Source organism: Dendropsophus ebraccatus, chromosome 11 (genome assembly GCF_027789765.1).
Source record: "Dendropsophus ebraccatus isolate aDenEbr1 chromosome 11, aDenEbr1.pat, whole genome shotgun sequence".
Lineage (NCBI taxonomy): Eukaryota > Metazoa > Chordata > Amphibia > Anura > Hylidae > Dendropsophus > Dendropsophus ebraccatus.
Window position 1 is genome coordinate 11,018,953 of NC_091464.1, and position 127,572 is coordinate 11,146,524.

The following is a 127,572-nucleotide window of genomic DNA, read 5'->3' on the forward strand; positions in this document are numbered from 1 at the left end:
TCACTATATTTAGTAAGCTGCGGCTCCTGTAAAATGATTGCATTTCGATATGACGTATGTGAGATGATAGCTATCCGAAATAACAAGGGATTCGGAAATAAAATATACCATTACCAGAGCCAGCCACTGCCCTTCATCTTGTATTATTAATTATATAGCAGCTTTATTTAGGGACTATGGTATGATTACTTTATGTAAAAAGCAAGGAAGGGGTGTATTCTTTCCAGTCTTCCAATTAGCTGCTGTATGTGCTGCAGGAAGTGGTGTATTGTCTCCAGTCGGACACACTGCTCTCTGCTGCTACCTCTGTCCATGCCAGGAACTGTCAAATCCCCAAAGAAAACCTCTCCGCTCTGGACAGTTTCTGACATGGACAGAGGTGGCGGCAGAGAGCAATGTGTCAGACTGGAAAGAATACATGACTTCCTGCAGGACATACAGCAGCTGATAAGTACTGGAAGGCTTGAGATTTTTAAATAGTAATTTAAAAATCTATATAACTTTTCGCTGGAGTACCCTTTTAAAGGAAAACCAATAGCAGATTAGAAGACTCTCCCCTGCTAATTTGTCTCCATAGTACACAGGATGCTGAGAATGAAGGTCATTTTGTAACCTCTATCCTTAGCAGCATGCTCACTGAATCTTCATTTTGGTGCACTGCGGGTGGTACAAAAGCCGATCCCCGTCTGCCCCCTGCCTCCTCCTAAATATTCATCTGGTGCTCTGCAGCGATGAGCAGAGGAAGCCCCATATACTTTATACTCTTGTCGGCCATACCCGTAGCTCGCAGTGGGTTCAGCTGTCAGCCCAAAGTGTATGGGTCTCTCCTGACCGTCCACAGACAGATGAAGTTGGTGGAGATAGGGGGTCGGGTGTGATGGAAAACCACTGCCCAACCCCTTTGTTCTCAGAGAGATAAGCCGCAGCCAGAGCTCAGTTGTGCTGAACGTTTCTGTGTATGGGAAAGACGACAGAGATAACTGGCAGACGTCAGTTTTTAAAGGTGTACAGCGGCCTTTAAATGGGAAGCGGTTGCCCTAAACTCAGTGGGGGAACCATAGTCAGGAGGTAGTAAGAGAATAAAAGTAGAAACAGATATAGGAAAGCTTTATGGTTCCATGATTCTTGTTTTGATCTTCATACGTTGAGGTTTTATTGTATTGTTAATAATGATGGGGATAGCAATAACTCTTTATATCAGTGTAACCATTGTCCTGTACTCACACCTCTAATAAAGGTGAATTGGACGCAATGTCACGCTCATGTGCTGTGGGAAGATCTGACCTTCAAGGGAGAACACATAAGTGTCATGGGATTCTTTGTTCAAGAGTCTTTGGATAATGTGGAGTCACTTGGGGCTCTGCTTAAAGGTGATCATCTGCTGCTTTGTTAGACAACAACGTGTGACTACTACATACAATAAGGCAAATCAAACACAACTCCATGTACTGAAGCCTATTTAACCCCCTACCACCCATCCGATTGCCATTTTTTCTCCTCTAACGTTTTTACACCAGCTGAGCCATGTCGGAGGATTGATTGAACAGCATCTTTCGTTTCATCATAAAATATAATGCAAAACGAAAAGGAAAACAAATTATGATAAAAAAGCAATTGTGCAACTTTTGGGGTGTGGGATCTGTGTGTGTGTATATGTGTTGGGGGGGGGGGGGAGGGGGTCATTTTACTCCATTCACCATGCAGTAAGACTGGCTGACATGTTCTATGTATTCTTTGGGTCGATACAATTACACTGTTACCAAATTCATCGTTTTTTGTTTAGTTTTTTTAATTTAAAATTTAAAAAACTTTAAAAAATTAAAAAAAAAAAACTCACATTGTCAAATTCCAACCACTATAAGAGTTGTATTTTTTCATCCACTTAGCTGTGTGGAGGCTTGTTTTTTTTTTGCCCAAACATGTTATTTGCCCTCACTCCTGATGGAGCAAAACTAGTTGGGGGATGGTGTGGCTCTACTATTTTAGTAATATGCCTAGCCACTAGCAGATTCACTTTAAGGCTGGGTTCACACTACGGAACCCGAGCGGAGAATTCCTGCCAGATTTTGTAGCTCGTACCCGGGTACCAGCTACGGAATCCAGCGGAAATTCTCCTCTCAGGTTCCGTAGTGTGAACCCATCCTAAAGTGCAAAGTATTTCTCAGCCACACGACAACCTTCTTCATAAAGTGGCTGAGATACAGGTACTAGGACACTGCACAGGCTTTTCCTTTTTTCACACTTAAAAAAACTGCTGCCAAAGGTGTCTGACCTTGCGTTCTTTTTCCTTTTGCGCCCTCTTTGTTATTACTTATTGAGATTTTCAAACTACTGTACGTAACTTAGGACAGCACATTCTACCATGATGTGGTATTTCAGCTGTTATTACGTGGTTGGGGACTGTGTTATTATCTGAGAACTTTATAAAGCTAAACACAAGGGTCATTGTTATTTCTCATCTTACAGGCAACGCTCTGACTATTTCTGTAGAACAATAAATAACGGTGTTTGATGTTTCTGTCTGTTCCCTTTGTTGTGTGTTTCCGTGTACAGTGACGTCTGACATCTAACAGTACTAAAAAATGAAAACGTTTGCCGCATGGTTTTACTCAGTAATTTTGACAGTGATTTTACTGGTTAACTTGGTTGTGCAGAGGAGATGCTTGAAGGAGTAGGATATAGTAGAGGTAATTCTAGCGGTGCTTGAAAAGTTTAGAGTAAAGTGGAGCAGTGTAGAGGAGAGGAGTTTGTCAAGGGAGTCCCATCCCAATATAGTACTGTGTCCTTTAGAAGAATACTTGAGAGTAAAAGAGATACTTGTACCCGTGTATAGACTATAGTCTGATCACCTTCTGCCCTACAGTGTCAAGCTTCCCTTCCTAATAGGGTGATACAAGCCCCAGCCATGGATATCTGGGTTAAGCTACCTGCACTGTGAGATAGAATACGTAGACCTTCTGGTATCTTTGTTCTATCCAGGCTATTTCCTCTTGTATAGTAGGATACTGCCCTGCACCTTTTAGACTGGTTCACGGCATGGGCTAGGATAATCCCCGACTCTTCTCTCTTTATAGTGTGTCTAGCACTGCATAGTAGATATAGTATGAAGACTGTAAGAACTGAGTGTCTCTGGTTGCTTCTGCATACACGTGTGTCTTAGACTCAGACTAGACTAAACTGAACTGAACTGACTTGGCTACAGCAGGGACGTCTGTTTTGCGTGTCCTTTTCCTACGAGTATCTGGATAAGACTAACGCTCAACCTTCTCTTACCACGTAACTTCCTACAGGGATATCTAAGAGACCTTGTGAGTGGTGGAAAGCAGGGGCGTGACTACCACTGTAGCAGCCATAGCAGCTGCTATGGGGCCCACTGTATCAGGGGGCCCTGTTGCCTGCTCCTGCAATACACTGAGCCCCTGAGTTGTCATTTGCAGCCTTAGGTGGCCAAGTGGGCATCCCAGGTTCTGCAAATGCCCCTTGAACTGCAAGCACTCCTTGCAGTTTTGACTAAACTTGACGACTTAGTGGTCAGTCAGAAAGGGGGGGCCCAATCAAATGTTTGCTATGGGGCCCAGCCAGTTCTAGTTACGCCCCTGGTGGAAAGGAATGTGTGCAAAGAAAAAAGTAGAAAAGGGATAGGTTAGAAAAAAAGAACATCCCCCATAGGTTAACAAAAGCACATGGTACACATAAAACAATAACCCTTTGTTGGCTTAAGCTGTGCAACACATAAGAGCCTGCATGTTACACAGTGACATCTTGTGGCAAAACTATAAAATACCTTCATCCCCACTTAACCTAGAGTAAGAAGCTTTTGCGACAGGTGTAAGAAACACGAAACACCCGTGGTGGGACACCACATGGGAGATCCCCCTATAGGTTTCTCCCTATGTAGACATCCTCTCTGTAGGTAGTCCATAGGAAGATGCCCCAAGTAAGTAATATCCCCCCAAGTAGATAATCTCCTGTAGGTAATCCCCCAGTAGGCTTCCCCCTGTAGGCAGCCCCCCATGTAGACAGCCAAACTGTAGGTAATTCCCAATTAGCATTCCTTCTGTGGGTAACCCCCTAGTAGGTAGCCCATCCCAAGTAGGCATTCCCCTTGCTTACCTTGTTTGTTACACTGCGATCCTTTAGCGTCTCCTCTGCTGCTCTGCACACGTACAAGTGATGTCACTGTTGCGCTGGGGAGCTGAGGGAGAGAATGGCCTTTTGTGGTCAGAGGCGTAATGGGGAGCCCATCACTCCTCTCTCTGTCAGGCCCCTATTACACGGGACGATTATCGTGTGAAAAAAAACGTTAAATTGTTCGAATTTAAACAATAATCGTTCTGTGTAATTGCAGGCAATGATCGAAAAATCGTTTGTATGTCGTTGATCGTTGATTTAGATCAGAACCTAAAATTATCGTTAATCGTTCGCTAATCGTTCTGGCTCAGATCAGGTGTGGCAAGGGACGGGCGGCTAGTTGGGGTGAGCGTCAAATAAGGAGCGCTCACCCCGCTGCAGTAGCTGTAATAGGACCGGGCAGAGGGAGGGGGGACATTACCCGCACAGGGAGGGAGGGAGAATAACCGTCTATTTCTCCCCCCCCCCCCCCCCGCCCCCTGCTGGTGGATAAACTTGAGACGTGACGTCACGTTTTTTTTTTTTTTTTTTTTTATGAAATAAGCCTGCCTGATCTACTAAATTGAGGGAAATAGCACTATATGTGCATTTCCCATAATATATAGGGATTTGTATAATTTTCTTTATGTAATAATATATTTAAAAATACATTTTGCCTGGAGTACCCCTTTAAAAGGGGAAGTCCGGTCGGAGGGGAGGGGAAAAAATTCATTTCAGGCAGGGGGTGGAGGGAGATTAAAAAGAAGATATAGTCACCTGTCCTGGGGCCTGCGCAGAACCGCGTTCCGCTCCTAATCACTGCTGGCTGTCTTCTGAGCGCCCTGTCGGCTACGTCTTGACCTGGCGGTCAGTGACTGGAGCGGGACAGCACTGCAGTCACTAATTCTCCTATAATAGCCTTTAATCAACCATCCTTTTTAAAAATCTAATTATACTGTATATTTCATTCATCCATTCAAGTCATATAGAAAATCTTAAATATATTCCTAATACGCCAGATCTAGACCTGACTGCATATTGGTGGTGATTAGCCATGGGCAACAGAAGAGTGAGTATACAGTTATTACAGAGACTCCATTTGTACAAACCAAAGTCTCCCTGGCCACTTTATTGTAAAATGATTCAGTGTACTTTATTAGTAAGGGTACTCCCTGCACATATGGACAGTAGCATCTTATGGCAGAACTCTGCATGTAGTTGTAAGGGGTGCAGGTGGATGGCGACAAACTCACTCTGACAGCTGAGTAATGTTGGGATAACTTTACTGTAGATAATTCAGCAGTACAACCAATTCTTTAACTTGTATAACAGGTAGATTCTTACTGAACAGGAACACTGTCTCTTTATGAAGCTAGGTAAGTAGCAGGGAGGATATCACTTCAGTCTATGTGGTGTAGCACAACTATATACAGTCTCTCAGGGGGCCCCACTTCCTGACTCTGCTGGTAACAATGGGCTCCCCTGCAGCACCAGCTCTGTCTCCCCTGAGCAGTACCTTCCTCCTTGCTGCAGTGATGAGGCTGGCTGGACACTCCTGTGTCAGTGTCTCTTTGTCCCAGGTGCTCTGCACTCCACTTGATAGCACTGGGCTGTGTTGCTCTCTTCCCTCACTGCTGCACACTGCTCTGTCTGCTGTAGCTCTTATGGACCTGGCTGAGCTGTCCTGCTTGCTGGTGATCACCTTGTCACAGATCTCTTTAGCTCTGGCACAGGTCACTGCCCTTGACCTCCAGCACTGGAATCTTCTCTCTCTCCAGGAACTGGGTGGGTGACACTTCCTGAGTCTCTGGCTTTTCCTTCCCCAGTTACCTCTGTTACTCCTAGCTGGGAACTGACTCCCTCTGCTGGACGGAGGTGATAACATCCAACCTTTATGCTCTAATACTGCAGCAGAACCTTCTGGCATTACACCTTCCCCCCCTCGTTTGAGGGTAGCCGTCCCGGCAACCTGGATACCCAAGACATAGTCCTCATAACGTGCAGGCATCCTTCCAAAGTTAGCACGTCCAGAATGTCTTAGCTCAACTGAAGGCTCCACAGAGGGAGCGTTGTTCTCCTCTTGCTGCATATCTTCCCTTCTTTCCAAGGGGGTTGGATCTGGTTGGGGTGGTACCCACCATTCCTCTTCCCCAGAGGGTACCGTGGGCATGTTGATACTCTCTGGCTGGGGTTCAGGAACTCTTCTCAGAAAAGTGCATGGTCTAAGCATATTTCGATGCACTATGCGCATCGGTCCAGTTGCACCCTCCGGTCTTACCTCATACACTGGTATGGTTGGGTTGGGTTGCCGGATCACCTCATATGGCGTGACTTCCCACCGCCACTGCAGCTTTCCAGCCCTTCTGGCTGTGCGATTGCGTACCATTACCCGATCTCCCACCTGTAACGGCAACTCCTTCAATTTCTTGTTTGCTGGTAATGTGCGGGGGCCAAGGCGCTGGGTGACCAGGTCGTACATTTCTTGTACCTTCTTCCGATGGTCTCCCATCCAAGTCTCAGGGGTCCACCCTTCACCTTCTCCACTGTCAGGCATCATCATGGTCAGAGGGCATCTCCCATTTCTCCCAAACATCAACAAGAAGGGTGAATAACCGGTGGCTGAGTGTAAAGTGTTGTTGTACACCCACACTAACTCTGCAATGTAGTCTGGCCATCTCTCCTTTTTCTGTTCCTCCAGTGTCCTCAAGAGCTGTAGAAGGGTTCTGTTCAGGCGCTCACATGCGCCATTTCCCTGTGGATGGTAAGGTGTTGTGCGTGTCTTCCGAATCTGGTACAACCGACAGAGCTCCTCTATCACTCTTCCTTCAAAGCAAGCCCCTTGGTCAGAGTGCAGTTGTGTAGGACAGCCATAAGGCAGAATGAAATTTTTCCACAGGCACTGTGCTGCTGATTCAGCAGTTTGGTCCCGGGTGGGGACCGCTACAGCAAACTTCGTAAAGTGGTCCACCATGACCAGCAAATACTTGTATCCTCTCGGGGACTCTCCTACTGTAAGATAGTCCATCATCACAAGTTGTAGTGGGTAGCTTGTCTGTATAACACCAATTGGGGCCTGCTGATCCCCAGCTCTTGCTAGGTTGCAGTTTCGGCAGCTTCTGCAAATGTCCTGGGCCACCTTTTGTGAGTTAGGATGATAGAAGAATCTCTGTAGCCATGCCCAAGTCTTGGCAGGTCCAAAATGCCCTTTCCTTTCATGCATCCACTCAGCTACGTTCCTTACCTCACTATCTGGTATTACTACTTGCCAGGTGGGACCAATCTCTGTGGGGAGTTGTACTCTTCTGCATAGGACTCCCTCGCGGAAGGTCAGACGGCCCCTCTGCAGCCACAACTTCTTTCCAAATGATGTCAAGGTCTCACACTCCCTGTACGCTGGCTGGTGATCAGTAAGGAGCCATTCTCTTACTCTGGCAATTTGTGGGTCTTGCTGTTGGCAGTCCTGCCACTCCTCCATGGACCTTCCCGCAGTGATCTCGACAGCCTGCTCCACCCTCTGAACCGGAGCACTCTTCAGTGGTTTAGGCACTTTCATGAAATTGGGGGTCTCGACCTCTTCCCGCTCTTCGTCTGTGGGGCCACTGGGATTCTCCAACGGGTTACGAGACAAGGCATCTGCATTAGCATTACTCCGCCCCGGCCTGTATTGTGTCTTGAAGTTAAATTTACTAAGTCGAGCTGCCCACCGCTGCTCCAAGGCACCCAGCTTGGCATTATTCAGGTGAACCAGTGGGTTATTGTCAGTCATCAACACAAACTCGACTCCTGTCAAGATGTCCGCAAACTTTTCTGTCACTGCCCACACCACTGCCAGGAGCTCAAGTTTGAAGGAGCTGTAGTTGTCGGGGTTCTTCTCACTCTCCCGCAGAGTTCTGCTGGCATATGCTATTACACGTTCTTGACCATCTTGCTCTTGGGTCAGTACAGCTCCAAGTCCCCTCAGGCTTCCATCAGTTTGCAGCACAAATGGCTTTGTGAAATCAGCATAGGCCAGGATAGGGGCACTGGTCAACAATTTCTTCAGCTCCCTAAAGGCCAGTTCGGCCTCCTCAGCCCAGACGAATGGCTTTCCTTTTGTATCTCCAGGCAAGCACCCCTGGAGGAGCGCATACAGAGGCGCTGCTACCTGGGCAAACTCCTTGATGAATCGCCGGTAATATCCAACCAGCCCCAGGAAGGCCCGAAGCTCACTGCTGTTGCTGGGTGTGGGCCACTGTTTAACGGCCTGAATCTTTGAGTCTATGGGCTGAACTCCTTGCCTTGTTACCACATGACCTAGATACTCAATGCTCTTCTGGAACAAGTGGCACATAGTGGGTTTCAACTTCAGCCCATGCTCCTCTAGGCGGCCGAGGACCACGTCTAACCGCTCCAAATGTTCCGCAAAACTTGATGAAAAGATGATTATGTCATCTAGGTAGATCAGCAGGCATTCAAAATTCAGATCACCCAAGCACAGTTCCATTAGCCTCTGGAATGTAGCTGGTGCATTGTTCAGTCCAAAAGGCATGCGGAGGAACTCATACAGTCCCATAGGTGTAACAAAGGCAGTCTTCTCTCTGTCTTTTTCTGCCATTGGCACTTGCCAGTACCCACTTGCCAGGTCAAGGGTAGAGAAGAATTTGGCACGGCCTAGCGCTGCCAAGGATTCCTCAATTCGAGGTAATGGGTAGGCATCCCGGACTGTACATGCATTGAGGCGCCTATAGTCAACACAGAATCGCAGGGTCCCATCCTTTTTCTTTACCAGCACAATTGGTGAGGCCCAGGGGCTCCTGCTAGGCTGAATGATGTGACTTTCCTGCATATGTTTCAGCAGGGCCTTGACCTCCTGATACAGTGCTGGGGGTATTTGTCGGTACCGTTCCCGTACTGGCCGAGCATCTCCAGTTGGAATTTCATGTTCAAGCGTCTGTGTCTTCCCAAAGTCTGCTTCGTGCCGGGAAAAAGCATTTGGGTGAGATCCCAGGACCCTGACTAACTGCTCCCTCTCCTCGGGAGTCATCTCTGCACCTTCCAAATGTACTTCGTTCAAGAGCTGCCCTCCTGTAGTCCTGACAGCTTCAGTTCTTACTTGGCACAATGTCAGGGTGGTGGTGGCCATATCAGTTGACTTGATGTGCCAGCTAGGCTCCTGTATGGCTTCAACCTCCTCAATAGGAAACACATCTGCCACCAGTTCTCTAGGTGCCAGTACCACACTGTGGCTGTTAATGTTCATTATTCTCATCAGGACTTGGCCACTCTGGACTGTGCACAAGGTTCGTCCCACTGCTACCCCTTCTTTCTGTAGCACAGGCTCTACCATCACTGTAGCTCCTAGCAATTGGTGACTGGTGCCCACTGGTAGGGGTACTACTACTTCATGGCCTGCTGGCACTTCCAAAGAGGTTGAACAGGGTACTCTCACACATCCCACTTTTCCTACATGGCAGGACAGGGTTGCCTGCATCCGGCACTGTTTCAGCGATCTCTGGAGGGCCACTTGTGGAGGTTTCAGGTTTGGGACATTCTTCCAATACTTGGGACCCAGCTCTTGAGCCATCAGACCATCTAATTCTTTTAACACATTCATTCCCAATATCACAGGGACTTCTGGGTCCATTGCACTCTGTACCACCACCACTCCTTTCTTCTTCATAAATCGGCCCCAAAGCTCAATGTCAACTTGCATGACTCCAACTATTGGAATAGGCAGACTATTGGCAGCTTTAAGATTTACCCATTCTGTACTTCCCTGGTGCAAGGAGGAGGGAAAGTAAGTCTCAAAGACTTTCCTGGCCATTGTCGTCACTTGTGACCCCGTGTCTAGTAGACAGGACAGTTCTATTCCATTAAACTTGGCTCTAACGACTGGACTTTCTCCTACTAAGTCCATAGCTTCCAGAAGGGGGCACAAACCTGTACTTCCTCCTGCGATTCGCCCCTCAATCGCAGGTGGAACTAGTTTAAATCTCTCCTGTTGCTGACAAAGCCACGGTTGGGGCAGTTTCTGGCTAGGTGCCCCTCCTGATTACATGTCCAGCATCTTCTTGCAGGTTGAGCCTCTCTGTAGGACTGTCTGGATGCAGGACAGGACTCCCCTCGGTAATGAGTCTGAGGTGCAGCCGTCTCCACTGTTATAGTCAGTGCCTCCTTGAGTTCTCTTATCACTTCTTCCAATGATGAGACACGTGCCTCCATACTTTTCTCTTTGACTGGCAGCACCTCTGCTTGCTGGGCTATTGTGACAATAGTACCTTGTTCCTCCTTTTCCAGAGTAATAGCTTCCTTAAGCACCTCATGTAAGGTTGAGTGTGGCTCTAGCTTGAATCTCTCACGTAGGGTTCTCCTTAAAGGCTGGCTCCTCAGGCCGAGAATAAACTGATCACGCAACACTACTTCCGCATTAGTAAAGGAGGTGGCTCCCCGTCCTTCTTTTCTTTGTAATGTGGCCATAAGCTCTTGCAAGCCATTTGCATACTGGGGCAATGACTCATCTTCCCCCTGATATCTGGTGAAGAATTTCTTCCTCAGCATAGCTTCAGATGTTGTATCCCCATACACATCTTCAAGGATGCTTGAGATCTGTTCAAACGTCTGTCTCAGCCTTGCTGGCTGTAGTAATACTGTTTTTCTGGCTTCCCCTTCTAATGTGTTCAAGGCTAGCTCTGCTCTCAGATGTGGGGCAATATTACACAGGCGTGCGGCTCCCTCCAGCCTCTCTCTCCAGTCCTCTAGTAACACACTGGATCCATTAAACTTAGGCAGATGACTCAGTAGCGCCCCCACTGGAATCATGGGCTGCATGCCGCTAACAGATGATGTTGTGCCTTCTGTCGCCATATCCATTTCCATCCTGCCGACTACGCCACGTGTAAGGGGTGCAGGTGGATGGCGACAAACTCACTCTGACAGCTGAGTAATGTTGGGATAACTTTACTGTAGATAATTCAGCAGTACAACCAATTCTTTAACTTGTATAACAGGTAGATTCTTACTGAACAGGAACACTGTCTCTTTATGAAGCTAGGTAAGTAGCAGGGAGGATATCACTTCAGTCTATGTGGTGTAGCACAACTATATACAGTCTCTCAGGGGGCCCCACTTCCTGACTCTGCTGGTAACAATGGGCTCCCCTGCAGCACCAGCTCTGTCTCCCCTGAGCAGTACCTTCCTCCTTGCTGCAGTGATGAGGCTGGCTGGACACTCCTGTGTCAGTGTCTCTTTGTCCCAGGTGCTCTGCACTCCACTTGATAGCACTGGGCTGTGTTGCTCTCTTCCCTCACTGCTGCACACTGCTCTGTCTGCTGTAGCTCTTATGGACCTGGCTGAGCTGTCCTGCTTGCTGGTGATCACCTTGTCACAGATCTCTTTAGCTCTGGCACAGGTCACTGCCCTTGACCTCCAGCACTGGAATCTTCTCTCTCTCCAGGAACTGGGTGGGTGACACTTCCTGAGTCTCTGGCTTTTCCTTCCCCAGTTACCTCTGTTACTCCTAGCTGGGAACTGACTCCCTCTGCTGGACGGAGGTGATAACATCCAACCTTTATGCTCTAATACTGCAGCAGAACCTTCTGGCATTACATAGTGGTTGGGGCAGGGCCTGTCTATCAGCTAATCAGCAGCTGATGTGTCTACTCTCTTAGGGAACTCCGCTTTTCCGTTCAGTGGAAAGGGAATAAGTTGTTTAAGATGTTATACCTCTTTAAGCTGGCAATACACCATAGAAGAAGTAGCAATACACCATAGAAGAAGTAGTAATACACCATAGAAGAAGTAGCAATACACCATAGAAGAAGTAGTAATACACCATAGAAGAAGTAGTAATACACCATAGAAGAAGTAGTAATACACCATAGAAGAAGTAGTAATACACCATAGAAGAAGTAGCAATACACCATAGAAGAAGTAGCAATACACCATAGAAGAAGTAGTAATACACCATAGAAGTAGTAATACACCATAGAAGAAGTAGCAATACACCATAGAAGTAGTAGTAATACACCATAGAAGAAGTAGTAATACACCATAGAAGTAGTAATACACCATAGAAGAAGTAGCAATACACCATAGAAGAAGTTGCAATACACCATGGAAGTAGTAATACACCATAGAAGAAGTAGCAATACACCATAGAAGTAGCAATACACCATGGAAGTAGTAATACACCATAGAAGAAGTAGCAATACACCATAGAAGTAGTAATACACCATAGAAGTAGTAATACACCATAGAAGAAGTAGTAATAAACCATAGAAGAAGTAGTAATACACCATAGAAGAAGTAGCAATACACCCTAGAAGTAGTAATACACCATAGAAGTAGTAATACACCATAGAAGAAGTAGTAATAAACCATAGAAGAAGTAGTAATACACCATAGAAGTAGTAATACACCATAGAAGAAGTAGTAATACACCATAGAAGTAGTAATACACCATAGAAGAAGTAGTAATACACCATAGAAGAAGTAGTAATACACCATAGAAGAAGTAGCAATACACCCTAGAAGTAGTAATACACCATAGAAGTAGTAATACACCATAGAAGAAGTAGTAATAAACCATAGAAGAAGTAGTAATACACCATAGAAGAAGTAGTAATACACCATAGAAGTAGTAATACACCATAGAAGTAGTAATACACCATAGAAGAAGTAGTAATACACCATAGAAGAAGTAGTAATACACCATAGAAGAAGTAGTAATACACCATAGAAGAAGTAGCAATACACCATAGAAGTAGTAATACACCATAGAAGTAGTAATACACCATAGAAGAAGTAGTAATAAACCATAGAAGAAGTAGTAATACACCATAGAAGTAGTAATACACCATAGAAGTAGTAATACACCATAGAAGAAGTAGCAATACACCATAGAAGAAGTAGTAATACACCATAGAAGAAGTAGTAATACACCATAGAAGAAGTAGCAATACACCATAGAAGAAGTAGTAATACACCATAGAAGAAGTAGCAATACACCATAGAAGAAGTAGTAATACACCATAGAAGTAGTAATACACCATAGAAGAAGTAGTAATACACCATAGAAGAAGTAGCAATACACCATAGAAGAAGTAGTAATACACCATAGAAGAAGTAGTAATACACCATAGAAGAAGTAGTAATACACCATAGAAGAAGTAGCAATACACCATAGAAGAAGTAGTAATACACCATAGAAGAAGTATTGCACTGATAACTGATGAGTTGTAAGAGGTGTCTGGTAGCTGCTTTTCTTCTCTTCCTACTGAAATATACATGAAGGCAGAACAGAGTCCATGTTTATGGCCAAGTCAGGGGAAGCAGCTGTCGCCTGACCAACAGCTATCTAATGTGTATAGTTAACTTTACAACTTAAATTATTGATCAGTGCTGTATTTACCGTTCTGCTGGTTACTACTGGAAACACAACAACCCGTAACCTTGGATCAGTGAAAGCAGGTCACTGCATATACAATGAAACCAGGCTGAGAAGAGACCCTCACTTCAAAATTGCATTGAAAATGGTCTTCTGTGGGGGTGGATTCCTCAAACACACTCGGCTCCTTCCGGTGGCTTCATAGAGAATGAATAGAGTGGTGGGTCAGGCAGCAACCCACGACTATAAAAAACCAAGGAGTCGGGTGCCGATCTGGAGATCGCTGAGGGAAATGGAGGTCGGAATCCCCGCAATATCTTACTTGTCCGCTGTCCCTTGTATAGGAGAAAAGTATGTTTTAATCGGAAAACCACCTTAGGGTATGTTCACACTGAGGAAAACAGGTGGAAGGGCTCCGCCACAGAATCCCACCGTTTAAGTGAAATGCCTCGCATGCCTCCATTTTCCCCGGGTCTCCACTCAAAGAATTTGTGGTGTACCCCCGGAGGTGTTATAGCGGAGGGAGGGCTGGTGACTTGTTAGGTCTTGTGGTGTGACGCCACTCCTGTGGTGGATGGCCGAGATACAGCCGGACCTTATTATGTTGTCACGTGACACCAGTGTGATGGCACACCTGCTTTTAGTGTGTAAGGCCGGTTGTACCCTTTTCCCCTGTGGTCGGTGTCCTGCCGGGTTGCTACCAGGTCACTTCTTATAGTGTCACAGAGGATGTAGTCACGGATGGCCAGAGCGGTGTAATGACCATCCCGGAAAGTAGGACCCGCCACCCACAGAAAGGGGAAGTGTCCCAAGGTTGTGGTTTATATGCTCTGTAGGTAGTGATGAATAATCACAGACTCTTGAGATAACGTTGAGTTGGTTTACTACTGGTAAATATGCAGCAGGTAATACAGACAATCTTTGATATCCACTTGGCAAAAGTTCCAAAGTGCTGAGTAGGAGATAGCTGTGTTGATAGAGTTGTGCAGAGGTAGAGTAGCAGAGAGGAGGATGCCGTGAGAGTCTCAACCAATATAGTAATGTGCTTTGCCAGGATGTTGGAGGATACAATAGAATACTTGTAGAAGAAGAAGAAGAACACCTGTGCCCGTGTATTGACCTTTGCTTTCAGTCTTCACACCACTTTATGCCCACTAGCGTTGGCCGAACCGTACTAATGGGTGACACAGGCCCCAAACCTTGTTACCTGGGTTGAGCGGGATACTGAGGGTTCCCTGCTGACACCCGCGCTGCGAGATGGAGTTTATAGGTTTACTGCAACTTTGGTCCACCAGGATCAGTTCCCAGCTCTTTGGCTCTATAGTGGATACTGTACTGCCCTGTGACTTCTCCTTGTCCACAGCGTGGGTTGAGGTTATCTATGGCCAGTCCTCTCCTAAGAGGTTTAACACTGCATAGTGCTTTGTGTGGGTACTGGTGAGAAGGATGGTAACAGTGTGCTGTCTTGCGTCCTACCCATTTCGGGTACTGGCTAAGACTGAACTACGAGGACCTGGCAGAGGGCCGGGGCCCAGAGGAGACTGCTGTGGAGAGCTGTCTAGCTTGCGTCCTTCCTCCACACCGAACGACACCGTCTCTACAGCGTGTAGGGTGCATTGTGATTGGGTAAGAAGAGTGCAATAGAACAACACAGAGGAGATAGGAAAGAAGAAAGCAGAAATCCCACTGGTCCACAGATTCTGGTAACACATAAACACAATAACCTTTGTGATCCATCAGCTGTGCAGCTTCCATATACCAATACATAATACAGCGACATCTAGTGGTCAACTCCTAATACTGCTTTCATTATAATAACACCACAAAAAGTACAGACTTTTGTGAAGGGTGTATGCAATAGCAACACCTTTGTTCTTTGAGCGGAGGTTCGCGAGGCATCCCATTGACACACTGAGGCAGGCGGGATTCCGAGTGGAGTCCGAGGCAGTGGCTCTGCTGCCGAATTCCGCCTGTTTAACTCAGTGTGAACACTCCCTAAACGTATTATGGTCTGGATTAGGGAGTGATCTTCTGGAGAGGTTACACATATAGCTAACAAGGGTGTAACTAGAGTTCCATGGGCCATAGAGTTCCTGCCCGCCCAACTATACATATTATGGTTAGCGATGGAGCACCAATGCAGTGCACCAAAGTTGTCAGTGCACTGGACGGACAGGTGGGCGCCCAAACTGCACCCATTATGAATTGTCACCACTTTGGTGGATGAGGGTGGGGAGGTTTGTCACAGCCGCGGCGGCGTCCCGTGTTCCGGGCCGCCGCCGCGACCTCCTCCTGCCCCATGCAGCCGCCGGGGTCCTTGTGTAGGGACCCGGCGCTGCTGCTAGTTCGGCCCCTGGGGGCGCCTCACCTCTCCTCCGCTCCTGTCTCTCACTGTGCCGGCCGGCTGTCTCAGATTTAAAGGGGCAGTGCGCTCCTAATTGGTCCACATGTCAATCACTCCCTATAAATTCCAGCCCTGCCCCACTACAGGGGTTGGAGCCTCTACATGCTTCCCATAGCGTTTGGCCCAGCCCCCTGTTGTTCCTGTTTCCTATCCGCTACCTGGTCCCAAGTCCTTGTTCCTGATTCCTATCCGCTACCTGGTCCCTAGTCCTTGTTCCTGGTTCCTGCTCCCCTGTTACTCCATTGCTCCTGTGTTCAGCCTGTCACCTGCGGTTACGCCTACAGCCCTCTGCCAGCACCATCTCCTGCCTACTGCTCCTGCCACGCCTCGCCTGCCGTCACCAGCAACCAAGCCAGGGGTAGCGACCTGGGGGTCGCCTGCCGCAGCAAGTCCATCCCGCCTTGCGGCGGGCTCTGGTGAATACCAGTGGCCCCTTAGACTCCGCTCCCTGGTGAGGTTAGTGCCATCGCTGGTGACGGTCCAGTGGATACACTACTACAGGCGTTACAAGGTTTGGGCCATTTAGTCCCTGATCAGGCTCCCCTGTCCACCAGGCCACATAGCATGAGTGTAGCTTGCCTCTGTGGTAGGTAAGCCAATAACCACTAACCTCTTTTGTAGACTGTATGTATGCGCAATCTGTAAAATTATGATTAGGTTTATCATTAGAAATAAGCGAACCGCATCTTATGAACCGAGATTCGTTACCAAGCCAAACTTTTTCCAAAGTTCATAACAAACTTGCCAAGATGGCGGCTGCACAATTAAATTCACATAAAAAAGGGATATGCTTACCTGTCAGCGCTCCCCCGGTGTTCTCCTATGGGTCTGCCCTTAATGCTCCCTCCTGACACTGCATCTGCTTCCCTACTGCTCCATTCCTATCATCGCCTCACTGTCCATACTGCCCTTTCTGTCATTGCTTCATTATTCCTACTTTTTTCCCTCCTGTCATTGACTCGCTGCCCCTACTGCCCCTTCTCCTGTTACTGCCTCTCTGTCCCTACTGATCTCTCCTGTCAGATGCCTCATTGTACTTACTGCCTCCCATCCTGTTACTATTCCTCCTCCTTTCACATGCCCCACTGTCCCTACTGCACCTTCTCCTGTCACATGCCCTACTGTCCCTACTGCACCTTCTCCTGTCACATGCCACACTGTCCCTGCTGCCCCTTCTCCTGTCACATGCCACACTGTCCCTGCTGCCCCTTCTCCTGTCACTGCCCCTACTGACCCCTCCTGTCACATGCCACACTGTCCCTGCTGCCCCTTCTCCTGTCACATGCCACACTGTCCCTGCTGCCCTTCTCCTGTCACATGCCACACTGTCCCTGCTGCCCCTTCTCCTGTCCCATACCTCACTGTCCCTGCTGCCCCTTGTCCTGTCACTGCCCTTACTGACCCACCCTGTCACATGCCACACTGTCCCTGCTGCTCTTCTCCTGTCACACGCCACACTGTCCCTACTGCCCTTCTCCTGTCACATGCCACACTGTCCCTACTGCCCTTCTCCTGTCACATGCCTCACTGTCCCTGCTGCCCCTTCTCCTGTCCCATGCCACACTGTCCCTGCTGCCCCTTCTCCTGTCACTGCCCGACTGACCCGTCCTGTCACATGCCACACTGTCCCTGCTGCCCCTTCTCCTGTCACATGCCACACTGTCCCTGCTGCCCCTTCTCCTGTCACATGCCACACTGTCCCTGCTGCCCCTTCTCCTGTCACATGCCACACTGTCCCTGCTGCCCCTTCTCCTGTCACATGCCACACTGTCCCTACTGCCCTTCTCCTGTCACATGCCACACTGTCCCTGCTGCCCTTCTCCTGTCACTTGCCACACTGTCCCTGCTGCCCCTTCTCCTGTCACATGCCACACTGTCCCTGCTGCCCCTTCTCCTGTCACATGCCCCTACTGCCCTTCTCCTGTCACATGCCACACTGTCCCTGCTGCCCCTTCTCCTGTCACACGCCCCACTGTCCCTGCTGCCCCTTCTCCTGTCACATGCCACACTGTCCCTGCTGCCCCTTCTCCTGTCACATGCTTCACTGTCCCTGCTGCCCCTTCTCCTATCACATGCCTCACTGTCCCTGCTGCCCCTTCTCCTGTTACACGCCCCTACTGACCCCTCCTGTCACATGCCACACTTTCCCTACTGCCCCTTCTCCTGTCACATGCCACACTGTCCCTGCTGCCCCTTCTCCTATCACATGCCACACTGTCCCTACTGGCCTTCTCCTGTCACATGCCACACTTTCCCTACTGCCCTTCTCCTGTCACATGCCACACTGTCCCTGCTGCCCCTTCTCCTGTCACTGCCCCTACTGACCCCTCCTGTCACATGCCACGCTGTCCCTGCTGCCCCTTCTCCTGTCACATGCCTCACTGTCCCTGCTGCCCCTTCTCCTGTCCCATGCCACACTGTCCCTGATGCCCCTTCTCCTGTCACATGCCCCACTGTCCCTGCTGCCCCTTCTCCTGTCACATGCCCCTACTGACCCCTCCTGTCACATGCCCCTACTGACCCCTCCTGTCACATGCCACACTGTCCCTACTGCCCTTCTCCTGTCACATGCCCCTACTGACCCCTCCTGTCACATGCCACACTGTCCCTACTGTCACTGCATTATAGTAAGTTCTAGTTGTAATGTAACTCTAATGCATTCATTGTCAAATTCTGTGACATGTTGGTAGTAACGACATTCTTCCCAACAAAAACAATCCCGCCACATGACATTTTTGCCCTATTGTCCAGGTGGAATTATAATTGGCACTTGTAGTGCAACATTTTCCACATGCTGCCTTGGAAACAGTGCCTAAAGGCGGGTGGACTCAGTCCCTGATATACTGAAAGTCTAACGCTGGCACCCTGGGGTGTATTATTCTAAGATACTGTGGATGCTAATCACATTACCTAAGCAAATCACAGGTCTTGTTACGAGCTTTTTCCTCTTGTTAATAATATATATATATATATACAGTTTGCTATATTTGTTGATCATTGACAATTTGTTTTCCAGGGAGCCATTGACTATATACTGTAGTATGTGTTGCCTAGCAGCTTTTTCTATATTTCTACATGATGCCTCCCTGCCCAGAGATCTTTATAATTTAGGTTACATGGAAAAGATTACTATATGAAATAGGTCTGTAATTTATTTTGTAAGAGATAGATGATAGATAGATAGATAAATAGATAGATAGATAGATAGATAGATAGATAGATAGATAGATAGATAGATAGGAGATAGATAGATAGATAGATAGATAGATAGATAGATAGAAGATAGATAGATAGATAGATAGGAGATAGATAGATATATAGATAGATAGATAGATAGATAGATAGGAGATAGATAGATAGATAGATAGATAGATAGATAGATAGATAGGAGATAGATAGATAGATAGATAGATAGGAGATAGATAGATAGATAGATAGATAGATAGATAGATAGATAGATAGATAGATAGGAGATAGATAGGAGATAGATAGATAGATAGATAGATAGATAGATAGGAGATAGATAGATAGATAGATAGATAGATAGATAGATAGATAGGAGATAGATAGATAGATAGATAGATAGATAGATAGATAGATAGGAGATAGATAGATAGATAGATAGATAGATAGGAGATAGATAGATAGATAGATAGATAGATAGATAGGAGATAGATAGATAGATAGATAGATAGATAGATAGATAGGAGATAGATAGATAGATAATAGATAGATAGATAGGAGATAGATAGATAGATAGATAGATAGATAGATAGATAGATAGATAGGAGATAGACAGATAGATAGATAGATAGATAGATAGGAGATGGATAATAGATAGATAGATAGATAGATAGATAGATAGATAGATAGATAGATAGATAGATAGGAGATAGATAGGAGATAGATAGATAGATAGATAGATAGATAGATAGATAGATAGATAGATAATAGATAGATAGGAGATAGGAGATAGATAGATAGATAGATAGATAGATAGATAGATAGATAGATAGATAGGAGATAGATAGATAGATAGGAGATAGATAGATAGATTGATAGATAATAGATAGATAGATAGGAGACAGATAGATAGGAGATAGATAGGAGATAGATAGATAGATAGATAGATAGATAGATAGATAGATAGATAGATAATAGATAGATAGGAGATAGGAGATAGATAGATAGATAGATAGATAGATAGATAGATAGATAGATAGATAGGAGATAGATAGATAGATAGGAGATAGATAGATAGATAGATAGATAGATTGATAGATAATAGATAGATAGATAGATAGATAGATAGATAGATAGATAGATAGATAGAAGATAGATAGATAGATAGATAGATAGATAGATAGATAGATAGATAGGAGATAGATAGATAGATAGATAGATAGATAGATAGGAGATAGATAGATAGATAGATAGATAGATAATAGATAGATAGATAGATAGATAGATAGATAGATAGATAGATAGATAGGAGATAGATAGATAGATAGATAGATAGATAATAGATAGATAGATAGATAGATAGATAGATAGATAGGAGATAGATAGATAGATAGATAGAAGATAGATAGATAGATAGATAGATAGATAGATAGATAGATAGGAGATAGATAGATAGATAGATAGATAGATAGATAGATAGGAGATAGATAGATAGATAGATAATAGATAGATAGATAGGAGATAGATAGATAATTAGATGTATCATAAAATGTAACATATACAAAAGATCTACTAATTTGCAAATACTTGACTACAACATAATAGGTTTGCATTGCCCGTATGGTAGAGCAGTACTCTTGTCACCGAAATGTTCCAGAAATATCAGTATATAAGCAGCAGGGTGTGTTTGTACCCATGGTCTCCATGATTGTGTGTGTGTATCTGTGTGTGTGTGTATCTGTGTGTGTGTGTATCTGTGTGTGTGTGTATCTGTGTGTGTGTGTGTGTGTGCTCATCCATGTGACCCAGCCGCCGCTGCCACCTCATATCCCCAATCCTCTTATGACACTCACCAGGGTCGGTTACACCAATCAACGTGTTATGGGGAAACCCTGCTCACCCCCCCCAGGGGTAACTTCTACTTCCCATCAGGTATCACTACAGATTTTCCAATGTTTTTTGGAAACACCTGCTTAGCCAGAGAGGAGCTGTATATAATAGAGGAGCAGGCACATAAACCGTCATAGTGCAGACATAGCAGACAATGGATGATCAGTGATCTTCTGGGAGAATATAACTTAGATTGTATTCTTATAATGGGCAGACAATAAAATGATAATACAACTATCTCCATCAAAGGTGACAGTATATAGCAGATGTGACAGCAGATCTGTGAGCACACATACAGCCTTCCTTTACAGAAAGTTACAGAACAGACAGGGGTATATCATGTGTTATATGTCCCATCATGTGTTATATGTCCCATCATGTATTATATGTCCCATTATGTGTTATATGTCCCATCATGTGTTATATGTCCCATTATGTGTTATATGTCCCATCATGTGTTATATGTCCCATCATGTATTATATGTCCCATCATGTCTTATATGTCCCATCATGTCTTATATGTCCCATTATGTCTTATAAGTCCCATCATGTGTTATATTTCCCATCATGTGTTATATGTCCCATCATGTATTATATGTCCCATCATGTATTATATGTCCCATTATGTGTTATATGTCCCATCATGTGTTATATGTCCCATTATGTGTTATATGTCCCATCATGTGTTATATGTCCCATCATGTGTTATATGTCCCATCATGTGTTATATGTCCCATTATGTGTTATAAGTCCCATCATGTGTTATATGTCCCATCATGTGTTATATGTCCCATCATGTGTTATATGTCCCATCATGTGTTATAAGTCCCATTATGTGTTATATGTCCCATCATGTCTTATATGTCCCATTATGTGTTATATGTCCCATTATGTCTTATATGTCCCATCATGTGTTATATGTCCCATCATGTGTTATAAGTCCCATCATGTGTTATATGTCCCATCATGTGTTATAAGTCCCATCATGTGTTATAAGTCCCATCATGTGTTATAAGTCCCATCATGTCTTATATGTCCCATTATGTGTTATAAGACCCATTATGTGTTCTATGTCCCATCATGTCTTATATGTCCCATTATGTGTTATATGTCCCATTATGTGTTATAAGTCCCATTATGTGTTATAAGTCCCATTATGTCTTATAAGTCCCATCATGTGTTATAAGTCCCATTATGTCTTATAAGTCCCATGTCCTGGCATTAAACCTCAGTCTGTGGATGTCTCTGGGTGATCTGGGGACGTTCTTCTGTCTGAAGTGATGACATACACGATAGTCCACCCGCCATAACACGAGTTTGTGAAAGACTTATGTGAACAGATCCTGTAGCTGAGAGTGGTAATGGAGGGATCTTTGGATCACATGCTTCATCATTTTATGCTTTCCACATTTTAACAAAGTAAGGAAAAATTTAGATAATCCAGTCCAGCCGGCACACACTGTCATGATGAGATGTCATGTGAATGTGTAGAGTTGGGCTTAGGTTCATTCCCCAAACCACATCTAAAGACATGTGGATCTGTAGTGTCCCACCACGCGTGTTTTATGTCTCTCCTTTGTACCTCTCAAAAAGCTTTTTACTCCAGGTTAAGTGGTAATGAAGTGCGCTTTAAGGGACAACAGTTCATTTCAGTGGAGTCTAGTCTAAGAGACGTGTGTATGCAGATGCAGCTAGAGACAACCAGTACTTTCAGCATTCTTACTATATCTACTATGCAGTGCTAAACAGTACAAAGGGATAAGAGTCTAGGAACATCCTAGCCCATGCCATGAGCCAGTTTAAAAGTGCAGGGCAGTATCCTGAGATACAAGAGGAACTAGCCTGGATAGGACAAAGCTACTGAGAAGGTCTATCCACAGGTAAAAGTAACTTTGCACTACAGTTTATTTCTTCCAAGTTCCGGTAAAGTACATTGCTACATTAGGTTAGGACTCCCTCGACCAACTCTTCTCCTCTACACTGCTCCACTCTACTTGCAACGCCCTGGCCCCTGGGGGCCACTTCCGCAGTGCAGATGTTGTGAGGGTGCAGGAACCGGGGCAGCTGTAGGATGTAGTGTGGTCACGGTGTAGGCACGAGGGTGATACAGCTGGAAACCGGGCTCCTGACCATGCGGGAATACTGGGCGTGCGATTCTTCGTTGTCCTTAGTCAGGGCACCAATGAACACACCAATGCCAAGGTTCAGAAACAACGGTAGTATATTTATTGTAACGGTGGTAACTACCGTGTTTCCCCGAAAGTAGGACCCCCCCGAAAGTAAGGCAGGGTGAGGGTTTCGGGGGGGTCCGCCAATGTAGGGCACCCCCCGATTGTAGAGCAGGGTAGCTGGGAGGGGGGAATGTAAGGCCGCATATGGGTGGGGTCCCTGGGGAAAGTACAGGAACTGCTACGGTACCTCGCTCCATCCAGGAGCCGCCCGTATTCCGCCTTCAGTAAATGGCCTGCGGCGCATCCTGCTGTTCGAGCTGCGATTGGCCAGTCAGCTCGAGCTGCGATTGGCCAGTCAGCCGGCTCGCAGCTGATTGGCCGAACGTCACCTCGTCAGCCCGGTACCGCAGAGGAATCGCGTTGAGACAGAAGAAAGGTAAGGTGTGTATGTGTGTCTGTGGAATGAGAAGGAACAGGGGAAATGGAGGGGAATGAATAAGAAGAAGGATAGGAAAGGAATAAGGAGGAGTGGGAGGAAGCATGAGAAATCCAAAGGATCAAAGAGGAATAAGGGGGAAATGAATGGGGATGTATACAGGAGAGGAATATGGAGGAGCGAGAGGAAGCATGAGAAGTACAGGGGGAATGAGGAGGAATGACAGAAAAAAGGAAGGGGAATGACTAGGAGGAAAAACAGTAGAGGAATTTCCCAATGTAAGGCCTCCCCCGAAAGTAAGGCAGGGTGGGACTTTTGGGAGTAAAATTAATGTAAGACAGGGTCTTACTTTCGGGGAAACACGGTAGTAGTAACAGTCTCTCCGGATGCAACCGGGAATAAGGCAATCTTGGATAAAGCAGAGTAATGGGTGATGCTGCAATAGGCTGTGAGAGTAGCGTGCTGAATGATGGGAGTAGTAGTGAAACTGAAGCTGAGATGCTGGGTGGAATGAGACTTGAATGAAATACTTGCTGTTGATTATTTGAGGAGATGATGATGAGAGGAACTGAAGAATGACTGAAGAATCGACATCCAGATGAGAATCTTGAGACTTGAGACAGGAACACAGCCAGCGGACTGGAGCAGCAGAGCACACGCAGGCCTCTCTCTTAGCAGGGAGAGAGGACAAACACACAACCTATTCCCTTGATGGAAGGGAATAGACTGAGGTAGAACAGGAAGTCACATGGTAACCCCAGCCAAAAGCTCGATGACCATTGGTGTTACCATGGAAGCAGGGCACAGTCACGTGACATCCAGCCATTGCATCATCACACCATTAGGCATATACAGAGAAATATACATGAGGAGTACCATCCTTGAACACTAGGAGGCGACATAATACCATTAGACACTGATACCTGAATACACATGCAATAAATGAATGAAATAGCAGACCTGAATACTGAGAAGGGTGAAACAATACACGTAGTTTGCAGTGGACCATAGCTTTCCAGAACAGAACTAGTTATAATAAAAATATGAGCATAAGAATGGCTGTTCTGGGACACTGCATACCTCCCGACTAGAAATGAGCCGACCTCGGCGAACCACAAGCTGAGGTAGATGTGGCCGAATGAACATAGAGGACCAGGACAACAAGACAAGAGGAAGGAATGTTAGTGTGAGTGAGTATGTAGATGTGTGTTTCCCACGCTCAAGGCACAGGTGACAAGAGAGAGAGAGAGAAAGAAAAACCCTAGTGGCAGGACTTCACCTAGGGGTGCCTAACGTACTCTGGTTACAGGTAGTTAGTGCATGGACCATCTGACATGGAAGTCAGGACAACTTAACTGCTGGCGGGCGACCCTCAATATTCCAGTCAGTTTGACAGTAGGTTTCCAATGGAAATGAGTTACCCTACTGGAAAGAAAACTGTGAAGACCTGTGTACTACCATGGCGTGTCTGTGTGAAGTGACTTGGACACCTGAAAGAGAAAAGAACAAAATAATAAAAGCAAACATACATGGGGAGCTCCCTTACATACAGGTCAATCATACAACACAATTATCCAATAGGCCAAACACACGAAAGGGTATCCAAGGTGCAATATGTATGGACCAGTGTGAATGTTAGGTATGACTATGTGTGATAACTACTGTGTTGGGACAAGACAGAGGGGAACAAATACTGGAGACAAAAGGAAGGGAAATACAAAAGACAACAAATACTGCGAGGTCTTGAGGAGAACTGGCTCACATGACTCTGAATGAAACCTGAAAGAAATCTGAATGAAAATCTGAAGAAAATCTGCATATGAACTGGCTCAACTAAATCTTTCCAGCTATAGATATGATAATAATACACAATGAGATTATGCATGGAGAAAATAGAAGATTCTTCTGAAAAATACACTTTTTAGAAAATACACTTTCTCTGAGGCTAGAGATATAATATATAGGCTGACTTCTTTACTCAGAGGAGGAGGAAACTGTCTGACTCTGACATGAAAATATACACTGTGAAAAAAAAAATACTTCTTCAAAAGACACACTTTACTCTGAGACTATCTAAATGACTTGTCTGCTTACTCAAAGGTAGGAAAATATATATATATATATGACTGACAAGAAAATAGACTTTTGACTACTGAAGTGCAATACTGAAGTGCAATACTGAAGTACAATAATAAACCTCTGACAATCACATAATCTGGAAAATGCTTTAGGAAGGAATGGATAAGTGTCTCTGTGTGGTAGAGTCTCTTTAGGCAATATAGAACATCGTCCATGTAAAGGCTCTGGGACAGGCACAAGAGAAAAGTTTGAGTCAATGAGTGTCCATCAGCACATAGCTGGATGATAATAAGGGAACTTGGTCAGGAGGACCAGGCACGAACCTTGAACGTTGCATAACTTTTAATCACACAGAAACAACAACAAAACAGGAGAGGAAAACAGTTTAAGGACTTTGGTCCCTGTAGCGGATTGGTAGTGTTCCCCGAGTTGAGCGCTCAGACCGTCTCAGCATGAGGTTGGCTTCATGAGTAGCTTGCTCTGGAACAGATTGGGGGTCATTGACAGCAGCTGGTTGAGGAGAAGGGACTGCAGGAGGCGGAGCCGCAGGAGGCGGAGCCGCAGGAGGCAGGGCAACTGGAGTGCTCATCGGAATCCCCTGATAGCCAACAGCCATGAGGAATGGTTCAGTTTGGAGCATATCTTCAAGAGAGACCGGTTTAGGTGGAGCCTCTGAAACTGGCGGAAGTGCCTGTACAGGTGCTGGACAGAATGCTGTGAGGCCTTGCAGATCCTCTCTTACACAGCGCTTTATCCTATTCCGGTGTACAGTTTGAGGGGCCAGACCTGGCTTCTTGACCTCATACACATCAGTCTCTGGATAGGGAATAGCAGAAATGACATAGGGTTCAGGCTCCCATAAACTCTCCAACTTGTGAGTGCGGTGATATTTTTTTAGCCAGACTCTGTCCCCCACTCTTAGTGGTGTGGCATGCGCCCCTTGATTATAAGCATCTTCCTGACGCTGGTGAGCCTCTCCCATCTTCTGGTCGACAATCTCTCGGGCGTCTTGAATCCTCCTCTGATGCTCTTGGACCCAGTCGGTATCAGGCAGAGGGTTGACAGTGTCAGTTACTTGAACTCCAAGCGCGCGGTCTTGAGGAAGCTGACCTTGGCACCCAAACATCAGATAGAAAGGGGAGTAGCCCGTAGAGCAATGGGTGGTGTTGTTGTAGATCTCCACCAGCTCATCCAACAGGTGAGGCCATTCCACCCGCTTGGCCACTGAAGCTGTTCGGAGCATATTGATGAAAACCTGGTTGATTTTCTCGCAGAGACCATTGCCTTGCGGGTGATAGGCTGTGGTACGAAGCTTTTTGCATTCGTGATAAGTGCACAACTCATGGAAGAGTTGAGATTCGAAAGCCGGGCCTCGGTCTGTGAGCAGGGATTCAGGACAAGTGTTTCACATACTCTTTGTAGAAAGTGATGGCTGTGGTCCTTGCAGTCAAGTCTCGGACGGGTACCACGACTACCCACTTGGAATAGTGATCGACCATGGTCAGGGCATATGTGTATCCACATCTCGTTGGGGACAACTTCACATGGTCTAAGGCAACGAGCTGGTTTGGCCGGTGGGACACAATGGAATGCAAGGGGGCTCTAGCCTCTCTTCCTCCCGCCTTGGAGATGTTACAGGCGGGGCATTCAGCACACCAGTTCTCAATGTCAGCCCGCATCCCGATCCAATAGAACCGTTGACGGATGGTCGCCTCAGTCTTATGGACCCCGAAATGGCCGGAACGGTCGTGGTAGGCATCCAACACCAATTTGGCGTCTCGCCAGGGGATCAAGATCTGATGGCATCGCTCTCCAGAGACGGGGTCCAATGAATTCCTCAGAAGTAGGCCCTTATGGAGGAAGAGCCGATTCCTCTGTCTCCAGAGACGCCTCAGTTCAACGTCTGGATAGGGCCTCTTGATTCTCATGGGGACTCTCCCAGTAGACAAGTAGTCGTAGATTTCCCCCAAGACTCTGGACTCATTCTGGATGGTTTGCCATCGGGACAAATCTTGATAGGGCCCCGGGTCAGGGGACGCCTCGCCCATTTTGACTGCCGTGGTAGTATTCTGGGTAGCGAACCTCTGATAGAAAGGAGGCATCTCCACATCTTCCCAGTCGTCATCCTCCGGGGCTTCCTCCCCTCTAGGCAATCGAGACAGCAGGTCAGCATTCACATTGGCCTTGCCGCTTCGATACTTGATCTCAAAGTTGAAATTGGCCAACCTAGAGGCCCAACGCTGTTCCAGAGCGCCCAGTCGCGCGGTATTGAGGTGAGCTAGCGGGTTGTTATCTGTATAGACAGTGAATGGTGTAGCCGCAAGGTAATCTTTGAACTTTTCCGTGACGGCCCACACCAGCGCAAGCAACTCCAATTTGAACGAGCTGTAGTTACTGTCATTCTTCTCCGCACCTCTTAAACTTCGGCTGGCATAGGCAATAACTCTTTCTTGGTTACCTTGGACTTGAGATAGGACAGCCCCTAGGCCTTGGAAGCTGGCGTCTGTGTAGAGACGGAAGGGCTGACTATAGTCAGGGTAAGCCAGGATGGGAGGCGAGATCAACAGGGCCTTCAGGGTTTGGAACGCCGTCTCCTGACGTTCAGACCACTCTATGGGTAGCCGTCGATTATAGTTCTCTCGGGGACAGCCACGGAGTAGTTCATTGAGTGGTTCATTGAGTGGTGCCGGTATGAAGCGGCGGTAATAGCCCGCAAATCCAAGGAAGCTTCTCACCTCTTTCACCGTCTTGGGAATGCCCCAGCTTTCCACAGCCGAAATCTTCTCGGGGTCAGGTTGTATCCCCGCGGCACTGACGACATGGCCCAAATAGTTCACCTGCGGCTTGAGGAGATGGCACTTCGACGGTTTAATCTTGAGGTCATGGTCAATAAGAACTTGAAACACCTCGGCTAAGTGATGAATATGGTCCTCATAAGTGCGAGAGTAGACAATGACGTCGTCCAGGTAGAGCAATACACTTTGGAAGTTGACGTGACCGAGGCACCTCTCCATTAACCGCTGGAATGTGGCAGGGGCGTTGCAGAGCCCAAACGGCATACTGGTGAACTCATAGAGTCCCATGGGGGTAGTGAATGCCGTCTTCTCTCGGTCTTCCGGAGCCATGGGCACCTGCCAATACCCACTGGTGAGATCCAACGTGGAGAAGTAGGCAGCTGAACCCAGAGCAGCAATAGATTCCTCTATACGAGGCAGCGGATAGGCATCCTTGTGAGTAATGTTGTTCAGTTTCCGGTAGTCAACACAGAATCTGATGTTGCCGTCCTTCTTTTTAACGAGGACAATAGGGGCAGCCCACGGACTTTGGCTCTCCTGGATGAAGTTGGTGTCCTTCATTTCCTGGAGCAGTCTCTTCACCTGCTGATAGCTGGCAGGCGGAATAGGCCGGTGCTTCTCCTTGATAGGAGGATGATCTTTGGAATTGATTCGATGCTGGACCAGACCAGTTTTACCAAAGTCAAGTGAATGCTTGCTGAAGGCCTCGTGATGACGCTTGGCAACTTTGAGTACCCCCTGAACATACTCGATTGGGGTGTTGGCATCCCCGATGTTGAGGGCATCCCACCAAGGAGCGCGGGACTGTTGGGATTCTCCTGATGATGTCCTAATCGACCTCTGGTGGGCAATAGTCTCTTCACATATGAGGTCCTCAGGGTCGAGTTGGTGGAGCATGGCAACCGTAGTAAATTTAGGTAAGTCGACTGAAGATGCACTGAAGTTGACCAGCCGTACCGGAACCTGACCATTGGAGACGGTCACTAGACTTCGGGCAGCCATGACAAGGGGTTGACCCTCAATCTCGATGGAATCTAGTAGAGCCTCGTAGTCGGCGTTGTCTAGGCCCGGTCGAGCCCTGCACCAGATAAGCTTCTCACTGTTAGCTGGGATAGTGATTGGGCGAGCATCTATAGTACGGACACGACAAATCTCCCCACGGTGATTGACAAACCTCTGCTGAGCGGTGAGTGCTTTGATGGTCTTCTGAACAGCTTGCCTGTAGTGGGGAGAGGCACGAGACAAAGAGGCATGCAGAGCATCTATCAGTTCAGCAAATACATGGCGAATAACATTCATGCCTAGAACAGTAGTACCACTATCCCCCTGAGCTTCAGTAACAATCACACCTTGACGAGGTAACTCCCGGTTACCAATACAAATGGTAGGCTCCCAGTAGCCTAGTTGTGAGATAGGTCGGCCATTACTAGCAATTAACTTCAAACGGTACTCTTCAACCGGGCCTAACGCCCTCAGGTCCCAATGTTCCTCGAAAATGTGCCTGGGTATGGTAGTTACTTGGGAACCTGTGTCTACAAGGGCTTCCAGGGGGACATTGTCTATCCAGAGAGTTACATGCGGGCATTGAGAGAGGACCCTGGAGAACCACTGTGATTCCTGCGGGCCTGGGGTTTGACCTCCCGGGTGTTGGCCCTCGGACCGAGGGGTAGCCCGTTTTAACTGAAAGCACTGGGACCGGTAGTGTCCATGTAGCCTACAATAGCTGCAGTAAGGCCGTTCAGGGGTCCTGAGTCTTTGGGGCGGAGGCCTATCAGGACTCGGGTACTCAGGGCAAGGGTCCGGGGACAGGGACGTGGAGGAGGCCCCTTGCAGTCCTCTTATAGCTTGGCAGAGGGAGTCAACTACCTGGGTAAGGAGGTCAGGGGTAACCGGAGAGTTAGCAAATGCAGGCTGTTGTGAGGCTTGAATTGCGGGAACAGGTGTAGTCACAGGTGAGACTGGAGGTACGGGGGTGGCTCCCGCCAGATCTACGGGAGTTGGGCCTGCAATACAGCCAGCACAGGGAGTGTCAATTCCAACCACCCGTAGGGCCAAGGTCTTGAAGTCCAGGAAGGACATGGTAGGATTTTGAGCGGTTAGCATGCGTAGTTGACTCTGGATTAGCCTGGAGCCCACTCCCTCTATAAAGCGATCAGTAATTATGCCTTCAGCGGCTAAGGGGTCTATGGTATCGACTTGGCGTAGGGCCCGGTAAGCAGATTGGAGTGCAAGTGCATAGTCTCTGAGAGTCTCACCTGGCTTCTGGCGTCAATCGTAGAACCTGAGGCGGACCTCTGTGGGTGACTGTACCTCAAATTCCCTGCTCAGGCGGTTCAGGATCTGTTGCACGTCAGACTTTTCAGTAGCTGGCCATGACCGCACCTCCTCGGCGGCGGGGCCTTCGAGTTGTCCTAGCAGCAACTGCACCTGCTGAGTGGGAGAGAGTGAGACAAGTTCAAGAGTGCGTGCAATCTTTTCTCTGAAGGCAGCTAGAGTGTGGGGTTCCCCTTTATAACTGGGGAGATTGGAAGGCTCGATAAAGAATGGCACTGCGGCAGTAATCATAGGTGCAGGACCAGCAGCAGGGACCCTTGCTGCTGGAGCGAGGAGATCAGCAGACGATGCGGGCGGGCTGCCCGAGCCATCAGAGTCACTACTGTGAGCCGTGGACATGGTGGCAGAATCAGGGGTACTGCGCCTTTAAGAGGGGTACTTGCTGCTGAGGCGCAGGCTGAACCCGGAGGACAGGAGCGCGGCGGGCGTAGGCAGCCCAGTGAGCCGCGGTGATAAGAGGGAGAGAGCAGCGGATCTGATGGGCACAGCTTTACGGATGGCCGGGGTTGCGGTGATGGCGGAAGTCGGGCTCGGGGACTTCCGGTGGTGCAACACTAATCTCCTTCCCACCAGCAACGGAGGCTGTGACACAGTAAGGCCGGGAGGCGGGGCTTGAGCAGCGCGCGCACGGGCCATCCACCAATACACTGGTTAACCCTCTCTTGGACCGCAGCGCGGTCTTGAGCAAAGTCTTTCTGGGGGTTGTAGTGCGCCTCGAGAATACTGGTAGTCAGCACAACATAGATAAGATCCTGTTCGTGACGCCAAATGCAACGCCCTGGCCCCTGGGGGCCACTTCCGCAGTGCAGATGTTGTGAGGGTGCAGGAACCGGGGCAGCTGTAGGATGTAGTGTGGTCACGGTGTAGGCACGAGGGTGATACAGCTGGAAACCGGGCTCCTGACCATGCGGGAATACTGGGCGTGCGATTCTTCATTGTCCTTAGTCAGGGCACCAATGAACACACCAATGCCAAGGTTCAGAAACAACGGTAGTATATTTATTGTAACGGTGGTAACTAGTAGTAACAGTCTCTCCGGATGCAACCGGGAATAAGGCAATCTTGGATAAAGCAGAGTAATGGGTGATGCTGCAATAGGCTGTGAGAGTAGCGTGCTGAATGATGGGAGTAGTAGTGAAACTGAAGCTGAGATGCTGGGTGGAATGAGACTTGAATGAAATACTTGCTGTTGATGATTTGAGGAGATGATGATGAGAGGAACTGAAGAATGACTGAAGAATTGACACCCAGATGAGAATCTTGAGACTTGAGACAGGAACACAGCCAGCGGACTGGAGCAGCAGAGCACACGCAGGCCTCTCTCTTAGCAGGGAGAGAGGACAAACACACAACCTATTCCCTTGATGGAAGGGAATAGACTGAGGTAGAACAGGAAGTCACATGGTAACCCCAGCCAAAAGCTCGATGATCATTGGTGTTACCATGGAAGCAGGGCACAGTCACGTGACATCCAGCCATTGCATCATCACATCATTAGGCATATACAGAGAAATATACATGAGGAGTACCATCTTTGAACACTAGGAGGCGACATAATACCATTAGACACTGATACCTGAATACACATGCAATAAATGAATGAAATAGCAGACCTGAATACTGAGAAGGGTGAAACAATACACGCAGTTTGCAGTGGACCATAGCTTTCCAGAACAGAACTAGTTATAATAAAAATATGAGCATAAGAATGGCTGTTCTGGGACACTGCATACTTACAAATCTTCAAGCACCGCTACAACTACCTCTCTTCTCTTCTACACCTTCAAGCATCTCTTCAGGCACAAACGAGTTAAAGCACTGAAGTCTGTGTAAAGATTTATCTATTTCTGCAAAAGTGTATTGTATTACCAAGAAACTGTACAGTAAAGCTGTTATATTCTTATATGACTGGGACTCAGTCATCCTTTCCTCTGCACCAGCACCTATACACACTAGCCGTACACCTTGAGTTATTAATCCTCTTTATGTCGGTGGCGGTACCGATAGTCCGGGCAGGTCGTTTGCCATTAAGGACTAACGTGACAAGAGCCCAAGGGACCCATCACAACCCGGAAGGTTACCGACCATTTTGGAGAGTACAGCCAGCCACAACACAAAGCATGTACTACCACCATACCTGTGTGCTGGACTACCACTGGCGTCACGACTATACCATCTGTACAACAACACTGATAACATCCATCAATCAGTGCTACACCACAGATCTCTCTACCACATAACGATTAAAATTGCCTATCCGTGTGGGCCTATCCAAATTATCTATCCGTGTAGGCCTATCCAAATTATCTATCCGTGTAGGCCTATCCAAATTATCTATCCGTGTGGGCCTATCCAAGTTATCTATGCGTGTGGGCCTATCCAAATTATCTATCCGTGTGGGCCTGTCTAAATTATCTATCTGTGTGTGCCTATCCAAAATATCTATGCGTGTGGGCCTATGCAAATTATCTATCCGTGTGTGCCTATCCAAATTACCTATCCGTGTGTGCCTATCCAAATTACCTATCCGTGTGGGCCTATCCAAATTACCTATCCGTGTAGGCCTATCCAAATTATCTATCCGTGTGGGCCTATCCAAATTATCTATGCGTGTGGGCCTATCCAAATTATCTATCCGTGTGGGCCTGTCTAAATTATCTATCTGTGTGTGCCTATCCAAAATATCTATGCGTGTGGGCCTATGCAAATTATCTATCCGTGTGTGCCTATCCAAATTACCTATCCGTGTGTGCCTATCCAAATTACCTATCCGTGTGGGCCTATCCAAATTATCTATCCGTGTGTGCCTATCCAAATTATCTATCCATGTGGGCCTATGCAAATTATCTATCGGTGTGGGCCTATCCAAATTACCTATCCGTGTGGGCCTATCCAAATTATCTATCCGTGTGTGTCTATCCAAATTACCTATCCGTGTAGGCCTATCCAAATTATCTATCCGTGTGGGCCTATCCAAATTATCTATCCGTGTGGGCCTATCCAAATTACCTATCCGTGTAGGCCTATCCAAATTACCTATCCGTGTGGGCCTATGCAAATTATCTATCCGTGTGGGCCTATCCAAATTACCTATCCGTGTAGGCCTATTCAAATTACCTATCCGTGTGGGCCTATCCAAATTATCTATGCGTGTGGGCCTATCCAAATTATCTATCCGTGTGGGCCTATTCAAATTATCTATGCGTGTGGGCCTATCCAAATTATCTATCCGTGTGGGCCTATCCAAATGATCTATTTGTGTGTGCCTATCCAAATTACCTATCCGTGTGTGCCTATCCAAACTACTTATCCGTGTGTGCCTATCCAAATTATCTATCTGTGTGTGCCTATCCAAACTACTTATCCGTGTGGGCCTATCCAAATTATCTATCCGTGTGGGCCTGTCTAAATTATCTACCCGTGTGGGCCTATCCAAATTATCTATCCGTGTGGGCCTGTCTAAATTATCTATCCGTGTAGGCCTATCCAAATTATCTATCCGTGTGGGCCTATCCAAATTATCTATTTGTGTGTGCCTATCCAAATTATCTATCTGAGTGTGCCTATCCAAACTACTTATCCGTGTGGGCCTATCCAAATTATCTATCCGTGTGGGCCTGTCTAAATTATCTATCAGTGTGTGCCTATCTAAATTATCTATCCGTGTGTGCCTATCCAAAATATCTATGCGTGTGGGCCTATCCAAATTATCTATCCGTGTGGGCCTATCCAAATTACCTATCCGTGTGTGCCTATCCAAATTACCTATCCGTGTAGGCCTATCCAAATTATCTATCCGTGTGTGCCTATCCAAATTATTTATGCGTGTGGGCCTATCCAAATTATCTATCCGTGTGGGCCTATCCAAATTATCTATCCGTGTGTGCCTATCCAAATTACCTATCCGTGTAGGCCTATCCAAATTACCTATTCGTGTGGGCCTATCCAAATTATCTATCCGTGTGGGCCTATCTAAATTATCTATCCGTGTGTGCCTATCCAAAATATCTATGCGTGTAGGCCTATCCAAATTATCTATCCGTGTGTGCCTATCCAAATTATCTATCTGAGTGTGCCTATCCAAACTACTTATCCGTGTGGGCCTATCCAAATTATCTATCCGTGTGGGCCTGTCTAAATTATCTATCCGTGTGTGCCTATCTAAATTATCTATCCGTGTGTGCCTATCCAAAATATCTATGCGTGTGGGCCTATCCAAATTATCTATCCGTGTGGGCCTATCCAAATTACCTATCCGTGTGTGCCTATCCAAATTACCTATCCGTGTAGGCCTATCCAAATTACCTATCCGTGTGTGCCTATCCAAATTATTTATGCGTGTGGGCCTATCCAAATTATCTATCCGTGTGGGCCTATCCAAATTATCTATCCGTGTGTGCCTATCCAAATTACCTATCCGTGTAGGCCTATCCAAATTACCTATTCGTGTGGGCCTATCCAAATTATCTATCCGTGTGGGCCTATCTAAATTATCTATCCGTGTGTGCCTATCCAAAATATCTATGCGTGTAGGCCTATCCAAATTATCTATCCGTGTGTGCCTATCAAAATTACCTATCCGTGTGGGCCTGTACAAATGATCTATTTGCGTGTGCCTCTTCATATTATCTATCGGTGTGGGCCTATCCAAATTATCTATGCGTGTGGGCCTATCCAAATTATCTATCCATGTGGGCCTATCAAAATTACCTATCCGTGTGGGCCTGTACAAATGATCTATTTGCGTGTGCCTCTTCATATTATCTATCGGTGTGGGCCTATCCATATTATCTATCCGTGTGGGCCTATCCAAATTATCTATCCATGTGGGCCTGTCCAAATTATCTATCCGTGTGGGCCTATCCAAATTATCTATTTGTGTGTGCCTATCCAAATTATCTATCTGAGTGTGCCTATCCAAACTACTTATCCGTGTGGGCCTATCCAAATTATCTATCCGTGTGGGCCTGTCTAAATTATCTATCCGTGTGGGCCTATCCAAATTATCTATCCGTGTGGGCCTATCCAAATTATCTATCCGTGTGGGCCTATCCAAATTACCTATCCGTGTGGGCCTATCCAAATTATCTATCCGTGTGGGCCTATCCAAATTATCTATCCGTGTGGGCCTATTCAAATTACCTATCCGTGTGGGCCTATCCAAATTATCTATCTGTGTGTGTCTATCCAAATTATCTATCCGTGTGGACCTATCCACATTATCTATCCGTGTGGGCCTATCCAAATTACCTTTCCGTGTGGGCCTATCCAAATTATCTATCTGTGTGGGCCTGTGCAAATTACCTATCCGTGTGGGCCTATCCAAATTATCTATCCGTGTGTGCCTATCCAAATTATCTATCCGTGTAGGCCTATCCAAACTACTTATCCGTGTGGGCCTATCCAAATTATCTATCCGTGTGGGCCTGTCTAAATTATCTATCCGTGTGGGCCTGTCTAAATTATCTATATGTGTGGGCCTATCCAAATTATCTATCCGTGTGTGCCTATTTAAATTATCTATCTGTGTGGGCCTATCCCTGTGGACCTATTTGGTCCTTTTCCGTAGTGTAAGGCCCACTCGCCTGATGGGGCGGTTGGGCACCTGATTTACCATGATTTACGCCCGCTAGGAATAAATTACAGTAAAATTTTACACCTTAAAGGGGTAGTGCACCAAAAAAATTTTTCTTTCAAATCAACTGCTGCCATGAAGTGCCAGAGATTTGTAATTTACTTCTATTAAAAAATCTCAAGCCTTCCAGTACTTATCAGCTGCTGTATGCCCAACAGGAAGTTGTATTATTTCCAGTCTGGACAGCAGGAGAGGTTTTCTATGAGGATTTGCTCCTGTTTTGGACAGTTCCTGACATGGACAGAGGAGGCAACAGAGAGCACTGTGTCAGACAGGAAAGAAAACACCACTTCCTGCTGGACACACAGCAGCTGATAAGTACTGGAAGACTTGAGATTTTTTAATAGAAGTGAATTACAAATCTCTGGCACTTTATGGCACCAGTTGATTTGAAAGAAAATTTTTTTGGGTGGACTACCCCTTTAAAGGGGTTTTCTGATTTAAACTTTGGGCCGATATTTAGTATCAATCAATCTATCAGGTCAGCGCTCACTTGCTCCTCGTTCCCCGCTCCCCATACTATTACCCGGTACTATTACATGCATAGACATTGGGCGGGAGGGGCTGCAGGGAGCAGCGGGAGGGGCTGCCCACAAAATCTTTAGATCGTCCAGGTGGCCCATAATAGACATTGGCGGTCTGATGTCACCGGTCCTATTACACGGAGCAACAGCCAACAGGCCAATACTATTGTTTTTTTAAAACATGCTTTAAGACAATGATCAGCTGACATGGTGCTGATCGTTACCTTTTTGCATAACCTATTACACGAAAAGATTATTGGCCAGAGCAGCCGGTAATCAGCCAAGTATGGACGATAATCGTTTAGTGTTATAGGGCCCTTACTTGTCCCCTATCCACAGGAGGTGGAAGGCATGGAGGTTGGACCCCCCAGGGATTTCTAGATTGTTGTCCAGGCTCTTCGGTTATGATTGGAGCCGTAGGTCAGCACATGGCCCGTAGCTCCATTCATTCTCTATAGAGCCGCTGGAAAGAGCCGAGCGCTGTTTCAGACCAGCGGTGGCTTCATCTGATTCATGGCTTTATGCCTCCTGCAGCTGCTTACCCATTAAAACCCAGGTGATAAAGCTCCGGATGCGGCTTATGTGCTGATTTTAATGGTTTTGACCCCAGCAGTAACTGTATAAAGTGTTGGCGACCTCTATGCTCTATCTCAGCACTCCACATCCTCTCTACAACTTTATATAGTCTCCACTTTGCGGCTGAGTTGCTGTGGTTCCCAAATGTTTCCGTCACTCCCGGAAAATCCAAGAGGGAAAATTTTTTCTAAATGACTTTTTGCAGCAATGGCATCTTATTACAGCACCATGCTGGAACTCAATGAGCGCTATAGAATAACCTCAGCAGGTGCTTGACGATATACATTATATATATAGTATATATCTATATCATAAATATCCCAAAGTATAGCATGACATTTTCCGAAAAAGAGGTTAGAGGTTAAAGGGGTACTCCAGTGAAAATATATTTTTTCAATAGTTATATAGATATGTTGTTTTCTTCTATTTAAACATCTCCAGTCTTCCAGTACGTATCAGCTGCTGTATGTCCTGCAGGAAGTGGTGTATTCTCTCCAGCCTGACACAGTACTCTCTGCTGCCACCTCTGTCCATGTCAGGAACTGTCCAGAGCCGGAGAGGTTTTCTGTGGGAATTTGCTACTGCTCTGGACAGTTCCAGATGTTCCAGAGTTCCGGATTTGCAGATTCATGGGACGGATGTGACAGATGCATGGGACGGATTTGCAGATGCATGTAGTGGGTTTGCAGATGCATGGAATCGATTTGCAGATGCATGGGACGGATTTGCAGATACATGGAATCGATTTGCAGGTGCATGGGACAGATTTGCAGGTGCATGGGACAGATTTGCAGGTGCATGGGACAGATTCGCAGGTGCATGGAGTGGATTTGCAGATGCATGGGACGGATTTGCAGATGCATGGAATCATATTGCAGATGAATGGGACGGATTTGCAGATGCATGGAATCGATTTGCAGATGGTACAGATTTGCGAATGGGATGGATTTGCAGATGCATGATATGGATTTGCAGATGTGAAGATGCATGGAGCGGATTTGCAGATGCATGGAGCAGATGTGCAGATGCATGGAGCGGATTTGCAGATGCATGGAGCAGATGTGCAGATGCATGGAGCGGATTTGCAGATGCATGGAGCGGATTTGCAGATGCATGGAGCAGATGTGCAGATGTGCAGATGCATGGAGCGGATTTGCAGATGCATGGAGCAGATGTGCAGATGCATGGAGCGGATTTGCAGATGCATGGAGCGGATTTGCAGATGCATGGAGCGGATTTGCAGATGCATGGAGCAGATGTGCAGATGCATGGAGCGGATTTGCAGATGCATGGAGCAGATGTGCAGATGCATGGAGCGGATTTGCAGATGCATGGAGTGGATTTGCATTATGTGAATACGTCCCGTCTCTAGGTATTTGAACTATTGCTTGTTGCTCAGCAGGATATATTCTCGGAACATGTGAAGCAAATGCCATGCAGTATTGGAGTGATGTGTACACGCATTGTTATAAGGTCCACATACCTGAATACTGAGTTTGTCCATGGGAATGTAGTCAGTCCAGCTGCTACACTGTACGCACTCAGAAAAACAGACAGTGATATATAGGTCGCACTGCTGCAGAGCATTCCGAACATTGCATGGGATGTGAAATGGCTTATGGCGGAATACTGGTAGATCAACATAAATCTGGGTAACATTGTTTTACCCTAATACACCAACATTGGCCATTGTGCTATTTGTTTAAGAATCCAAGAGCAGCTAGGCAACATCCCAGGCACCTGCAGAGCCCATTCCAAGGTATAGGACGTCTTTCTTTTGGCTATATGATGGACGTTTTTTTGGATGAATGTTATTTCACAAATGATGTAATTTGTCTTAAAATAATTGCCATTTTTGTCATTTGGTGCAAAATGACATCCATCCCAAAAAGCGTTTGTCAAACAGCCTAAAAAACGGTTGTGTGGTCCTGCAAAAGCTGGGCAGCTGCAATGCAGTCAGACTCAGGTCTCTTTCCCTTGGTTGTGTAATGATTGATGATTTTATAAGCTGCAAAATCCTGCGGCCATAGGATCTATGTAAACCCAAGAAGTTGCATGCAGCCCTAAGGGTTCTATTACACAGCCCGATAATAACTGTAAACGAGCGGCGATCTGCTAGAGGGGGGGGGGGGGGGGGGGTAGATCACCAAACCACCCTGAAAGGGGGGGGGGGTAGATCACAAACCCACCCCTGAAGTCCCACTTGGTAACCCAGTTGTGAGTATTGTGACATGACAAGGAAAATCAAAAAGCCTGGCATCCATTCACAGACAGCTGTTTCGGGGTATTGCCCCTCGTCCGTGTGGAGCAGGATTCTGGCTAACGGGGGCAATGAAAAGTAGACCAACAAAACACAGCAATCACTGAGCTCAGGGAGTTCACAAGAAAAATGGAGACCCACCATGTAATAAAGACCCCAGACAGACCCCATAATGTAATACAGACCTTAGACAGAACCCTGGCTACATCTTAAAATAAACTGATTTTTTGTCTTTATGTCTTGGATTCAACTATTCAATAGATTCCAGGGTTGATCTGCTCCGAACCCGAGGAAATGTTTTTAGGACCTCCAAGTTAAGAAGAATGTTCTCATCCACTCCTATAACCCGCTGTATACCGGCCTGTAATCACCATTTCATACTTTTGTTTGGCATCTATAATCATTGGACATGTTCTGTGGGTTTCTCACAATGGACAATGGTTTGAACAAAGAAATCTCTCATCTCTGGAATCCTTTATGTAACCCAGATGGAATGGTTTACATAATGCACAGCCGATGACTGGCCGTCATTTCTACATATACCGTTAGGGTCCATGCTCAGCACAATGACACCAGCCGAGCAGGTAACCACAACATGGCCCAAATTACTTGGATTTAGCTCTTGTCAAAAACATTAAACCCTTTAACTCCTTAAAGGTTTTTTTCCAATTTGCCCTCCATAGAAAAGGAATGGCGCCGCAGGTCACATGCCCACCTGCGGCTCAATTTCTAATAAAGAACCAAGGACTGGGTGGGACCTGTCGCGATCTCTTACAAGTAAGTTTAAAACGGAAAACCCCTTTAAAAGTAACATTTATTACACAACAATAAAACATGTCGGCCTGAAGTGTGGCGATTACCCTCCCAAACACACTAAATCATGTCCAACTTAGGGGCATTCATATGTGCGCAATATACCTCCCGGACCTCCTGGCATCATGATTCATTATGATGCCGGGAGCTCTGAAACTGCTTGAGGGTGCGTTCACACATAACGGATCCACAGCGGATTTCTCGCTGCTAATTCACAGCAAGATCCGCTGCTGATTCCTGCCCAGGATATACAAGTCAGTAGCGCCCCCTGTTAACCCCCCCGGCCGCCGGAGCATATGCATCACCTGCTTCCCGCTGCGGTTTGCTTCGGGGCTCCTGGTGTCTTCACGTCCCACTCAGCCAATCAGTGGCCGGGCAGTGCACTGATTGGCCAAGCGGGACGTGCCTGAAGCCCTGAAGCAAGCCGGAGTGGGGACCAGGTGATGTATATGCTCCAGCGGCCGGGGGGTTAACGGTGCGGGCTGCTGACATACTCAGTTCTTCTGCCCATAGAGTGTACAGGGCAGGGATTTGCAGCGGGAAATGCGCTGCGGATCAGTTACATATGAACGCACCCTAAAAGTTAGAGGCTGTGTCAGTACAATAGCACAGACTTTTGGAGCTCCCAGCATCATAATGAATCCTGATGACGGAAGCCCGGAGGTCCAGTCTGCAGAGTACTCTTCATGCATGGACAGTATTTTGCTGAGATGTGAATGCCTCCTCATCTGGTTATTCACATGCCCCATAAATAAGCTTATAAAAGGGAAGGGAAGAGTCAACTCAACCTACCAAAAAAATTTCCTTTAAATCAACTAGTGCCAGAGATTTAAAATTTACTTCTATAAAAAAAATTGTCCTGCAGGAAGTGGTGTATTCTTTGCGGTCTGACACACTGCTCTCTGCTGTCACCTCTGTCCATGTCAGGAACTGTCCAGAGCAGGAGAGGTTTTCTATGGGGATTTGCTGCTGATCTGGACAGTTCCTGACATGGACAGAGGTGGCAGTAGAGAGCACTGTGTCAGACTGCTTGCCTGAAACATGTGAATGCCCCTAAATTAGACATGATTTGGTGTGTTTGGGAGGGTAATCCTCATACCTCAGGCCAACATGTTTAATTGTTGTGTAATAAATGTTACTTTTAAAGGGGTTTTCCAATTTAAACTTACTTGTAAGAGATTGCGCAGGAACTTTCTGGCGCCAGTTGATTTGAAAGTTTTTTTTTTTTTTTTGTGAACTACCCCTTAATGCAATTGTCTTGTTTTTTGTTGTCACATTTCAAGGTCCATAAATGTGTTATTCTTCTGTGTGTTTTGTGGGCGACAAACAGCTGATCGGGGAGGGCTCTGTGTTCAACCCCCACTCAGTGACTGTGGATAGCTCAACAGCCTATTTGCCCAGAAACCCCCTATCAGTACCTTGTAATACCATGACTGATGGTAGGACGATAGCGAGGACGATAGCCAGGACAAGCAAAAGTTAACACTCAGAAGAATGCAGTGCTTGTACAAGTGCCACAGTGCCTTCGGCTAATCGGACAGACGCTGGGCCTCTGCCAATCTAGTATGATAACATGTCCTGGAAATATCCGAGGCCTACCTGCACATGCAGCCTTAGCAGAGTAGATAGGATACTGGAGCTGGGGATTTGCATGTATTACAAAGACACTGGCACATAGTGGGGTCAATTGATTGATTGATTGATTACTGCTCAAGTCAGGTAAATGACAGGAGAGGAGCCTAATGGTACTTTTACACGGAGCGATAATTCACCCGATCGCACGATTAACGATTCCGAATTATGTGTTTTTCATAATGATCAGCGTTTAGACGGACCGATACAGAAAAATCATTTTGCGATCGTTTAAGCCTATCTCACACATAGGTTACATCGGTGAAAGACTGTTTACACAGAACGATCTGCGAATTTTTTGTGAACGACCAACCACGATTTGAGAACTTGTTAAAAGATCAAAATGAATGATTTCTCGCTCGTCGCTTGATCGATCGCTGTGTTTACACGGATCGTTATTGTGCAAATTCGAACGATGATCGTTCCGTGTAAAAGGACCATTAGGCAGACAGGACAGACAGCCCTGAAACTGAAGCCTGGGAGAACAATATGTGGCCGTTCAGCAGCTGCTGTGTTACCGGGAAGAGAAGATTTTCTTTCTTATTATAGTGATACCAGCAAAGGAGCCTGAAGCTGGGAAGGTGGGAGAGGTCCCAGTGTCCGGGCTATAGGGCCCAGCTGCCGGGACATACACCTGCCAAGTGTTCAGTGGAGCAGCCTTATAGTGAGGTCGCAGTAGTCTGCCAGTGAGTAAACTACAAGAATAGATTGTTGTTGTAGCAACCGCACAAACAGCAACGGGCAGTAGCAAAGCCGACCATTATTTATCATCGCTGTGCTAACAGCCCAGAAGCGTCTATACAGCCAGAAGAAGCTACGGACATTAAACCCTTATCAAACATTGTGTAAGACCTACGCTAGCAGAGACTAACTCCCCCCCCCACACACACACACACATAAAGGAAGTCTGCCATGTCGTATGTATTCAAATAGCAAAGATACGTGACAGTCACAAAGCCGATACAGTACGGAAACCATCTCCTACTCCTCTCTTTGGTATTCGGACATGATATGGTTAATCACATGGAGCATTTCATGTCTGTAACAAAGAAAATACAAAGCAGAAGTAAATACAAACTTCAGCAATAGTAAGGCTACAATCACATCTTCCGTAGTTTTGTCCGTAATTGCGCATCCATAATTCTAGAAAAACTAAGGATCCATTGATTTCAATAGAGCTGTTCACACTGTCCGTAATGTATGGATCCGCAAGGATTACTGACAAGCTCTAATACAGACCATAATTGGGGCACAGATTGTCTCCTAAGAAGTGTATAGGAGCGTCCGTAATTTGTGCAGATCTGTCATTTTGTATGGATGAAACGTCCATAATAAATACAGATGGGTTTGGGTAGAGTCAGCCATAGTCTTCCTCTGTTGGTAAAGCATATCGAAGAAAATTATTTGGTGGGGAGTTGAAAAGTTAGCTTAAAATTTCCATTTCCATTGGAATCTTACTTTTCATGGTTGTTATAATTAGAGGGGTATTCCAGGATTCACATTTTTTATACAATGCTGAAGGACTGGTAAAAAATAAAAAACAAATGATACCTACACATCTGCAGGTCCTGGTCCAGGGACTTCCTGTCCACCCCACTGGTCTTCACTTGTTCCTACTTACAATATAATACTGCTGGTGTGAACGCACTTTTTTTTTTCCTTTTTTAAATTAGAATACAAAAATTGGCAACATAGCCACATGTGCCAGCCATAAATAAATCCAATCATAAATCCCTACCGCCTGGTTGCACTGGTGACTCATTTTCTATGTCACTATCCTTACCCACCAAACCTTCTCCTATATCACTATCCTTACCTACCAAACCTTCTCCTATGTCACTATCCTTACCTACCAAACCTTCTCCTATGTCACTATCCTTACCTACCAACCCTTCTCCTATTTCACTATCCTTACCTACCAAACCTTCTCCTATGTCACTATCCTTACCTACCAAACCTTCTCCTATGTCACTATCCTTACCTACCAACTCTTCTCCTATGTCACTATCCTTACCTACCAAACCTTCTCCTATGTCACTATCCTTACCTACCAAACCTTCTCCTATGTCACTATCCTTACCTACCAAACCTTCTCCTATGTCACTATCCTTACCTACCAACCCTTCTCCTATGTCACTATCCTTACCTACCAAACCTTCTCCTATGTCACTATCCTTACCTACCAAACCTTCTCCTATGTCACTAACCATACCTACCAAACCTTCTCCTATGTCACTATCCTTACCCACCAAACCTTCTCCTATGTCACTATCCTTACCCACCAAACCTTCTCCTATGTCACTAACCTTACCTACCAAACCTTCTCCTATGTCACTATCCTTACCTACCATACCTTCTCCTATGTCACTATCCTTACCTACCAAACCTTCTCCTATGTCACTATCCTTACCCACCAAACCATCTCCTATGTCATTATCCTTACCTACCAAACCTTCTCCTATGTCACTATCCTTACCCACCAAACCATCTCCTATGTCATTATCCTTACCTACCAAACCTTCTCCTATGTCACTATACTTACCTACCAAACCTTCTCCTATGTCACTATACTTACCTACCAAACCTTCTCCTATGTCATTATCCTTACCTACCAAACCTTCTCCTATGTCAATTAAAAACATTAAAAAGAATAGGATCGGACTTCCGGTTCCGGCGCCATGCTGTAAGCCACGTGCGGCCTCGGCTCTGTCCTGCGGCTCCCGTGCCCATCACTCCTACACCCGCATTTTTGTACACAACGGGGTGATTCCTGCCCCTGGCATATCGGGGCACTCGGATGGATCGCTACATCCAGAAAAGGGGCAAACAAAACACCACAAAGAGCCGCTCCCGGACCCGTAAGACGGACGGAGGGGAAAACAGTATGGCGCCTTCCCCTGCCTCTTCCAGGGCTGCCTCGCCTGCCCGGTCTGAGAGAGATGTTTCGGGGGGTGAGGAGGAAGGAGACACTCTTGTGCTGGACTATGCAACACTGGCTACCGAGGTAGTAAAGCGCATCACGCCGGAGCTACAGACAACGGTAACGGCGGCGGTGGCCGCAGCCATGAAGCAGCTGCAAACTGAGATGGCGGCGCAGGGGGCGCGGATCACCGCGGTGGAGGAGAGAGTCAGTGCACTGGAAGACTCGGGGGAGTCCAGACACACACGCTTGCAAGAAATGGAGAGGGAGAATAAAAAGCTCTGGGACAAGGTAGAGGACCTTGAAAACAGATCTCGACGCAATAATCTCAGGGTGGTTGGAGTCCCTGAGACTGTTAAAGGACAACTCCCGCGGGACCCCAAAAAAAAAAAAAACACAGACACACACAGACACCATACTCACCATCTCTCCGGTGACGATCGCCACTCGATTCGCCCGCCGTCCGCCTCTCCGTCGCCGCCTTCCGCCATCCAGCGATGTCTCCAACTTGCGGGTCCAGGGGATGGAAAAGGCTGCCAGTGCGCTTGCGCACCGGCAGCCTTTTCATTGGCTGGAGCGCATCACATGGCTTCCAGCAAGCTCAGCCAATCAGGGCTGAGCAAGCTGGAAGCCATGTGATGCGCTCCAGCCAATGAAAAGGCTGCTGGTGCGCATGTGCACCAGCAGCCTTTTCATCCCCATTCACTTTGCATGAAGACGCCGAGGAGGAAGAAGACCCGGACCGCCCCTCGGCTCTGACGTCGTCGTCACCAGATGCCGCCCCGGAGAAGAGGACCGTGACGATCGTAATAGGTAATGTATACATTCCTTAACTTCCGGGGTGGGGGGTCGGGGGTCCGAAAGTGGGGGAAGGGGGCCAGGCCGGGTATTTAACCACATTACAAAGTTATATAACTTTGTAATGTGTGTTAAATGAGCAAAAAAAATTTTTGTGGGAGTTGTCCTTTAAGCAAAGAGACCTACTTCAACTCTGTGAGGTGACTATTCCAGCCATGCTCGGCCTCCAGCGCAGCTGCAAGGTAGAGAGAGCACACAGGTTAGGCATGGAAGCGCGGCAGCCTCCAGATGTGGGGTACCCCCCGGGGCTAGCGCAAAGGGACAGACCTCGGCAAGTGATTGTAAAGTACTTAGACTTCACAGATAAGGGGGCGATCCAAAGAGCCTTCCGCAACAAGCAAGAGGGTCTCCGCGTTGACGGGCAACGCATTCTTGTTTTTGGAGACTTTTCTGCGGAAGTTACCCGCAAAAGGAAATTATTCTCCCCAATTTGCACCGCACTGTTCAGGAAGCAAGTTCGATTCGCCCTGATGTATCCGGCAGTGTTAAAGGTCTTTCATCCTGATGGATCCATGCAATCCTTTACAACAGCCGACGATGCAGCTGACAGTCTGAAAGATTACCTTACCAACCTCCCTTCAGAGGCTTCATCTGAAGCTTCGTCGTCTCGACAGCCCAGACTATCTCAGGACCAGTGGCCGGAATTGCCGAGAAGCCAAAGGATACACAGGGACTAAGTCTGTTCTGCCTCGACAGGACATGTCATACGGAAGCTGTTCGGGCCTCATAGAGGCGATACAAGTGCAAGTACAGTAGACTCCGTTCTATTTGGGTAGCCTGAGGTACATGCCCCTTGCTTATTCCACGCTCATAGTGGTACTCTTATGTCCATGGTTTTGCCTTATCTGGATGGGTGTTCCCCCTACTGTTATGCTATGATTATACATTTGAAATGTCAGTGGGGGTACCCTGTTGGTTGCTCCTTCTCCTCTCCTTCCCCTTCGTAACGCTATCCCTTCTGCCCCTTGCGGACCTCATCCCAGTCCCCTCTCTCTTCCCCCCCCCCCCTTCCCCCTTCCCTCCCCTCCTCCCTTCCCCCCCTCCCTTTTCCTTCTTTGCCCTTATTTCCATCCCCATCCCCCTAATTCATCTCACTCCCCGGGTCTGGGGATCCGGGACTATAAAGGTTATCAAATACTTTTCTGGATCGCAATAATTACCAGCATGCCGCTGCAGAGGGCCTGTGGAGCCAGGGGCGTCTTAGCTAATTACTCTGATGATGGTGTTGTTAAGTTGTATTAACAGTGGCTCCAGTGTGGGAAGAAGAGAAGTCCAAAGCCTCGAGTTGTGCTCACAAGGAAGTATATTACTACTTTGGTGGGAGGGAGGCAGTTTGTATTGGTTTTTGTGGTGGGCGGGGGGGTGGGTGGTGTTGGGGGGGGGGGGGGAGGAGTTCTTGCAGGTTCCTTTGTATTTTGAGTTAGATGGGTTTGTTGTGTTGGGGGGAGGGAGGGAGTTACACTCGTGGTCCGCCAGAAAATACTTAGTGGATCTTGGTACTGATAACTCAATGTATAGCCAACTATGGTACACGTAATTTCATGGAACGTGAAAGGCCTGCGGTCTCCTCACAAGAGGAATATGATCTTGCGCCACCTTGAGAAGTTTAAACCTGATGTTGTGATGTTACAGGAGACCCACTTGGGTGATGAAGACTTCTTCAGGATGAGCAAAGGCTGGGTGTATGGGTCGGCAGCAGTTGCCCATAAGGCCGGGGTCTTAACATTGATTCACCGCTCCTTTAGCCATGAAACGTTGAAGTCCTGGTCTGATGCCGAGGGGAGAGTGTGCAAAGTGCATATCAAAACCGCAGCAGAGGAAATGGAATTTATAAATGTGTATGCTCCCAATGACTATAATGCATCTTTTTTCACCTCTCTTTCCTCAACAGTTCTTCGGGAGGTGGTTCCCCATAAGGTCGTGGGGGGCGACTTCAACGCAGTCATGAACCGAGCGGAAGATAGAAAATCGGGCAGGATATATGGGGCGGGCCCTCGTAGCACAGACCAGGTACTGGCCAAATGGGCACAGGCGGTGGGCATGGTGGACGCATGGAGGTGGAAGCAACCTGATGCTAGAGAATACACTCACTATTCTCATCCACATAACTCCTGGTCCAGGATCGATTATGTTTTTATCACTGATACCTTACTCACTCGCCTTCATAGCGCGCAGATTGAGGACCTCGTTATTTCTGACCACTCGCCTGTCTCCATTACCATACTGGACAATATCCCGAGGGGGTCTGACTACATATGGCGGTTCCCGATGGGTTTAGCCAGGGACGAGGACTTCCAGTCGTTCCTCAAACTATGGTGGTGGGAGTTTGCTAGGGACAACGCTGATCATGTTGCTCATCCACAGCTTTACTGGGAAACGGCAAAAGTAGTTTTACGGGGCCGTATCATGGCATATGTTTCCGGGCTTAAAAAAAAAGATTACTGCGCAACTTTAGACACATAGTGATGCGCTCCGAAAGGCATACACACAATTTTTGGCCAGCTCCTCTCCAGAGACCAAAGAGGCATGGCAACACGCTAAATCATCGTATGAGGGCTGGTTGGAGCGGAAGGAGAACATAAACAGATCTCACTTTGAAGCGTCCCTATTCCGATATGGAAACAAGCCGGGCAGGCTGTTGGCTAGGTTGGCTAAGGGCCGCCCGAACCTTCACCACATACAGGCCCTCAGAGACCCTTCGGGAGTCCTAAGTTCTCATCCGAAGGAGATCAACATAATCCTGAGATCTTTTTATGAGCGCCTTTATGCTGATACCCCCTCTAGAGATGTTCCTGTCAGGGATTGGCTGCAGGGGTCAGGGCTTCCTACCCTTTCCACAGAGGAAAAGGACCTATTAAATGCCACTGTCACGATAGAGGAAATTGCTAGAGCCGTTAAAGGACTAAAGCCCAATAAAGCCCCAGGACCGGATGGTTACACTGGAGATTTTTATAAAATAGCTCTCACAGAGATAGGTCCCACTCTCCAGTCCTTATATAACCTTTACCTACAGGGATCCCCGGTGTCACAACAGATGAATACAGCGGTAATTAAGGTACTGCCCAAGCAGGGCAAGGATCTAATGTCGCCTGAGGGGTACCGACCAATATCTCTCATAAACGTAGACCTCAAACTCTTGTCCAAAATTATGGCGGATCGCTTGGCCATGGTCCTCCCTCGCCTGGTCTCTCCAGCTCAGGTGGGATTTGTCAAGGGACGATCGGCAGTATCCAACCTCCGTAAGGTTATTGGAGTCTTGGATGAGGTCCAGTTACGTCCTGACTCACACCCCTCCCCCGCCATTCTCTCCATCGATGCTGAAAAAGCCTTTGATAATGTGCGGTGGGAGTGGGTGTGGGCAGTGATGTCCAAAATGGGCTTTGAAGGGCCGTTCATGTTGTTCCTTTCGGCCTTGTACAGTGAACCTTGGGCGAGGGTGGGCACTCCTGGTTTCTTATCTCAGCCATTCCGATTATCTAAGGGTACCAGGCAGGGATGCCCACTATAGCCCCTTTTGTTTGATTTAGCTCTAGAGCCCCTGTCACGGGTACTAACATCGCACCCTGATATCAGGGGAATAGAGGTAGGGGGCATCCCTGTCATTCCTAGAACATCCTGTTACAGATCTTCCTGTTGTGTTTGACTGTCTTCAGGATTTCGGGATACAATCGGGGCTTAGAGTGAACGTAGCCAAAAGCACACTGTTAGACCTAGCTGTGACACCTTTAAAATTTCAACGAGGACCTGCAGTAGCAATTACACGCACGGCAATGAGATACTTAGGGATCATGATTGGGAGAACGCCTGGTTCATTTTATGGACTTAACTACCCGCCACTCATCCAGTCAATTCTTGAAGACATCGACAAATGGAAGTCATTGCCCTTGCCCATGGTAGCGAGATGCCATTTGCTCAAAATGTTAGCGTTCTCGAGGCTCTTATACCCTATGCAGACTATTCCTGTGCTGCTAAAACATGTTGATGTAAGTAAGCTACAGACGGCCTTTTTAAGGTTCATCTGGAAGGGAAAGAGGCCACGCATAGCCCTTAAAAAGTTACAGTTGTTCCGGGGACAGGGTGGGCTAAACTTTCCCAATGTTAGGAGGTATAACATAGCATGTTTGCTTAGGCATGGCTTTGACTGGATGAGGGGCGGGGGTCCGTATTCTAACTATGGCATAGAAGCAGCACTAGCCGGCCCTTGGTCTCTGAAGGCGGTGTTATATTCTAAATTTGCCGCTATTCCCTCTCACATTAAAAACTGCCTGTTGTTACGCGATACTGTCGCGGCCTGGAAAGCCGGGTTAAAAGACCTTAAACTACCGGCCTCTATAGGGAAGCATATGCCATTATGGGCACACCCGGAACTTGACATGAGACTATTAGACAAGGCTTATAAGAGGTGGGGGGAGAAAGGCGTAAATCGGGTATCGGATCTCTTGCATGAGGAGGACTATAGATATATGACCTTTCCAGAGCTGCGGGGTAAATATGGTTTGACGGCGGGCAATTTCTTGTTGTACAGGCAGATCATGGCCTTTGTCCAGCCTAGGTTGAGTGACCTTTCCTCCTTTTACCAGACCAATCTGGTCCATGATCTGGTACAATTGGAAAACCCTAACCATTCCCTATCCTATATCTACTGGTCATTACGTCAGCAAGCTTCCCAACCCTTTGATCAGACCATATTTAAGTACTGGGAGAACAAACTGGGTAAAAGCGAATTGACGAAACCTATACTAGATGGCTGGGCGACGGCAGTGGTTAGTGAACACTGGAGGGAAACCTAGTATCGTATCATCCACCATGCCACCTATGGCTTCACGTTGCCGAAGACACCAGACAGGCCTGACAGGATAGATAGCTGTCCTAACTGTAATCTAGGGGGGACGGACCTTATGCACAGGCTGGTAACATGCCCGCTGACTCGTCATTTCTGGGTGAAATTAAGGGACTTACTGCTTTCCAAATTACAGATAAATCTCCCTTTGGATCCTGAGTTTATTTTATTCCACATACCCCAAGCCGAGGCTCTGCCGACCCTACTTACCCATGTCTTTGTCCTGGTCGCCAAGAGGTGCCTATTGGAGCATTGGTTGGAATCTCATATGCCAACTACTGATGAAGTAGTGGGCCAGATTAAGAAATATCTCTTATACGACCAGCTAGAAGTTGCGCGCACGAAGGAAAAATCTACAAAGGGGTTCTTCAAAAAATGGAAGACATTCATCTGTACTTTTCTCACTTTAGCCGAGATACGGCAAGTGGTCTTGCCTTTTAAAGACACCAAGTGGTATCTGGCTAAAGACGTTGCAGGCACACTGGGGAGGCTAAAGGTGTCATAGGTCGTATTTTCTTGGATTATTATACTGTACCTTGCTGCTGATAGAATTCTATTCCAGTTCCTCTGAGTTTCTGGTGGACCTACGAGTGGGGCGGGTGGGTTAGGGGTTTTTGTTTTGGTACTCCATATAAGTCAGGCTTGTAGTCGGGAAGTTGGGTGAATTGACTACAGAGATATACGATTGAACTGTATTTGTAACTGTGTGTACCCAATCCCAAAGTAACTTCTGTATACTTTTGTTTATCCAATGTGGAGTAATTGCCTCCACCTGCGTTTTATTTGCTGTCATAATTGGAGATTTAAATAAAAAAGTTAAAATAAAAAAAAAAAAAAGAATAGGATCCAGAACAGACCCTTGTGGCCACCACCTGTAACCAGTCTCTGCTCGGAATATACACCATTAACAACAACCCTCTAATATCTATCCTTCACCAATCACAAATCCACTGAACTATCCAGGGATTAAGTCTAATTTTCTCTATCTTCTCTATCAGCTCTTTATGGGAAACTGTATCACAGGTTTTGCTGAAGTCCAGATAGCCGATATCCACAGCACTGCCTTCATCCAGCACTTTTGTGACATAATCAAAGAAATCAATGAGATTAGTCTGATATGATCGGCCCACAGTAAAGCCATGCTGGTTTGGATCCAGCGAGTTGTTGGTTGTTACGTGATCCATTATGTTCTATTTTAGAAGATTTTCCATAATTTTTCCTACTACAGATGTCAGGCTAACCGGCCTGTAGTTACTGGGATCTTCTCTACTCCCCTTCTTGTGGATGGGTATAACATTGGCCATTCTCCAATCATCAGGAACATCTCCTGTTAGGAAGCATTGGTCAAAGCAATCACTGACCCTGAGATGGACACCATCTAGACCCATTGCTTTATTCGTCTTTAAACGGACAAGTTCCTCTAAAAAGACAGGAGCTGAAGCCATACAAGCCAAGCCAATACTGTGTCCAGCCTTCCTGTGATTGTGAAGACGTCCTTCTGAAAACACAGAGCAGGCGCCCCTATTCTGCTGTTTCTAAATGTTTGTTTCATTTGCTTTACATGTTATTCAGAATAATAAATTATTAGTTTTGGGATGTGGAACCAATTGTCTGCATTTCTATGATTTCTTATGGGAAAATTTGCTTTGGTATAAGAGTGGATTTGGATTACAAGCACTGTCCCGTAACGAATTATGCTCGTAATCCAAGGCACCACTGTATTCTTCCCATTACTGACATCTGTAATGCTACTGTTACTTATATATCTGGAGAATTTATTCTCCTTCTTAACAGATTTTGCCATTTCTTCCTCCTTTGAGGCTTTAGCGGCATTTATAATCTGCAGTAGTATATGATGTTCTATAAAGTTATACAAATAACTGATTAAACTCACAACTAAAAGGACATAATGTTCCGCTAGTGGCCCTGCCCTTCTCTAACAGACCTGGAAAACAAATGTTACTTTTCTTTTCTAAAATGGTACTGTGATTTAGAGTCAAGCAGTATAAGACCATACACTCTGTACCATCTACAACTTAGAAGTACATGACTTATAATTACCAGCACTGCCTGCACTGACTTAAAAGATTAAACTTCTAGTGTCGCCAAGACATGTTTCCTCACATTTCCGGCATCATCAGAGTACTGGGACATAGACACAAACGGCTCTTCTATGCATCTTATTCTACTAAAAGGAGGATTGGATTACAACAAGGACAAAGGAGAAGAAAAGTGATCCTTAATATTTCTTTAAAGGAGACGTCACCCAATGTCAACCCCTTTCTCTTCTACATTTCAAGTATTCTATGTTCTCTTATATATTGCTTGCAATTTGGTGTGTGTGTTTGGGGGGGGGTTGCATAAACACCACGCAGTCAGGCATTGGAGACTGGGCCCTGCTAGCTAAAGCTCACAATCAAGGCGGAGTGGGGAGCGGTATTGAGCTAAGGACAGGGAAGAGGAGAGGTTTTCCTCTAAATGTAAATTACAGAGTTTCAGCAAGTGAACAGTTAAATCTCTCCGGTCATAAGCGTGCAGGGTTATTTTTGTATCTCAAACGTGTACTTAATGTTTGTGATGTTTCATAAGTAAATGTTTGTGCGGTCAGCAGTTACCTCCCAGCCTCGTGTATAAAATAATAGTTACAGCCAGGCAGGGACTGTCTATAAAACATGTGTACTGTGAGCACTGCCCTTGTGTGAGCAATCCGAACTGCTACCACAGGAAGCTCAGTGAGTTACAGATAGTGATGAGCGAGTACTAAAATGCTCAGGTGCTCGTTACTCGAGACGAGTATTTCCCCATACTCGAGTGCTCGTTTCGAGTAACGAACCCCATTGAAGTCAATGGGAGACTCAAGCATTTTTGCAGGAGACTCAAGTTCGGTAGAGGGAAGGTCGTGTGAAAACCTGTCAACCTCAGAAATTGATGGAAACACAACGGAAATGGACAGAAAACAGCAGGGGCAGCATGTATGCATGCCTCTGAGGTTGCCTAATGGCACCATTATGCCTAATTCTGTGCAACAGCCTGGTTAAAACCGAGGTAGGCATATGGGCCACCCAAAAACTTAGCCTGACACAGCATGGCAGTGAGAACACAGGGAACCATTAAAACAGAGGTAGCATATGATGAACCACCCCAAAATTTAGCCTGACACATCATGGCGGTGAGGACAGAATGAACAAGGTAGAATCGGTAGCCAGTGAGCCTTCCAAAAATTATACCAGACACAGCTAGGCAGTGAGCACACAGAGAACCATTAAAAGTGAGTGAGGAAGCAAGTGAGCCTTCCAAAAATTATACCAGACACAGCATGGCAGTGAGCACACAGAGAACCATTAAAAGTGAGTGAGGAAGCAAGTGAGCCTTCCAAAAATTATACCAGACACAGCATGGCAGTGAGCACACAGACAACCATTAAAAGTGAGTGAGGAAGCAAGTGAGCCTCCCAAAAATTTGAGTGAGGCCAGGGGCTGGGATTTTTAGTGGACACGAACCCGGGTGCTGACAGCTAACTGGCTAGGCCAGCTGTCAGTCATACAGAATGTGGGCATATACTGATGCTGGATAAGGATATTTATTTGATGCAAGACAACCATTGATAGGGAGGTAAAGGAACAATTGACCAAGGCCTTCACCAGCTAGGGGCTTCTATATAAAAAAATTTCAGTTCTTCAAAGTGTCCTTCAGCTGCTGATTAACAGTTGAGGGAGGCCTTCTAGCTGTTGCAAAACTACAATTCCCATCATGCCTGGACAGCCACAGTTTTAGTGAGTTTGCAGCAGGTTTCACAGCAAATCTGCTGCAATACTCGGTAACAGTACAGTCTATGGCCGTGCATTTTGTAATGGCAGCCATATTTAACTAATTAGCTGCCATATCGGTAGGAATAATAAACAGCCCATGCTAATCTGCTCACGCTACTGCTTCAGTCTCCGGGTCCCTGCTCACTGACAATGACTGGGTGGGCAGGACAGCTCAGTGATTGGCTGAGCAGGCTGTCAGTGAGCAGGGACCCGGAGACTGAAGCAGGAGCAGATAAGCATGGGCTGTTTATTATTTCTCCTGGTACGGCAGCTTATTAGTTAAGTAAAGCTGTCACTACATTCTCATAGCTAAATGAAAATCTGCTGCGAGAATACAGGATAATACAGAATAAATTTGCGGCACAACTCACTACGTGTGAAGGCGCCCTTGTAGTTTATTTAGAAGCCCTATTGTGGTGTCTTAGCAAAGAGGATGGGTCAATCACTCCATGATAGGAGAATGACCCGTCAGTATAATAAGACAATAGCAAAGTTCAAGTGAAAAATCAATAAGACAACATGTGGATGCAGAACATATTGAAAGAACAGATATGAAAAGGTATAGTACAAGTCATATATTTAGCCGGGGAATGGAGAAAGTTCTTATCATTTGCATAAGCCGAGCTAATTACGGCCGATGTTTGCAGCATCAGCTGTTTCAAGTGCGATAAGCTTTTGAGGCCGCCATCTATAAAGCGTAATGGATATTACTTTACCCAATATAACATTACGGCTCCGAGCAGTCTGATAACACTGGATGCAGATCTATACTGGAAACTGGGACTGCAAAAAAGAATTCAGATGAACAAATCATAGATTACATTAAAGAAGCAATCCCCCATTTTCTGCAGCTCAATAAATCATAAATTAGCAGATCGAAAAAAAAATTTCAAGATTTGGACAGTACTCAGTGTAACAATTAGCAGCCATCTTTGGATCTTCTGACATGTTACCTATGTTCCTCGAGACAGTACGAAGACAACAATAGGCAACTTATAAAACTTCATTTTTATTTTATTCGCCAGTTAAATTTGCAGCGCTGTGTCAAACTAGTGTGGCTTAGAGTGTGTGTGCCCTAGGCTTGTGAGGCCTCTCCGTCCCTCCTCACCATTAGGAATGCCCCAGGCAGGATTTCTCATAATGATCACCTGTCTGAACACTGCACATGTGATGGATCAAGGAACATGTGCAGTGTTCAGACAGGTGATGAATAGGAGAAATCCTGCCTGCAGCATTCCTACTGGTGAGGAGGGACGGAGATATGGTGCAGGCCTAGGGCACAGACACTCTAGGCTACGCCAGTTTGACACAGCGCTGCAAGTTTAAAGGTTTGTTTTTTTTAGGACAATAACTGCATCAGCTGCCGAACGGACCCCAGGACATATGTTGGATTAAAAGCAGCTATCTAAAGGTACAAGCATTGTTTTGTGTTTTTTTTGGGGGGGGGGGGGGGAGATTGGGCAGAGTCGCTTTAATAGTATATTAGTACCTGAAGCCATACTGGAACACTCCATCTGACAAGTGATGCTAAGTTTCTTCCAAGTTTAATACACTGCCCAAAATACAGAGTGCGTACATAGTCTCACCCACATGGCCTGTACAGAAGAAAAGGCTCAACATAAGGATGATAAAAGTTATGTTACCAGGAAGCACCTGATTTATTTATTTTTTCTATTCTAGGGACATTTTTTACTATTTATTATGTCACAGACTTCCCCATTTAAAGAATTAAAGAACTGAAGTTGAGTGTAAGATGGCGGCACTGGAATGGGTAGTATATTGGTGACATGGCCTAATAGTTTTCCCTCTCCCTACAGCTTGTATCTAAAATTGGATCCCCGTGTGCCGACCCATGTTCATGCTTTATGGTTATATTATAATTGATCTTCTCACGTTGCATAAAGGGTGATTTACAAATGTAAAAAACACATGTCTGTCTTTATGGTGTGTAAGCCTAATGGGCCATGAATGACTGAAGCGTACAATAGTCCCTCTATCTGCGTCCGTGGCGTAGGATCAGATTATCTCGCTCCTGTCAGACAGTAGGGAATATTTACAGCCAATTACATTAGATGCTAAGCTTCTATATTAAGGACGGAGATGATTTCAATTAAACAATAACTACTGAGCAGCAGAGTTTTATCGACCGCTGCTCAGTTTGGAGATACTAAGAAGGGGCATCGGTGCATTTTAGAAACCATGTTTTTTCCACGGAAACACTGCTAAAAATAAACGTATCGGATGGACTGTAAGCCACTTATGTTGCCTCTTTCAGCACTGGATACTCGGCCCAGCTAAGTGGATTAGACGGAATATTGTGGAGTTAAATATAAAGCGTTGGCAGGAGGTGACCCCATCCAGCCCACATCTTAACCTCTCCCCTGCTCCTCATATATTCTGGGATTAGTCTTCATTGGTCACTTGTTGAGTTTCTAATTTGGTTCTTTTCACCCATGGTGTTTACTTTCCCATGGCAAGGCTGGGATACTTGTAATAGTGATAGAGTAAGCTGGCAGGGGAGAAAAACATTCTCATGTGTCTGTGTCCCGAAATATCACAGCTCCGGGGACTGTCACCGAATTAGCTGCACCCACAGCTGGCAGGGAAAAGAAGGCTGCACATGGAAACAATTAGTGCTGAGATATTGATTGACCCTTAAAGGGGCTGTCCTATCAAGAAAGGGTTGTAGAATCATATGTGTTTTATATATATATATATATATATATATATATATATATATATATATATATATATAATGAAATGTAGGGCTGGACTGTGGCTCTGTGGCTCAAACGGGTGCTTCAACCTCCAGTGGTCGGACTCCAGGACCACCTTAGTAGTACAATAAAGTCAAGAAGAGGCAGCACTCCAGTATTCAGTGAAAATGAAGATGATTTACTCATCTTTGAAGATGATTTACTCATCTTTGCACACCGATGGGTAAATAAATCATCTTCATTTTCACTGAATACTGGAGTGCTGCCTCTTCTCGACTTTATTATATATATATATATATATATATATATATACAGTGAAGCCTTGGTTTAAGAGTAACTTGGTTTAAGAGCGTTTTGGTTTAAGAGCTCACAGTTTTCCAAAATTGTGACTTGGTTTAAGAGCATCGCTTTGGTTTAAGAGCTCCCTGTACTGGGTGGGAGCGTGAGTTAGGGAGGGGTATGGTCTGTATAGCGGGGTCTACAGCACTGTACTCTGACCCAGGAAGTCTCCCTCACCTTCCAAATCATAGCAGATCCACTTCAGGCTGGGGCTTGCATCTGGGGACAGGACTGTGGAGGTAATCTCTTCATAGCTGTAACCCCTGTCTCCTCGGACAGAGAGTGCTGCTATACTGTGCCCACATATTCCCATGCTGAACAAACACCCCTTCCCCATTGCGGTCATGTGACCTCTGACAGCTTTCCTGCTTCTCTATTCTAGCCCGTTGTACTACGCTACTGCATTATGGGGATCTGCAGTTCCACCCTGTATCTACAAACTGCTGCTGTGTTATCAGGGTTATGCAGTTACTATACATTATACATCACATGCTGATTGTTATACTATACAGTTACTTATAATATCACATATTCTGCTGTTTCTGAATGTTTGTTTCATCTGTTTTACATGTTATTCAGAATAATAAATCATTATTTTTGGGATGTGGAACCAATTATCTGCATTTCAATGATTTCTTATGGGAAAATGTGCTTTGGTTTAAGAGTGGATTTGAAATACAAGCACAGTCCCAGAACCAATTATGCTCGTAATCCAAGGCACCACTGTATATTGCAAAAAAGGGTCAGTGGAGCCTCAAAAAATTGGAATGGCCAGATATGGAAACCACTAAAACCACCATCCACCATGATGGTTGGCCCTTTAAGCCAACATCCAACTCAGTTACTGGTCTAAGGATATGACAAGAGACATACTGAAGCCAGGTATCCATCCACAAACAGCTGTTTCGGGGTGTTCCCCCCTCCTTTTGCCTAGAAGACCACCATGGTAAAGGGATCACTGATCTTGGGGAGATCAGCTAAAGAATTGTGGTTCGCTTGTTTAAAGCACTTAACACAGTGAGAATCTAGCTGCATTGCCCCCTAGGAAATAAAAAATATGCAAAAGAGTCCGTGGAACCTCATTAACCAGTCTCAAAACACAGGGAATAGCCAGATATCCCTTCAGGGAAGGAAAACGAGTGCAGGTGTGCCGTTTTTAAGTAAAATAGCTTACATCCCTGTGGAGTTTTTCTCCCCCATGAATGTGACCCCTTTCTGGTTCTGGATGGAGTTGTGACCCCTTTGCTTGCACGTGCAGTGAAGACCAGTCGCCTATACTAGTGGGACACATCAGGAGTTTGCAGTTGAACTAAATAGGAGGGACCCACCTCAGTAGATGCCCAAAGACAGGTCGTAACCAATGGCAACAGGTTACTGAAACAAAGAAGGCTCATGGGGGATTGGTATATATCTCCCAAACAGCAACATTCTCAGAAATGCTTGAAATAGGTTTCATTTCACATTGGTTTAGACCTGTTCAACCCCTTCAGCTGCTGGTATCACCTCTTCTCTGCACAGCTTAGGGGTAATTTGTGCCAAGGGCATTGTTGCCCATGAGTGGGGGACCCATATTACATTGCCCCTCCCCCTTCAAAATTATGTAAATGAGCATTAATCTCTCCTGTACTCTGATGCTTAAAGGGGCTCTGTAGTGCTGTAGTTGCTCACATTGCATGGTCAGCTCTCCAGCAAACCCTCTGTAGCCACACAGTGACATTATACTGACTGAATAGTAGCATATCAAAGAGCATTGTCTCCTGGTAAGCTGCAGAGCTGATAATATAATCACCAGAAGGTAATAATATAATTATTCTAAGCTAATTGTTCTCACCTGATATACAACCTGGATGATGGACAGGTGTCTCTCCTTGTGTGATCGCGGACGGGGACTTCCTGTGGGTTTTTTTTTGAACAGAGAAAAGACCAACGATCATTACATGGGGAGCATGGAGCACAGTTTGGCCGTATGTATAATGTTGATTTAAACATACAAAACGTAAAAAAGTTAAAAATGAAGTAAGTAGATTACAAAAGTGATCACAACTCATGGCTGAGAATCGTGTTGCAAGGAGGAATTAGAAGGGGGCAGTGAGTAAGTGACATGGCCTCCTCTTCGGAGATTGTGGTGAGATACAGCATTCAATCTTAAAACTCCTAGAACAGCATCTCTGCCATGAACTATCCTCCCACTTTTCATCCAGCTCGCTTTTTGACTCCCTGCAATCCGACTTCCGCCCTCACCACTCCACAGAAACTGCCCTCACCAAAGTGGCCAATGACCTGCTAACTGCCAAAGCCTCACGCCAATATTCTGTGCTCCTTCTCCTTGACCTATCTTCTGCCTTCGACACAGTTGACCATTCTCTCCTCTTACAAATCCTTTCATCCCTTGGCGTCACTTGCTCAGCCCTCTCCTGGATCTCCTCTTACCTCTCCAACCGCACTTTTAGTGTCTCCCATTCTCACACCACCTCCTCTCCTCGTCCCCTCACTGTTGGTGTACCCCAAGGCTCTTTATTCGGGCCTCTTCTCTTCTCCATCTATACATCTGGCCTGGGACATATCATAGAATCATAGAATCCCATGGCGTCAGGATTCCAGAGTGTCTATCGGCCATATCTTCCTTCTTCTCCTCTCGCTTTCTAAAGCTCAATATAGATAAAACAGAACTAATCATCTTTCCCCCATCTTGCTCCACCCCATCTAATCTGTCAATCACTATCAATGGCTGTACTCTGTCCCGTCCCCCAAGTCTGCTGCCATGGGGTCACCTTTGACTCAGCCCTGTCCTTTAAACCACATATACAGGCCCTGACCACCTCCTGCCGCCTTCACCTCAAAAACATTTCCAGAATCCGCTCTTTTCTCACCCCTGACTCCACCAAACTGCTGGTACACGCTCTCATGATCTCCTGCTTGGACTACTGTAACATCCTTCTCTCTGGCCTTCCATCTCACTCCCTCAGCCGTTTGGCCACCTGGTGCTGCAAATGAGGACAGCTCAGGGGGCCCAGTGTATTGCAGGAGCCGGCAGCAATGGCTGCATCACGCTCTAACAGGTGCACCAGTATAGCAATCCAAAAAGGCCGCAGTAGCAGCACTCCAAACATTGAAGATGATTTTTTTTTAGCCCATAAGATTACAGCAGCAGATTGCGAAAGTCGCTGGACACCATGAAGATCAAGCAGCACAAAAGCCGGGGAACTAGAGACCCAAGAAGAGGCGTCCTTGTCCATCTTCATTGAATGACAAAGCGGGGCAGCAGTACGACCGACAGCCGGCCTTAGAGTAGGGTAGGCACAGTGTCATAGACCCACCTCTATGACATTGTTGATGGAATTAAACATTTTTTTTTTTGCTAACATAACACAATGCTTGAGACATAGGCTACTGGGAGCCAGCAGCGGAGATATATGGTATCGGTGCTGTCAGTTTCCCTCTAAAGTCACCTTGGCTACCGACCTCCATTTACAAACAGCACCTGTCACCAACCTCGTCCCTTATTGACTTTGGAAAATGTTAAAGGTCCCTAGTAGAGTCTGATGTAACAGGCGAAGCCCGACCTGCTGGAGCGTTACCAACAAGATTTGTAGTAGGTATAAAGGTCTGAATAGAATGTGTGCAATACTGTGACAGGTCACATCCAGCCAGATGGATAGCTTTCTGTATGATTATCAGCCCCTCACATTCTTATGGAGGAATTTTAGCCTTTTTAGGCCACGTTCACACACTGTATAATAACAGCCACCATTTGATATTAAAGGGGTACTCTGGCGAAAATCTTTTCCTTTCGAATCAACTGGTTTCAGAAAGTTATATAAATTTGTAATTTACTTCTACTTAAAAATATCCAGTTTTGCAGTACTTATCAGCTGCTGTATATCCTGCAGGAAATGGTGCATTTTCTCCAGTGTGACTTAGTGCTCTCTGCTGCCACCTCTGTCCATGTCAGGAACTGTCCAGATCAGTAGCAAATCCTCATAGAAAACCTCTCCTGCTCTGGACAGCTCCTGACAGGACATACAGAAGCTGGTAAGTATCTCAAGACTTGAGATTTTCAAACTTTACTTAATTACAAATCTAGAAAACGTTCTAAAACCACTTAATTTGAGAGAAAAAAATTGTTGGAGCACCCCTTTAAATGCAACTGCTCAATCCCATACTATGATCGTGTATCCCCATACAATTAATAAAAGATACCCGCCAGTCAATTGACTTCCCCAGGAGGCCAACCCCAACGTGCGTTTGGAGTCATGAACATAGAGGGAGATTTATCAAACATGGTGTAAAGTGAAACTGGCTTCAACCAATCAGATCCCACCTTTCATTCCTCACAGACTGTTTGGAAAATGAAAGGTGGAATCTGATTGGTTGCTAGGGGCAACTGAGCCAATTTCACTTTACACCATGTCTGATAAATCTCCCCCAGTGTGTGAATGTAGCCTGGATATGATGTCACTACGAACTATGGGGGAGATTTATCAAACATGGTGTAAAGTGAAACTGGCCCAGTTGCCCCTAGCAACCAATCAGATTCCACCTTTCATTCCTCACAGACTCTTTGGAAAATGAAAGATGGAATCCGATTGGTTGCCGGGGGCAACTGAGCCAGCTCTACTGTACACCAGTTTGATAAATCTCCCCCGTGTACATGTATTTTCCCCCCAGAAATCTTTCAGGCCTATATGGCAGCACCTATCGCCCACTATGGTTACATGTTATGTAGCTGCACATATACTGTGTGTAATATTATGGTCTCATGGCCTATGCTATGTTACGCTGACTCTATTGTACAATGCATATTCCTTCCTATATAAATATAAGCCAGGCAGTAACTTTCTTTGCCTTTGTTGCTATTCTTGTCCTTTTATATAACTCACACGCATAGAATTTCCACTGGCACACGGACAGACGGTCAGATCGGCCTCGCTGTCAGACCTGAATAGTGTCGCTGATTCTACCCGACAGATATTGTGGATTATTTCTGCACCAGACGTGTGAGGTGTCAAACATTTCAGATTAAAAATAAATAAATCAGGGAAAAGTCTTCTCCTAACCCGACGATCAGGTGTCACCGCTCTATTACCAGGGCCGCTCCAGGATCATCTTCCCCACACAAATCCCGAGTTTATATGATACCGCTAGTAAGAAGGCAGCTGTAATACAGAAGCTGCTCTCAGACGGCCATATATTAGGAGCTGGTGGTGATCTAAGTTTAGTTCTGTAGAAGCATGGGAAGGTCAGACGCTAACAGGGGCTGGAACACAGCTGTATGATAACCAGCCCAAAGGGCTACTCCAGCAAAAATATTATTTTATTAAAGTATTTATATATTTTTTTTCAACTGGTGTTAGATACATTTTTAATTTACTTCTATTTAAAAATCTCCAGTCTTCCAGTACTTATCAGCTGCTGTATGTCCTGCAGGAAGTGATGTATTCTTTCTAGGGATAAGCGAATTTACAGTAGTAGCGTAGTGAAGTGCTTTGCTTTTGCTTTTTGGCATGATTCTGTGCTGTTCCGTTCCAAGTGCCTGGAAAGCTGGATTCCATACTGGGAAACTGGGAAAAACAGTGTTCAAAGGCAGCCAGCTGACAAGCTGACGGCCGAACCTAGCAAAGCAATTTACTTCACTAGTACTATAAATTCGCACATTTCTAATTCTTTTCAGTGACACAGTGCTCTCTGCTGCCACCTCTGTCCATGTCAGGAACTGTCCAGAGCAGCAGCAAATCCCCATAGAAAACCTCTCCTGCTCTGGACAGTTCCTGACATGGACAGAGGTGGCAGCAGAGAGCACTGTGTCAGACTGGAAGGAATACACCACTTCCTTCAGGATGTACAGCAGCTGATAAGTATTGGAATACTGGAGATTTTTAGATTCCTACACTTTCAGGATTTAGGGTGCGTGCACACTACGGAATAGCCGCGTATAACTCGCGGCATATTCAGTCTCTTGTCCCTGCACGCATCGGCGCGCATATCCGCCCGTGCCATAGACACTATTCTATGTACGGGCGGATTCCGCGTGCCGTCGAAAGAAGTGACATGTCAATTCTTTCGACGAAACGCGGAATCCGCCCGTGCACAGAATAGTGTCTATGGCACGGGCGGATATGCGCGCCGCCGCGTGCGGGGATGAGCGACGGAATACGCTGCGGGTTATACGCGGCTATTCCGTAGTGTGCACGCACCCTAAGATAGTGCCCCTTCAGGAACATATTGGGAGTAGGCAGCCATCTTAATATATAGATGGCTGCTAATAAAGATCGTGATCATGATCGGAGTCAGTCTCTATAACAAGACAGTTGCCTTCGCCTGATACGTAGGAGACCTCCGTGCTTTAGTAACCTCAGCTGCAGCCATGTCTGATCTCTCCCCCTCCCCCACCAATTCCAGGTTGTAGAATATTAGACGACATATTTTTGCAGGGTGATTTATGCATCTTCCTCCAGCTCCATAACACACGGCCATGTGAGGGATGAGACTCTCCAGAGGTGGACTTACCCTTTCATAAAATAGAACAGAATAGAATCCCCTACAGATACCGCGGATCTCTCCGGCACTATCCTGGCGTCATTAAATATTTTCTAGCACAATGTTCTAAAAAGAATTCAGACCCAGCAGCTTGTAAAAGGTTTGAGCTTGGAGATGGTGACCTTAGCTGTGCTTTCTATGGTGTCCGAGCCGCTGGGCCCCGGCTGGTGTCTCCCGTGCAGCATCAGCTGTTCCCTTCTAAGGCAGGATTAAAGTACATATGCTGAGCTCGACAAAACAACGGGAGAGCGGGCCTAGCGAGCAGCTCCAGACACCTTCTATAAGGGCTTCTGTGTATCCACCAGGCCTGTATGTTTCCCTCAGCACATTGGCATCAGTCAGGAAACAAATGGTGAGCGTCTGGGTTACCACCAGTGTGGCAAGAAGCAATCACAAAGAACACAAAAGCACAAGTTTATCCATTATAACATGGACCTTATTAAAGGGGTATTTCACTCAGGTAAAATATATGTTGAATCATCCTCCCTCCTGGAGACTAACAATTAATCCCATACGTTATTACCTTTTCAGCCTCCTTCCCCCACTTCTGAGCTGCTGCTTTCCGCTGAAAACACAGAAAACTGTGTGTGAGTTTTTCTCTCCATCTCCTCCCTCTTCCATTCCAAGACGGCTCATATAAAACAAATATAAAATAGCGTCCCTGGCCGGCCGTCACTGCATTCTGTAATACCAGGAGTGTTATTCTGAGGTCTATTACACGAGACGATCATCGTGCAAATTATCATTATACAGTTCGAATTTAAACGATAACTATTTTGTGTAAGTGTTTAAGCGATGATCAACCGACCAAGGAGAAATCACCCATCGTTCATTTGGTGCAGAGACCAAAACCGTTAATCGTTCAGTGTAATTCCACGTTGTTCCTTCCTCTGCTGAAATCAGATGGAGTAAATGATCATAGTAACGTCTATCGTCCTGTGTAATATGGTGAACGATTTTAGGTTACCGATAAAGGATCTCATTTGTGATTATCGTTAAAAATCGCTTTGTCTAATAGGACTCAAATTGCTGATGACCTCACAGTGACCTCCCAGCATTACAGAGTGCAGAAACAGTCTGATTATTCAGCATTTCATTTTCAGTGGCTGAACAATTTGGATACAGCCCTAGGGAGTCCTGGTGGATACAGACTATGGTCTATGGCTGTATCCAACTTCCTCCACCGGTTCTCAAATTCCAATCGGACTGGCGGATGTTCCAGTTGCATTAATCTCTATGGGTGAGCAGTCTGTCATGGTCAAGACGAGTCTTGGATGTAGCAGCTAGAGCATTCAGCAGGTGAAAGGGGTGGGGGAGCAAGTTAGGCGAGTACAGTAACCCCCCCCCCCCACCATTCATTCCTATTGAGCCGATGTAAAGAGCCGAGTACATCGATCTTCCAGTGTACTTTGCTCTTTCCGCCGTTCCATAGGTGTGAATAGGGCCGTACCCACGATTCTATTCATAATACAAAAGCCTGAGACCCGACTGGCAGGGAATACAGAGGTCGGACCCCCGCAACCTCTTATTTTTTCCGTATCCTGTGGATAGGAGAAAAGTTGATTTTCCTGGAATACCCCTTTAAGTTTAACACTGCACTTACAATCTATTGATTGATTAAATATCAGGAACACACAAATACCATTTGCAAGAAAAATTCTCTTTATTTCAATATGGACAGATAATACAACTGGACCCTACTTTACAAATGCAGTAACAAATATTTGCATATTTTGTTTTACACTTTTTGGTAGAAATCTGATGCTGGATCCAAAAGGACTGCATATCCCACACGTCACATTAAAAGAAAAAGAAGACATTCAATGTCTACAAACCACACATACTCAAAGTGCCACATATATACAAAACAGCTCACAGTAGGTACGAGAAAATAGATCAATGAAAACAAGCGCACGGCCAGAGCAGAATGTACGATGGGATTGTTCCATAGAGACGTAAACATTTCGCATTTGTGGGGTCCGTAAAGTCTTTGATGTAAGAAGCGGACATTGGAGTGTAAGGTCGCGGAGCAGTCTGCAAAACATTGCCCACCTAAAAAGTACATAAAATGATGCCCCCCCTCCCCACCTGGAAATATTAGCAGAGAAAGAATTGCATAGAATTGATTGACTTCTCCCCGATTACAAATACAAGGCATACGCATACAAAGCCAAAGTATAGAAAAGGCCTACAGATTAGGATTGTATGGAAATACATGCAGATGGCAAGAACCATAAAAAAAATCAGGATGTCAGGTATAAGCACTTATCAGCAAGGGGTGAGGCTTTGCCCACAGAAAATTAGGGGTATTCACACATTCCGCGAATACAATCTGTGCACGCAAGATTTGCTACGGACCTCCCAGCCGGGAGCTCCGAATCATGGCTGTGTCAGTACAGTGACTCAAGATTTAACCTGATTCGGAGCCCCCGGTATCATATTGACATGATGCCGGGAGGTCCGTGAATCTGTTCCATTGCCCACCATCTGTATATTTGAACCGTGCACAGAACTTGTGCATGAGGCCTAAATTTTATTTTCTAGCCAATATTACAGCTATGGAAAGACCCGTATTCTTGTCAGTAATGGCTCCTCACATTATTTTCCCTATCTGGGTTTACATAAAATGTATTTATGGCCTGAAACAATCAACTCCACCTATGATATTAGGGGAAAATACAGTACGGAGTTAGGATTATTTCCTAGTCCATGTATGTGCAGGTGTATGAGACGTCCCATACATTATTAAATGAGAATGAGTGATGAAAAAGCCCTTTAAAAAATCCCAAACATTGCAGTTCTTATCAGAAAAGGTCTAATAAAATTAAACAATATAAATATGTTACTATTCTAAAAGTGCTTCATAGAAGCTGATGTATGGGTGTAATATATACAACCTCCACCCTCCATATAACACCACAGCAAGATGAATCAATCACTAGGCCTTTAACACGCTTAGTCACAAGTCTAGCCATCTGAAATCAATAAAAGGTGAATAAAAAAGTCTGAGCTTTCCACTGCCAGAACGACCGACCATAGTAACAAGCTTATGGCATTTCCGGATGCATCAAACCTAATACTCAGGTATCTTGCAAGCACGTAAGGGCAACCTCCAGTAGCATTCTGCAAATGAACTTTAAAGGGAATGTGTCACCTAAATATTCTTTTACTGATTACAGTCATATACACAAAAAGAGTTTTTATTCTAATTTGTTCCAATTTTTAACTGTAATTTTTTTTATTTCACTGTTTGTACATTGTTATGGGGGTGGCCATCTTGCCTGTGCTGTTTTTAACAGCATTTAGTGACATGCTTTACAGCAAGCCTCATGGACATAGACGACAATAGACAGACTCTGTTCCCTTTAAATGAAGGTGAAACATTACTGAGCACGCTCTGTGACCTGTGAAGAGGTCATTCCACAGGGAGCTGCTATTGTCTCCTATGTCTACTGGGGTCACATGACGCTGCAATGCTGTACAGATCACTTTACAGCAGCCTCATCTTATCACCACAGACACAACAGGAAGTCTCAACTTAGTTTTAGCCCCAGTGGTGAGAATGAAAACGGCAAGATCTCAGGATTATTTTATAATATAGACAGAAAAATGGAAAATTAGAAAAAAGGGTCACCAAAAATTCTTTAAAAAACATAAAAACAATAAGTAATTTACTGATGACACGTTCCCTTTACATTTCTTCCAAACATTTACCTATGGGCACACACATTATTTGGACAGCATCTTATGGTTGTATCCAGTCGTATCCACCTTCCATCAATACTGTAGAGTATTTTTTTAAGTTACATTAGGACCACAATCAAACGTTAGGTAGTTTTGTCGATAACTGCAGATCGGCAATTACGGGCACATTTAGGGCCCATTGTGAACAGCCCAATTGAAATCACTGTCCGTATAAATTACATCAGCAAAAAAGCTGATGTACGGACCGTAACTGCGGCACAGATTGTCCCATAGAAGTCTACGGAAGCGTCTGTTTACTGATGAAACGTCCGCAAATCCGTAAAAAAATACGGATGAGTAACCATCCCGTTATTTAACTATCAACCTCCCCTGATTCGCAAAAAATACAGATTACGGATGCAATACAGATTTTTTTGCATATTGTGGATGAAGATTGCGGATGACTGCAGACATTGTATAGGGCCGAAAAACTACAGAACGTGTGAATGCTGCCTAATATAGAAGCCAATACTTTACCCTACATCAGTTATACATTTCCTTCTTTATTCTATGGCATCCTATAAACGTGACAGGCGGGATCACTTCGGCAGCTAACCCAAGCGGTATGACTATATGTGACTGTATGCAGGAAATCCTGTACACATTCTATTTACAGGAAACCAGCGCCGAATGACCTAAGAATATGTATGTCGTGCACAGCAGAAAAACATCCCGTCACATACAAAGCCACCAAGGCCAGGTCTCCTAACAGGGAATTACATCGCTCTTCCTCTCAGGGATTAAAAGAGCTTAGAGGGTTTTCAGCTAGAGGGACACGGGGAGGTTACGCTGCTTAGTCTAGCCCTGCGCTATTGTTCAGCATTTTGGTTACGTTTTACATTGCGCACTTTTTTTTTTTTTTATAAACATGAACCCCCCCTCCCCCCAAGCCTGACGATGGCTCAGAAGACAAGGGAAGTATAGTCAGGGTGTGTCCGGTCTTATTGTTGTATATCCTGTGCTTTGTCATTGCTGCCTCTGATCTCCAATGTCATCCGTCCTCATTATACTTGTGATCTCTCGGCTATTGTCCCTGGAGACACCTGTGATGTGCACACGTGACCGCTTCACCGTCTCATCCTGCACCGCTTCACCGTCTCATCCTGCACCGCTTCACCGTCTCATCCTGCTCTTTCATTGACATGGAAAACCCATCATAAAAAGGATCAAACTCTCTCCCAGATCTGGTCTTAAAGGAACATACTCAGTCCTATGGACTAGCCCTCTAACGTCTGATTGGCCGTACAATAGAAGCTATCCCCTACGTGAAACAGATCCACCGACAGAAGTCTCTCTCTCTATAAACCTCACGTTACATTCAATCACTTTCTTTGAAGCCTTTAACTGCACAAAGCTTTATCGTTATTTGATCTCATTCATAAACAGTACAGAACTTCACAGGATGTTTGAGGTACAAAAGGGAGCCAAAATCATTCCAGCTACATGGGCCTACCCCTCCAGAACAGGAAGCCTCATCTTACTATTAGGACTAGTGGCCACAATGAAAACTGCAAGATTTCAGGATTATTTATAATATACAAAATTAAAGGGGGAAATTTGAAGAAAAAAAAAGCACAAAAATTCTTAAATATGTTTAGCATAAAAGCAATAGATAATTTTCTGATGACACATTCCCTTTAAGATGTCAGGATCAGGTCCTAACCACCAATTACACTTGCGTAATGACACACGTGTACTTGGCATGACTTCAGTTTACAGGTGGAAAAAACCTCTTAAATAAAGATGAGGGCAACTCGAGCATCCAAACTCAGAAGTCTCGGCATTAGATTAGTGGTGGCTGAAGTAGTTACTGCAGCCCTAGGGAGCATGCTCGAGTTGCGCTCAGCTCTACTCCTATACTTTGACCTTTAAATGACATTGATCTTTTGACACAAATATTTATACATACGTTGTCTTATAGAGTAGCAGCAAATTGTTAGAGATGATTAAACCTGAATCACTCTTGGGTTGGTCCGAACCCGAACATTCTGCTTTTCATTACTGGTGGCTTAAGTAGTCGGAGGCCGCCCTAGGGCTATGGCTGTATACATGTTTTCCTGGTAGTCTTAGGGCTGCATCCAAGTTCTTCAGCCACTGGTAATCAAACGGTTGGGTACAGACAAGCCAGAGCGTGCTCATCTCTATTGGCCACAAATTGGTCAATTTAAAGGAAATATTGGGGGAGATTTATCAAACATGGTGTAAAGTAAAACTGGCTCAGTTGCCCCTAGCAACCAATCAGATTCCACCTTTCATTTTCCAAAGAGTCTGTGAGGAATGAAAGGTGGAATCTGATTGGTTGCTAGGGGAGACTGAGCCAGTTTCACTTTACACCATGTCTGATAAATCTCCCCTACAGTGTCTGGGATTTTCCAACACAATGAAATGGAAAATGTTTGGCCTTCTGCTGCAAAAAAGGGTTCAAGGGATAGGACACAATTCACATCTGCCCCCTATAAAACGGATATGATGGTTATGACCAAATATTTAAAATCATTTGTATGGGTAACTATGTGGGCAGACTGAACAAAACTTTTTTTTTTTTAATTAAAATTCATAAATTTTTTTAAAAAACACACAGCATCAGACAAGATAGTATAAGAAATTCTGATACCAACTGCAATGTTTTCTCATAGTCCAAATGGTTTCAAACCCCAAACTAACATTTCACACCACATCCAAGCATGCCATTACAAAAACTTTAAAAAGTTTATAAAGAGCGTTTCCCCCCTATATAAAATGCACAGCAAATGTTTCTAAAGAGGACCCATAAAATGTAACACACACTGAAAGCCGCCAATTCTGCCCATATAAGCATCAGTGATCATCAGGAATGACTTCTAACATTTAGGTTATTTACCGCTATAAAGGACAGTTCTCAGGTGGCACCCTAATATTTCATCATTCAATTCCATTCAAGTCAGTATCTCAGGTGTGACAAGGGTTAAACGCGCCATAAGAAAATAGCCGATTACTCATTTGATCCACAAATGGAGCACGGCACCTCAACGGCCATTCATTTCTTGACATAGCACCAGGTCAGACAATAGTAAAAGACCCCGAGATTACCATAAGCATTGTATTGTAGACTGCCAACGGTTATAAAAAATGGGATGCGCCAAAGCTGGAATGGATATCACACCTGTAGGTCACTTCAAAGTCACATAGTAAGTCAATCCTTAGAGGGAACCTGTTACATTGTATGTGCCATCCAATCTACAGGAAGCATGGTACAGATTAGAGGCGTTAGGAAAACTGATCTATACAATTGTGGGGAAAATCAGAACAAGGAGCGTTGCTTGAAACAGTCCTTCGGCTGATAATCGGCCTATGTAAAATCAGACAAGGAGCGGGAATGTGCCCGATCCTCCACTGATCACATCTTTTTTGCAGTACTAAGATATATAGTCACATATATTTAAAGGGAATCTGTCACTAGGTTTATGCTGCCTTAAATAAGGGAGCATAAACTAGTGACAGAAATGCTGATCAGATCGGTGTATTACTTACATCATTGTGTTCAGCCGTTCTCCTAATATGCAAGAGAATAGGATTCTTGCCACGCCCCTCCCCACCAGCTGCTGATTGACAGTTGGCTCCCTATATACAGCATGGATAGATAGCGGTCAATCAACATCTGACGGGTGGAGTTTTCTGCTTCTTATGAATAGCCAGCACTACTGAGCTCACGCATATAATGGAAATAAACAACACAGGGATCATACAGGTGGCTCAATTGATGGTGTCTTCAGAAGGCATTGCAAACTAGCACTAATCGGCCCTTGTTTGCTTCTGTAGACGACCCCATATCGGGCCATCTAAAAGGACCTTAATCCTCTGCTCATTCTGGCAATAGGAGGCCCAGTGGACAGTCCTACTAACTGACTGATCCTACATTAGAGGAGTTTACACCCCCTGGACTCCTAAACCCAGAATAAGCAGGGATATGAATTAACCAAATGTCTTCCCATAAAGAATAAATCAAACTGCTCAGTCATGCCACTGGGACCCTAGATGGCATCAAGCTGCCGGCACACTGGATGGCATATGGCTGCTCACTCATGCTGCCGGCACACTGGATGGCATATGGCTGCTCAGTCATGCCACTGGGACCCTAGATGGCATCAAGCTGCCGACACACTGGATGGCATATGGCTGCTCACTCATGCTGCCGGCACACTGGATGGCATCAAGCTGCCGGCACACTGGATGGCATATGGCTGCTCACTCATCCTTCCGGCACACTGGATGGCATCAAGCTTCCGGCACACTGGATGGCATATAGCTGCACACTCATGCTGCCGGCACACTGGATGGCATATAGCTGCTCAGTCATGCCACTGGGACCCTAGATGGCATCAAGCTGCCGGCACACTGGATGGCATATAGCTGCTCAGTCATGCCACTGGGACCCTAGATGGCATCAAGCTGCCGGCACACTGGATGGCATATGGCTGCTCACTCATCCTGCTGGTACACTAGATGGCATCAAGCTGCCGGCACACTGGATGGCATATAGCTGCACACTTATGCTGCCGGCACACTGGATGGCATCAAGCTGCCGGCACACCGAATGGCATTTTTCAATCTCACAGGTTTCCGTTAAGGTTTTTTTTTGTGTCTTTAGCTCAAATTGACCCGTGAATTGAACCTTATGGCTTCTGAAAATAACATCAGAACTAATGGCACTGGATCTGAAGTCTGAGAGGGTACATGGCTTAAAAGGAAAGGAGTCAGATAAACAAAGTCTTGGCAATAGCAGAGGTAACAGAGAGGAGCCAGCTGCACATTATAACCTTAGCGTTGGGCTACCGGCATCTGACAGCGTCTCAGAAACTGTATTAAACAGTAAGGACAATGTAGCCGCTGCCCACAGCAAACAGTCATGTTCTCACTTTAGAATGGGATAGTTTTCTATAGGAAAACAGACTGGAAATACAGCGAGAATGTCCAAATAAGCTTGTAGGTATAGACTGTGGATATATACAGGTGTCCTACAGGCCTCCATACACAGTGAAAGGTCTGCAAGATCAGACAACTATCTTATGTCTATGGTGGCCTGTCTTGCAGGACATCTGACCCTTAAGTCCATTTCATCTCAACCTTAAAGGGACTCAGTCAGTAGGTTTATGGTGTCCTCTCTAAGGGTAGCATAAACTAGTGACAGAAAAGCTGTACAGGATGATGTATCGCTTACATTGTTTAGTGCAGCTGAACCAGAGATCTCCTTCTGAATAACAATAAGTTAGTCCTGGATATTTATGAGCACCAGCACACACTGGCAGTTGTCTATTTATACTGTGTATAGGTAGACAGCTGTCAATCAGCAGTCGCAGGGCGAAGTTAGTGACGCACCCTGAAGCCCATTATCCTGCATATTAGGAGAACAAATGAAGAGAATGATGTAAGCAATACACCGTTTTGTTCAGCATTTCTGTCACAAGTTTATACTACCTTCATTTAAGGCAACATAAACCTAGTGCTATATTCCCTATAGATGGTTTACTGTGAATTAGAAAAACATGGCCTCTTTCTTCACGAGACAGTACCACTCTTGTCTGCAGTTCAGGTGTGGTTTGCAATTAAGCTCCATTCACTTCAATGGAACAGAGTTTTAAAACCCGCACCCAAACTGGAGTTGAGTGGTGCTGTCTCTGGAAGAAAGTCTAAGCCTGAAAACCCCCTTTAAACAGGTCTACAATGTTCAGCTGGAATTCTCTCATATTAGATCTCAGATACCTCTCTATTAGAAGACAAAATAAAATAAAAAAATAAAAATGGGACTCCAGTTATTACTAAACGTCAGCGTCCGTGATGGAAGTGGTGCTATCAGTGCAAAATGAAATCTATAACATTAGACTGAATGGAAGGGGGGGTTCAAGTCAACGTGAGGCTCTAGCCAGTCAATTGATAGATGGCGGTGGCACACTGAACAGCGCTTGGCTACTCTAGCTCATGGCTAAAAGTCCTTGTATCCCTTTAGTTTGTCAATTTTGGCAAACTGCACAGTTGGCCAAGCTGAAGCAGGCAAATACGGGCAAAAACCGGAATTATTGGTACCTCCTATTGTGTAATCGCAGAAGTGACAAGTAAACAGAAACAGCCTACGTGTGTGCCTTCATTTTTCTATTATTGCTTTACTTCACAAGAACATACTGACCTATAAGAAAAAGAATCAAGTTTGTACCAGATGGTGATTGAAATGCTTAGCCCTTTAAACAGAATTTTTTTGAAAAAAAAAAAATTCTGATTTTACAAAAGCCAAATATTTTCATTATGTTTTGTCTTTTTATTATTATTATTTTTTTTTTTTAATAAAACAATTAAAATGCTAAAAACCCTTCCGTTACGGCGGTGGTTAAGTTATCGGTAGCAAAATGTTCTCATCGCTGTGCTTTGTATGGTTGAGGATTAGCTGACTAGCTTGGGTAAAACAGTTCGAAGTGGTATGCTCCCATTAGAGTCGTTCATTAAATTAGCCCGTAACTTATTGGCCACACCCACTACCGGGGGTAATTTGGAGCTAATCCCTGGGAAAGAGCTGGTATGGCTGGTAATCCTTTTTCCTGAGGACTTGTCTGTTACAGGGGGTTTAGGCATCCGCTTGCAGATCCACTGGTGTCGTAGTGCCTGACTCGGCGTCATTCGTGCTGTTGGATCCCAATTCAAACAACCTTTTAAGAAATCAATAAAGAGAGCATCTTCGCAACCCTTTAAGGCTGCCACCCAGTCCTTGCTCCCAGGAGCACCACGCATCTTTCCCCTACGTGACCGGCTTCCATTTAAGACCACAGATCCATTGGGAAGCGTGGTTACTGTGCAGTATCGAGGGTAGCCCTTTGAGTTGACAAAATTCTTTGCCCTTTTAGCTTGTTCTAGAAGCTTTGGAGGGGGTGCTCCAAGGAGCTCCATCATGCAAGCCAACTGATCTCCTTCATCTTCACCTGGAAACAACGGGTAGCCAGTCAAAAGCTCCACTAAAATACATCCAAAGCTCCACATGTCAATGGGCATGCCATAGCGACTCCCAAGTATGACCTCGGGAGCCCGATAAAACCGAGACTGTATGTACGTGTACACTCTTTGATGCTCGAAGCAACTCGAACCAAAGTCAATGACTTTGATTCCACTGCGCCCTTGTTGTTTGAGCAGAATGTTTTCTGGTTTAAGGTCACAGTGGATGATCTTGTTTCTGTGCAGAGCCTCTAGGCATTGGAGGATCGAATGAGCAAACTTCCGAACCAACTGCAGACTGAAGCCTTGGAATTTGTTCCTCTTAATCAGTTCATACAGGTTCATGCTCAGCAACTCAAAAGTCATACAAATGTGATTGCGGAAGGTAAAACTTTCCAACATGTGGATTACATTCATACTCCCAGTCTTATCCTGCTTCTTCAAATGTTCCAGGATACGGATCTCTTCCGCTGCTTGACGATGAAATCTCTTCTCATTCCGAACGATCTTAAGGGCCAGATGCTGGTGAAGTTTGTGGTCATAGACTTTCGCCACCTGCCCAAAGCTACCCTTTCCAATAATCTTCAACACCTCATAGCGATAAGCTATTTGGTCATGAGGCACCAATGTATACCCTCCTTGGTCGTCATCGTAACCTCCGTTATTAGGACCTCCTACGACGCCTTGTCTCTTTTTAGCATTTGGGCCTATAAAATAGATTTCTGGGAAGTTGCTGATTTCTTGCACTTCATAAGAAGTTAGTTGATGTTTGTATTGCTTCAGTGCTTGTTCTGGACTTAGATATGAGGCTTTGGAGGACTTGGTGGAGCTATCGCTTGATTTTGAGGTGCCTGAGCTGTCAGAACTTTTTTCTTTTGTCAGGACTGGCAAAGCACTATCCGGCCCTGGTAGTCCGGCACTGACCCTGCGGTTGCCAGAGTCCTCAAATAATTGCTGAACCTTGACTTGCTGGTGATCCTTCATGTTATGCTTACTTCCACTTATCTAGAAAGAAAAAGAAAGGGACATTAAATCAGTATGATCCTATACAAGACTGCATAAAGAAAACAAATATCAAAAAGTGTATATATCCATGTTTATATAAATTGCATATATCCATTTAACATGACCAAGAAGTAAGTATGGGTAGAAGCCTGGACTGCCGCTGTAGGGCGTCATCTCACAAACTACATTATTGATGCATAGTTTTTGCATTTTATATTGTACCATAATTTATGCAATGTATCTCTCCTCTCCTATTCAAGGTAGCAGCCCTTCAATTCAAAGCTCAAACCATAAACATGACTGGGAATTACATGGCAACCTAAGCCAGAAACACATCTTTTCCCAATCGCAATGCACTTGCTTCTGCCGCCAAAGGTTGGGTAATCCTGGATTCCGACCACACTAGGCGAGTTCCATGTACAAGCCCTATTCTGCTTTCATAGGGTTCCTGCACTAAACTCACCCGAAGTGATCATATGCAAGGTGTCTCAAGTCTCTAACAGCAAATGCACGACGACTGTGAGAAGCTGTCTAATAACAGGTATGTATTAAAGAATGGCATTATTTATAAGACTATATGCCACTTTTAGGGCTTCCTCAAGGAGATACACTACCCCCATGTTGACAACCTCTCACCTAGCCAGCACCTGCTTTGTACTGACACAAGACAAGACCCTCAAAACAGCCATCTACAAAGTAAGGGCCCTATTACACAGGGCAATTATCTACCCAATCAGGCCTATACGGGCAGATATCTCTCAGTGTAATAAAGACAATATTCAGCTCAGGAGCTGGTCATCTGCCGATAGTGGTCTTCCAGTATACTCTGTGTAATAGGAAGTGCATGGTAGGCAATTCATATATATAGAAAATAATAAAGATGTATACTTACCTGTCCATGGTCCCTGTTATCCTCCTGCCTCCACTGACCGGAGCTGCCTCTGAAGTTTCTAAACCAGTTTTTGAAGTGACAGGCTGTACCGTCACTGGCCGCGATGTTGTTCCATCTTGGTCAGTGATTGGCTGAGCCACCTGTCACTTCAGATATGGGTTTAGAAACTTCAGAGGCAGCTCCGGTCAGTGGGGAACAAACAGCAGGTCACTGGGGAGCGTGGACAGGTAAGTATACACAAATACTATTACTATATAAAGCAAGGGCTGCACGGACATCATTAATGATGTCCATGCGGCCCTTGCCACACAATAATTGAGGCATGTATTAGGCTCAGTAAGTGAGCGACTAGTAGATCGTCCCTCGCTTTCTATCTAATCTAATATAAGCCTAACTTTCCCCTCTGGGAGAGATTCTGGCTTGGCATTAAATTCCCAGTCATGATAATTCCCAATGTTCCTTGGGTCGAACATTAGTTAAGGGATATTAGTGCCAATAGGTGGCAGTGAGGACCAAGCTCCTTTCTCTCTTGCAGGAGGGCTACGTTGCATGGTTTGGAAGACCCCATACACCAGCTTGGCCGTCTTCTCACAGAGAAACCCTATCCCCTCAGTTCCATACCATAGTCTATAAAGGCTTGGATGACGTCATATTGTGAACGGGGCGACACCCTAATGCAACCATCGTAGGACGAGAGATAGGTTTCGCATTAATAGCTCAGCGCTGCATTTTATTACGCCCTTCAGAAGTCTTCAGCTCATTCTACGTGTGAATACTGACCGTACTCGTCTGGATGAAGTGAATTAAGACAGATCATAAAACGCATCTATTTATACCTGCCAGCCTAAGTCTGCACGTTTTAAGCTCAAGAGGCTATTCTTTGAGGCGAGAATCCCTTCAGTCAAATGTTGGATGTAAACACTTGTTAGATGGTCACCGAGACTCCTCAAGCCATGACATCTGCTTCCCATTATAGTCACTGGTGGCACACTCAGAAATGCTGACTATGTAAGAAGCATCAACAGGAACCCGAAATAGAAGCCAGCCCGAGGAGCCAAATTATAAATAAACCAGTCTTGGGCGGAACATGGCAGGACACTGATAATTTATATCGCTTTCCTGCCTGGATACAGTTCTGTGTCGTGCAGGAGGCGTATGATTCATGAATGGACGCCTCTGCCAGATTTGACTTTGCGTAAGCTGGCTGCATCATCCCTTTTAAGTCCATGTGAGACTTATATCAGCGAGCATCTCCAACGCAAGATATGTATGTCAAGCAACGTGCCCTATTAAAGCTGCCTGCCGTGTATTTTTAGCCTTATTATCGTATTATAATGAAGCAATTGCTGGGTGCAGAGAACCTGGAGACGGCTCATTAAAACACCAAAGTAAAATAAAGGTGGAACCATGAGAATGCACACAAGCATGGAGGATAGACCTACAAGCCATGTTTGTGGGCGATTTGCACAACTACACCTATAAAAATGTAAAAAGAAAAGGAAAAAAAAAGCACTTTGGCTATGTTTATGAAGACTATGGCAAACACGACTTGTGTAAGTCCACATACATACAGCCAGAGGAAGCCTTAGGCCTTATTCACACGTTCAGTAATTTTGTATCCGCAATTACGGAAAATTTGCGGCCAGTTGATTTCTATTGGGCTGTTCACACTGTCTGTAGATGTACGGTCCTAGTATGGGCCGTTATTGTGTAACAATAGAAGCCTATGGGATCTGCAATTTTTGTTACATCCATAACTTGCGTAAAAAATATATATATTTTAATTTAAACCATTACCTTCCCATTTTTTGCAGCTCCGCCAAAAATACAGATTGCGGATGCACTAAGGACGAATTAGACAAAAATTGCTGACATAATATACAGTCCTAAAAAAAAAAATACTGAACGTGTGAGCGAGCCTTGAAGTAGTAAATCCTTCCTTGTACCCTGACTAACAGCTTTCCCTGTACAACATATTGTCGCCGATGAAAGAATCCTGTCTATACAATGAAGCCAAATAGAGTTATTTGCCAACTTTTACCCGCACCTGCGGGAAAACAATGACCTAAGTTAAGTTCCCTATCCTCGTGTCCTGTAGCGCCGCTCCTGCGTCCCTCTGACAGCTGACCGCCTCCTGCAGCTCCTCCAGCTGCAACGTCCTGTAGTCAGCTGAGCAACTGCCCATTTGTCCAATCAGACACCGCCCCAGTCGGCTGCTGGAAGAGCTGGGTATGTGATGTACCCCGTTTACAGCCACAAATTACATCCGGCGGCCATCAGCGGGATCTGGGAGAGGCACCAAGGAGGGAGGAGTTTCCTTTGTTCATTATTTTCCCGCACCCCCTGCTGGTCTCGCTTTTTTGAATTACATGGCACTTCTCCTTTAAGCATATGTAAAACTAACAGCGTGACCAAAGTGCATGACAATCCTAAGTGCACGGACCTACGGGTTTCTGGTGCACGTCCCACACCCTTACTCATGGCTACTTATATGAAGTGCTGGAAGCAGCTATACGATCAGGTAAACAATCTGCAAGAAAGAACGGCATCCAGTGCAACACAAACAGCATTCACTGACACGTTCTAAAAGCAGAAGACAGATGTAAGGATACGGTGACCTAACCCAGACGCTGGGGAGCGTGTGCTAATAATACATGCCAAACTCAAACACGTTCTGATCCTTCACAAACAAGCCTGAAATCCTGACATAATACCATCGTTCTATCAGCCAACGTACGTATCAGATGGAGAATCGCTAACGGTTACTATGGATAATACGCCCACCTTCCTCAGAACACGTTGCATTCTACTCAAGTCTGTGTTTCTGGCCACAAAAAGGGAACAAAACAAACCAGAACATAAGTCATCTGCTGACGTTGTCTTGTCATAGACGCTCGTATCCGAACCTGGAGATCAGACCTAATGCTTCAACGTCACAAGGTAGAAAACTCTCAACCTATGTCGGAGCTCAAATACAAGAAGCACATATAGAAAGATGTGACGTATCCTACAAACAAGCCGGAAAAGAGCAAAAAAAAAAAAATATTCCATCCATAAATACGTGCTAAAAGACGTAGATAACCAATACGGCCCCACCGATCCTGGAGGATAGTCTCACCCTCAGCTTTGTAGGAAATGATTCATCTAGGAACCAACATCCATCCTCTTGGCTCAGCGGCGTTCTTCTCTTCCAACAATAAAAGGAGCATGTGTTCTTAATGTGAGATGGATTGGCCTCTAGGGGACAACTCTTCTTGCATCACTGTTCTGGGAAACAGGGACTCTGCGAGTTATGGCAACCAGGATGCAAGGTAGGAGAGCACTTTGGGGTCATGCATAAGACTTCCCCTACTTAAAGCCGTACTCGGAAAATATCATTGTCTGGAAGAGGCCTCTCCCGGCCAAGAGATCTGATTGACAGGTGCCGAAAGCGGCTTCCTGGAAGGTAAACAGTTGTAGCATATGGTCAGGGGAAGGAACTAGGAAATGCGGAGAAAGTAGACCTTTATGGATTCGACAACAAGCAGAGAAGCTGATCACTAAAAACATCAGGACTATGAATAGATCCAGATCCTTAGCGTTAGATATAATAGTAGAGATGACAAGAAATCCACTCCCCTCCATAAAACCATTCGGATAAGATACAAGCAGGAGAAAAAAGGTCGATAAATAAGAACAATCTGTCTGGGGAGCTGGATCTTGATGGGATTTCAATGTGCTACAAGGAAAGTACAAGGATGTTGTTGCTTTAGAGGAAGCTAACAGAGCAATAGATCCCGTATGGCGGAGCGGTAAGTGGTGCCCACTTGATATTTTCCAGTATTGCCTTTTATGCTCCTCGACAACATTTCCTAAACGGACTATGAGAACCCGTGGTTCCCTTTCTTCCTGACGCAATGTACTCTCTCAGACGGGATTTATTCCTGTTATTGTTGGACACGATTTACGTAGATTCTGTCTCACTCGTCCGGCTCTATAAGACAATGACATCTAAAGTTCAACGCTAACAAAACCTGTGAAAGGATCACTACAAATCCCATAATAGGGTATTGATGGAGTGCGAGTACAATGCTGTGCCGGGGTAACAATGCAGCTGGAGCCGTAGTATCATAGGCCAGCACTGTCCAGCAGAGAATGTACGGTACTTGGCCGCACACCAACTATGATGGCAGATGAGAAGCTTCCTGTAAGACGGACGCAGCCTCCTCATCTAGAGGTTATAGGCTGTGACGTCCATAGCACAAGAACTACTGGAATAAACCTGTTCAAGAAGCATCGTACTCTAATAAGACAGGCAAATAGAACAATGTAAGGGTTAGTTGTAGAATGCAGTGCCCCTTACATTTAAAGGAGAACTCCAGTGAAATTATTATTATTATTTTTAAATCAACTGGTGACAAAGTTCTATAGTTTAACTTCATTACATTTAAATATCTCAAATTTTCTAGTATTTATCAGCTGCTGTATGTTCTGCAGTGTATTCTTTCCAGTGTGACACAGTGCTCTCTGCTGCCACCTCTGTCCATGTCAGGAACTGTCCAGAGCAGCAGCAAATCTCCATAGAAAACCTCTCCTGCTCTGGACAGTCCCTGACATGGACAGAGGTGGCAGCAGAGAGTACTGTGTCAGACTGGAAAGAATACACCACTTTCTTCAGGACATACAGCAGCTAATAAGTACTGGAAGACTGGAGATTGTTATATAGAAGTAAATTACAAATCTGTATATATTTTTGAAACCAGTTGATCTGACAGAAATTTTTCCCCGCTGGAGTACCCCTTTAAGCTTACAACTACTGACGTAAATGTGACCCAGAGCTCTGTATCTCCCCAGCCCACATTCTCAGTGACCTGAAGCCCTCAGTATTGTAGAAGTCTTTGCTACTGACAGATTCTTCCTTCAAGTACGTCATTAGAGAGAGGGAGACCTTGGGGCCCAGTAGACGTCCATGATGGAATGACATCCTGGTATTGACCTTGTCATGGACAAGACCAGCAGGTCCTACCGCTTGTACACAGCTCCCAGACACCTATGCCAATGAAGAGTGAGAGCACCGCCATCTTAAATACATACTTGGCCCAATCTCGTCTTAGTATACGGGGCCATCAGATATGACAGATGGTCTCCGGAGTGTGCTTCAAACATAAGCTACTCCAACAAGAAGGCCGAGTTACAGTCAACACCTCCCGCACCAGGTTATATCACATGACATCACAGAGACAGAGGATAGGCATCCCGTAGCTGCCATCCACCCCAGACAAGTGCCCCACCACCTCCCACCAATGCAGGGTAAAATCTGCTCACTCGCTATACTCCATCCCGTCTGCCTCACAAATCTACAAATAGATTTCCTTATCTCTAACTGGTATAGTGTATATATAACTGGTATACAGTACAGGTAACAGATATAGCGTACAGGTAACAGGTATAGTGTACAGGTAACAGGTATAGTGTACAGGTAACAGGTATAGTGTACAGGTAACAGGTATAGTGTACAGGTAACAGGTATAGTGTACAGGTAACAGGTATAGTGTATATGTAACTGGTATAGTGTATATATAACTGGTATAATGTATAAATAACTGGTGTACTGTATAAATAACTGGTATAATGTATAAATAACTGGTGTACTGTATAAATAACTGGTGTACTGTATAGGTAACAGGTATAGTGTATAGGTAACTGGTATAGTACATATATAAAACTGGTATAGTACATATATAAAACTGGTATAGTGTATAAATAACTGGTGTACAGTATAGGTAACAGGTATAGTGTATATATAACTGATATACTGTTATAGAACTGATATACTTTATATAGAACCGATATACTGTATATAGAAGTGATATAATGTATATATAAAACTGATATACCCTATATAGAACTGGTATACTGTATATAGAACAGGTATACTGTATATAGAACTGATATACCCTATATAGAACTGGTATACTGTATATATAGAACTGATATACCCTATATAGAACTGGTATACTGTATATAGAACTGGTATACTGTATATAGAACTGGTATACTGTATATATAGAACTGATATACCCTATATAGAACTGGTATACTGTATATAGAACAGGTATACTGTATATATAGAACAGGTATACTGTATATATAGAACTGGTATACCCTATATAGAACTGGTATACTGTATATAGAACAGGTATACTGTATATATAGAACAGGTATACTGTATATATAGAACTGATATACCCTATATAGAACTGGTATACCCTATATAGAACTGGTATACTGTATATAGAACTCTTCCAGTACTTATCAGCTGATGTATGTCCTGCAGGAAGTGGTGTATTCTTTCCTGTCTGCTTCCACCTCTGTCCATGTCAGGAACTGTCCAAAGCAGCAGCAAATCCCCATAGAAACCTCTCCTGCTCTGGACAGTTCCTGACATGGACAGAGGTGGCAGCAGAGAGCACTGTGTCAGACTGGAAAGAATACACCACTTCCTGCAGGACATACAGCAGATGATAAGTACCGGAAGACTTGAAATTTTTAATAGAAGTAAATTACAAATCTCTAAAACAAGTTAATTTAAATGAAAATAATTTTTTTTGCTGAACTACCCCTTTAAGGACAATCATTTGAGAAGTGAAGATGTGTGAATCCATATAGAGGGACAGCTTTTATGATGATTGATGGATACAGAAAGACCGAGCGGGCGACAATATGCTGACCTGTGCCGGCCGGGGATTTACAGGCTATAACCCTCGGGCAGGAGCTAATAATTCACCAGATAAATAGTAATATGTATAACAGACTAAACATCACAAACAACAACCAGGCCTAACTATATGTATGAAGCCACAATGGGTCACATGCCTCTACACCCAGTCATCATGATAACCCTGCTGAATCATATCACAGGCGGGTAACACCCATGGGCGACAGGACTTATACTTTGCACCTGTAAAGGAGCCGGGCCTTATTTATTACAATATAAAGGAGCGGAGGGTCATGTGACTGCTATGCTCCATGTATAATATATATACTATTAATATATACAGTCCCAGGACATGTCCTACAGGGATTTTCTCAATGTAACATCATGTGCAAACACATAGCAGCGACATTAGGTTTCCATAAAAAGAAATTCTCTCTATACCGAGCCAAGCTACCACTATTACACAACATGCTGAAACCCAGCCCGCCGCGGTATAGCGCTCAGGATGGGCCGTCTGGACGGCCATCAGCACTCGGCCCAGCAGAGGAATTACAAACACTTCTTACAGATGGATTGTCACCCGTGCGGATCACTGAGCCAAGACATGCCAGGCCGAATAAGAGAGCTGCGAACTGATGGAAACAGGCGAAAGATAAAGAAGCCGCCTTAAAGGGAAACTGAAAATACACAATCATGCATCAAGTACATATAATGGCTTATTACATAAGGATCAGCAAGGTGGGGGTTATGTTATGAGAGACACAGGGACAACTTAAAACCCTTTCAGGAGGTTCTCATAAAAACACACATGGGACGGACCCTATATGATTCTCTCTCCAGCAGACTGCCTGGTCTCTGCTCTCTCCTCTCTCTCCAGCAGACTGCCTGGTCTCTGCTCTCTCCTCTCTCTCCAGCAGACTGCCTGGTCTCTGCTCGCTCTCTCTCTCTCCAGCAGACTGCCTGGTCTCTGCTCGCTCTCTCTCTCTCCAGCAGACTGCCTGGTCTCTGCTCTCTCTCTCTCTCTCCAGCAGACTGCCTGGTCTCTGCTCTCTCTCTCTCTCTCCAGCAGACTGCCTGGTCTCTGCTCGCTCTCTCTCCAGCAGACTGCCTGGTCTCTGCTCGCTCTCTCTCCAGCAGACTGCCTGGTCTCTGCTCGCTCTCTCTCCAGCAGACTGCCTGGTCTCTGCTCGCTCTCTCTCCAGCAGACTGCCTGGTCTCTGCTCGCTCTCTCTCCAGCAGACTGCCTGGTCTCTGCTCGCTCTCTCTCCAGCAGACTGCCTGGTCTCTGCTCGCTCTCTCTCCAGCAGACTGCCTGGTCTCTGCTCGCTCTCTCTCCAGCAGACTGCCTGGTCTCTGCTCGCTCTCTCTCCAGCAGACTGCCTGGTCTCTGCTCGCTCTCTCTCCAGCAGACTGCCTGGTCTCTGCTCTCTCCTCTCTCTCCACTCTCTCCGGCAGACTGCCTGGTCTCTGCTCGCTCTCTCTCCAGCAGACTGCCTGGTATCTGCTCTCTCCTCTCTCTCCAGCAGACTGCCTGGTCTCTGGTCTCTGCTCTCTCTCCAGCAGACTGCCTGGTCTCTGCTCTCTCTCCAGCAGACTGCCTGGTCTCTGCTCTCTCTCCAGCAGACTGCCTGGTCTCTGCTCTCTCTCCAGCAGACTGCCTGGTCTCTGCTCTCTCTCCAGCAGACTGCCTGGTCTCTGCTCTCTCTCCAGCAGACTGCCTGGTCTCTGCTCTCTCTCCAGCAGACTGCCTGGTCTCTGCTCTCTCTCCAGCAGACTGCCTGGTCTCTGCTCTCTCTCCAGCAGACTGCCTGGTCTCTGCTCTCTCTCCTCTTTCTCCAGCAGACATTGTTGTCTTAGTAGGGGCTAAATGGTAGGAAGTTTTTAATAAAGGCTGAAACAAATCAACAATAAAAAAAAAATGCAAGACTATAAAATATGCCGATAGCCTTTAAGTCAAGTCCAGCCTGACACATATTTCTCACCAGAATTCCCCACTCCTTGAGACCAGGCATGATAATATGGAGACAAGGACCCTTCCTGCAGTCACATACAGCAGCATTACTGAGAGGGGGCGACCCATCGGCCAGTCTAAATATACTGCGGGATTATCCTGGCCAGTTCTCACGCCATCACTGCTCTCATATTGCAGGGTAGTGAGACGGCTGCAGGGCCAAACACACAAAACGCTGCCTTGGCGCACACACCGAGCTGAGCTTCTCTAGGCAATGGGGCTTCTGGCACCAAGTATCTGCTGGGACACAGTCTCTCCATGGAAACACATATGTGCATTGTGGTGTCTGTTACTGATCCAGAGCTGCTAGAAATGAACTGATACACCGGGACACATGGAGACACATTAAGGGCTTATTCCCACGTTCCCTCCTGTGCTACAGGACGGAATTACAGAACTCCTGGCATAACGATTCATTATAATGCCGGGAGCTCTGATTAAATCTTTGCAGCTACTGTACTGACACAGCTGCGCAGTAACACCGGGAGCTCACACTACTGTACTGACACAGCCACGCAGACCCTACACAGAACATGGGTATAAGGCTTTAGACTCTGGAAAGATATAGCATACTACACCGTCTATACGAGCTATACATCTAATACATGGTCCTAAGGGTCAGGTAGCCAATGTGCTGCCACCTAAAGCTGACCATAGACGTCAGATAAATGATGGGGGAATATAACTAATGCTGCAGCCTGTCCCGAGTGTAGTGCAAATGCCGGGGCCGGAGTATAGATTACAGCAGGGATTCTAACCAGTGAGGCTCGCCTAGTTGTTGGTAAGGCCCCCCCCTTGAGTGTGGGGGGCCCTGGCAGCCTAGTGGTCTGTGTGGCGAGGCCCTGGCAGCCTAGTGGTCTGTGTGGCGAGGCCCTGGCAGCCTAGTGGTCTGTGTGGCGAGGCCCTGGCAGCCTAGTGGTCTGTGTGGCGAGGCCCTGGCAGCCTAGTGGTCTGTGTGGCGAGGCCCTGGCAGCCTAGTGGTCTGTGTGGCGAGGCCCTGGCAGCCTAGTGGTCTGTGTGGCGAGGCCCTGGCAGCCTAGTGGTCTGTGTGGCGAGGCCCTGGCAGCCTAGTGGTCTGTGTGGCGAGGCCCTGGCAGCCTAGTGGTCTGTGTGGCGAGGCCCTGGCAGCCTAGTGGTCTGTGTGGCGAGGCCCTGGCAGCCTAGTGGTCTGTGTGGCGAGGCCCAGGAATTGTGGAAACCCCCTCTGGAGCTCCTTATTTGTGTTGCTGTGATGGTCAGGCAGAACAGGGGACTAGGGACCCTTATACTAGTGAATAACATCTAGTAAGTATCTAACCCCCCCCCCCCCCCAGCAGTCACTTTCCCTGGTGATTTCCTTTTCCCCTGATGAAGCTGTTCATGTTCTCTATACACAGGAACACACCCAGCACTCCCATCCTCCCTCACAAGGACCTGTTTATATTGGAGACAAGCGGAGCCTGCGGGACGGTGACCAGGTTTACTACTTTCTTTTTTTTATGAACTAATTTCTACCAGATGTTGGTTCTTACTTTTGTACCTAATGTAACTAAAACAAAGGCAAACAATGTAATAAGAGAAACGCTATGGTAAAGGGAACAGCCGCATAGAGGATTACAGTATGCAGCAGATTACACAGGAGGCCAGTGGGACTATAGATCCAGCAATGAGAAAACAGACTCCTGTGTACACCAGTGTAGCCGTCTAGGGAAACTCTGGCAAATGTTTTTTTCTTTCTGGTATCAAAGTTATATAGATTTGTAAACTACTTCCATTTATACCTCCAGTCTTCCAATACTTATCAGCTGCTGTATGTCCCGCAGGAAGTGCTATATTTTTCCAGTCTGACACAGTGCTCTCTGCTGCCACCTCTGTCCATGTCAGGAAATGTCCAGAGCAGCAGCAAATCCCCATAAGAAAACCTCTCCTGCTGTGGACAGTTCCTGACATGGACAGAGGTGGCAGCAGAGAGCGCAGTATAGGACTGGAAAAAATATACCAATTCCTGCAGGACATACAGCAGCTGATAAGTACTGGAAGACTGGACTTAAATAGAAGTAAATTACTCTAAAGAGCACCTCTTTAAGAGAATGCCAGCTGTAATCTAGTTCCTTCAAAGGAAATCTAATATATGTATGAGTGGTAATAGCATTCTACATGGTGCACATGAGAGCCGGAAAAATCCATGGAACCCCCCCCCCCCACCCCCTCGGTGGCTATGAGGTCAGACGCCAGCTGGAAAGGTGAGATCCTCTAGCTGCGCCAAAGTGGCGGTGAGAAGGCGGCAAGGTGAGCCGGTACTTACAGCAAGTCTTCCGATAGACGGGAGGGTGGAGGGGCTCTCTTTTTCCCCGGCAGCATCCTGCGCCCCAGCTTGGTCGAGCCTCATGTAAGAATCATACAATCCATCTCCGTATCTGACTGGAAAGAAGAAACAGAGGAGGTGAGAGGTCAGCCGCTTCTGCCCCATCAGCACATTGTACCCGCCACCCCCTGACTACATATCCAGCTGGCCGCACTATTAGAGTCAGAACTCTGCCAGCTGTGTCACTGGTTTTATTTTTATAAAAAAAATAAATAAACAAAAACAAAAAAAGCACCTTTATTTGGGCTAGGAACAGTCAGGGAGGCGGAGCCTATCATTCTCTGGGCCGCTATATCTTACTGTGCTGGACGTCCCTTTTGCATAATCAGCAACAGCACTGTGCACAGCTGTAGGGATGTCCATGTAATGATAGGCTCCGCCTCCTTGACACTTCACAGTCTGACTAAAAGGCATTTTTTAATGAAAATAAAAAACACAGATAAAGACAACAAAGCTATGGTCTGAATGCTGTTTACTGATATCCATTCAATTGTGCTACTGGCTCAGTGGGTGGTTGGGAAGGGACAGATTTGCTTTAAAGGGGTACGCTAGAGATTTTTTTTCCTTTTAAATCAAATGGTTTCAGAAAGTAGTCTTACAGTACTCATCAGCTACTGTTCGTCCTGCAGGAAGTGGTGTATTCTTGCCAGTCTGACACAATGCTCTCTGCTGCCACCTCTGTCCGAGACAGGAACTGTCCAGAGCAGCCGAAAATCCCTGTCCCTGCTCTGGACAGTTCCTGACATGGACAGAGGTGGCAACAGAGAGCACTGTGTCAGACTTGAAAAATACACCACTTCCTGTAGAGCATACAGCAGTTGATAAGTACTGGAAGATGTGAGATTTTTTTTAAATAGTAAATGAAAAACAGTGAGTAGTTATCAATATCCTCCCATCCCGCGTCTACGGCTCCTCCGCAGAGCTGTGCGTCTACGGCTCCTCCGCAGAGCTGTGCGTCTACGGCTCCTCCGCAGAGCTGTGCGTCTACGGCTCCTCCGCAGAGCTGTGCGTCTACGGCTCCTCCGCAGAGCTGTGCGTCTACGGCTCCTCCGCAGAGCTGTGCGTCTACGGCTCCTCGGCAGAGCTGTGCGTCTACGGCTCCTCGGCAGAGCTGTGCGTCTACGGCTCCTCGGCAGAGCTGTGCGTCTACGGCTCCTCGGCAGAGCTGTGCGTCTACGGCTCCTCGGCAGAGCTGTGCGTCTACGGCTCCTCGGCAGAGCTGTGCGTCTACGGCTCCTCGGCAGAGCTGTGCGTCTACGGCTCCTCGGCAGAGCTGTGCGTCTACGGCTCCTCGGCAGAGCTGTGCGTCTACGGCTCCTCGGCAGAGCTGTGCGTCTACGGCTCCTCGGCAGAGCTGTGCGTCTACGGCTCCTCGGCAGAGCTGTGCGTCTACGGCTCCTCGGCAGAGCTGTGCGTCTACGGCTCCTCGGCAGAGCTGTGCGTCTACGGCTCCTCGGCAGAGCTGTGCGTCTACGGCTCCTCGGCAGAGCTGTGCGTCTACGGCTCCTCGGCAGAGCTGTGCGTCTACGGCTCCTCGGCAGAGCTGTGCGTATACGGCTCCTCGGCAGAGCTGTGCGTCTACGGCTCCTCGGCAGAGCTGTGCGTCTACGGCTCCTCGGCAGAGCTGTGCGTCTACGGCTCCTCGGCAGAGCTGTGCGTCTACGGCTCCTCGGCAGAGCTGTGCGTCTACGGCTCCTCGGCAGAGCTGTGCGTCTACGGCTCCTCCGCAGAGCTGTGCGTCTACGGCTCCTCCGCAGAGCTGTGCGTCTACGGCTCCTCGGCAGAGCTGTGTGTCTACGGCTCCTCGGCAGAGCTGTGTGTCAGCAGGTTACAGACCTAGGTCTCCATCATAGATGAATTACTGCTGAGTTTTGCACGGAGGTGTGATAGAGGTGCATGAGGTAAATGCTTTTCATGTCAGATGGAAGCACTCTCCATCACACGTCGCCAGAAAGTCTCTGCACATACAGTGTGTACAAGCTCCTAACCTAAGGCCCCATCCAGCAGTCATACTCCCATCTCACCTAACCCCGCATGAGCTGCATGGCCAAATCTGCCCTAATTCCTTAAAGTGTACCTGCAGTTATAAAAAAAAAAAAAACTTTTGACAAGTCATAGAGACATCATAGAGCCCATGTCATAGAGACATATCATAGAGGCGTCACAGACACACATCATAGAGACATCACACAGACCATGTCATAGAGACGCGTCATAGAGACACATCACAGAGACATCACAAAGACCATGTCATAGAGGCGTCATAGAGACATAGATGTCAGAGACACGTAATAAAGACATCATAGAGACATGTCAAAAGTTTTAAACGGACGGGGTCAGGGTGTTCACAACTTTGCCAATTGGGAGACCAAGCGGGGAGAAGACCACACTGCAGTACCTGCTCTAAGTTAGAAAAAGACGTCGGCCTCCATAGAGCTCCATTTTAAGTCTTATGGTGTGTTTACACACACACACACAGATTTATCTGACAGATTTTTGAAGCCAAAGCCAGGAATGGATTTGAAAAGAGTAGAAATATCAGTCTTTCCTTTATGACTTGTTCTCTGTTTATTGTCTGTTTCTGGCTTTGGCTTCAAAGATCTGTCAGATAAATCTGTCTGTGTAAAGGCACCCTTACTCTTTTTGCTAACTGGATGTGCTGCAGCGCGGCTTCTCCCGGCTCGTTCTCCTTATTGGTGCAGGTGTGACCTGGACTGATAAAAACTTCTGACATATCTCTATGATCTCTCTATGATATGTCAAAAGTTTTTTGTAACGACCATGACACTTTAAAGTGGCGCTCCACCCTAAGAGTCAACTGACATCATAAGTTATGGAAGCAAATAAACGGTGTGCCGGTTACACTGAGGCGTCTGATTATACGCTGCCCGGAATGTCAAGTATATAGCGGCAGGTTAGCTGAATGCTGCTCAGCAATACCCGTCTATCTGGGGATTAATAAATACTTTATAGTGGCCGAGGAGGTGAAGAATGAAGAAATGGCTAAACACACCAGGGCTAAGAATAGGCGGAGACGGAGCGTCACTCCCAGCTGTCCGTGACCCGTCCGTAACCCAACAATTACAGGATCTGCCAAAGGTTTACACTCAGAGAGCTAGAACACATGAGAAGTGGTAGCAGCCATGTTGTTTCTACCTGGCTGAACGCGTAGAAGCACCAACTATTTATGTCCACATTCGGCCCCCAGGGGCCGCGAGGTAAAGTGATCCCGTTCTTAGAGCATGTTTCCTCGTCCTCCAAGGATTCAGAGTCTTTTATTGTAGTCAGAAGTCTCTTATGTCAGACGTGAATAAACCGACCCTGACATCCAGATCAGAACTCATCTACTGAGCTCACCGACTGCCAAGAACGTCCACATCAGCAACTCAGGGGGAAAAATAACAGAGACTGATGAATCTACACGGAGGAACTGGTTATACTGGTCAGGAAAGAGTTCTCCCATCTCAAACCTATGCGTCCTGCTCTATCACTGCCGCACCGATCTGACATCCTACCCAAACCATCAGCCGCGTCCGACATCCCAGCCCGGAGCTGCTCCTGGACGTCAGATGGCGCTGCGGCAGGTCTCTCTCTATTCAAGTAAGAACAAAAGATCAGCAACGTAAAAACCTGGCCGGATCAGCGGCGTTTTATCCAATGTTTATGGCTGCATTAAAGGGGAACTTCAGCAAACATTTTACTTTTTCTTTCAAGTCAACTGGTGTCAGAAAGTTGAATACATGTGTAATTTATTTCTATTAAAAAAATCTCCAATCTTCCTGTACTTATCAGCTGCTGTATGTTCTGCAGGAAGTGGAGTAGTCTTTCAGCTGCTGTATGTTCTGCAGTAAGTGCTGTAGTCTTTCAGCTGCTGTATGTTCTGCAGGAAGTTCTAATCAAGAATTGTTCTGCTTGTGCTGAAACTAAAGTATTCAGACCAAATCATGGAGAACACCTCAAGGCTGGTCCTTCCTATCTACCACTATGGTTGGCACAGTAATCCTTGTCAGGAAGGAGACTCCTGTCATCTGCCAGACTAAGGTTCATCTTTCAGAGTACAGACTTCTCGATGAATGTTTGATCAGTAAGAAGAACGTTTCCAATGTGAACACCACCCAATGCTTGGCAATGCACATGGTGGTCTTGGGCTTGTATGCAGCTCCCTGGCCAAGGAAAACCAATCCACCAGGCTCCTGCGGAGAGGCTTTTGTGCTGATGGGGCCACCTACGTCCAGTCTGGAAAGCAGTGCCGAGCACCGTAACGGATTAGTCTTACTTGCTATGTGCTTCAGCAGTTGGCAGTCACCATGTGTTTGTTTTGCGGCCTACCACTTTGCAGTCGAGGCTGTTGTTGCTTCTGGCTGGTAACAGAACTAACAGATGACTGAAGCCGCTCCGACACGTAAAGGACTGACTAACTGGAGGTAGCGTCAGCTCCCATAAGAGACGCTCATCTACGGCTATAGAGGCTGCACAGCTGCGGATGTTATTCTGTGCAACTTAAGGCAATGCATATGTAAAAACTCCCTACTACCGCGGGGCGTCCATGTACTGGTACTATACGTCTGTCTATAGCAGATGGCATCTTCCATTAGGCCCAATCTTTCTGGGAGCCCATGAATACTGAGACTCAAATAACTACAGGCCTTATTCACACGCACCACAAATTTGTCCATATTTGCGGATCCGCAGTTAGAGACAAATTTAGGGACGCTTGATTTCTATTGGGCTAATTATACTATACGTAGTTTGACCGATTGCGAATCATGTGACCCTGCTCCCCTCCATGTCCAGGGCTCAGCATCATGTGACCCTGCTACCCTCCATGTCCAGGGCTCAGCATCATGTGACCCTGCTCCCCTCCATGTCCAGGGCTCAGCATCATGTGACCCTGCTCCCCTCCATGTCCAGGGCTCAGCATCATGTGACCCTGCTCCCCTCCATGTCCAGGGCTCAGCATCATGTGACCCTGCTCCCCTCCATGTCCAGGGCTCAGCATCATGTGACCCTGCTCCCCTCTATGTCCAGGGCTCAGCATCATGTGACCCTGCTCCCCTCCATGTCCAGGGCTCAGCATCATGTGACCCTGCTCCCCTCCATGTCCAGGGCTCAGCATCATGTGACCCTGCTCCCCTCCATGTCCAGGGCTCAGCATCATGTGACCCTGCTCCCCTCCATGTCCAGGGCTCAGCATCATGTGACCCTGCTCCCCTCCATGTCCAGGGCTCAGCATCATGTGACCCTGCTCCCCTCTATGTCCAGGGCTCAGCATCATGTGACCCTGCTCCCCTCCATGTCCAGGGCTCAGCATCATGTGACCCTGCTCCCCTCCATGTCCAGGGCTCAGCATCATGTGACCCTGCTCCCCTCTATGTCCAGGGCTCAGCATCATGTGACCCTGCTCCCCTCTATGTCCAGGGCTCAGCATCATGTGACCCTGCTCCCCTCTATGTCCAGGGCTCAGCATCATGTGACCCTGCTCCCCTCTATGTCCAGGGCCCAGCATCATGTGACCCTGCTCCCCTCTATGTCCAGGGCTCAGCATCATGTGACCCTGCTCCCCTCTATGTCCAGGGCTCAGCATCATGTGACCCTGCTCCCCTCTATGTCCAGGGCTCAGCATCATGTGACCCTGCTCCCCTCTATGTCCAGGGCTCAGCATCATGTGACCCTGCTCCCCTCTATGTCCAGGGCTCAGCATCATGTGACCCTGCTCCCCTCTATGTCCAGGGCTCAGCATCATGTGACCCTGCTCCCCTCTATGTCCAGGGCTCAGCATCATGTGACCCTGCTCCCCTCTATGTCCAGGGCTCAGCATCATGTGACCCTGCTCCCCTCCATGTCCAGGGCTCAGCATCATGTGACCCTGCTCCCCTCTATGTACAGGGCTTCTATTTACATGTATATTGCCTCCAATGTGCACAGATCCCTTGTGATCATGTGACCGAGACTACAATAATCCAGGAAATGAGCGGGCTTCCTGACTACATTCTCATGGCTGACCCTGTGCTCAGATGACCCCGCTGAGCTGTATACAAATCCTCTATAGATGCACAGTAAGAGTGTATAATGTCATTCAGCTATGAAGGTTACGCGACATTCCTCCCTGACCAGTCAGAGAACCCGAAACATAACTCTGCGGCTCCTATCTGCACAGTGATACAGCAGCGGGGAATGTAGTCCTCATACTTTCCGGAGTTTGGGAAAGTTGTAGAACATACAGGTTCCAGACCCATGTAATAAAGCAAGGATTCCCATCTAGGGAGCATATTGTTAGGAAACTAAAGCTTCAAGGGAAAGATGTCAGCGCGGTGGAACGGGGAAGCGGAGAGATTCCTCCTCCTCCTCCTCCTCACACACAGGATGCAGGCTGGATAGTGATGTGATGGGGCTGGTCATACAATGCTCTATACATCATACATACAGAGCGGCAGTCTATTGTCACCGGCATAAGGGCATAAAAAGAGTGGGACGCCCGCCGCTACGGGAGAGTGGGACATATACCCCTAGAGAAGCTATGTGGTCTCCTCACAGACAACACCAGTCACACACCCAATGCTCTGTGGAAACATGACTTGAGCGACTCAGTGATAGAACCAGAAGAGGATGAAGCAGGATTAGTCTAAGTCTCCGCTGACCTGACACTACTGGGGGGTAAAAAGCAACAAGTGGGCAGAGTTCCCTGGGAGTTCAGGTCATTGGGCTGATGTGGTGCCGCAGCATCAATATCACAACCCCCACCTGTGTGACCACGTCAGCCGACAGACATGGAAGATCAATGGTGAGTGAGGCGGAATCCGCAGGGACGACCACCATGCTGACGGCACGGCACTATGGATTCTATAATATAAGGATCTATGATAATGCCCACACATAGACCTCTAAAGGTTTCATCAATGAGATATCTCTACAGGACGGTATATAAAGTCCTCATCGTTCTGGTAGCCGATGGCCGATACTTTGGGCTCTACGATAACTATTGTACAAGACTAGAGAGGAGCGTTACTAAAGTCTGCGTGCGTCATTTCAATAGCGGTGGCTGAAGAAGTTGGATGCAGCCCTAAGGTGTCTTATGTTCCTGTGCAATCAGTAGTTCAATCCACGGCCTGGAGCACTGTTAGGAGCACTGCAAGCACCGATCCGACCTGCTCCTTCTAATGAGTATAAATGGAGCAGGCGCAATGGGGGCAGGCGGTGCTCCAGGCCGCGGATTCCATGGGGACAAATGACACCCAGTCCCCTCCGGATGTTTATGGGTTTGGAGTTTATTCCCTGGAATCACATGACTTCTGCCTGTACTAATCTACATGAACACGAGAAAACAGCAGAAACAGCTTTTTCATGCTACATTTGTTTCTGATGGAAAATCCTATAAATTCCCTCGGCAGCCGTATAATAAAGGCCGGGAATATTATCCAGGCTATCCCTAATAAACAGGCTAATGCCAAACACTGGCTGCCAGGAAGGTAACAGGATTACCCTAATCCCCCATAAAACAAAGGCTTAGTATCGCTGTATTCTATGCATTCTGCTGGGGTTATGGGGACACGACACGCTACATGTGCTATTACCGTGTACAGGAAGCCGAAATATATCCTGTCCTCAGCAGATAAGACTACAGCCGGCCCATAGGATGACAGACGGAGAACATGCTGCCCCCACCTACTCCGCACATGGGACAGCAATGGTGGACGGCCCAGGGACACAGGGGGAAGACTCCGCACATGGGACAGCAATGGTGGACGGCCCGGGGACACAGGGGGAAGACTCCGCACATGGGACAGCAATGGTGGACGGCCCGGGGACACAGGGGGAAGACTCCGCACATGGGACTGCAATGGTGGACGGCCCGGGGACACAGGGGGAAGACTCCGCACATGGGGCTGCAATGGTGGACGGCCCGGGGACACAGGGGGAAGACTCCGCACATGGGACAGCAATGGTGGACGGCCCGGGGACACAGGGGGAAGACTCCGCACATGGGACAGCAATGGTGGACGGCCCGGGGACACAGGGGGAAGACTCCGCACATGGGACTGCAATGGTGGACGGCCCGGGGACACAGGGGGAAGACTCCGCACATGGGGCTGCAATGGTGGACGGCCCGGGGACACAGGGGGAAGACTCCGCACATGGGGCTGCAATGGTGGACGGCCCGGGGACACAGGGGGAAGACTCCGCACATGGGACTGCAATGGTGGACGGCCCAGGAACACAGGGGGAAGACTCCGCACATGGGGCTGCAATGGTGGACGGCCCGGGGACACAGGGGGAAGACTCCGCACATGGGGCTGCAATGGTGGACGGCCCGGGGACACAGGGGGAAGACTCCGCACATGGGACTGCAATGGTGGACGGCCCGGGGACACAGGGGGAAGACTCTGCACATGGGACTGCAATGGTGGACGGCCCGGGGACACAGGGGGAAGACTCCGCAAATTGGGCTGCAATGGTGGACGGCCCAGGTACACAGGGGGAAGACTCCGCACATGGGACTGCAATGGTGGACGGCCCAGGGTCACAGGGGGAAGACTCCACACATGGGACTGCAATGGTGGACGGCCCGGGGACACAGGGGGAAGACTCTGCACATGGGACTGCAATGGTGGACGGCCCGGGGACACAGGGGGAAGACTCTGCACATGGGACTGCAATGGTGGACGGCCCGGGGACACAGTGGGAAGACTCCACACATGGGACTGCAATGGTGGACGGCCAGGGGACACAGGGGGAAGACTCCACACATGGGACTGCAATGGTGGACGGCCCAGGGACACAGTGGGAAGACTCCACACATGGGACTGCAATGGTGGACGGCCCAGGGACACAGGGGGAAGACAGCTGGGGGTGAAATGTGTCTGCAGGGGTGAACATAGTGGATGATACAACCCATAGGCAATGATTACTATATAGATAGATATTACAATCCCTAGACAGCATTTATCACTGTATATATGATATAACCCATACACAATACTGATGACTGTATGTATCACAAATCCCATAGACAGTACTGATCCCTATATATATATATTACATCCCATAGACAGTACTGATCCCTGTGTGTATATATGTGATATAACCCATACACAATACTGATCGCTGTATATATGATATAACCCATACACAATACTGATCGCTGTATATATGATATAACCCATACACAATACTGATCGCTGTATATATGATATAACCCATACACAATACTGATCGCTGTATATATGATATAACCAACAGACAATATGATACCACCCAGAGACAATGATTATTATATAGGATGCAACCTATGTACAATACTGATCACTGTATATGTGATATATTTAACCTATATCCAATGATTATTATATCTGATACAACCTATAGACAGTACTGATCCCTGTATATATCACACATCCCATAGACACAGTACTGATCCCTGTATATATCACACATCCCATAGACACAGTACTGAACCCTATATATATATATATATATATATATATATATATATATATATATATATTTTTTTTTTTTTTTTTTTTTTTTTTTTTGGACATCCCATAGTCAATGGTTCTACATCACACATCCCATAGACAGCACTGACTCCTGTATATATATATATATATATATATATATATATATATATATATATATATATATATGACATCCCATAGACAATGTATATATATGACATCCCATAGACAGCACTGACCCCTGTATATATATATATATATATATATATATATATATATATATATATATATATATATGACATCCCATAGACAGCACTGACCCCTGTATATATATATATATATATATATATATATATATATATATGCCATCCCATAGACAATGGTTCTACATCACACATCCCATAGACAGCACTGACCCCTGTATATATATATATATATATATATATATATATATATATATATATATATATATATATATGCCATCCCATAGACAATGGTTCTACATCACACATCCCATAGACAGCACTGACCCATGTATATATATCACACATCCCATAGACAATGTATATATATGACATCCCATAGACAGCACTGACCCCTGTATATATATATATATATATATATATATATATATATGACATCCCATAGACAGCACTGACCCCTGTATATATATGACACATCCCATAGACAGCACTGACCCCTGTATATATATATATATATATATATATGCCATCCCATAGACAATGTATATATATATGACATCCCATAGACAGCACTGACCCCTGTATATATATATATATGACATCCCATAGACATTGTATATATATCACACATCCCATAGACAGCACTGACCCCTGTATATATATATATGACATCCCATAGACAGCACTGACCCCTGTATATATATATGACACATCCCATAGACAGCACTGACCCCTGTATATATATATATATGACATCCCATAGACAATGTATATATATATATATGACATCCCATAGACAGCACTGACCCCTGTATGTGTATATATATATATATATATATATATATATATATATATATATATATATATATATATATATGACATCCCATAGACAGCACTGACCCCTGTATATATATATATATATATATATATATATATATATATATGACATCCCATAGACAATGGTTCTACATCACACATCCCATAGTCCTGACCGCCGTTCCTATGGTTACAGTTATCCTTGGTATCAGCACACTGTATCGGTTCTGTCCGTGTCCGGTGAGCACGGTGCGCAGCGATCACTGATCTCCTGATCGGTGACAGATCGCTGGCTGACATGGAGGCTATAGCGCGGACCGTACCTGCTGCGATCGGGTGCTCGGGCTTCCTCGTCAGGATCATCATGGCTGCCAGCTGGAGGAGAGAGCTGTGGGCTCGGTGCAGTCCATCCCCGGGCGCGGCTCATATGCACGGCAGCCCCGCACCGCCAGCTCGGGATCCGTACACAACGAGACTAGCGATCAACACTCAGCCCCAGGCTGAGGCCGTGCTGGGCGGGACCAACGGGGAGGGCGGGGTCGGGGCAGTGGGCGGGTTCACGGGTAAAACATTGTGAAGGCGCGTCTGTCATTGGTGCGTGCTGCGGACGGGGCGGGGCCAGGCTGATGGGGAGTTCCGCGAGCAGTAGTAGCGGAGGGGAAGTGACAGGAAGGAGTGACGTCCACGGGAGGCGGATGTGGGGGCTCCGGGGTGCAGGAAGCCGAGGCTGCTGCTGCAAAACATGTCCAGGGGGCGGCTGGAAGCCTGGTGGAAATGCCAGAAGAAAGTGGCCGCAGCAGTCACGTGACTGACTCCGCCCACAGCTACTGTACAGCGCGGTCTGGTTGCTAGGCAGAGTGACGCGTCAGGATGAGGAACATAGTGGGGAGGGGGAGGCCCTGGTTACCGGCTGCTCGGAGGGAGGGAGCCCCTGGTTACCGGCTGCTCGGAGGGAGGGAGCCCCTGGTAACCGGCTGTCCGGGGGTAGGGAGCCCCTGGTAACCAGCTGTCCCGGGGGAGGGAGCCCCTGGTAACCGGCTGTCCCGGGGGAGGGAGCCCCTGGTAACCGGCTGTCCCGGGGGAGGGAGCCCCTGGTTACCGGCTGTCCCGGGGGAGGGAGGCCCTGGTAACCGGCTGTCCCGGGGGAGGGAGGCCCTGGTAACCGGCTGTCCCGGGGGAGGGAGGCCCTGGTAACCGGCTGTCCCGGGGGAGGGAGCCCCTGGTTACCGGCTGTCCCGGGGGAGGGAGCCCCGGGTTACCGGCTGTCCCGGGGGAGGGAGCCCCTGGTTAGGCTAGGTTCACACTGCGTTTTCAGCATCCGTTTAACGCATCCGTTTTTTGCAAAAAACGCATGAAAAACGGATTGCAAAAAACGGATTCATTTGTGTGCATCCGTTTTTCCATTGACTTCCATTATAAAAAAAAACGGATCCGTTTTTTTTGGCGGACCAAAACGGACCAAAAAACGTTGCTGACCCTATTTTTCTGGACGTTAAAAAAAACGGATCCGTTAAACGGATGCTGAAAACGCAGTGTGAACCTAGCCTTACCGGCTGTCCCGGGGGGAGGGAGCCCCGGGTTAATGGCTGTCCTGACAGCGAACAGCGGCTCCACACCCAGGAGCCCGGGGGATCCACTTACATAGATGAACAGAGACTGCGAGGGGCAGGTACTAACACAGAGACTGCGAGGGGCAGGTACTAACACAGAGACTGCGAGGGGCAGGTACTAACACAGAGACTGCGAGGGGCAGGTACTAACACAGAGACTGCGAGGGGCAGGTACTAACACAGAGACTGCGAGGGGCAGGTACTAACACAGAGACTGCGAGGGGCAGGTACTAACACAGAGACTGCGAGGGGCAGGTACTAACACAGAGACTGCGAGGGGCAGGTACTAACACAGAGACTGCGAGGGGCAGGTACTAACACAGAGACTGCGAGGGGCAGGTACTAACACAGAGACTGCGAGGGGCAGGTACTAACACAGAGACTGCGAGGGGCAGGTACTAACACAGAGACTGCGAGGGGCAGGTACTAACACAGAGACTGCGAGGGGCAGGTACTAACACAGAGACTGCGAGGGGCAGGTACTAACACAGAGACTGCGAGGGGCAGGTACTAACACAGAGACTGCGAGGGGCAGGTCCTAACACAGAGACTGCGAGGGGCAGGTACAAACACAGAGACTGCGAGGGGCAGGTACTAACACAGACTCCGAGGGGCAGATACAGAGACTGCGAGGGGCAGATACTAACCCACAGAGACTGCTGATAGAGCATGGTGTTACAGATCAACATGCGGCAGACAGTGCAGAGCTATAGGGATAGACTATATATTTATTGCCTTCAGAAACATTTTTTTTTGCATTGTGTTGAGGACATAAGGCCGTACTACACTGACATTTATCTCACAGATTGAAGCCAAAGCCAGAAAGAGACTATAAACAGATATATATGTTATCTTATAATTCTCAATATCCCAGAATGAAAACATAATTTTGAGGGTACATATATATATATATATATATATATATATATATATATATATATATATATATATATGACATCCCATAGACAGTACTGACCCCTGTATATATATATATATATATATATGACATCCCATAGACAGTACTGACCCCTGTATATATATATATATATATATATATATATATATATATATGACATCCCATAGACAGTACTGACCCCTGTATATATATATATATATATATATATATATATATATATATATAAATATGAGGCTCCTGGCTCTAGCAGATTGACTGTCAGAGCAGGAAGGTACGGACACGGCAAGACAGTGGGCCCTAGGTCTCATCCCACCCACTCCCTACCTACTTGCCTCAGTCGGCCCTAAGCAGCCGCGGATAACCACAAAGGTGTTCTCTATGCTGTACCAGTGGAACACGCAATAAGATGGACAGACAAATACAATAAATAAAGGTGAACAAGCCAAGTCAAAACCACACAGGCGATGCAGTACAAAATCAGCAATACAATCGGACAGTCAAAGGTCAGGCGAGAGGTCAGATACCAAGATAGAACAGTCGGAGGGAATTAAGCTGGGACCAGGAGTTAACCTAATAGCCAGTGATCAGGAAATGACCACTGGCTCATTAAATACAAGACCAGGAGCCCGGACCAGAACATGATTGGTCCAAACTCCAGAGTCCTGATCTCAACCACATGTGGAGGCAGCAAGACGAGTAGCAGGAACTTCTGCCACTCAGCCTGAGCCTATTCCTGCTCAGCTAAGCACTATACTGCTCAACTGAGCGGCCGCACGTCACTGGAGCCCGTGGCGCAGCTGGTAACCAGGGCAGCTGTCGGGTCTCCGTGACGTCACCCTGCCGGGAAGACGACACTGCGCTCAATCCAAGGAGGACGTAGCGTGGTCAGGTAAGTTCCTGACATTACCACCCCCCCTTCAGGAGGGGCCTCAGGACCCTTATCCAATGGCCCAGGCTTAGAGGGGTTCAGTGCATGGTATCGCCGAATTAGGCGAGGAGCATGCATGTCTTTAGCAGAAACCCATGTACGTTCTTATTGCCCGAAGCCCTTTCAATGGACCAGATACTGTAACTAGCCCTGTACCCAATGAGAGTTTCGAATTTTCTCCACCTCATACTCCATTTCACCCTGGATGATGAGCGGAGAAGGGGGAGGCGACGGGGGACACTGGTGGCACATACTTTTTCAATCAAGCCTTATGAAATACACAATGAATACGAAGAGACGTAGGCAGTTTCAATCTGAAGGTAACAGGATTATTAACCTCTACAATGGTATATGGCCCAATATATTTGGGCGCCAGTTTCCCTGATTGCACCCTTAATCTCAAATTTCTGGTCGAGAGCCAGACCTTATCACCTAGTACATATAGATGGCCAGATATGCGTCTTTTATTAGCATGCTTTTGGTATGACTCTTGGGCTTTAACCAAGCTCTGATAAGCTTGGGCCCAAACAGGGCACAGTTTAGAATATATAGCCTCAGCTAAGGGGTGCACAGATTCGCCGGAGTGAGTGGACGAGTACCTGGGATTAAAACCATAGTTACAAAAAAATGCCGACATCTTAATGGAACATTGTTCATGATTGTTAAGAGCAAACTCAGCTAGTGAAATAAAGTCTATCCAGTTGTCTTGGGCATCAGCCACAAAACACCTCAGAAATTGTTCTAAAGATTGATTGAACCTCTCAGTCTGCCCGTTTGTCTGTGGATGGAAGGCAGATTAGAAGGACAAGGAGGTACCCAACCTGCCACAAAACTCCCCCCAGAATTTAGCCACAAACTGGACACCTGTCAGAAACAATGTTTTTCGGGACACCATGCAAGCTCAAAATGTGATTGATGAACAGCGTGGCTATCATACAGGCATTAGGCAGCTTACGCAGCGGAATGAGGTGGCACATCTTCGAGAATCTATCTATCTATGACCACCCAAATTACCGCCTTACCCTTAGATAGCAGCAGATCGGTAAAAAAATCCATTGAGAGGTGCGTCAAAGGTTTTGTAGGGACCGGCAGAGGATGTAAGAGACCCTCAGGTGGCCTACAGGGAACCTTGGACCGAGCACAGGTCTCACAAGCCTCAACAAAAGACTTGATGTCCTGAGCCCAGGATGGCCACCAGTAATGGCACGAGATTAAGTGCTTAGTTCCTGCTATCCCTGGGTGACCAGCCAAGACTGAACTATGGATTTCCTCCAAGACCCGGAGGCGAAGATTCAGAGGCACAAACGGGAGGGACTCCAGAGTATTATGGGGAGCCATAGTCTGAGACTCTGCATTCAGAGAGTCACCAAGTCTGGTTGCAAGACTAACACAACACCGGGTTTTAGAAACGTATCGGGCTGGTTCCTGGGAGAGCTCTCTATGTCGAAGCTACGAGACAGGGCATCAGCCTTGACATTACGAGAACCAGGCCGATACATGATTTCAAAGTGAAACCTAGTAAAAAAAACAAGGCCCATCTATCCTGACGCGGAGAGAGACGTTTAGCACTATCAAGGTATACCAGATTCTTATGGTCAGTAAGCACTGTCACCTCATGTTTGGCACCCTCCAAGAAGTGCCTCCATTCATCGAACGCCATTTTTATGGCCAGTAATTCTCTGTTGCCAATGTCATAATTACATTCAGCTTGAGAAAACTTTCTAGAAAAATAGGCAACAGGCTGAAGGTTGGTAAGTGTGTCTGATCCCTGGGACAAGACCACTCATACCCCCACCTTGGATGCGTCCACTTCCACAATTAAAGGACGCTCAAAGTCTGGCTGAGCCACCACTGGGGCTTTTGAGAAACACCGCCGAAGTTTGTTGAATGCCTCGGTAGCCTCTGACATCCAGTGTACCAGATCTGCCCCCTTCCTGGTCAAATCCGTAAGGGGTTTGGCAATGAATAAAAACCACTTGATAAATTTCCTATAATAATTGGCGAAGGCCAAAAACCTTTGTGGGGCCTTCAGGCTATTGGGACACTTCCAGTTTTCAATGGCTACAGCCTTGAGTGGATCCATACCAAATGAATTTGGGGTTATATAATAACCCAGAAACTAGACCTCCTGGATACCTTACAGGCATTTTGACAACTTGGCACAAAGATTATTTTGTCTCAGAAGCTCCATTACAGTATGGACATGCATAATGTGAGAAGCCCAATCGGGGGGGAAATCAAAATATCATCTAGATAAACAACAAGGAAGCAACCTAAATGTTCATGAAAAATGTCATTAACAAAATGTTGGAAGACAGCCGGGGCATTGCATAACCCAAAGGGCATAACCAGGTATTCGAAATGGCCCTCTGGGGTATACCTTCCTGATGCTGATTTGTAACCGTAATTTAGTTCAGTTCCCGGTAGTCAATACAGGGCCGAAGACTACAAAAAAGAACCCCGCCCCATGGGAACGGACGGATGAATATGGCCCTTACGCAGACTATTCTTTATGTATTCCCTCATGGCCTCCCTCTCAGGACAGGACAAATTAAATATATGACCTAGGGCTGGGCGGTATACCGCAAAAATACCGATACCGTCACTGGCGTCGGTTAACCGACCTCAACTTAGCCAGGACGGTATCTGCGGTAATTTTGTGTTTCCCAGAGAGCTTCTGCACGCAGTCGCGGCCCGGCGTGAGCGCAGCACGTTATGTGCAGGGACGCCGGAATCAGAGCGGGAGGTGGAGGAGCAGCAGGGCCCAGGTGAGAATGCCCGAGTGCACAGCCCTCCCCCCGCACCCGTCCAGTCTGAGCGCCCGCCCTCCCCCTGTCCCATCCGGCGTCCCTGCACACACAGCACATTAACGTGCAGCGCTCGCCGGGAGGGGGAGTTGGGGGATCGGCACCAGTCCTGTCCAAGCGCCCTTCTCCTCCGGCCGGCGAGCGCTGCACGTTAATGTCCTGTGTGTGCAGGGACGCCGGTGTGCGTGCGGGAAGTGGAGGAGCAGCAGGGTCCAGGGGAGAATGTTCCTGAGTGCACAGCCCTTCCCCCATCCCGCCGATCCTGTCCCGTCCGGCGTCCCTGCACACACAGGACATTAACATGTGCAGCGCTCACCGGCCGGAGGAGAAGGGCGCTCGGACAGGACTGGTGCCGGTCCCCCCCCCTCCTCCCGGCGAGCGCTGCACATTAATGTCATGTGTGTGCAGGGACGTCGGTCAGATCTCAAGGTGGAGGAGCATATGCATGCAGCTCCCTGTGTACCCATCCACCCCTGCCCGCCCCCCTGTGTACCCAGCCACCCCTGCCCGCTCCCCTGTGTACCCAGCCACCCCTGCCTGCTCCCCTGTGTACCCAGCCACCCCTGCCCGTTCCCCTGTGTACCCAGCCACCCCTGCCCGCCCCCCTGTGTACCCATCCACCCCTGCCGGCCCCCCTGTGTACCCATCCACCCCTGCCGGCCCCCCTTTGTACCCATCCACCCCTGCGGGCCCACCTGTGTACCCATCCACCCCTACCCGCCCACCTGTGTACCTATACACCCCTGCCCGCTCCCCTGTGTACCCATCCACCCTTGCCGGCCCCCCTGTGTACCCATCCACCCTTGCCGGCCCCCCTGTGTACCCATCCACCCTTGCCGGCCCCCCTGTGTACCCATCCACCCTTGCCGGCCCCCCTGTGTACCCATCCACCCCTGCCGGCCCCCCTGTGTACCTATACACCCCTGCCCGCTCCCCTGTGTACCCCTCCCCCTCTGCCCGCTCCCCTGTGTACCCATCCACCCTTGCCGGCCCCCCTGTGTACCCATCCACCCTTGCCGGCCCCCCTGTGTACCCATCCACCCCTGCCGGCCCCCCTGTGTACCTATACACCCCTGCCCGCTCCCCTGTGTACCCCTCCCCCTCTGCCCGCTCCCCTGTGTACCCATACACCCCTGCCCGCCCCCCCGTACACCCCTGCCCACCTCCCCGTAGAGGAGATAGATAGATAGGAGATTGATAGATAGATAGATAGATAGGAGATGGAATAGATAGATAGGAGATAGATAGATAGATAGGAGATGGATAGATAGATAGATAGATAGATAGGAGATAGATAGATAGATAGATAGATAGATAGATAGATAGATAGATAGATAGGAGATAGATAGATAGATAGATACATAGGAGATAGATAGACAGGGAATAGATAGATAGGGAATAGATAGATATAGATAAAGCAGCAAGAGTCCGCAGCACACCAGCATGTAGTGAAGAGTGGTTCATTCCATCAAATAAGGTGCAGGATACGACGTTTCAATTCACTCCAGAATCATTTTCAAGCATGCTTATCTCTTCACTATATGCTGGTGTGCTGCGGACTCTTGCTGCTTTGTATTTTGGGATCCCCTGCCAAAGGCCTTTCTGTGTTCAGCACCCTCTACTTCAGCCTTGGATGTGCGTCTGTCACGAACGATAGATCGACATCTTTACAGCGTGTCAGTGCAGTGCCATCTACAGCCCCCTATAATGTACGTCCCTGTACTGTCACCTGTATATACTATATACCTATCATATATACTCTGGGTACCTATAGTACATAGCTATATACCTGTATATACACGTCCTATAGTGTGCACATAGCTGTATACCTGTATATACACGTCCTGTAGTGTGCACATAGCTGTATACCTGTATATACATGTCCTGTAGTGTGTACCTAACTTGGGTTGCTGCTCATTGAGTTACTGTACTTTTTTTTAACTTTATTGAAACAAACTATCCCCAGTTTGGCACGGCCGAGTGGGTTTGGCTTGTAAAAGGGGTGTGGCTTACAAAGGGGGCGTGTCATAGTTATCGTCCAATTATCGTTACCGCAGCTACATATGCCATAAACCGCGATATTGATTTAGGCCAATATCGCCCAGCCCTAATACGACCCCTGGGATATTTGACACCGGGAGCTAACTCAACAGCACAATCATATGGTCTGTGAGGTAGCAATCCGTCCACAGCCCTTTTGTCAAACACATCCGAATAATCTGACAAGAATTCTGGAATCTCCCCCTCCTTAGGGGAGCATTCCGCAAGAGATATGTCAATACAGTGGGAAACACACTTAGGCCCCCACCTCACTAGTTCCCTGCTGGCCCAATCAAAGACAGGGTTATGTGCCTCCAACCAGGGTAATCCCAGAATCACATCAGACAACAAATTATTTATGAGAAGAAAATCCAACGTGGACAGACCCCACCTTAACTTCAAGGCAGGGGGTCATATACCGTATGTACCCTTGGGCAAAGGGGGCAGAGTCTGCTCCCGTGACATTAACTGGACACTTGAGCAGCAGGGGACAAACCTCTAAACCTGAAAAAAACATAGGATTAACAAAATTTGCAGAAGACCCGGAATCGATCTGGGCATAGCCAGAAACACTTTTCTCCCCCCCCCCCCTTGTCTGACCTTGGCATCGGTGGAGTCTACCTGCATGGGTTCCTCTGGCGTGTTTACAGCAGTAGGGGAAGTTTTAGGAGAAGAGGTCGGAGACAAAAGGGTTCTGGGATTGTCCGGGGTACCCCTCTCCCGCTGTCTGTCCTGTAAACGTCAATCCACCCGAATAGCTAAAGTCATACAAGCCACCAGCATGTCCTTTAAATGGTCACTCTACCCAGCATGGAACTGAAAGCGGAGGGCAGAGTCATTCCAAGTGGAGAGTCCGCTCCACTGGCTGAATTCTGAACAGTATTTCTCTACTGGACGTCTGCCCTGTGTCAACCCTGTCAGCTGACGCTCGGCATTGGCTGCACTGTCAGGGTCATCATAAAGCAACCCCAATGCCAAAAAGAATTGGTCAACTGTCAGTAAGTCAGAAGAGTCAGGTGGTAAGGAGAAGGCCCATTCCTGTGGTGGCCCTTGGAGAGGGGACATAACTATGCCTACCTTCTGAGCTTCATTTCCATAGGAGCGGGGACGTAACCTGAAAAATAACTCCCTCTTGGAAGGCCCGAAATTTTCCCCTGTCCCCGGTGAACTTGTCTGGGAGCTGGATAGGCGGCTCAGGATGTGCTGGGGAGGTCATAGTAAGTTGTCGGGAGGACGTCTCCTGTTCCTAGAACCTTACAGCTAGCTCCTGTACCATAGAGCTGCTGCATTTGGTTCACTATATTGGTCATAGCAGTTATGTTGTCCATGAGGCAAAACAACAGTTTGGGCTGGCTATTCTGTCAGAGCAGGAAGGTACGGACACGACAATACAGTGGGCCCTAGGTCTCAACCCACCCACTGTCCCTACTTGCCTTAGTCAGCCCTAAGCAGCTGCAGACAACCACGAAGGCATTCTCTATGCTGTATAAGTGGAACACGCAACAAGACGGACAGAAAAACACAATAAATAAAAGGTGAACAAGCCAAGTCAAAACCACACGGGTGACGCAGTACAAAATCAGCAATACAATCAGATAGTCAAAGGTCAGGCGGGAAGTCAGATACAAAGTTTGAGCAGTCAGAGGGAATAAGGAAGGGAGATGCAGGAATAGACACTCGGAAGCTGGGACCAGGAGTTAACCTAATAACCAGCGACCAGGAAATGACCGCTGGCTCTTTAAATACAAGACCAGGAGCCCGGACCAGAATGTGATTGGTCCGGACTCCTGAGTCCTGATCTCAGCCACATGTGGAGGCTGCAAGCAGAGTAGCAGGAACTTCTGCCACTCAGCCTGAGCCTTCCATTTCCTGCTCAGCTGAGCACTATACTGCTCAACTGGTAGCCAGGGACGCCGTCGGGTCTCCGTGACGTCCCCCGGCCAGGAAGACGGCGCTACGCTCCAGCAGTAGAGGACAGCGCTGGAGCGCGGTCAGGTAAGTTTCTGACATTGACATGTCAATTCTTTGGGCAGAAAGCGGATCAGCGGCAGGAAATTCTGCTTGGAAATTCTGCAGTGTGAAAAACAGAGCAGAAATCTCATTGAACACAATGGGACATTGCTCTGTACATATTTTATGGGAGAAATTTCAAGCTGAAATAAGAGCGACTTCCTCTTCAATTTCTCGCCTAAGGGCCCTATTCCACGGGACGATTATAGTTAACGATAAACGATCTCTAACGACCACTTTGCGAGCTTCTTGAGATTACACAATTCAACAGAGCGATGGTCGTTAATTCTAGTCGTTCTTGGGGTCATTTTTACCTTGATCGTTTGCTTCTTGGTGATTCGACGGAACGATAAGCAACCGATTTTTTGTCATTTTTTGGTACGTATTTTTCTGCCTTCAATGGGCGTATTCTTTTTATTCGTACATAATTCAAGCAAAATGCTGTTATGTGAAATTTGTCAAAACTTTATTATTTAAATGGGCTACAAAAACATGGTCACTTTTCACCCCTCTCTTGTCTCCATATTGGGTGGGGTCTCTCGTTCCATTGCAAAACTCCACCTGAACTGGAGATGAGAGGGGAAAAAGTGGCCATGTTTTTTACCACTGGATCCCCTTGAATTTTTTGTATTTACGAATTTGGATTGACAAAAAGAACATAAGCCGTGTGATTTCTTTCGTATGTAGTGTATCCCATTGGGGAAAAAATATTTGAGCCAACCTTCTCTTGCGTAGCTAAACTTCAGGTTGACACACGCGAATACTCTTTCGAAAAAGGAAAGTCCCCCCCCCCCCCAAACGAGACTATCATGACTATAAAACCTTGCGGCGGCCTTCACTGACGACCAAGCGGTCGAAATGGCCCTGTCCTCCGTACGCAATTTCTCGAGCCTAGGGCGAAAAATATTACAATAAAAACATTTGGGGATCCAACCCCCCAAACACTTTGTATATGATGACTACAATGCTCTATAAAACTCCCACACTGCTCGCTGCCACGTGGCATTGGCTGCGGCAGCCTTCACTTCCGGTTGTTGACCACGCGGTCGAAATGGCCCTGTCCTCCGTAGGCAATTTCTCGAGCCTAGGGCGAAAAATATTACAATTAAAAGATAATAAAAAAGAGCTATTTAGTGATGTCCTTCAATCCACAACTATATTACCAATTAATAAAAATAATAGAATAATGAATAGAAAATGTAAACAAAGTTTTAAGTGGAAGTATGTTCCCTGTCAATCAGTGTTTAGCCAATAGAAATTGAACCCACTAACGACCAAGGAACGACCAAACAATTTTTTATTCCACGGAAAAATTTGCAAACAATGTACAAATGAGCAATGATAAAAATAGGTCCAGGTCTCTTTAAAAAAAGCAATGATTTCTCGTTCATTGTTTAATTGTTAACTGCTATTCAACCGAACGATTATTGCTTAGATCTGAATGATTTAACGATAATCTGAACGTTAATCGTTCCATGTTATAGGGCCCTAATTCCTCCGTGTAAACCCACCCTAACTTAGAGGCCCCGTTCACACAAAGCAAGAATTCCGTGGAGGAAAGCTGCCAGCCTCCGTGTCATAATGACAGTCTATAGGAGGCTCGTGCTGCATCTGGCTGCCGCTGTATCTTCAGACCGCCACTTCCTCCAGACTGATTGACAGTAGGAAGCAGGAGGAGGAAGACACAGCAGCAGCTGAACAGCGGGATGCCAGATCACACACCAGTGCAGAAGGTAAGTATGCACTGCTTGTGTGATCTGGAAACTGACAGCACACATATACGAGGGGCTGCTGATGTCTTTGGCTTTACCTGGAAAGAAACGAGAGAGGAAGATGAAACTTTATATTTATTCCACATACTCTCCAGTGAGGTCATCACACTTCTTACATCAGTATTCCAAGTTCTGTAAGCCTTGCAAAAAGAAGGATTTCAGTTTTGCCCCCAAACCAGTCATCCATAGCAGCCATGGCATCAGGAATGGTGTGAAATTTAGTACTGTTTAGGCATTTCTTGAGGTTTGGAAACAGATGATAGTCAGAGGGAGCTAGATCTGGTGAATAAGGTAGGTGGTCAACCAGCTGGAAGCCAAGCTCTACCAGTGTTGCTGTGTGAGCAGAGACGTTGTTTGGACAGCTTGTCTCGCTTTTTGGCCTCCAGAGCTGCCAATTGGTCAAAAGTTCAATGTAATACCTTGCATTGATGGTGGAACCATTTTGAAGGTAGTCCACTAGCAGCATACCCTCCTTATCCCAGAACACAGGCACCATCACCTTAGTGGCTGATTTTTGCACCCTGAATTTCTTTGGACCAGGAGAACCACAGTGCCTCCACTCTTCTGACTGCTCCTTGGTTTCAGGGTCATACAAATAGATCCAGGTCTCATCCATAGTGATCACTCCATCCAGGACGTTCTTATCAGTCCAGAAACACTGACAAATGCAGCGGGAAGATAGCTCCATCATGTTTAAATATTCATGGATAATGACACAAACACGTTCACGAGAAATCCCCATGATGTCTGCCATTTCTTTAGCTGAAATTCGCTGATCCTCCAGTATGAGGTTGTGCACAGCATCGACAATCTCCAGAACAACAACCACTCTCGCTTGTCCTGGATGTTCCTCATCATTGGTGCTGAATCGGCCTGTTTTAAATATGGCAGCCCAGCACTTACCTGTAGAATATGAAGGACATTGATCCCCCAATATCTGCGACATATCACCAGGAATATCCTTTGTGGATTTTCCTTGCAGAAACAAAAATTTATCACTCCTCTGCTCTCATTTGTTGTGAATATCGCCTTTGACATTTTGTTTTCCCATGCACCTAGATCACTGATGCCATAAGCTACATACAGGAAATTTTGAAAACATATACTAGACACATAAGGCTTTCATATGATGTAACATTCGTTACCATAGAAACAAAAAAAGAACCCAATCCAAAGACTTATCAGCAGCCCCTCGTACACATATGCCAGACCCCAATATATACATATCCGTGCTGTGAGTTTTAATGGCCGCACAAACAATGCAAGGATCATTCATGTGGCCTGGCCGCTCGATTAAGTGTGCCGTGTAAAGGGGCCGCAGACAATTGCCGATCTCAGGCTCGTCTGTGTCCTTGCTTGGCCCCATGTCAGGCCATGTAACAGGACCCTTACAGTGACGGCTGGCCCTTAGTCAGGACTGGCCGACCATCTAATCTGTATTGTGGCTTCCCGAGTCTTCTCTAACAGTAGATGTGGAGGAAAGAAGGATGCTGTATTTCATCATGGATGATAAGCACCTGCAGCGGTGTCTGGCGGCAGACTGTTTCCCTTCACCCTATTAGAAACATGTGCAAGCTTGGCAAAAGCAAGGCAGCCATGCGATATTTGTTAGCTGGATGCCCATTCAGCCAGCAGCTATCTCTCCGGGTCCTGCCATATACATGAACAAGCATTTGTGGGTTCTGAATAGGAGGAGGTAAGCTGCCTTCAGGCTCCTGTAGCGGTGGCTTCTTCCCAAGAACAAAAGGATTAAGCTATAGGAATTCAGCATGGCCAATACATCTGTCCACCAACATCTGCCATCGGGAAGGCCAGGTAGGTAGGAGTCACATCCAAATGTTCTATTATCCTGACTATTTGTTCTCCCCATCTGTAAGATCTGTTACAGGAAGGACAGATTTCACTTAGTAGCTGGAATTCGCTTCTGTCACATAGGACGTTCTTCTGGAACAGGATTGGTCAGGACTGCCAAAGACTCCACGGCCAAGTTTCTTCTGTACAAATTGTTCTGGTCTGTGTTTACCAGCCGAGTATTCCTGCAGATCTGACTGTATTCTTACTGCTCTCTGCCTCTCTTTCTCATCACTTCTCCGCCTTTGCATTTATTACATATACTAAATATGACTATTGGGATATGTTTATTCCCGTCACGTCTTCTCTTAAAGAGGAGAAATCCTGTATGGACAAACTGGTCATTCACTGTTCATTTAATTTACTTCGATATACACTACCGTTCAAAAGTTTGGGGTCACATTGAAATGTCCTTATTTTTGAAGGAAAAGCACTGTACTTTTCAATGAAGATAACTTTAAACTAGTCCTAACTTTAAAGAAATACACTCTATACATTGCTAATGTGGTAAATGACTATTCTAGCTGCAAATGTCTGGTTTTTGGTGCAATATCTACATAGGTGTATAGAGGCCCATTTCCAGCAACTATCACTCCAGTGTTCTAATGGTACAATGTGTTTGCTCATTGGCTCAGAAGGCTAATTGATGATTAGAAAACCCTTGTGCAATCATGTTCACACATCTGAAAACAGTCTAGCTTGTTACAGAAGTTACAAAACTGACCTTCCTTTGAGCAGATTGTGTTTCTGGAGCATCACATTTGTGGGGTCAATTAAACGCTCAAAATGGCCAGAAAAAGAGAACTTTCATCTGAAACTTGACAGTCTATTCTTGTTCTTAGAAATGAAGGCTATTCCATGCGAGAAATTGCTAAGAAATTGAAGACTTCCTACAACGGTGTGTACTACTCCCTTCAGAGGACAGCACAAACAGGCTCTAACCAGAGTAGAAAAAGATGTGGGAGGCAGAGAAGATAAGCACATTAGAGTCTCTAGTTTGAGAAACAGACGCCTTACAGGTCCCCAACTGGCATCTTCATTAAATAGTACCCGCAAAACACCAGTGTCAACATCTACAGTGAAGTCGCGGCTGCGGGATTTTGGGCTTCAGGGCAGAGTGGCAAAGAAAAAGCCATATCTGAGACTGGCCAATAAAAGAAAAAGATTAAGATGGGCAAAAGAACACAGACATTGGACAGAGGAAGACTGGAAAAAAGTGTTGTGGACGGATGAATCCAAGTTTGAGGTGTTTGGATCACAAAGAAGAACGTTTGTGAGACGCAGAACAAATGAAAAGATGCTGGAAGAATGCCTGACGCCATCTGTTATACATGGTGGAGGTAATGTGATGGTCTGGGGTTGCTTTGGTGCTTGTAAGGGTGGGTTCACACTACGGAATTCTCGCGGACAATGTCCGCGGAATTCCATCAGCTGTCCGCCCGCACGGGCACGCGCTTTTCCGCCGACTCCATAGACACCATTCTATGGGCCGGCGTATTCCGCGATCCGCTAAAAGAAGTGACATGACACTTCTTTCAGCGTATAGCGGAATACGCCGGCCCATAGAATGGTGTCTATGGGGCTGGCGGAAAGACGCCCAGATGTGCGGGCGGACAGCTGACGGAATTCCGCGGACATTGTCCGCGAGAATTCCGTAGTGTGAACCCGCCCTAAGGTGGGAGATTTGTACAGGGTAAAAGGGATTCTGAGTAAGGAAGGCTATCACTCAATTTTGCCCAGACGCCATGCCATACCCAGTGGACAGCGCTTGATTGGAGCCAATTTCATCCTACAACAGGACAATGACCCTAAACACACCTCCAAATTGTGCAAGATCTATTTACAGCAGAAGCAGCAGCTGGTATTCTATCATAGGTAATGGAGTGGCCAGCGCAGTCACCAGATCACCACCCCATTGAGCTGTTGTGGGAGCAGCTGGACCGTATGGTACGCCAGAAGTGCCCATCCAACCAATCCAACTTGTGGGAGCTGCTTCTAGAAGCGTGGGGGGCAATTTCTCCAGCTTACCTCAACAGATTAATAGCTAGAATGCCAAAGGTGTGCAATGCTGGAATTGCTGCAAAAGGAGGATTCTTTGACGAAAGCAAAGTGTGATGTAAAAACAATGTTATTTCACATACAAATCATTATTTCTAATCTTGTCAATGTCTTGACTCTATTTTCTATTCATTTCACAACATATGGTGGTGAAGAAGTGTGACTTTTCATGGAAAACACAAAATTGTTTGGGTGACCCCAAACTTTTGAACGGTAGTGTAAATATCTTCCAGTACTTATTAGCTGCTGTATGTTCTGCAGGAAGTGGTGTATTCTTTCCAGTCTGACAGTGCTCTCTGCTGCCACCTCTGTCCATGTCAGGAACTAGCGAATCTACATAGAAAACCTCTCCTGCTCTGGAGAGTTCCTGACATGGACAGAGGTGGCAGCAGAGAGCACTAGGTCAGACTGGAAAGAATACACGACTTCCTGCAGAACATACAGCAGCTGATAAGTACTGGAAGACTGGAGATATTTACACTACCGTTCAAAAGTTTGGGGTCACCCAAACAATTTTGTGTTTTCCATGAAAAGTCACACTACAGAACTGAAAGACTGGAGATTTTTAAATACAATTAAATTACAAATCTATATAACTTCCTGACACCAGTTGAATTTAATGATTTTTTTTTTTTTACCAGAGTTCCCCTTTAAGAAACCCTTTAACCAGTAGTCACATGGGTTTGATTAGGTGAGCTAGGAAGCCACATTGTTGTGAAATAATGGCTGTCAATAGACTTCTACAGTGCCACCTATCAAAGACTTATTGTGCTAACATTTTTTATTTAATAAACAGCAATCACATGATGTGACGTGTCCTTTGTCCTATTTTTTTTATCAACTGGAACAGCATGAAGTCTTTCAGGTTAAAGTTTAAAGGAGTTAGCCAGGATGAAAAAAAAACAACTACAAAGCTACTTTCTTGCAATAACAGCGCCACCCCTGTCCCCAGGTTGTGTCTGGTATTGCAGTTCAGCTCCATTCACTTTAATAGAACTGATTTACAAAACCCACACCCAAACTGAGGACAAAAGCGGTGTTGTTTTTAAAAGAAAGCGGCTACATTTTCCTTAGCCTGGATAACCCCCTTAATTTCTCTAATCCTGTAGTTAAAGAAACACTAAAATGATTATACAGAGCCTTATGCCTAGTACAGGGCCAAAGGCAGTGCATGAGATTCAGGGACAGCAAAGATGGCTGCCACTCATCTCTCTATCCCTCTTCCAGGCCATCCACAGGGTGTAACACAAGCCATGGGAAGAACTGTAAAACATCCCCCACCCACTATAAAAGCCACATGGAACCATACTACCCGAAGGTGTGTGCCCCAGGATAGTCCCTCCAGATGTGCAGTGAAACTAGTGATTGGGACTCCCACAGTTCTTAATGATAGGACATGATGTATCTGTGAGTTCCCAATGTCTTCCCTGCAGTCCATAGATGAATGGGCCACACCCGGCATAGGGCTGTCAGCAATGCCATTTATTTGGTAACGCTTTCAGTCAACCCTCCCCTTAGGGGACAGCAAAACTGAGGAAGGGGCCCACAGCTCCTCCCTGCCTCTAGAGTACTTTTCTGCCAAACATCTGAATACTCGATCTGTACAGGTAGTGTGCCCAGTACCCAGGTACCCCCTGTAGGTAGTATCCCCAGTAGCCAGGTACCCCCTGTAGGTAGTATCCCCAGTAACCAGGTACCCCTTGTAGGTAGTATCCCCAGTAGCCAGGTACCCCCTGTAGGTAGTGTCCCCAGTAACCAGGTTCCCCCTGTAGGTAGAGTCCCCAGTAACCAGGTTCCCCCTGTAGGTAGAGTCCCCAGTAACCAGGTTCCCCCTGTAGGTAGTGTCCCCAGTAGCCAGGTACCCCTTGTACGTAGTATCCTCAGTAGCCAGGTACCCTATGTAAGTAGTGTCCCCAGTAGCCAGGTACCCCCTGTAGGTAGTATCCCCAGTAGCCAGGTACCCCCTGTAGGTAGTGTCCCCAGTAACCAGGTTCCCCCTGTTGGTAGTGTCCCCAGTAACCATGTACCCCCTGTAGGTAGTGTCCCCAGTAGCCAGGTACCCCCTGTAGGTAGTGTCCCCAGTAGCCAGGTGCCCTCTGTAGGTAGAGTCCCCAGTAACCAGGTTCCCCCTGTAGGTAGAGTCCCCAGTAACCAGGTTCCCCCTGTAGGTAGTGTCCCCAGTAACCATGTACCCCCTGTAGGTAGTGTCCCCAGTAACCAGGTTCCCCCTGTAGGTTGTGTCTCCAGTAGCCAGGTGCCCCCTGTAGGTAGTGTCCCCAGATCACTCTGTAGTCAGTCTCCCTAGTAGACAGCCCCCATAGTCAGGCCGGGATCCTGGCTGCTGCTTATGGTAGCAGTATCATAGTGAGGGGTTTTATTGTTGTTATGGGTAGGGTTTGTAGGTTCATGAATAATATATACTTCCTGGACCCTATGTCTTCCCCATTCTGTGAGAGCAGCAATGGTAAGTGTAATACCATATCCATACTTATGTCGTTTGGGGGCAGCCTTCCCCGCCGGTGGTGCTGGCTGGGTTTTGGTGGGGCTTTTTGGGTCTGGTCCTGTGACATGGGGGTTGCAGGGCCGTTCCATGGCCTCCCTTCCCTGCACGTGCACGCCTCGCAGGGTTGGCGGTCGCTGACCGACACGGTGTGGAGTTAGCGTAGGGACCCGTGTGGACCAGAGGACCTGCGCGGTGGTACACGGGGCAATATGGCTTGATCAATTCATATACAGACACTCTGGTGTTGATTTTTAATATAGGCCTAGCAGCATTAGTATCAGCCATAGATGGGATGTGCAGCGGTTCCATTCTCTCCAGTTCGTGAATATATACTTTTACATTAATAAAGACTATATTGTTGTCACTATGGTGTGCCGGTCTTAGTTTTCTTCATACACTTTTTCCTTGTTGGTGTCTATTTAAAACCAAAGTAATCAGATCACCAGGATCACTCTGAAGTGTTTACTCCATAGTACTATTACCTTCATTCAAGTGTCAGGGTAAATCCTCTTGTATACATTCACTCATCCAGGACGTGATATACCACATTCTCTTGTGTCACTTGCATATATAAAGAGAAGAATGAGACATTTAAAGGGTATGTATTTAACATTTGTCATATAGTGCTGGGGGTGCATAGAAAATAGTAGACATCCTATTCTAACATAACCCTGCTCCTCTGGGGTCCTACTGCAGCGTCTTCGGGTCCCCCGCTGAACCCTCTGGCCGCTACACCTGAGTGGACTTGTCTCAGCAGTGACAGCCCGCTCAGCCAATCACTGCGGCCGGTGCTCTCCTTCTTCAGTCAGTGATTGGCTGAGCAATATGACTGATATGACATCTCGGGAGTAGCAGTGGGAGAGTTCAGTAGGGGGTTCCGAAGCACCACAGGAGGACCCCGGGGGAGCATGGTTAGGTAAGATTTGGATGTCTATTATTTTTCCATCCCACTGCCACTTTCTGGTCTGAGCTGCGGCTTGAGACGTGATGTCTTAAGGTAGCTCAGCCATTCAGCGGTCGTATCGGGGTCCCGCTTCAGCCGCTGAATAGCTGAGCAGCCTCGAGACGTCACTTCTCAAGCCGCAGCTCAGACCAGAAAGCGGCAGTGGGACGGGAGAACGACCTACGGGAGATGCGATTAACAACTGCACAGGAACGACACCAAAGATGAGAGTAATGGTGGTTCGCACGATTATCGATTTTGAATGAACAATGTTTTTTTTATAACGAACAGCGTTTAGACAAAACGATACATCGTACGGAAAAATCGTTTTGCGATCGCTTAAGCTTATCTCACAATAGTAGGTGAAATCGTTGAAAGACTGTATACACGGAACGATCTGCAATTTTTTTGCGAACGATCAACGACGATTTGAGAACATGTTGAAAGATCAAAATGAACGATTTCTCGCTCGTCGCTTGATCGTTCGCGGCGTTTACACGTACGATTATTGTTCGAATTCGATCGTTATCGTGCAAATTCGAACGATAAATCGTTCCGAGTAAAACCACCTTAAGAGACATACCTACCTCCTCAGTGTCTCCTGTGCAATAGGGACATATCAGCAGGTTACATTCGTCTAACCTGCTGATAGTTCCCCTTTAAGAATATGAAATATAACAGTAGGACAGCAGCATATTATCATAGTATGGTCTGCAGCCCTTTTAGCTCAAACAGCACAAAAAGCAAAAAATAGTCATCAATTTGACTAGAAGCAAATAGTAAGAACTACCCTCCCCCATCACACCGATCGCTGAGCTCCTGTCTGTATGTAAGCAGCCTGTCAGTCACTGCTGGGAGGGGGGAGGGCGAGTACTCACCTCAGTGACTAATCAGTATCATTCTCACATACAGGTGACTGGTTCACACTAGCATTGTTTTGTTTTTTTCAGACCTAAGGCCTCATTCACACGTCCGCATTTTTTTTCATACGTCATATCACATTGTTTTGATTGGGGCTATTCACACATCTGCCGTTCTCTCCGCTCTGATCTCCCTCCTCCCTTCAGAGACGCCTTATGTAAAGTGTCCCTGGCCGGCTGTCTCTGCACTCTGTGATGCCTGAAGGGTTAATCCTAGGTCAAATTGCTGGTGACCTCACTGTTGTCAATGGTGTATTCACACAGATTATCTGACAGATTTTTGAAGCTAAAGCCAGGAATGGATTTGATAAGAGGAGAAATCTCAGTCTTTCCTTTATGACCTCTTCGGTTATAGTCTATTCCTGGCTTTGGCTTCAAAAATCTGTCAGATAATCTCTCTGTGTAAAGGCACCCTTACCCTACTCCACCATCCGCCCAAAGGAATGACATGGGGGGGGGGGGGGTGAGCGCCAAAATCCACAGCAAGTACTCCGCGTGGATTCCATAGTGTTAACGCCCCTTTATAGAGTGCAGAGGCAGCCGTCCAGGGACACTGTTTACATGAGGAAGGGGGGGGGAGGGGGAGACAGAGAAGGGTAATGACAAGTACGGAAAGAATTGTTAGTCTCCAGGAGAAGGTTATTCAATTCGTATTTTACCTGAGCGGAATACCCCTTTAAATACTGTCCTAGTGGTGTATGACTGGTTGCCAACACCCAGGGCAAAGCAAGTATAGCACAGCCTGACATGGGCACTGTGAGGTGTATACTGAATACAATGTATGCTGGTAGCACTGTGCACCACCCAAACACGCTGTCAGTCATGCTGGCGGTCCTGCTTACACGTAAATGGCCCGGCAATGTGCACTTAGTGAGCAGCAATGCGTACACTGTATATGGCCGGCCTGGGTAAGGAGATGTTCCCTACACCTGGGACAACCCTCCATGGTCCCCGCACTATGCCCCTGGCTAGAGAGCTTTGGGTGCTGGGGTACCTGCAGTACATCCCACAATCCTCCACGGACCCCCCATCCTGTGCTGCTGCAGTACATAGCATACCCCCCTCTCCCTCCCTGTGCTGCTGCAGTACATAGCAGCCCCCCCTTCCTGTGCTGCTGCAGTACATAGCAGCCCCCCCCTTCCTGTGCTGCTGCAGTACATAGCAGACCCCCCTCTCCCTGTGCTGCAGTACATAGCAGCACCCCCTCCCTGTGCTGCTGCAGTACATAGCAGACCCCCCTCTCCCTGTGCTGCAGTACATAGCAGCCCCCCCTTCCTGTGCTGCAGTACATAGCAGCCCCCCCTTCCTGTGCTGCTGCAGTACATAGCAGACCCCCCTCTCCCTGTGCTGCAGTACATAGCAGCCCCCCCTCCCTGTGCTGCTGCAGTACATAGCAGCCCCCCCTCCCTGTTCTGCTGCAGTACATAGCAGACCCCCCTCCCTGTGCTGCAGTACATAGCAGACCCCCCTCCCTGTGCTGCTGCAGTACATAGCAGACCCCCCTCTCCCTCCCTGTGCTGCAGTACATAGCAGACCCCCCTCCCTGTGCTGCAGTACATAGCAGACCGCCCTCCCTGTGCTGCAGTACATAGCAGACCCCTCTCCCTGTGCTGCAGTACATAGCAGACCCCTCTCCCTGTGCTGCAGTACATAGCAGACCCTCCACCCTCCCTGTGCTGCAGTACATAGCAGACCCTCCACCCTCCCTGTGCTGCAGTACATAGCAGACCCTCCACCCTCCCTGTGCTGCAGTACATAGCAGACCCCCCTCCCTGTGCTGCAGTACATAGCAGACCCCCCTCCCTGTGCTGCAGTACATAGCAGACCCCCCTCCCTGTGCTGCAGTACATAGCAGACCCCCCTCCCTGTGCTGCTGCAGTACATAGCAGACCCCCCTCTCCCTCCCTGTGCTGCAGTACATAGCAGACCCCCCTCTCCCTCCCTGTGCTGCAGTACATAGCAGACCCCCCTCCCTGTGCTGCAGTACATAGCAGACCCCCCTCCCTGTGCTGCAGTACATAGCAGACCCCTCTCCCTGTGCTGCAGTACATAGCAGACCCCCCTCCCTGTGCTGCAGTACATAGCAGACCCCCTCCCTGTGCTGCTGCAGTACATAGCAGACCCCCCTCTCCCTCCCTGTGCTGCAGTACATAGCAGACCCCCCTCCCTGTGCTGCAGTACATAGCAGACCCCCCTCCCTGTGCTGCAGTACATAGCAGACCCCCCTCCCTGTGCTGCAGTACATAGCAGACCCCTCTCCCTGTGCTGCAGTACATAGCAGACCCTCCACCCTCCCTGTGCTGCAGTACATAGCAGACCCCCCTCCCACTGCAGTCACGCTATCAGCACTTCACTGAAATGGAGTCACACTATCAGCACTAGGAATTGCAGTGCTCCTATATACCATGTTTTACGGTAATAGCCAGGACTAGTTAGTTCCAGGCTCCAGAATGTGCCAGGAAGATCATAGGGTGACACCTACATGTGAGACTAACTAAAGAATGTCAACTGTTAACCCCTTCAGGTCCATTCACCCACTGTTAACCCCTTCACATCCACAACTGTTCAATTACCCCACTGTTAACCTCTTCACATCCACTACAATCTAATTCATCCACTGCTAACCCCTTTAGATCCACAACACTTCAATTCATCCACTTTTAACCCCTACACATCCACCACAGTTTAATTCATATACTGTTAACCCCTTCAGCTCCAGGAATATTTTATTTTTTTCTAACTATATGTAATTTTTAACACCTGAAAACCAGGCTCATTTTAATTTATTTCTCTTATTTGTCTTAGACATAGAGGAACCATTATTACTGTAGGGATTTGGATTAATGTGATGGTAAAGTGTCTATTTGGGGCTATATGTCGCACATTTTGAAGTCCAATAAAATCACGAAATCAAATTGTTATCCAATTTCGCTACCATATGCTAGAAGAGCGCTTACTCTCGTACAGATTCTGTGATTTTCAGACATTTTTACTGTACGAATTCAGAGTAATGTGATGGTAAAGTGTCTATTTGGGGCTATATGTCCCACTATTTGAAGTCCAATAAAATCACAAAATCAAATTGTTTTCCAAACTCGTTACCATATCCTAGAAGAGCGCTTACTCTCATACAGGTTCTGTGATTTTCAGACATTTTTACTGTACGGATTCGGAGTAATGTGATGGTAAAGTGTCTATTTGGGGCTATATGTCGCACATTTTGAAGTCCAATAAAATCACAAAATCAAATTGTTATCCAATTTCGCTACCATATGCTAGAAGAGCGCTTACTCTCGTACAGATTCTGTGATTTTCAGACATTTTTACTGTACGAATTCAGAGTAATGTGATGGTAAAGTGTCTATTTGGGGCTATATGCCCCACTATTTGAAGTCCAATAAAATCACGAAATCAAATTGTTATCCAATCTCGCTACCATATCCTAGAAGAGCACTTACTTTCGTACTGTTTTTGTGATTTTCTGAAATACTTACTGTACGGATTCGGAGGAATGTGATGGTAAAGTGTCTATTTGGGGCTATATGTCCCACTATTTGAAGTCTAATAAAATCACGAAATCAAGTTGTTATCCAATCACACTACCATATCCTAGAAGAGCGCTTACTCTTGTACAGATTCTGTGATTTTTCTGACATTTTTACTGTATGGATTCGGAGTAATGTGATGGTAAAGTTTCTATTTGGGGCTATATGTCGCACATTTTGAAGTCCAATAAAATTACGAAATAAAATTGTTGTCCAATCTTGTTACCATATCCTAGAAGAGCGCTTACTCACGTACAGGTTCTGTGATTTTCAGACCTATTTACTGTAGGGATTTGGAGTAATGTGATGGTAAAGTGTCTATTTGGGGCTATACACCTGATAATTTGAAGTCCAATAAAATTACGAAATCAATTAGTTCTCCATATTGTTCTTGTTGTAGGACGCTTTTGGTAGACTACTTCCAATCCCAGGAGGGACCAGTTTCATGGCTGATGGAAGATAACCATTAAGAGACTTTTTTCAGGACTGTTCTTCTATTCTAGTTTAATAAGTCTATGTTCCTTTTAAGTTTAGGTTAGGGACTCGCAAGAGAATGAGGACCCTTGATGTGGCTTGCGAGCTTACGATATTTCTTGCCTAATTTTTTCTTCTAGTTTTCAACGGTAAAAGATATCTACTAATACCTCATTGAAGATTGGACATCGAGCCATCAAGGAGCCCCACTAGACTAAAGCTGCTTTCACATGCAGCAGATTTTAGGCAGATTTTCTACAGCAGATTGTCTGTTGCCAAACCAAAGTCAACCTGAAGTTTCAAATCTTCTGTAGAAAATCTGCATCAAATCCGCAGTGTGTGAAAGCACCCTTACTATTCTGCAAGTCTTCCCAAGTGCATTATAGGGCCATGCAGCTGCCACTGACTGACAGCTACTTACCGCCCTAGCGGTCTTGTTTCTGCTACCTAATAAAGAGCGCTGAGGGGCCTGTGTGAGCTGCTGGCGCCTGCTGATGCCCCTCCCCTGTGCCAACTTCTATGCTTTTATAGAAGAAGTCTGGCTAAAACATTTTTGTACTGTTATTGTATTGTCATCCAAAAGTTATACAAATCCCCAATATACACCTATTACGGGAAATGCTTAGAAAACACTTTTTTCTCTGCACTTACTACTGCATCAATGCTTCACTTCCTGAATAACATGATGATGTCACTTCCGTGATAACATGGTGATGTCACTTCCTGGATAACATGGTGATGTCACTTCCTGGATAACATGGTTATGTCACGACCCGACTCCCAGAGTCGTGTGGGCTGTGGCTGCCGGAGAGGATTATGGCAGGGGGACACTGAGGGATACAGGGCACTGGAGGAACACTGAGCATCCCCCTGCCATCATCCTCTCCGGCAGCCACAGCCCCCACAGCTCTGGGAGTCGGGTCGTGACATCACCATGTTATCCAGGAAGTGACATAACCATGTTATCCAGGAAGTGACATCACCATATTATCCAGGAAGTGACATCACCATGTTACCCAGGAAGGGACATCACCATGTTATCCAGGAAGTGAAGCATTGATGCAGTAGTAAGTGCAGAGAAAAAAGCGCTTCCTAAGCATTTCCCGTAATAGGTGTATGTTGGGGATTTGTATAACTTTTGGGTGACAATACAATAACAATACAAAAATGTTTTAGCCAGACTTCTTCTATAAAAGCATAGAAGTTGGCACAGGGGAGGGGCATCAGCAGGCGCCAGCAGCTCACACAGGCCCCTCAGCACTCTTTATTAGGTGGCAGAAACAAGACCGCTAGGGCGGTAAGTAGCTGTCAGTCAGTGGCAGCTGCATGGCCCTATAATGCACTTGGCAAGACTTGCAGAATAGTAAGGGTGCTTTCACACACTGCGGATTTGATGCAGATTTTCTACAGCAGATTTGAAACTTCAGGTTGACTTTGGTTTGGCAACAGACAATCTGCTGTAGAAAATCTGCCTAAAATCTGCTGCATGTGAAAGCAGCTTTAGTCTAGTGGGGCTCCTTGATGGCTCGATGTCCAATCTTCAATGAGGTATTAGTAGATATCTTTTACCGTTGAAAACTAGAAGAAAAAAATAGGCAAGAAATATCGTAAGCTCGCAAGCCCCATCAAGGGTCCTCATTCTCTTGCGAGTCCCTAACCTAAACTTAAAAGGAACATAGACTTATTAAACTAGAATAGAAGAACAGTCCTGAAAAAAGTCTCTTAATGGTTATCTTCCATCAGCCATGAAGCTGGTCCCTCCTGGGATTGGAAGTAGTCTACCAAGAGTGTCCAACAACAAGAACAAGATGGAGAACTATTGGATTTCGTAATTTTATTGGACTTCAAATTATCAGGTGTATAGCCCCAAATAGACACTTTACCATCACATTACTCCGAATCCCTACAGTAAAAATGTCTGAAAATCACAGAACCTGTACGAGAGTAAGCGCTCTTCTAGAATATGGTAGCGAGATTGGATAACAATTTGATTTCGTGATTTTTTTTTACTTTAAAATGTGCGACATATAACCCCAAATAGACACTTTACCATCACATTACTCCGAATCCGTACAGTAAAAATGTCTGAAAATCACAGAACCTGTAACAGAGTAAGCGCTCTTCTAGGATATGGTAGTGAGATTGGATAACAATTTGATTTCGTGATTTTATTGGACTTCAAATAGTGGGACATATAGCCCCAAATAGACACTTTACCATCACATTACTCCGAATCCCTACAGTAAAAATGTCTGAAAATCACAGAAACTGTACGAGAGTAAGCGCTCTTCTAGAATATGGTAGCGAGATTGGATAACAATTTGATTTCGTGATTTTTTTTTACTTTAAAATGTGCGACATATAACCCCAAATAGACACTTTACCATCACATTACTCCGAATCCGTACAGTAAAAATGTCTGAAAATCACAGAACCTGTAACAGAGTAAGCGCTCTTCTAGGATATGGTAGTGAGATTGGATAACAATTTGATTTCGTGATTTTATTGGACTTCAAATAGTGGGACATATAGCCCCAAATAGAAACTTTACCATCACATTACTCCGAATCCCTACAGTAAAAATGTCTGAAAATCACAGAAACTGTACGAGAGTAAGCGCTCTTCTAGGATATGGTAGCGAAATTGGATAACAATTTGATTTCGTGATTTTATTGGACTTCAAAATGTGCGACATATAGCCCCAAATAGACACTTTACCATCACATTACTCCGAATCCCTACAGTAAAAATGTCTGAAAATCACAGAAACTGTACGAGAGTAAGCGCTCTTCTAGGATATGGTAGTGAGATTGGATAACAATTTGATTTCGTGATTTTATTGGACTTCAAATAGTGGGACATATAGCCCCAAATAGACACTTTACCATCACATTACTCCGAATCCGTACAGTAAAAATGTCTGAAAATCACAGAAACTGTACGAGAGTAAGCGCTCTTCTAGGATATGGTAACGAGTTTGGAAAACAATTTGATTTTGTGATTTTATTGGACTTCAAATAGTGGGACATATAGCCCCAAATAGACACTTTACCATGTTATTACTCCGAATCCGTACAGTAAAAATGTCTGAAAATCACAGAACCTGTACGAGAGTAAGCGCTCTTCTACAATATGGTAGCGAGATTGGATAACAATTTGATTTCGTGATTTTTTTTTACTTTAAAATGTGCGACATATAACCCCAAATAGACACTTTACCATCACATTACTCCGAATCCGTACAGTAAAAATGTCTGAAAATCACAGAACCTGTAACAGAGTAAGCGCTCTTCTAGGATATGGTAGTGAGATTGGATAACAATTTGATTTCGTGATTTTATTGGACTTCAAATAGTGGGACATATAGCCCCAAATAGAAACTTTACCATCACATTACTCTGAATTCGTACAGTAAAAATGTCTGAAAATCACAGAATCTGTACGAGAGTAAGCGCTCTTCTAGCATATGGTAGCGAAATTGGATAACAATTTGATTTCGTGATTTTATTGGACTTCAAATAGTGGGACATATAGCCCCAAATAGACACTTTAACCATCTTATTACTCCGAATCCGTACAGTAAAAATGTCTGAAAATCACAGTACCTGTACGAGAGTAAGCGCTCTTCTAGGATATGGTAGCGAAATTGGATAACAATTTGATTTCGTGATTTTATTGGACTTCAAATAGTGGGACATATAGCCCCAAATAGACACTTTACCATCACATTACTCCGAATCCCTACAGTAAAAATGTCTGAAAATCACAGAAACTGTACGAGAGTAAGCGCTCTTCTAGGATATGGTAACGAGTTTGGAAAACAATTTGATTTTGTGATTTTATTGGACTTCAAATAGTGGGACATATAGCCCCAAATAGAAACTTTACCATCACATTACTCTGAATTCGTACAGTAAAAATTTCTGAAAATCACAGAATCTGTACGAGAGTAAGCGCTCTTCTAGCATATGGTAGCGAAATTGGATAACAATTTGATTTCGTGATTTTATTGGACTTCAAATAGTGGGACATATAGCCCCAAATAGACACTTTAACCATCTTATTACTCCGAATCCGTACAGTAAAAATGTCTGAAAATCACAGAACCTGTACGAGAGTAAGCGCTCTTCTAGAATATGGTAGTGTGATTGGATAACAATTTGATTTCGTGATTTTTTTTTACTTTAAAATGTGCGACATATAACCCCAAATAGACACTTTACCATCACATTACTCCGAATCCGTACAGTAAAAATGTCTGAAAATCACAGAACCTGTACGAAAGTAAGCGCTCTTCTAGGATATGGTAGTGAGATTGGATAACAATTTGATTTCGTGATTTTATTGGACTTCAAATAGTGGGAAATATAGCCCCAAATAGACACTTTACCATCTCATTACTCCGAATCCGTACAGTAAAAATGTCTGAAAATCACAGAAACTGTACGAGAGTAAGCGTTCTTCTAGGATATGGTAGTGTGATTGGATAACAATTTGATTTCGTGATTTTATTGGACTTCAAAATGTGCGACATATAGCCCCAAATAGACATTTTACCATCACATTAATCCAAATCCGTACAGTAATAATGGTTCCTCTATGTCTAAGACAAATAAGAGAAATAAATTAAAATGAGCCTGGTTTTCAGGTGTTAAAAATTACATATAGTTAGAAAAAAATAAAATATTCCTGGAGCTGAAGGGGTTAACAGTATATGAATTAAACTGTGGTGGATGTGTAGGGGTTAAAAGTGGATGAATTGAAGTGTTGTGGATCTAAAGGGGTTAGCAGTGGATGAATTAGATTGTAGTGGATGTGAAGAGGTTAACAGTGGGGTAATTGAACAGTTGT

At 46.3% G+C, this 127,572-nt stretch overlaps 2 protein-coding genes and 1 long non-coding RNA gene across 5 annotated transcripts; all 3 read right to left on the bottom strand.

The window, feature by feature from the left end:
* Positions 1-1,228: 1,228 nt before the first annotated feature.
* Positions 1,229-30,511, bottom strand: LOC138767368 (uncharacterized). Its single transcript, XM_069944865.1, has 7 exons — positions 27,047-30,511; positions 26,081-26,949; positions 25,041-25,048; positions 10,314-10,973; positions 7,798-10,137; positions 6,088-6,948; positions 1,229-1,284 (listed from the first exon to the last, which is right to left on the bottom strand). The coding sequence occupies exons 1-7, from the start codon at positions 30,509-30,511 to the stop codon at positions 1,229-1,231; spliced, it is 8,259 nt and encodes a 2,752-aa protein (XP_069800966.1).
* A 12,617-nt stretch (positions 30,512-43,128) lies between these two features.
* On the bottom strand, positions 43,129-62,631 carry LOC138768004 (uncharacterized). Of its 3 annotated transcripts, none has more exons than XR_011358905.1 (4): positions 62,570-62,631; positions 59,521-59,582; positions 55,350-55,416; positions 43,129-43,245 (listed from the first exon to the last, which is right to left on the bottom strand). It is a non-coding gene; the product is annotated as an uncharacterized lncRNA (long non-coding RNA). The 3 variants fall into 3 exon arrangements; XR_011358906.1 differs by lacking the exon at positions 62,570-62,631 and adding an exon at positions 61,890-61,974 and having other exon boundaries at positions 59,521-59,578; XR_011358907.1 differs by lacking the exon at positions 62,570-62,631 and adding an exon at positions 61,890-61,974.
* Positions 62,632-74,238: 11,607 nt separating this feature from the next.
* LOC138768118 (dual specificity tyrosine-phosphorylation-regulated kinase 2-like) lies at positions 74,239-99,062 on the bottom strand. Its single transcript, XM_069946175.1, has 3 exons — positions 98,668-99,062; positions 87,814-87,929; positions 74,239-75,929 (listed from the first exon to the last, which is right to left on the bottom strand). Exons 1-3 carry the CDS (start codon positions 98,708-98,710, stop codon positions 74,382-74,384), a joined length of 1,707 nt encoding a protein of 568 aa, XP_069802276.1. The 5' UTR covers positions 98,711-99,062; the 3' UTR covers positions 74,239-74,381.
* Positions 99,063-127,572: the final 28,510 nt, after the last annotated feature.

Excerpts from the sequence above, each read along its gene's own strand:
- LOC138767368 (XM_069944865.1), bottom strand. The coding sequence starts at position 30,511 with ATGTCCTTCCTGGACTTCAAGACCTTGGCCCTACGGGTGGTTGGAATT. Across the intron at positions 26,950-27,046 it reads TCACTTTCTACAAAGAGTAT|CTTCGTACCACAGCCTATCA; the intron begins GTGAAACACTTG and ends GAATGCAAAAAG. Across the intron at positions 6,949-7,797 it reads GCGGTGGGCAGCTCGACTTA|GGGCTTGCTTTGAAGGAAGA; the intron begins GTAAATTTAACT and ends ACTCTGACCAAG.
- LOC138768118 (XM_069946175.1), bottom strand. The coding sequence starts at position 98,710 with ATGATGATCCTGACGAGGAAGCCCGAGCACCCGATCGCAGCAG. Across the intron at positions 87,930-98,667 it reads CGAGCACCCGATCGCAGCAG|TCAGATACGGAGATGGATTG; the intron begins GTACGGTCCGCG and ends TCTTCTTTCCAG. Across the intron at positions 75,930-87,813 it reads CGTCTATCGGAAGACTTGCT|ATAAGTGGAAGTAAGCATAA; the intron begins GTAAGTACCGGC and ends TTTTCTTTCTAG.